At 51.6% G+C, this 141,439-nt stretch overlaps 3 protein-coding genes across 4 annotated transcripts; 1 reads left to right on the forward strand and 2 right to left on the reverse strand.

The window, feature by feature from the left end:
• Window positions 1–224: 224 nt before the first annotated feature.
• Window positions 225–47,734, reverse strand: ercc5 (excision repair cross-complementation group 5). Of its 2 annotated transcripts, XM_045711302.2 has the most exons (14): window positions 47,537–47,734; window positions 47,326–47,431; window positions 46,936–47,111; window positions 46,500–46,615; window positions 45,849–45,987; window positions 45,482–45,619; window positions 45,112–45,319; window positions 43,401–44,893; window positions 42,466–42,585; window positions 5,853–6,066; window positions 4,286–4,430; window positions 3,499–3,702; window positions 3,095–3,179; window positions 225–1,166 (listed from the first exon to the last, which is right to left on the reverse strand). In XM_045711302.2, exons 2-14 carry the CDS (start codon window positions 47,411–47,413, stop codon window positions 735–737), a joined length of 3,558 nt encoding a protein of 1,185 aa, XP_045567258.2. In that variant the 5' UTR covers window positions 47,414–47,431; window positions 47,537–47,734; the 3' UTR covers window positions 225–734. The 2 variants fall into 2 exon arrangements, with proteins under 2 accessions (XP_045567258.2, XP_082827405.1); XM_082971279.1 differs by lacking the exons at window positions 45,482–45,619; window positions 45,849–45,987; window positions 46,500–46,615; ... (1 more) ...; window positions 47,326–47,431; window positions 47,537–47,734 and adding an exon at window positions 45,402–45,475.
• Window positions 47,735–47,836: 102 nt separating this feature from the next.
• Window positions 47,837–61,445, forward strand: LOC106575890 (golgin-45). Its single transcript, XM_082971280.1, has 7 exons — window positions 47,837–47,936; window positions 48,424–48,541; window positions 48,702–49,228; window positions 55,768–55,970; window positions 56,400–56,528; window positions 57,209–57,455; window positions 57,590–61,445. The coding sequence occupies exons 2-7, from the start codon at window positions 48,514–48,516 to the stop codon at window positions 57,782–57,784; spliced, it is 1,329 nt and encodes a 442-aa protein (XP_082827406.1). The 5' UTR covers window positions 47,837–47,936; window positions 48,424–48,513; the 3' UTR covers window positions 57,785–61,445.
• A 954-nt stretch (window positions 61,446–62,399) lies between these two features.
• Window positions 62,400–64,429, reverse strand: LOC106575889 (tRNA methyltransferase 10 homolog C-like). The gene is given in 2 exon segments (XM_082971278.1): window positions 62,400–63,869; window positions 63,872–64,429. Coding segments are annotated over 2 exon segments (1,569 nt in total). The 3' UTR covers window positions 62,400–62,858.
• Window positions 64,430–141,439: the final 77,010 nt, after the last annotated feature.

The raw sequence follows: 141,439 nt of genomic DNA on the forward strand, positions 1-141,439 counted from the left end.
TCGATGATGTCTCTCTTAGGCATCACTTCCTGCCTGCATTCTAGCTGTTAAAGAATGATGCTGTTTCACTGAGGCATCCCTTCCTGCGGCATCCTAGCTGTTAAAGAACGATGCTGTCTCTCTTAGGCATCCCTTCCTGCTGCATCCTAGCTGTTAAAGAACGATGTAAAACAAGCAGAGACACATCGTGTAAACAAGCAGAGACACATCGTGTAAACAAAATATAACAAGACTGCCTTTGTAATACAAAAAAAAACATTTTCATTATTCCAAAATCTTCATCCCAAAACATAGAAAATACACCAACAGACAGACAGGCAGAGACGCCTCATTATCAACAACGTCATGGGTTTTACACAGCACCGTCTTCTACACCAATACGTCTCATACATTATCCCTCATCATTCAGAAACATCATTCAGAAAACGGTTCCCAGTGGGTTTCAGCGCCTGTTTATCGGTCAAATATACCCCCCTGATGACATCATCACCACCAGACGGTCCAGAGTTTTAAAAGTTTAAAAGTTCTCTCACAGTGTCTTCCTCCCTCTGCCTCTGCCTCTCCCCCTCACACCTCTCTTCCCCCTCCTCCCCCCTCTCCCTTCCCTAGGTTGGCCCCCGAACACGGACTGGGCCGTTACCATGGCGACCCCGCTGTCCCCGTCACTGTCGTCCCCGGAATTGCCGCCGCCACTCTGCTCCGTCCTACTGGGGAGGAGTTTAGGTACGCCGTTATTAGGAGGAGGTACTTCCTTCCTCTGCTGGCTGGCCCCTCCCACAACCAGGTTTGGCGCCTCCCGTATTCTGACTAACCACTCCTACTTCTTTCTTCCTTTCTTGGCTGGCCACTCCCACATCATGGCTGGTTCTTCCCATATCCTCTTGAACAGGTTTACTGACCTCTGCCCCCAGAAACCCCCCTGATCCCTCCTCTACCTCTCCTTTCCTCTGCTTTGGCTCTGACCCTTTCCCTCTCTTAGCCTTGGACGGGGAGCCAGTCCCTTCTTCTTCTTCCTCTTCTCTCCCTCCGTCCTCCCTCTCTTCCCTCCCTCCGTCCTCCCTCTCTTTCCTCTTTATACAGGTGACAGCTCCGCGGAGACGCTGGCTCTTGATGGCCTGTCTCTCCTGCTGCTCCAGACGGAAGAACGAGTCGATACGCAGCTGGGTCTACAAGGGAAGGGAGGAGGGGAGAGGAGGACGGAGGGAAGGGAGGAGAGGGAAGAGGAAGTAGGAGAGAGGGGAGGGAGGAGAGAGAAGAGGAAGTAGGAGCGAGGGGAGGGAGGAGGGGAGGGAAGAGGAAGTAGGAGAGAGGGGAGGGAGGAGGGGAGGGAAGAGGAAGTAGGAGAGAGGGGAGGGAGGGAAGTAGGAGAGACGGAGGGAGGGAAAAGTAGGAGAGAGGGGAGGGAAGGGAGGAGAAGGAAGAGGAAGTAGGAGAGAGGGGAGGGAGGGAGGAGAGGGAAGAGGAAGTAGGAGAGAGGGGAGGGAGGGAGGAGAGGGAAGAGGAAGTAGGAGAGAGGGGAGGGAGGGAGGAGAGGGAAGTAGGAGAGAGGGAGGGAGGAGAGGGAAGTAGGAGGGAGGGAGGGAGGGAGGGAGGGAGGGAGGGGAAAGTAGGAGAGAGGGGAGGGAAGGGAGGAGAAGGAAGAGGAAGTAGGAGAGAGGGGAGGGAGGGAGGAGAGGGAAGAGGAAGTAGGAGAGAGGGGAGGGAGGGAGGGAGGGAGGAGAGGGAAGAGGAGGGAGAGGAATGGAGGTATACAGGACAGATCAGAGGCAAATTGAGACACATTCACAAAAAATTCACTGTTATACCCAAGTCATTCTCAATAAATTCACTATCCAAGTCATTCACAATAAATTCACTGTTATACCCCAAGTCATTCTCAATAAATTCACTGTTATACCCCAAGTCATCACAATAAATTCACTGTTATACCCCAAGTCATTCACAATAAATTCACTGTTATACCCCAAGTCATTCACAATAAATTCACTGTTATACCCTAAGTCATTCACAATAAATTCACTGTTATACCCCAAGTCATTCACAATAAATTCACTGTTATACCCCAAGTCATTCAAAATAAATTCACTGTTAAACCCCAAGTCATTCTCAATAAATTCACTATCCAAGTCATTCACAATAAATTCACTGTTATACCCCAAGTCATTCTCAATAAATTCACTGTTATACCCCAAGTCATTCACAATAAATTCACTGTTATACCCCAAGTCATTCTCAATAAATTCACTATCCAAGTCATTCACAAAAAATTCACTGTTATACCCCAAGTCATTCACAGTTATACCCCAAGTCATTCACAATAAATTCACTGTTATACCCCAAGTCATTCACAATAAATTCACTGTTATACCCCAAGTCATTCACAATAAATTCACTGTTATACCCCAAGTCATTCACAATAAATTCACTGTTATACCCCAAGTCATTCACAATAAATTCACTGTTATACCCAAGTCATTCTCAATAAATTCACTGTTATACCCCAAGTCATTCACAATAAATGCACTGTTATACCCCAAGTCATTCACAATAAATTCACTGTTATACCCCAAGTCATTCACAATAAATTCACTGTTATACCCCAAGTCATTCACAATAAATTCACTACCCAAGTCATTGTCAATAAATTCACTGTTATACCCCAAGTCATTCACAATAAATTCACTGTTATACCCAAGTCATTCTCAATAAATTCACTGTTATACCCCAAGTCATTCACAATAAATTCACTATCCAAGTCATTCACAATAAATTCACTATCCAAGTCATTCACAATAAATTCACTGTTATACCCCAAGTCAATCACAATAAATTCACTGTTATACCCCAAGTCAATCACAATAAATTCACTGTTATACCCCAAGTCAATCACAATAAATTCACTGTTATACCCCAAGTCATTCACAATAAATTCACTATCCAAGTCATTCTCAATAAATTCACTATCCAAGTCATTCTCAATAAATTCACTGTTAAATCCAAGTCATTCACAATAAATTCACTGTTATACCCCAAGTCATTCTCAATCTGTACTTATCTGTAATAATTACGACCAACCATTGACCCAGACTGGTACCTGCTGTGTGCTGAGCTGTTTGAGAACAGGATGTAGAGTCTCTTCTGTCTTCCTGCTGTTCCAACCAAAACGACTCTCACAGAACGTAGGCTTAGGGTTAAGAAAAGCTGGTAGTGCCTCAAAGATCACACACACACACACACGCAGGGACACACACACACACAGAAGCAGGGACACACACACACGCAGAAGCAGGGACACACACACACACACACGCACGCAGAAGCAGGGACACACACACACATAGAAGCAGGGACACACACACACACACACACACACACACACACACACACACACACACACACACACACACACATACAGAAGCAGGGACACACACACACACACACAGAACCAGGGACACACACAGAAGCAGGGACACACACACACACTCTCCTAGAGGATATTCCTTGAGGAGGTCGAGATGTGGGCGTCCCCAGCTAAAGGAGCTTTCTGATAGGTCGACACTGGGCTGCAGGTAGGCAGTTGCCACTGCAGGGTCGGGGAAACCCGTCCGCAGCTGAAGGCCTCTCAGCTTCCTCTTGACCTTGGAGTCACGGGGGTCAGAGTTCAGACGCTGCTGCTGCTGCTGGGCCGAGGACCACCACTCACTGGAAGGGTCAAAACGGAGACAAAAACACAGACAGCATTGTGCCGTCACTGTGATCTCTGAGGGAATTGAACCCACAACCTCGGCATAGATAAAAAGAGCCACACTGGCCGACTGAGTCACACAGGACTACTAGTTCATTATTTATCACCACACAATATACACACACACACACACACACACACACACACACACACACACACACACAGACACACACACACACACGTACGTTCCTGACTGGTTCTGTGCCAGGTCCAGGGGAACAGACCAATCTACCTGAACATGCTGACTGGTTCTGTGCCAGGTCCAGGGAACAGACCAATCTACCTGAACATCCTGACTGGTTCTGTGCCAGGTCCAGGGAACAGACCAATCTACCTGAACATGCTGACTGGTTCTGTGCCAGGTCCAGGGAACAGACCAATCTACCTGAACATCCTGACTGGTTCTGTGCCAGGTCCAGGGGAACAGACCAATCTACCTGAACATCCTGACTGGATCTGTGCCAGGTCCAGGGGAACAGACCAATCTACCTGAACACGCTGACTGGTTCTGTGCCAGGTCCAGGGAACAGACCAATCTACCTGAACATCCTGACTGGTTCTGTTCCAGGTCCAGGGAACTCGTTGAGTATCTCCATGCCGGTCACGTAGCCCACCCCCGGGACTCCCTCCGTATAGTCACTACCGAGCAGGTAGGCCAGGTTAATCAGCTTGGTACGGTCCACACCTGGGGGAGGGACGAGGGTTAGAGAGAGGAGTCTAGTGGGGGGGAGGGACGAGGGTTAGAGAGAGGAGTCTAGTGGGGGGGACGAGGGTTAGAGAGAGGAGTCTAGTGGGGGGGGACGAGGGTTAGAGAGAGGAGTCTAGTGGGGAGGGACGAGGGTTAGAGAGAGGAGTCTAGTGGGGGGGACGAGGGTTAGAGAGAGGAGTCTAGTGGGGGGAGGGATGAGGGTTAGAGAGAGGAGTCTAGTGGGGGGAGGGATGAGGGTTAGAGAGAGGAGTCTAGTGGGGGGAGGGATGAGGGTTAGAGAGAGGAGTCTAGTGGGGGGGAGGGACGAGGGTTAGAGAGAGGAGTCTAGTGGGGGGGAGGGATGAGGGTTAGAGAGAGGAGTCTAGTGGGGGGACGAGGGTTAGAGAGAGGAGTCTAGTGGGGGGAGGGACGTGGGTTAGAGAGAGGAGTAGAGTGGGGGGGACGAGGGTTAGAGAGAGGAGTCTAGTGGTTTGGGTGGGGAGGGATGAGGGTTAGAGAGAGGAGTCTAGTGGGGGGGACGATGGTTAGAGAGAGGAGTCTAGTGGGGGGGACGGATGAGGGTTAGAGAGAGGAGTCTAGTGGGGGGGACGAGGGTTAGAGAGAGGAGTCTAGTGGGGGGGGACGAGGGTTAGAGAGAGGAGTCTAGTGGGGGGGGACGAGGGTTAGAGAGAGGAGTATAGTGGGGGGAGGGATGAGGGTTAGAGAGAGGAGTCTAGTGGGGGGAGGGACGAGGGTTAGAGAGAGGAGTCTAGTGGGGGGGAGGGACGAGGGTTAGAGAGAGGAGTCTAGTGGGGGGGAGGGACGAGAGTTAGAGAGAGGAGTCTAGTGGGGTGGGGGGAGCGAGGGTTAAAGAGAGGAGTCTAGTGGGGGGGAGGGACGAGGGTTAGAGAGAGGAGTCTAGTGGGGGGGAGGTACGAGGGTTAGAGAGAGGAGTCTAGTGGGGGGGACGAGGGTTAGAGAGAGGAGTATAGTGGGGGGGACGAGGGTTTGGTGTCTAGTGGTTTGGGTGGGTGGGGGGGTTGGTGTCTAGTGGTTTGGGTGGGTGGGGGGGTTGGTGAATAGTGGTTTGGGTAGGTGGGGGGGTTGGTGTCTAGTGGTTTGGGTGGGGCGGGTTGGTGTCTAGTGGTTTGGGTGGGTGGGGGGGGTTGGTGTCTAGTGGTTTGGGTGGGTGGGGGGGGTTGGTGTCTAGTGGTTTGGGTGGGGGGGTTGGTGTCTAGTGGTTTGGGTGGGGGGGTTGGTGTCTAGTGGTTTGGGTGGGGGGGTTGGTGTCTAGTGTTTTGGGTGGGGGGGGGGGTTGTAGTTCTACGTACCCAGTTGGTTCTGTAGGTCTATGTACTGGTAGGGTTCTACGTACCCAGTTGGTTCTGTAGGTCTAGGTACTGGTAGGGTTCTACGTACCCAGTTGGTTCTGTAGATCTACGTACTGGTAGTATTCTACGTATTTGTTCTGGCTGAAGAAGTTCTTGTAGACATGTCGTCCTCCGAACAGCCATACGTCGCTGTCGTCGGTGATTGTTCCGTGGGTCTGGTCGGTCCGGTCCAGCGCTGCACACTGGGCCTCGGCCTCACCGGGAGCCACCAGGAAGGGTACGCCAAACAACCTCAGCAGCTCCTGACGGACAAGACACACCGGGACATTAGACCCGGTAAGGGATCATCAAAGACGAGGGGCTATGCTTTCAATGGAAAATAATAACCGACGGGAAAAGGTGTGTTCCACCGAGCGCTAGCAGTGAGGAACTGACCTTCCACGGAGTTGTATTATTTTCCAGAAAACGCATAGAGCCCAGAGTTGATTATCTTTTTATAACATGGACATAATTTAACACATTTGCAGGTAAAAATGTGTTCAACATTCACTGAATTAGATAGCTATGGTAGTTTCCGTGGTAACCAAACAAACAAGCTTGTTTATCTAACCAAACTATCAGTCCTAGCTTGTTCAGCTAACCAAACAATCAGTCCTAGCTTGTTCAGCTAACCAAACTATCAGTCCTAGCTTGTTCAGCTAACCAAACTATCAGTCCTATAGCTTGTTTAGCTAACCAAACTAGCAGTCCTATAGCTTGTTTAGCTAACCAAACTAACAGTCCTATAGCTTGTTCAGCTAACGAAACTAGCAGTCCTATAGCTTGTTTAGCTAACCAAACTAGCAGTCCTATAGCTTGTTCAGCTAACGAAACTAGCAGTCCTATAGCTTGTTCAGCTAACGAAACTATCAGTCCCGGCTTGTTTAGCTATTCAAACTAGCAGTCCCGGCTTGTTTAGCTAACCAAACTAGCAGTCCCGGCTTGTTTAGCTAACCAAACTAGCAGTCCCGGCTTGTTTAGCTAACCAAACTAGCAGTCCTATATCTTGTTTAGCTAACCAAACTAGCAGTCCCGGCTTGTTTAGCTAACCAAACTAGCAGTCCTATAGCTTGTTTAGCTAACCAAACTAGCAGTCCTATAGCTTGTTTAGCTAACCAAACTAGCAGTCCTATAGCTTGTTTAGCTAACCAAACTAGCAGTCCTATAGCTTGTTTAGCTAACCAAACTAGCAGTCCCAGCTTGTTTAGCTAACCAAACTATCAGTCCTATAGCTTGTTTAGCTAACCAAACTATCAGTCCTATAGCTTGTTTAGCTAACCAAACAAGCAGTCCTATAGCTTGTTTAGCTAAAGAAACTAGCAGTCCTATAGCTTGTTTAGCTAACCAAACTAGCAGTCCTATAGCTTGTTCAGCTAACCAAACTAGCAGTCCTATAGCTTGTTCAGCTAACGAAACTAGCAGTCCTATAGCTTGTTCAGCTAACGAAACTAGCAGTCCTATAGCTTGTTTAGCTAACCAAACTAGCAGTCCCGGCTTGTTTAGCTAACCAAACTAGCAGTCCCGGCTTGTTTAGCTAACCAAACTAGCAGTCCCGGCTTGTTTAGCTAACCAAACTATCAGTCCCAGCTTGTTTAGCTAACCAAACTAGCAGTCCTATAGCTTGTACAGCTAACCAAACTAGCAGTCCCAGCTTGTTTAGCTAACCAAACTAGCAGTCCTATAGCTTGTTTAGCTAACCAAACTATCAGTCCTATAGCTTGTTTAGCTAACCAAACTATCAGTCCTAGCTTGTTTAGCGAACCAAACTATCAGTCCTAGCTTGTTTAGCTAACCAAACTAGCAGTCCTAGCTTGTTTAGCTAATCAAACTATCAGTCCTAGCTTGTTTAGCTAACCAAACTATCAGTCCCAGCTTGTTTAGCTAACCAAACTATCAGTCCTATAGCTTGTTTAGCTAACCAAACTATCAGTCCTATAGCTTGTTTAGCAAACCAAACAAGCAGTCCCGGATTGTTTAGCTAACCAAACTAGCAGCCCTATAGCTTGTTTAGCTAACCAAACTATCAGTCCTATAGCTTGTTTAGCTAACCAAACTATCAGTCCTATAGCTTGTTTAGCTAACCAAACTATCAGTCCTATAGCTTGTTTAGCTAACCAAACGATCAGTCCTATAGCTTGTTTAGCTAACCAAACAAGCAGTCCCGGATTGTTTAGCGAACCAAACTATCAGTCCTAGCTTGTTTAGCTAACCAAACTAGCAGTCCTAGCTTGTTTAGCTAACCAAACTAGCAGTCCCAGCTTGTTTAGCTAACCAAACTAGCAGTCCCAGCTTGTTTAGGTAATCAAACTATCAGTCCTATAGCTTGTTTAGCTAACCAAACTATCAGTCCTATAGCTTGTTTAGCTAACCAAACTATCAGTCCTATAGCTTGTTTAGCTAACCAAACTATCAGTCCTATAGCTTGTTTAGCTAACCAAACTATCAGTCCTATAGCTTGTTTAGCTAACCAAACTATCAGTCCTATAGCTTGTTTATCTAACCAAACTATCAGTCCTAGCTTGTTCAGCTAACCAAACAATCAGTCCTAGCTTGTTCAGCTAACCAAACTATCAGTCCTAGCTTGTTCAGCTAACCAAACTATCAGTCCTATAGCTTGTTTAGCTAACCAAACTAGCAGTCCTATAGCTTGTTTAGCTAACCAAACTAACAGTCCTATAGCTTGTTCAGCTAACGAAACTAGCAGTCCTATAGCTTGTTTAGCTAACCAAACTAGCAGTCCTATAGCTTGTTCAGCTAACGAAACTAGCAGTCCTATAGCTTGTTCAGCTAACGAAACTATCAGTCCCGGCTTGTTTAGCTAACCAAACTAGCAGTCCCGGCTTGTTTAGCTAACCAAACTAGCAGTCCCGGCTTGTTTAGCTAACCAAACTAGCAGTCCTATATCTTGTTTAGCTAACCAAACTAGCAGTCCCGGCTTGTTTAGCTAACCAAACTAGCAGTCCTATAGCTTGTTTAGCTAACCAAACTATCAGTCCTATAGCTTGTTTAGCTAACCAAACTAGCAGTCCTAGCTTGTTTAGCTAACCAAACTAGCAGTCCCAGCTTGTTTAGCTAACCAAACTAGCAGTCCCAGCTTGTTTAGCTAATCAAACTATCAGTCCTATAGCTTGTTTAGCTAACCAAACTATCAGTCCTATAGCTTGTTTAGCTAACCAAACTATCAGTCCTATAGCTTGTTTAGCTAACCAAACTATCAGTCCTATAGCTTGTTTAGCTAACCAAACTATCAGTCCTATAGCTTGTTTAGCTAACCAAACTATCAGTCCTATAGCTTGTTTAGCTAACCAAACGATCAGTCCTATAGCTTGTTTAGCTAACCAAACAAGCAGTCCCGGATTGTTTAGCTAACCAAACTAGCAGTCCTATAGCTTGTTTAGCTAACCAAACTAGCAGTCCTATAGCTTGTTTAGCTAACCAAACTATCAGTCCTAGCTTGTTTAGCTAATCAAACTAGCAGTCCTAGCTTGTTTAGCTAATCAAACTGTCAGTCCTAGCTTGTTTAGCTAACCAAACTATCAGTCCCAGCTTGTTTAGCTAACCAAACTAGCAGTCCTATATCTTGTTTAGCTAACCAAACTATCAGTCCTAGCTTGTTTAGCTAACCAAACTATCAGTCCTATAGCTTGTTAAGCTAACCAAACTAGCAGTCCAATAGCTTGTACAGCTAACCAAACAAGCAGTCCCGGATTGTTTAGCTAACCAAACTAGCAGTCCTATAGCTTGTTTAGCTAACCAAACTAGCAGTCCTATAGCTTGTTTAGCTAACCAAACTAGCAGTCCCGGCTTGTTTAGCTAACCAAACTAGCAGTCCCGGCTTGTTTAGCTAACCAAACTATCAGTCCTATAGCTTGTTTAGCTAACCAAACTATCAGTCCTATAGCTTGTTTAGCTAACCAAACAAGCAGTCCCGGATTGTTTAGCTACCCAAACTAGCAGTCCTATAGCTTGTTTAGCTAACCAAACTAGCAGTCCTATAGCTTGTTTAGCTAACCAAACTATCAGTCCTAGCTTGTTTAGCTAATCAAACTATCAGTCCTATAGCTTGTTTAGCTAACCAAACTATCAGTCCTATAGCTTGTTTAGCTAACCAAACTAGCAGTCCTATAGCTTGTTTAGCTAACCAAACTAGCAGTCCTATAGCTTGTTTAGCTAACCAAACTAGCAGTCCCAGCTTGTTTAGCTAACCAAACTATCAGTCCTATAGCTTGTTTAGCTAACCAAACTATCAGTCCTATAGCTTGTTTAGCTAACCAAACTATCAGTCCTATAGCTTGTTTAGCTAACCAAACGATCAGTCCTATAGCTTGTTTAGCTAACCAAACGATCAGTCCTATAGCTTGTTTAGCTAACCAAACAAGCAGTCCCGGATTGTTTAGCGAACCAAACTATCAGTCCTAGCTTGTTTAGCTAACCAAACTAGCAGTCCTAGCTTGTTTAGCTAACCAAACTAGCAGTCCCAGCTTGTTTAGCTAACCAAACTAGCAGTCCCAGCTTGTTTAGCTAACCAAACTAGCAGTCCTATAGCTTGTTTAGCTAACCAAACTATCAGTCCTAGCTTGTACAGCTAACCAAACTAGCAGTCCTATAGCTTGTTAAGCTAACCAAACTAGCAGTCCAATAGTTTGTACAGCTAACCAAACAAGCAGTCCCGGATTGTTTAGCTAACCAAACTAGCAGTCCTATAGCTTGTTTAGCTAACCAAACTAGCAGTCCTATAGCTTGTTTAGCTAACCAAACTAGCAGTCCCGGCTTGTTTAGCTAACCAAACTAGCAGTCCCGGCTTGTTTAGCTAACCAAACTATCAGTCCTATAGCTTGTTTAGCTAACCAAACTATCAGTCCTATAGCTTGTTTAGCTAACCAAACTATCAGTCCTATAGCTTGTTTAGCTAACCAAACGATCAGTCCTATAGCTTGTTTAGCTAACCAAACAAGCAGTCCCGGATTGTTTAGCTAACCAAACTAGCAGTCCTATAGCTTGTTTAGCTAACCAAACTATCAGTCCTAGCTTGTTTAGCTAATCAAACTATCAGTCCTATAGCTTGTTTAGCTAACCAAACTATCAGTCCTATAGCTTGTTTAGCTAACCAAACGATCAGTCCTATAGCTTGTTTAGCTAACCAAACAAGCAGTCCCGGATTGTTTAGCTAACCAAACTAGCAGTCCTATAGCTTGTTTAGCTAACCAAACTAGCAGTCCTATAGCTTGTTTAGCTAACCAAACTATCAGTCCTAGCTTGTTTAGCTAATCAAACTAGCAGTCCTAGCTTGTTTAGCTAATCAAACTATCAGTACTAGCTTGTTTAGCTAACCAAACTATCAGTCCCAGCTTGTTTAGCTAACCAAACTAGCAGTCCTATATCTTGTTTAGCTAACCAAACTATCAGTCCTAGCTTGTACAGCTAACCAAACTAGCAGTCCTATAGCTTGTTTAGCTAACCAAACTAGCAGTCCAATAGCTTGTACAGCTAACCAAACAAGCAGTCCCGGATTGTTTAGCTAACCAAACTAGCAGTCCTATAGCTTGTTTAGCTAACCAAACTAGCAGTCCTATAGCTTGTTTAGCTAACCAAACTAGCAGTCCCGGCTTGTTTAGCTAACCAAACTAGCAGTCCCGGCTTGTTTAGCTATCCAAACTATCAGTCCTATCCCTTGTACAGCGAACCAAACTATCAGTCCTATAGCTTGTTTAGCTAACCAAACTAGCAGTCCTAGCTTGTACAGCTAACCAAACTAGCAGTCCTATAGCTTGTTTAGCTAACCAAACTAGCAGTCCAATAGCTTGTACAGCTAACCAAACAAGCAGTCCCAGCTTGTTTAGCTAACCAAACTATCAGTCCTATAGCTTGTTTAGCTAACCAAACTATCAGTCCTATAGCTTGTTTAGCTAACCAAACTATCAGTCCTATAGCTTGTTTAGCTAACCAAACTATCAGTCCTATAGCTTGTTTAGCTAACCAAACTAGCAGTCCTATAGCTTGTTTAGCTAACCAAACTAGCAGTCCTATAGCTTGTTTAGCTAACCAAACTAGCAGTCCCAGCTTGTTTAGCTAACCAAAATATCAGTCCTATAGCTTGTTTAGCTAACCAAACTATCAGTCCTATAGGTTGTTTAGCTAACCAAACTATCAGTCCTATAGCTTGTTTAGCTAACCAACCGATCAGTCCTATAGCTTGTTTAGCTAACCAAACGATCAGTCCTATAGCTTGTTTAGCTAACCAAACAAGCAGTCCCGGATTGTTTAGCGAACCAAACTATCAGTCCTAGCTTGTTTAGCTAACCAAACTAGCAGTACTAGCTTGTTTAGCTAACCAAACTAGCAGTCCCAGCTTGTTTAGCTAACCAAACTAGCAGTCCCAGCTTGTTTAGCTAACCAAACTAGCAGTCCCAGCTTGTTTAGCTAACCAAACTATCAGTCCTATAGCTTGTTTAGCTAACCAAACTATCAGTCCTATAGCTTGTTTAGCTAACCAAACTATCAGTCCTATAGCTTGTTTAGCTAACCAAACGATCAGTCCTATAGCTTGTTTAGCTAACCAAACAAGCAGTCCCGGATTGTTTAGCTAACCAAACTAGCAGTCCTATAGCTTGTTTAGCTAACCAAACTAGCAGTCCTATAGCTTGTTTAGCTAACCAAACTATCAGTCCTAGCTTGTTTAGCTAACCAAACTAGCAGTCCTAGCTTGTTTAGCTAATCAAACTATCAGTCCTAGCTTGTTTAGCTAACCAAACTATCAGTCCCAGCTTGTTTAGCTAACCAAACTAGCAGTCCTATATCTTGTTTAGCTAACCAAACTATCAGTCCTAGCTTGTACAGCTAACCAAACTAGCAGTCCTATAGCTTGTTTAGCTAACCAAACTAGCAGTCCAATAGCTTGTACAGCTAACCAAACAAGCAGTCCCGGATTGTTTAGCGAACCAAACTATCAGTCCTAGCTTGTTTAGCTAACCAAACTAGCAGTACTAGCTTGTTTAGCTAACCAAACTAGCAGTCCCAGCTTGTTTAGCTAACCAAACTAGCAGTCCCAGCTTGTTTAGCTAACCAAACTAGCAGTCCCAGCTTGTTTAGCTAACCAAACTATCAGTCCTATAGCTTGTTTAGCTAACCAAACTATCAGTCCTATAGCTTGTTTAGCTAACCAAACTATCAGTCCTATAGCTTGTTTAGCTAACCAAACGATCAGTCCTATAGCTTGTTTAGCTAACCAAACAAGCAGTCCCGGATTGTTTAGCTAATCAAACTATCAGTCCTAGCTTGTTTAGCTAACCAAACTATCAGTCCCAGCTTGTTTAGCTAACCAAACTAGCAGTCCTATATCTTGTTTAGCTAACCAAACTATCAGTCCTAGCTTGTACAGCTAACCAAACTAGCAGTCCTATAGCTTGTTTAGCTAACCAAACTAGCAGTCCAATAGCTTGTACAGCTAACCAAACAAGCAGTCCCGGATTGTTTAGCTAACCAAACTAGCAGTCCTATAGCTTGTTTAGCTAACCAAACTAGCAGTCCTATAGCTTGTTTAGCTAACCAAACTAGCAGTCCCGGCTTGTTTAGCTAACCAAACTAGCAGTCCCGGCTTGTTTAGCTAACCAAACTATCAGTCCTATAGCTTGTTTAGCTAACCAAACTATCAGTCCTATAGCTTGTTTAGCTAACCAAACTATCAGTCCTATAGCTTGTTTAGCTAACCAAACTATCAGTCCTATAGCTTGTATAGCTAACCAAACGATCAGTCCTATAGCTTGTTTAGCTAACCAAACAAGCAGTCCCGGATTGTTTAGCTAACCAAACTAGCAGTCCTATAGCTTGTTTAGCTAACCAAACTAGCAGTCCTATAGCTTGTTTAGCTAACCAAACTATCAGTCCTATAGCTTGTTTAGCTAACCAAACGATCAGTCCTATAGCTTGTTTAGCTAACCAAACAAGCAGTCCCGGATTGTTTAGCTAACCAAACTAGCAGTCCTATAGCTTGTTTAGCTAACCAAACTAGCAGTCCTATAGCTTGTTTAGCTAACCAAACTATCAGTCCTAGCTTGTTTAGCTAATCAAACTAGCAGTCCTAGCTTGTTTAGCTAATCAAACTATCAGTCCTAGCTTGTTTAGCTAACCAAACTATCAGTCCCAGCTTGTTTAGCTAACCAAACTAGCAGTCCTATATCTTGTTTAGCTAACCAAACTATCAGTCCTAGCTTGTACAGCTAACCAAACTAGCAGTCCTATAGCTTGTTTAGCTAACCAAACTAGCAGTCCAATAGCTTGTACAGCTAACCAAACAAGCAGTCCCGGATTGTTTAGCTAACCAAACTAGCAGTCCTATAGCTTGTTTAGCTAACCAAACTAGCAGTCCTATAGCTTGTTTAGCTAACCAAACTAGCAGTCCCGGCTTGTTTAGCTAACCAAACTAGCAGTCCCGGCTTGTTTAGCTATCCAAACTATCAGTCCTATCCCTTGTACAGCGAACCAAACTATCAGTCCTATAGCTTGTTTAGCTAACCAAACTAGCAGTCCTAGCTTGTACAGCTAACCAAACTAGCAGTCCTATAGCTTGTTTAGCTAACCAAACTAGCAGTCCAATAGCTTGTACAGCTAACCAAACAAGCAGTCCCAGCTTGTTTAGCTAACCAAACTATCAGTCCTATAGCTTGTTTAGCTAACCAAACTATCAGTCCTATAGCTTGTTTAGCTAACCAAACTATCAGTCCTATAGCTTGTTTAGCTAACCAAACTATCAGTCCTATAGCTTGTTTAGCTAACCAAACTAGCAGTCCTATAGCTTGTTTAGCTAACCAAACTAGCAGTCCTATAGCTTGTTTAGCTAACCAAACTAGCAGTCCCAGCTTGTTTAGCTAACCAAAATATCAGTCCTATAGCTTGTTTAGCTAACCAAACTATCAGTCCTATAGGTTGTTTAGCTAACCAAACTATCAGTCCTATAGCTTGTTTAGCTAACCAACCGATCAGTCCTATAGCTTGTTTAGCTAACCAAACGATCAGTCCTATAGCTTGTTTAGCTAACCAAACAAGCAGTCCCGGATTGTTTAGCGAACCAAACTATCAGTCCTAGCTTGTTTAGCTAACCAAACTAGCAGTACTAGCTTGTTTAGCTAACCAAACTAGCAGTCCCAGCTTGTTTAGCTAACCAAACTAGCAGTCCCAGCTTGTTTAGCTAACCAAACTAGCAGTCCCAGCTTGTTTAGCTAACCAAACTATCAGTCCTATAGCTTGTTTAGCTAACCAAACTATCAGTCCTATAGCTTGTTTAGCTAACCAAACTATCAGTCCTATAGCTTGTTTAGCTAACCAAACGATCAGTCCTATAGCTTGTTTAGCTAACCAAACAAGCAGTCCCGGATTGTTTAGCTAACCAAACTAGCAGTCCTATAGCTTGTTTAGCTAACCAAACTAGCAGTCCTATAGCTTGTTTAGCTAACCAAACTATCAGTCCTAGCTTGTTTAGCTAACCAAACTAGCAGTCCTAGCTTGTTTAGCTAACCAAACTAGCAGTCCTAGCTTGTTTAGCTAATCAAACTATCAGTCCTAGCTTGTTTAGCTAACCAAACTATCAGTCCCAGCTTGTTTAGCTAACCAAACTAGCAGTCCTATATCTTGTTTAGCTAACCAAACTATCAGTCCTAGCTTGTACAGCTAACCAAACTAGCAGTCCAATAGCTTGTACAGCTAACCAAACAAGCAGTCCCGGATTGTTTAGCGAACCAAACTATCAGTCCTAGCTTGTTTAGCTAACCAAACTAGCAGTACTAGCTTGTTTAGCTAACCAAACTACCATCCCAGCTTGTTTAGCTAACCAAACTAGCAGTCCCAGCTTGTTTAGCTAACCAAACTAGCAGTCCCAGCTTGTTTAGCTAACCAAACTAGCAGTCCCAGCTTGTTTAGCTAACCAAACTATCAGTCCTATAGCTTGTTTAGCTAACCAAACTATCAGTCCTATAGCTTGTTTAGCTAACCAAACTATCAGTCCTATAGCTTGTTTAGCTAACCAAACGATCAGTCCTATAGCTTGTTTAGCTAACCAAACAAGCAGTCCCGGATTGTTTAGCTAATCAAACTATCAGTCCTAGCTTGTTTAGCTAACCAAACTATCAGTCCCAGCTTGTTTAGCTAACCAAACTAGCAGTCCTATATCTTGTTTAGCTAACCAAACTATCAGTCCTAGCTTGTACAGCTAACCAAACTAGCAGTCCTATAGCTTGTTTAGCTAACCAAACTAGCAGTCCTATAGCTTGTTTAGCTAACCAAACTAGCAGTCCCGGCTTGTTTAGCTAACCAAACTAGCAGTCCCGGCTTGTTTAGCTAACCAAACTAGCAGTCCAATAGCTTGTACAGCTAACCAAACAAGCAGTCCCAGCTTGTTTAGCTAACCAAACTATCAGTCCTATAGCTTGTTTAGCTAACCAAACTATCAGTCCTATAGCTTGTTTAGCTAACCAAACTATCAGTCCTATAGCTTGTTTAGCTAACCAAACGATCAGTCCTATAGCTTGTTTAGCTAACCAAACTATCAGTCCTATAGCTTGTTTAGCTAACCAAACTATCAGTCCTATAGCTTGTTTAGCTAACCAAACTAGCAGTCCTATAGCTTGTTTAGCTAACCAAACTAGCAGTCCTATAGCTTGTTTAGCTAACCAAACTAGCAGTCCCAGCTTGTTTAGCTAACCAAAATATCAGTCCTATAGCTTGTTTAGCTAACCAACCGATCAGTCCTATAGCTTGTTTAGCTAACCAAACGATCAGTCCTATAGCTTGTTTAGCTAACCAAACAAGCAGTCCCGGATTGTTTAGCGAACCAAACTATCAGTCCTAGCTTGTTTAGCTAACCAAACTAGCAGTACTAGCTTGTTTAGCTAACCAAACTAGCAGTCCCAGCTTGTTTAGCTAACCAAACTAGCAGTCCCAGCTTGTTTAGCTAACCAAACTAGCAGTCCCAGCTTGTTTAGCTAACCAAACTATCAGTCCTATAGCTTGTTTAGCTAACCAAACTATCAGTCCTATAGCTTGTTTAGCTAACCAAACGATCAGTCCTATAGCTTGTTTAGCTAACCAAACAAGCAGTCCCGGATTGTTTAGCTAATCAAACTATCAGTCCTAGCTTGTTTAGCTAACCAAACTATCAGTCCCAGCTTGTTTAGCTAACCAAACTAGCAGTCCTATATCTTGTTTAGCTAACCAAACTATCAGTCCTAGCTTGTACAGCTAACCAAACTAGCAGTCCTATAGCTTGTTTAGCTAACCAAACTAGCAGTCCAATAGCTTGTACAGCTAACCAAACAAGCAGTCCCGGATTGTTTAGCTAACCAAACTAGCAGTCCTATAGCTTGTTTAGCTAACCAAACTAGCAGTCCTATAGCTTGTTTAGCTAACCAAACTAGCAGTCCCGGCTTGTTTAGCTAACCAAACTAGCAGTCCCGGCTTGTTTAGCTAACCAAACTATCAGTCCTATAGCTTGTTTAGCTAACCAAACTATCAGTCCTAGCTTGTTTAGCTAATCAAACTATCAGTCCTATAGCTTGTTTAGCTAACCAAACTATCAGTCCTATAGCTTGTTTAGCTAACCAAACTATCAGTCCTATAGCTTGTTTAGCTAACCAAACGATCAGTCCTATAGCTTGTTTAGCTAACCAAACAAGCAGTCCCGGATTGTTTAGCTAACCAAACTAGCAGTCCTATAGCTTGTTTAGCTAACCAAACTAGCAGTCCTATAGCTTGTTTAGCTAACCAAACTATCAGTCCTAGCTTGTTTAGCTAATCAAACTAGCAGTCCTAGCTTGTTTAGCTAATCAAACTATCAGTCCTAGCTTGTTTAGCTAACCAAACTATCAGTCCCAGCTTGTTTAGCTAACCAAACTAGCAGTCCTATATCTTGTTTAGCTAACCAAACTATCAGTCCTAGCTTGTACAGCTAACCAAACTAGCAGTCCTATAGCTTGTTTAGCTAACCAAACTAGCAGTCCAATAGCTTGTACAGCTAACCAAACAAGCAGTCCCGGATTGTTTAGCTAACCAAACTAGCAGTCCTATAGCTTGTTTAGCTAACCAAACTAGCAGTCCCGGCTTGTTTAGCTAACCAAACTAGCAGTCCCGGCTTGTTTAGCTATCCAAACTATCAGTCCTATCCCTTGTACAGCGAACCAAACTATCAGTCCTATAGCTTGTTTAGCTAACCAAACTAGCAGTCCTAGCTTGTACAGCTAACCAAACTAGCAGTCCTATAGCTTGTTTAGCTAACCAAACTAGCAGTCCAATAGCTTGTACAGCTAACCAAACAAGCAGTCCCAGCTTGTTTAGCTAACCAAACTATCAGTCCTATAGCTTGTTTAGCTAACCAAACTATCAGTCCTATAGCTTGTTTAGCTAACCAAACTATCAGTCCTATAGCTTGTTTAGCTAACCAAACTATCAGTCCTATAGCTTGTTTAGCTAACCAAACTAGCAGTCCTATAGCTTGTTTAGCTAACCAAACTAGCAGTCCTATAGCTTGTTTAGCTAACCAAACTAGCAGTCCCAGCTTGTTTAGCTAACCAAAATATCAGTCCTATAGCTTGTTTAGCTAACCAAACTATCAGTCCTATAGGTTGTTTAGCTAACCAAACTATCAGTCCTATAGCTTGTTTAGCTAACCAACCGATCAGTCCTATAGCTTGTTTAGCTAACCAAACGATCAGTCCTATAGCTTGTTTAGCTAACCAAACGATCAGTCCTATAGCTTGTTTAGCTAACCAAACTATCAGTCCTATAGCTTGTTTAGCTAACCAAACGATCAGTCCTATAGCTTGTTTAGCTAACCAAACTATCAGTCCTATAGCTTGTTTAGCTAACCAAACTATCAGTCCTATAGCTTGTTTAGCTAACCAAACTATCAGTCCTATAGCTTGTTTAGCTAACCAAACTATCAGTCCTATAGCTTGTTTAGCTAACCAAACTATCAGTCCTATAGCTTGTTTAGCTAACCAAACTAGCAGTCCTATAGCTTGTTTAGCTAACCAAACTAGCAGTCCTATAGCTTGTTTAGCTAACCAAACTAGCAGTCCCAGCTTGTTTAGCTAACCAAAATATCAGTCCTATAGCTTGTTTAGCTAACCAAACTATCAGTCCTATAGGTTGTTTAGCTAACCAAACTATCAGTCCTATAGCTTGTTTAGCTAACCAAACGATCAGTCCTATAGCTTGTTTAGCTAACCAAACGATCAGTCCTATAGCTTGTTTAGCTAACCAAACAAGCAGTCCCGGATTGTTTAGCGAACCAAACTATCAGTCCTAGCTTGTTTAGCTAACCAAACTAGCAGTACTAGCTTGTTTAGCTAACCAAACTAGCAGTCCCAGCTTGTTTAGCTAACCAAACTAGCAGTCCCAGCTTGTTTAGCTAACCAAACTAGCAGTCCCAGCTTGTTTAGCTAACCAAACTATCAGTCCTATAGCTTGTTTAGCTAACCAAACTATCAGTCCTATAGCTTGTTTAGCTAACCAAACTATCAGTCCTATAGCTTGTTTAGCTAACCAAACGATCAGTCCTATAGCTTGTTTAGCTAACCAAACAAGCAGTCCCGGATTGTTTAGCTAACCAAACTAGCAGTCCTATAGCTTGTTTAGCTAACCAAACTAGCAGTCCTATAGCTTGTTTAGCTAACCAAACTATCAGTCCTAGCTTGTTTAGCTAACCAAACTAGCAGTCCTAGCTTGTTTAGCTAACCAAACTATCAGTCCCAGCTTGTTTAGCTAACCAAACTAGCAGTCCTATATCTTGTTTAGCTAACCAAACTATCAGTCCTAGCTTGTACAGCTAACCAAACTAGCAGTCCTATAGCTTGTTTAGCTAACCAAACTAGCAGTCCAATAGCTTGTACAGCTAACCAAACAAGCAGTCCCGGATTGTTTAGCGAACCAAACTATCAGTCCTAGCTTGTTTAGCTAACCAAACTAGCAGTACTAGCTTGTTTAGCTAACCAAACTAGCAGTCCCAGCTTGTTTAGCTAACCAAACTAGCAGTCCCAGCTTGTTTAGCTAACCAAACTAGCAGTCCCAGCTTGTTTAGCTAACCAAACTATCAGTCCTATAGCTTGTTTAGCTAACCAAACTATCAGTCCTATAGCTTGTTTAGCTAACCAAACTATCAGTCCTATAGCTTGTTTAGCTAACCAAACGATCAGTCCTATAGCTTGTTTAGCTAACCAAACAAGCAGTCCCGGATTGTTTAGCTAACCAAACTAGCAGTCCTATAGCTTGTTTAGCTAACCAAACTAGCAGTCCTATAGCTTGTTTAGCTAACCAAACTATCAGTCCTAGCTTGTTTAGCTAACCAAACTAGCAGTCCTAGCTTGTTTAGCTAATCAAACTATCAGTCCTAGCTTGTTTAGCTAACCAAACTATCAGTCCCAGCTTGTTTAGCTAACCAAACTAGCAGTCCTATATCTTGTTTAGCTAACCAAACTATCAGTCCTAGCTTGTACAGCTAACCAAACTAGCAGTCCTATAGCTTGTTTAGCTAACCAAACTAGCAGTCCAATAGCTTGTACAGCTAACCAAACAAGCAGTCCCGGATTGTTTAGCTAACCAAACTAGCAGTCCTATAGCTTGTTTAGCTAACCAAACTAGCAGTCCTATAGCTTGTTTAGCTAACCAAACTAGCAGTCCCGGCTTGTTTAGCTAACCAAACTAGCAGTCCCGGCTTGTTTAGCTAACCAAACTAGCAGTCCAATAGCTTGTACAGCTAACCAAACAAGCAGTCCCGGATTGTTTAGCGAACCAAACTATCAGTCCTAGCTTGTTTAGCTAACCAAACTAGCAGTACTAGCTTGTTTAGCTAACCAAACTAGCAGTCCCAGCTTGTTTAGCTAACCAAACTAGCAGTCCCAGCTTGTTTAGCTAACCAAACTAGCAGTCCCAGCTTGTTTAGCTAACCAAACTATCAGTCCTATAGCTTGTTTAGCTAACCAAACTATCAGTCCTATAGCTTGTTTAGCTAACCAAACTATCAGTCCTATAGCTTGTTTAGCTAACCAAACGATCAGTCCTATAGCTTGTTTAGCTAACCAAACAAGCAGTCCCGGATTGTTTAGCTAACCAAACTAGCAGTCCTATAGCTTGTTTAGCTAACCAAACTAGCAGTCCTATAGCTTGTTTAGCTAACCAAACTATCAGTCCTAGCTTGTTTAGCTAACCAAACTAGCAGTCCTAGCTTGTTTAGCTAATCAAACTATCAGTCCTAGCTTGTTTAGCTAACCAAACTATCAGTCCCAGCTTGTTTAGCTAACCAAACTAGCAGTCCTATATCTTGTTTAGCTAACCAAACTATCAGTCCTAGCTTGTACAGCTAACCAAACTAGCAGTCCTATAGCTTGTTTAGCTAACCAAACTAGCAGTCCAATAGCTTGTACAGCTAACCAAACAAGCAGTCCCGGATTGTTTAGCTAACCAAACTAGCAGTCCTATAGCTTGTTTAGCTAACCAAACTAGCAGTCCTATAGCTTGTTTAGCTAACCAAACTAGCAGTCCCGACTTGTTTAGCTAACCAAACTAGCAGTCCCGGCTTGTTTAGCTAACCAAACTAGCAGTCCAATAGCTTGTACAGCTAACCAAACAAGCAGTCCCAGCTTGTTTAGCTAACCAAACTATCAGTCCTATAGCTTGTTTAGCTAACCAAACTATCAGTCCTATAGCTTGTTTAGCTAACCAAACTATCAGTCCTATAGCTTGTTTAGCTAACCAAACGATCAGTCCTATAGCTTGTTTAGCTAACCAAACTATCAGTCCCAGCTTGTTTAGCTAACCAAACTATCAGTCCTATAGCTTGTTTAGCTAACCAAACTATCAGTCCTATAGCTTGTTTAGCTAACCAAACGATCAGTCCTATAGCTTGTTTAGCTAACCAAACGATCAGTCCTATAGCTTGTTTAGCTAACCAAACAAGCAGTCCCGGATTGTTTAGCGAACCAAACTATCAGTCCTAGCTTGTTTAGCTAACCAAACTAGCAGTCCCAGCTTGTTTAGCTAACCAAACTAGCAGTCCCAGCTTGTTTAGCTAACCAAACTAGCAGTCCCAGCTTGTTTAGCTAACCAAACTATCAGTCCTATAGCTTGTTTAGCTAACCAAACTAGCAGTCCCAGCTTGTTTAGCTAACCAAACTATCAGTCCTATAGCTTGTTTAGCTAACCAAACTATCAGTCCTATAGCTTGTTTAGCTAACCAAACTATCAGTCCTATAGCTTGTTTAGCTAACCAAACTAGCAGTCCTATAGCTTGTTTAGCTAACCAAACTATCAGTCCTAGCTTGTTTAGCTAACGAAACTATCAGTCCCAGCTTGTTTAGCTAAACAAACTAGCAGTCCTATATCTTGTTTAGCTAACCAAACTATCAGTCCTAGCTTGTACAGCTAACCAAACTAGCAGTCCTATAGCTTGTTTAGCTAACCAAACTAGCAGTCCAATAGCTTGTACAGCTAACCAAACAAGCAGTCCCGGATTGTTTAGCTAACCAAACTAGCAGTCCTATAGCTTGTTTAGCTAACCAAACTAGCAGTCCTATAGCTTGTTTAGCTAACCAAACTAGCAGTCCCGGCTTGTTTAGCTATCCAAACTATCAGTCCTATACCTTGTACAGCGAACCAAACTAGCAGTCCTATAGCTTGTTTAGCTAACCAAACTAGCAGTCCTAGCTTGTACAGCTAACCAAACTAGCAGTCCTATAGCTTGTACAGCTAACCAAACTAGCAGTCCAATAGCTTGTACAGCTAACCAAACAAGCAGTCCCAGCTTGTTTAGCTAACCAAACTATCAGTCCTATAGCTTGTTTAGCTAACCAAACTATCAGTCCTTTAGCTTGTTTAGCTAACCAAACTATCAGTCCTATAGCTTGTTTAGCTAACCAAACTATCAGTCCTATAGCTTGTTTAGCTAACCAAACTAGCAGTCCTATAGCTTGTTTAGCTAACCAAACTAGCAGTCCTATAGCTTGTTTAGCTAACCAAACTAGCAGTCCCAGCTTGTTTAGCTAACCAAACTATCAGTCCTATAGCTTGTTTAGCTAACCAAACTATCAGTCCTATAGCTTGTTTAGCTAACCAAACTATCAGTCCTATAGCTTGTTTAGCTAACCAAACGATCAGTCCTATAGCTTGTTTAGCTAACCAAACAAGCAGTCCCGGATTGTTTAGCTAACCAAACTAGCAGTCCTATAGCTTGTTTAGCTAACCAAACTAGCAGTCCTATAGCTTGTTTAGCTAACCAAACTATCAGTCCTAGCTTGTTTAGCTAACCAAACTAGCAGTCCTAGCTTGTTTAGCTAATCAAACTATCAGTCCTAGCTTGTTTAGCTAACGAAACTATCAGTCCCAGCTTGTTTAGCTAAACAAACTAGCAGTCCTATATCTTGTTTAGCTAACCAAACTATCAGTCCTAGCTTGTACAGCTAACCAAACTAGCAGTCCCAGCTTGTTTAGCTAACCAAACTATCAGTCCTATAGCTTGTTTAGCTAACCAAACTATCAGTCCTATAGCTTGTTTAGCTAACCAAACTATCAGTCCTATAGCTTGTTTAGCTAACCAAACAATCAGTCCTATAGCTTGTTTAGCTAACCAAACAATCAGTCCTATAGCTTGTTTAGCTAACCAAACGATCAGTCCTATAGCTTGTTTAGCTAACCAAACAAGCAGTCCCGGATTGTTTAGCGAACCAAACTATCAGTCCTAGCTTGTTTAGCTAACCAAACTAGCAGTCCTATAGCTTGTTTAGCTAACCAAACTAGCAGTCCCGGCTTGTTTAGCTAACCAAACTAGCAGTCCCGGCTTGTTTAGCTAACCAAACTAGCAGTCCAATAGCTTGTACAGCTAACCAAACAAGCAGTCCCAGCTTGTTTAGCTAACCAAACTATCAGTCCTATAGCTTGTTTAGCTAACCAAACTATCAGTCCTATAGCTTGTTTAGCTAACCAAACTAGCAGTCCTATATCTTGTTTAGCTAACCAAACTATCAGTCCTAGCTTGTACAGCTAACCAAACTAGCAGTCCTATAGCTTGTTTAGCTAACCAAACTAGCAGTCCATTAGCTTGTACAGCTAACCAAACAAGCAGTCCCGGATTGATTAGCGAACCAAACTATCAGTCCTAGCTTGTTTAGCTAACCAAACTAGCAGTACTAGCTTGTTTAGCTAACCAAACTAGCAGTCCCAGCTTGTTTAGCTAACCAAACTAGCAGTCCCAGCTTGTTTAGCTAACCAAACTAGCAGTCCCGGCTTGTTTAGCTAACCAAACTATCAGTCCTATAGCTTGTTTAGCTAACCAAACTATCAGTCCTATAGCTTGTTTAGCTAACCAAACTATCAGTCCTATAGCTTGTTTAGCTAACCAAACGATCAGTCCTATAGCTTGTTTAGCTAACCAAACGATCAGTCCTATAGCTTGTTTAGCTAACCAAACAAGCAGTCCCGGATTGTTTAGCTAACCAAACTAGCAGTCCTATAGCTTGTTTAGCTAACCAAACGATCAGTCCTATAGCTTGTTTAGCTAACCAAACAAGCAGTCCCGGATTGTTTAGCTAACCAAACTAGCAGTCCTATAGCTTGTTTAGCTAACCAAACTAGCAGTCCTATAGCTTGTTTAGCTAACCAAACTATCAGTCCTAGCTTGTTTAGCTAACCAAACTAGCAGTCCTAGCTTGTTTAGCTAATCAAACTATCAGTCCTAGCTTGTTTAGCTAACCAAACTATCAGTCCCAGCTTGTTTAGCTAACCAAACTAGCAGTCCTATATCTTGTTTAGCTAACCAAACTATCAGTCCTAGCTTGTACAGCTAACCAAACTAGCAGTCCAATAGCTTGTACAGCTAACCAAACAAGCAGTCCCGGATTGTTTAGCTAACCAAACTAGCAGTCCTATAGCTTGTTTAGCTAACCAAACTAGCAGTCCTATAGCTTGTTTAGCTAACCAAACTAGCAGTCCCGGCTTGTTTAGCTAACCAAACTAGCAGTCCCGGCTTGTTTAGCTAACCAAACTAGCAGTCCAATAGCTTGTACAGCTAACCAAACAAGCAGTCCCAGCTTGTTTAGCTAACCAAACTATCAGTCCTATAGCTTGTTTAGCTAACCAAACTATCAGTCCTATAGCTTGTTTAGCTAACCAAACGATCAGTCCTATAGCTTGTTTAGCTAACCAAACTATCAGTCCCAGCTTGTTTAGCTAACCAAACTATCAGTCCTATAGCTTGTTTAGCTAACCAAACTATCAGTCCTATAGCTTGTTTAGCTAACCAAACGATCAGTCCTATAGCTTGTTTAGCTAACCAAACGATCAGTCCTATAGCTTGTTTAGCTAACCAAACAAGCAGTCCCGGATTGTTTAGCTAACCAAACTATCAGTCCTAGCTTGTTTAGCTAACCAAACTAGCAGTCCCAGCTTGTTTAGCTAACCAAACTAGCAGTCCCAGCTTGTTTAGCTAACCAAACTATCAGTCCTATAGCTTGTTTAGCTAACCAAACTAGCAGTCCCAGCTTGTTTAGCTAACCAAACTATCAGTCCTATAGCTTGTTTAGCTAACCAAACTATCAGTCCTATAGCTTGTTTAGCTAACCAAACTATCAGTCCTATAGCTTGTTTAGCTAACCAAACTATCAGTCCTATAGCTTGTTTAGCTAACCAAACTAGCAGTCCTATAGCTTGTTTAGCTAACCAAACTATCAGTCCTAGCTTGTTTAGCTAACCAAACTAGCAGTCCTAGCTTGTTTAGCTAATCAAACTATCAGTCCTAGCTTGTTTAGCTAACGAAACTATCAGTCCCAGCTTGTTTAGCTAAACAAACTAGCAGTCCTATATCTTGTTTAGCTAACCAAACTATCAGTCCTAGCTTGTACAGCTAACCAAACTAGCAGTCCTATAGCTTGTTTAGCTAACCAAACTAGCAGTCCAATAGCTTGTACAGCTAACCAAACAAGCAGTCCCGGATTGTTTAGCTAACCAAACTAGCAGTCCTATAGCTTGTTTAGCTAACCAAACTAGCAGTCCTATAGCTTGTTTAGCTAACCAAACTAGCAGTCCCGGCTTGTTTAGCTATCCAAACTATCAGTGCTATACCTTGTACAGCGAACCAAACTAGCAGTCCTATAGCTTGTTTAGCTAACCAAACTAGCAGTCCTAGCTTGTACAGCTAACCAAACTAGCAGTCCTATAGCTTGTACAGCTAACCACAAGCGTCCCAGCGAGCTCCAACTAGCGTCCTGTAGCGAGCTAACCAAACTAGCAGTCCCAGCTTGTTTAGCTAACCAAACTAGCAGTCCCATAGCTTGTTTAGCTAACCAAACTAGCAGTCCAATAGCTTGTACAGCTAACCAAACAAGCAGTCCCAGCTTGTTTAGCTAACCAAACTATCAGTCCTATAGCTTGTTTAGCTAACCAAACTAGCAGTCCTATAGCTTGTTTAGCTAACCAAACTAGCAGTCCTATAGCTTGTTTAGCTAACCAAACTAGCAGTCCCAGCTTGTACAGCTAACCAAACAATCAGTCCTATAGCTTGTTTAGCTAACCAAACAATCAGTCCTATAGCTTGTTTAGCTAACCAAACTATCAGTCCTATAGCTTGTTTAGCTAACCAAACGAATCAGTCCTATAGCTTGTTTAGCTAACCAAACAAGCAGTCCTATAGCTTGTTTAGCTAACCAAACTAGCAGTCCTATAGCTTGTTTAGCTAACCAAACTAGCAGTCCATGCTTGTTTAGCTAACCAAACTATCAGTCCTATAGCTTGTTTAGCTAACCAAACTAGCAGTCCTAGCTTGTTTAGCTAACCAAACTAGCAGTCCCAGCTTGTTTAGCTAACCAAACTATCAGTCCTAGCTTGTTTAGCTAACCAAACTAGCAGTCCTAGCTTGTTTAGCTAATCAAACTATCAGTCCTAGCTTGTTTAGCTAACCAAACTATCAGTCCCAGCTTGTTTAGCTAACCAAACTAGCAGTCCTATATCTTGTTTAGCTAACCAAACTATCAGTCCTAGCTTGTACAGCTAACCAAACTAGCAGTCCTATAGCTTGTTTAGCTAACCAAACTAGCAGTCCAATAGCTTGTACAGCTAACCAAACAAGCAGTCCCGGATTGTTTAGCTAACCAAACTAGCAGTCCTATAGCTTGTTTAGCTAACCAAACTAGCAGTCCTATAGCTTGTTTAGCTAACCAAACTAGCAGTCCCGGCTTGTTTAGCTAACCAAACTAGCAGTCCCGGCTTGTTTAGCTAACCAAACTAGCAGTCCTATAGCTTGTTTAGCTATCCAAACTATCAGTCCTATACCTTGTACAGCGAACCAAACTATCAGTCCTATAGCTTGTTTAGCTAACCAAACTAGCAGTCCTAGCTTGTACAGCTAACCAAACTAGCAGTCCTATAGCTTGTTTAGCTAACCAAACTAGCAGTCCAATAGCTTGTACAGCTAACCAAACAAGCAGTCCCAGCTTGTTTAGCTAACCAAACTATCAGTCCTATAGCTTGTTTAGCTAACCAAACTATCAGTCCTATAGCTTGTTTAGCTAACCAAACTATCAGTCCTATAGCTTGTTTAGCTAACCAAACGATCAGTCCTATAGCTTGTTTAGCTAACCAAACGATCAGTCCTATAGCTTGTTTAGCTAACCAAACAAGCAGTCCCGGATTGTTTAGCTAACCAAACTAGCAGTCCTATAGCTTGTTTAGCTAACCAAACTATCAGTCCTAGCTTGTTTAGCTAACCAAACTAGCAGTCCTAGCTTGTTTAGCTAATCAAACTAGCAGTCCTAGCTTGTTTAGCTAATCAAACTATCAGTCCTAGCTTGTTTAGCTAACCAAACTATCAGTCCCAGCTTGTTTAGCTAACCAAACTAGCAGTCCTATATCTTGTTTAGCTAACCAAACTATCAGTCCTAGCTTGTACAGCTAACCAAACTAGCAGTCCTATAGCTTGTTTAGCTAACCAAACTAGCAGTCCAATAGCTTGTACAGCTAACCAAACAAGCAGTCCCGGATTGTTTAGCTAACCAAACTAGCAGTCCTATAGCTTGTTTAGCTAACCAAACTAGCAGTCCTATAGCTTGTTTAGCTAACCAAACTAGCAGTCCCGGCTTGTTTAGCTAACCAAACTAGCAGTCCCGGCTTGTTTAGCTAACCAAACTAGCAGTCCTATAGCTTGTTTAGCTATCCAAACTATCAGTCCTATACCTTGTACAGCGAACAAAACTATCAGTCCTATAGCTTGTTTAGCTAACCAAACTAGCAGTCCTAGCTTGTTTAGCTAACCAAACCAGCAGTCCTAGCTTGTACAGCTAACCAAACTAGCAGTCCTATAGCTTGTTTAGCTAACCAAACTAGCAGTCCAATAGCTTGTACAGCTAACCAAACAAGCAGTCCCAGCTTGTTTAGCTAACCAAACTATCAGTCCTATAGCTTGTTTAGCTAACCAAACTATCAGTCCTATAGCTTGTTTAGCTAACCAAACTATCAGTCCTATAGCTTGTTTAGCTAACCAAACTATCAGTCCTATAGCTTGTTTAGCTAACCAAACTATCAGTCCTATAGCTTGTTTAGCTAACCAAACTAGCAGTCCTATAGCTTGTTTAGCTAACCAAACTAGCAGTCCTATAGCTTGTTTAGCTAACCAAACTAGCAGTCCCAGCTTGTTTAGCTAACCAAACTATCAGTCCTATAGCTTGTTTAGCTAACCAAACTATCAGTCCTATAGCTTGTTTAGCTAACCAAACTATCAGTCCTATAGCTTGTTTAGCTAACCAAACGATCAGTCCTATAGCTTGTTTAGCTAACCAAACAAGCAGTCCCGGATTGTTTAGCGAACCAAACTATCAGTCCTAGCTTGTTTAGCTAACCAAACTAGCAGTCCTAGCTTGTTTAGCTAACCAAACTAGCAGTCCCAGCTTGTTTAGCTAACCAAACTAGCAGTCCCAGCTTGTTTAGCTAACCAAACGATCAGTCCTATAGCTTGTTTAGCTAACCAAACAAGCAGTCCCGGATTGTTTAGCTAACCAAACTAGCAGTCCTATTGCTTGTTTAGCTAACCAAACTAGCAGTCCTATAGCTTGTTTAGCTAACCAAACTATCAGTCCTAGCTTGTTTAGCTAACCAAACTAGCAGTCCTAGCTTGTTTAGCTAATCAAACTATCAGTCCTAGCTTGTTTAGCTAACCAAACTATCAGTCCCAGCTTGTTTAGCTAACCAAACTAGCAGTCCTATATCTTGTTTAGCTAACCAAACTATCAGTCCTAGCTTGTACAGCTAACCAAACTAGCAGTCCTATAGCTTGTTTAGCTAACCAAACTAGCAGTCCAATAGCTTGTACAGCTAACCAAACAAGCAGTCCCGGATTGTTTAGCTAACCAAACTAGCAGTCCTATAGCTTGTTTAGCTAACCAAACTAGCAGTCCTATAGCTTGTTTAGCTAACCAAACTAGCAGTCCCGGCTTGTTTAGCTAACCAAACTAGCAGTCCCGGCTTGTTTAGCTAACCAAACTAGCAGTCCTATAGCTTGTTTAGCTATCCAAACTATCAGTCCTATACCTTGTACAGCGAACCAAACTATCAGTCCTATAGCTTGTTTAGCTAACCAAACTAGCAGTCCTAGCTTGTACAGCTAACCAAACTAGCAGTCCAATAGCTTGTACAGCTAACCAAACAAGCAGTCCCAGCTTGTTTAGCTAACCAAACTATCAGTCCTATAGCTTGTTTAGCTAACCAAACTATCAGTCCTATAGCTTGTTTAGCTAACCAAACTATCAGTCCTATAGCTTGTTTAGCTAACCAAACGATCAGTCCTATAGCTTGTTTAGCTAACCAAACGATCAGTCCTATAGCTTGTTTAGCTAACCAAACAAGCAGTCCTAACCAAACAAGCAGTCCCGGATTGTTTAGCTAACCAAACTAGCAGTCCTATAGCTTGTTTAGCTAACCAAACTAGCAGTCCTATAGCTTGTTTAGCTAACCAAACTAGCAGTCCCGGCTTGTTTAGCTAACCAAACTAGCAGTCCCGGCTTGTTTAGCTAACCAAACTAGCAGTCCTATAGCTTGTTTAGCTATCCAAACTATCAGTCCTATACCTTGTACAGCGAACAAAACTATCAGTCCTATAGCTTGTTTAGCTAACCAAACTAGCAGTCCTAGCTTGTTTAGCTAACCAAACCAGCAGTCCTATAGCTTGTTTAGCTAACAAAACGATCAGTCCTATAGCTTGTTTAGCTAACCAAACGATCAGTCCTATAGCTTGTTCAGCTAACCAAACAAGCAGTCCCGGATTGTTTAGCTAACCAAACTATCAGTCCTATAGCTTGTTTAGCTAACCAAACTATCAGTCCTAGCTTGTTAAGCTAACCAAACTAGCAGTCCTAGCTTGTTTAGCTAACCAAACTATCAGTCCTATAGCTTATACAGCTAACCAAACTATCAGTCCTAGAGCTTGTTCAGCTAACCAAACTATCAGTCCTATAGCTTGTTTAGCTAACCAAACTATCAGTCCTAGCTTGTTTAGCTAACCAAACTAGCAGTCCTAGCTTGTTTAGCTAACCAAACTATCAGTCCTATAGCTTGTTTAGCTAACCAAAGAAGCAGTCCCGGATTGTTTAGCTAACCAAACTAGCAGTCCTATAGCTTGTTTAGCTAACCAAACTAGCAGTCCTATAGCTTGTTTAGCTAACCAAACTAGCAGTCCCAGCTTTTTTAGCTAACCAAACTATCAGTCCTATAGCTTGTTTAGCTAACCAAACTAGCAGTCCTATAGCTTGTTTAGCTAACCAAACTATCAGTTCTATAGCTTGTTTAGCTAACCAAACTAGCAGTCCTATAGCTTGTTTAGCTAACCAAACTAGCAGTCCTATAGCTTGTTTAGCTAACCAAACTATCAGTCCTATAGCTTGTTTAGCTAACCAAACTATCAGTCCTATAGCTTGTTTAGCTAACCAAACTAGCAGTCCTATAGCTTGTTTAGCTAACCAAACTAGCAGTCCTATAGCTTGTTTAGCTAACCAAACTAGCAGTCCCAGCTTGTTTAGCTAACCAAAATATCAGTCCTATAGCTTGTTTAGCTAACCAAACTATCAGTCCTATAGGTTGTTTAGCTAACCAAACTATCAGTCCTATAGCTTGTTTAGCTAACCAAACGATCAGTCCTATAGCTTGTTTAGCTAACCAAACGATCAGTCCTATAGCTTGTTTAGCTAACCAAACAAGCAGTCCCGGATTGTTTAGCGAACCAAACTATCAGTCCTAGCTTGTTTAGCTAACCAAACTAGCAGTACTAGCTTGTTTAGCTAACCAAACTAGCAGTCCCAGCTTGTTTAGCTAACCAAACTAGCAGTCCCAGCTTGTTTAGCTAACCAAACTAGCAGTCCCAGCTTGTTTAGCTAACCAAACTATCAGTCCTATAGCTTGTTTAGCTAACCAAACTATCAGTCCTATAGCTTGTTTAGCTAACCAAACTATCAGTCCTATAGCTTGTTTAGCTAACCAAACGATCAGTCCTATAGCTTGTTTAGCTAACCAAACAAGCAGTCCCGGATTGTTTAGCTAACCAAACTAGCAGTCCTATAGCTTGTTTAGCTAACCAAACTAGCAGTCCTATAGCTTGTTTAGCTAACCAAACTATCAGTCCTAGCTTGTTTAGCTAACCAAACTAGCAGTCCTAGCTTGTTTAGCTAATCAAACTATCAGTCCTAGCTTGTTTAGCTAACCAAACTATCAGTCCCAGCTTGTTTAGCTAACCAAACTAGCAGTCCTATATCTTGTTTAGCTAACCAAACTATCAGTCCTAGCTTGTACAGCTAACCAAACTAGCAGTCCTATAGCTTGTTTAGCTAACCAAACTAGCAGTCCAATAGCTTGTACAGCTAACCAAACAAGCAGTCCCGGATTGTTTAGCGAACCAAACTATCAGTCCTAGCTTGTTTAGCTAACCAAACTAGCAGTACTAGCTTGTTTAGCTAACCAAACTAGCAGTCCCAGCTTGTTTAGCTAACCAAACTAGCAGTCCCAGCTTGTTTAGCTAACCAAACTAGCAGTCCCAGCTTGTTTAGCTAACCAAACTATCAGTCCTATAGCTTGTTTAGCTAACCAAACTATCAGTCCTATAGCTTGTTTAGCTAACCAAACTATCAGTCCTATAGCTTGTTTAGCTAACCAAACGATCAGTCCCGGATTGTTTAGCTAACCAAACTAGCAGTCCTATAGCTTGTTTAGCTAACCAAACTATCAGTTCTATAGCTTGTTTAGCTAACCAAACTAGCAGTCCTATAGCTTGTTTAGCTAACCAAACTAGCAGTCCTATAGCTTGTTTAGCTAACCAAACTATCAGTCCTATAGCTTGTTTAGCTAACCAAACTATCAGTCCTATAGCTTGTTTAGCTAACCAAACTAGCAGTCCTATAGCTTGTTTAGCTAACCAAACTAGCAGTCCTATAGCTTGTTTAGCTAACCAAACTAGCAGTCCCAGCTTGTTTAGCTAACCAAAATATCAGTCCTATAGCTTGTTTAGCTAACCAAACTATCAGTCCTATAGGTTGTTTAGCTAACCAAACTATCAGTCCTATAGCTTGTTTAGCTAACCAAACGATCAGTCCTATAGCTTGTTTAGCTAACCAAACGATCAGTCCTATAGCTTGTTTAGCTAACCAAACAAGCAGTCCCGGATTGTTTAGCGAACCAAACTATCAGTCCTAGCTTGTTTAGCTAACCAAACTAGCAGTACTAGCTTGTTTAGCTAACCAAACTAGCAGTCCCAGCTTGTTTAGCTAACCAAACTAGCAGTCCCAGCTTGTTTAGCTAACCAAACTAGCAGTCCCAGCTTGTTTAGCTAACCAAACTATCAGTCCTATAGCTTGTTTAGCTAACCAAACTATCAGTCCTATAGCTTGTTTAGCTAACCAAACTATCAGTCCTATAGCTTGTTTAGCTAACCAAACGATCAGTCCTATAGCTTGTTTAGCTAACCAAACAAGCAGTCCCGGATTGTTTAGCTAACCAAACTAGCAGTCCTATAGCTTGTTTAGCTAACCAAACTATCAGTCCTAGCTTGTTTAGCTAACCAAACTAGCAGTCCTAGCTTGTTTAGCTAATCAAACTATCAGTCCTAGCTTGTTTAGCTAACCAAACTATCAGTCCCAGCTTGTTTAGCTAACCAAACTAGCAGTCCTATATCTTGTTTAGCTAACCAAACTATCAGTCCTAGCTTGTACAGCTAACCAAACTAGCAGTCCTATAGCTTGTTTAGCTAACCAAACTATCAGTCCTAGCTTGTTTAGCTAACCAAACTAGCAGTCCTAGCTTGTTTAGCTAACCAAACTATCAGTCCCAGCTTGTTTAGCTAACCAAACTAGCAGTCCTATCTTGTTTAGCTAACCAAACTATCAGTCCTAGCTTGTACAGCTAACCAAACTAGCAGTCCTATAGCTTGTTTAGCTAACCAAACTAGCAGTCCAATAGCTTGTACAGCTAACCAAACAAGCAGTCCCGGATTGTTTAGCTAACCAAACTAGCAGTCCTATAGCTTGTTTAGCTAACCAAACTAGCAGTCCCGGCTTGTTTAGCTAACCAAACTAGCAGTCCCGGCTTGTTTAGCTAACCAAACTAGCAGTCCAATAGCTTGTACAGCTAACCAAACAAGCAGTCCCAGCTTGTTTAGCTAACCAAACTATCAGTCCTATAGCTTGTTTAGCTAACCAAACTATCAGTCCTATAGCTTGTTTAGCTAACCAAACTATCAGTCCTATAGCTTGTTTAGCTAACCAAACGATCAGTCCTATAGCTTGTTTAGCTAACCAAACGATCAGTCCTATAGCTTGTTTAGCTAACCAAACTATCAGTCCCAGCTTGTTTAGCTAACCAAACTATCAGTCCTATAGCTTGTTTAGCTAACCAAACTATCAGTCCTATAGCTTGTTTAGCTAACCAAACGATCAGTCCTATAGCTTGTTTAGCTAACCAAACGATCAGTCCTATAGCTTGTTTAGCTAACCAAACAAGCAGTCCCGGATTGTTTAGCTAACCAAACTAGCAGTCCTATAGCTTGTTTAGCTAACCAAACTAGCAGTCCTATAGCTTGTTTAGCTAACCAAACTATCAGTCCTAGCTTGTTTAGCTAACCAAACTAGCAGTCCTAGCTTGTTTAGCTAATCAAACTATCAGTCCTAGCTTGTTTAGCTAACGAAACTATCAGTCCCAGCTTGTTTAGCTAAACAAACTAGCAGTCCTATATCTTGTTTAGCTAACCAAACTATCAGTCCTAGCTTGTACAGCTAACCAAACTAGCAGTCCTATAGCTTGTTTAGCTAACCAAACTAGCAGTCCAATAGCTTGTACAGCTAACCAAACAAGCAGTCCCGGATTGTTTAGCTAACCAAACTAGCAGTCCTATAGCTTGTTTAGCTAACCAAACTAGCAGTCCTATAGCTTGTTTAGCTAACCAAACTAGCAGTCCCGGCTTGTTTAGCTAACCAAACTATCAGTCCTATAGCTTGTTTAGCTAACCAAACTATCAGTCCTATAGCTTGTTTAGCTAACCAAACTATCAGTCCTATATCTTGTTTAGCTAACCAAACTATCAGTCCTAGCTTGTACAGCTAACCAAACTAGCAGTCCTATAGCTTGTTTAGCTAACCAAACTAGCAGTCCAATAGCTTGTACAGCTAACCAAACAAGCAGTCCCGGATTGTTTAGCGAACCAAACTATCAGTCCTAGCTTGTTTAGCTAACCAAACTAGCAGTACTAGCTTGTTTAGCTAACCAAACTAGCAGTCCCAGCTTGTTTAGCTAACCAAACTAGCAGTCCCAGCTTGTTTAGCTAACCAAACTAGCAGTCCCAGCTTGTTTAGCTAACCAAACTATCAGTCCTATAGCTTGTTTAGCTAACCAAACTATCAGTCCTATAGCTTGTTTAGCTAACCAAACTATCAGTCCTATAGCTTGTTTAGCTAACCAAACGATCAGTCCTATAGCTTGTTTAGCTAACCAAACTAGCAGTCCTATAGCTTGTTTAGCTAACCAAACTAGCAGTCCTATAGCTTGTTTAGCTAACCAAACTATCAGTCCTAGCTTGTTTAGCTAACCAAACTAGCAGTCCTAGCTTGTTTAGCTAACCAAACTATCAGTCCCAGCTTGTTTAGCTAACCAAACTAGCAGTCCTATATCTTGTTTAGCTAACCAAACTATCAGTCCTAGCTTGTACAGCTAACCAAACTAGCAGTCCTATAGCTTGTTTAGCTAACCAAACTAGCAGTCCAATAGCTTGTACAGCTAACCAAACAAGCAGTCCCGGATTGTTTAGCTAACCAAACTAGCAGTCCTATAGCTTGTTTAGCTAACCAAACTAGCAGTCCTATAGCTTGTTTAGCTAACCAAACTAGCAGTCCCGGCTTGTTTAGCTAACCAAACTAGCAGTCCCGGCTTGTTTAGCTAACCAAACTAGCAGTCCAATAGCTTGTACAGCTAACCAAACAAGCAGTCCCAGCTTGTTTAGCTAACCAAACTATCAGTCCTATAGCTTGTTTAGCTAACCAAACTATCAGTCCTATAGCTTGTTTAGCTAACCAAACTATCAGTCCTATAGCTTGTTTAGCTAACCAAACGATCAGTCCTATAGCTTGTTTAGCTAACCAAACGATCAGTCCTATAGCTTGTTTAGCTAACCAAACTATCAGTCCCAGCTTGTTTAGCTAACCAAACTATCAGTCCTATAGCTTGTTTAGCTAACCAAACTATCAGTCCTATAGCTTGTTTAGCTAACCAAACGATCAGTCCTATAGCTTGTTTAGCTAACCAAACGATCAGTCCTATAGCTTGTTTAGCTAACCAAACAAGCAGTCCCGGATTGTTTAGCTAACCAAACTAGCAGTCCTATAGCTTGTTTAGCTAACCAAACTAGCAGTCCTATAGCTTGTTTAGCTAACCAAACTATCAGTCCTAGCTTGTTTAGCTAACCAAACTAGCAGTCCTAGCTTGTTTAGCTAATCAAACTATCAGTCCTAGCTTGTTTAGCTAACGAAACTATCAGTCCCAGCTTGTTTAGCTAAACAAACTAGCAGTCCTATATCTTGTTTAGCTAACCAAACTATCAGTCCTAGCTTGTACAGCTAACCAAACTAGCAGTCCTATAGCTTGTTTAGCTAACCAAACTAGCAGTCCAATAGCTTGTACAGCTAACCAAACAAGCAGTCCCGGATTGTTTAGCTAACCAAACTAGCAGTCCTATAGCTTGTTTAGCTAACCAAACTAGCAGTCCTATAGCTTGTTTAGCTAACCAAACTAGCAGTCCCGTAGCTTGTTTAGCTAACCAAACTATCAGTCCTATAGCTTGTTTAGCTAACCAAACTATCAGTCCTATAGCTTGTTTAGCTAACCAAACTATCAGTCCTATAGCTTGTTTAGCTAACCAAACTATCAGTCCTATAGCTTGTTTAGCTAACCAAACAAGCAGTCCCGGATTGTTTAGCTAACCAAACTAGCAGTCCTATAGCTTGTTTAGCTAACCAAACTAGCAGTCCTATAGCTTGTTTAGCTAACCAAACTATCAGTCCTAGCTTGTTTAGCTAACCAAACTAGCAGTCCTAGCTTGTTTAGCTAATCAAACTATCAGTCCTAGCTTGTTTAGCTAACGAAACTATCAGTCCCAGCTTGTTTAGCTAAACAAACTAGCAGTCCTATATCTTGTTTAGCTAACCAAACTATCAGTCCTAGCTTGTACAGCTAACCAAACTAGCAGTCCTATAGCTTGTTTAGCTAACCAAACTAGCAGTCCAATAGCTTGTACAGCTAACCAAACAAGCAGTCCCGGATTGTTTAGCTAACCAAACTAGCAGTCCTATAGCTTGTTTAGCTAACCAAACTAGCAGTCCTATAGCTTGTTTAGCTAACCAAACTAGCAGTCCCGGCTTGTTTAGCTATCCAAACTATCAGTCCTATACCTTGTACAGCGAACCAAACTAGCAGTCCTATAGCTTGTTTAGCTAACCAAACTAGCAGTCCTAGCTTGTACAGCTAACCAAACTAGCAGTCCTATAGCTTGTTTAGCTAACCAAACTAGCAGTCCAATAGCTTGTACAGCTAACCAAACAAGCAGTCCCAGCTTGTTTAGCTAACCAAACTATCAGTCCTATAGCTTGTTTAGCTAACCAAACTATCAGTCCTTTAGCTTGTTTAGCTAACCAAACTATCAGTCCTATAGCTTGTTTAGCTAACCAAACTATCAGTCCTATAGCTTGTTTAGCTAACCAAACTAGCAGTCCTATAGCTTGTTTAGCTAACCAAACTAGCAGTCCTATAGCTTGTTTAGCTAACCAAACTAGCAGTCCCAGCTTGTTTAGCTAACCAAACTATCAGTCCTATAGCTTGTTTAGCTAACCAAACTATCAGTCCTATAGCTTGTTTAGCTAACCAAACTATCAGTCCTATAGCTTGTTTAGCTAACCAAACAATCAGTCCTATAGCTTGTTTAGCTAACCAAACAATCAGTCCTATAGCTTGTTTAGCTAACCAAACGATCAGTCCTATAGCTTGTTTAGCTAACCAAACAAGCAGTCCCGGATTGTTTAGCGAACCAAACTATCAGTCCTAGCTTGTTTAGCTAACCAAACTAGCAGTCCTAGCTTGTTTAGCTAACCAAACTAGCAGTCCTAGCTTGTTTAGCTAACCAAACTAGCAGTCCCAGCTTGTTTAGCTAACCAAACTAGCAGTCCCAGCTTGTTTAGCTAACCAAACGATCAGTCCTATAGCTTGTTTAGCTAACCAAACAAGCAGTCCCGGATTGTTTAGCTAACCAAACTAGCAGTCCTATTGCTTGTTTAGCTAACCAAACTAGCAGTCCTATAGCTTGTTTAGCTAACCAAACTATCAGTCCTAGCTTGTTTAGCTAACCAAACTAGCAGTCCTAGCTTGTTTAGCTAACCAAACGATCAGTCCTATAGCTTGTTTAGCTAACCAAACAAGCAGTCCCGGATTGTTTAGCTAACCAAACTAGCAGTCGTATAGCTTGTTTAGCTAACCAAACTAGCAGTCCTATAGCTTGTTTAGCTAACCAAACTATCAGTCCTAGCTTGTTTAGCTAATCAAACTATCAGTCCTAGCTTGTTTAGCTAACGAAACTATCAGTCCCAGCTTGTTTAGCTAAACAAACTAGCAGTCCTATATCTTGTTTAGCTAACCAAACTATCAGTCCTAGCTTGTACAGCTAACCAAACTAGCAGTCCTATAGCTTGTTTAGCTAACCAAACTAGCAGTCCAATAGCTTGTACAGCTAACCAAACAAGCAGTCCCGGATTGTTTAGCTAACCAAACTAGCAGTCCTATAGCTTGTTTAGCTAACCAAACTAGCAGTCCTATAGCTTGTTTAGCTAACCAAACTAGCAGTCCCGGCTTGTTTAGCTATCCAAACTATCAGTCCTATACCTTGTACAGCGAACCAAACTAGCAGTCCTATAGCTTGTTTAGCTAACCAAACTAGCAGTCCTAGCTTGTACAGCTAACCAAACTAGCAGTCCTATAGCTTGTTTAGCTAACCAAACTAGCAGTCCAATAGCTTGTACAGCTAACCAAACAAGCAGTCCCAGCTTGTTTAGCTAACCAAACTATCAGTCCTATAGCTTGTTTAGCTAACCAAACTATCAGTCCTTTAGCTTGTTTAGCTAACCAAACTATCAGTCCTATAGCTTGTTTAGCTAACCAAACTATCAGTCCTATAGCTTGTTTAGCTAACCAAACTAGCAGTCCTATAGCTTGTTTAGCTAACCAAACTAGCAGTCCTATAGCTTGTTTAGCTAACCAAACTAGCAGTCCCAGCTTGTTTAGCTAACCAAACTATCAGTCCTATAGCTTGTTTAGCTAACCAAACTATCAGTCCTATAGCTTGTTTAGCTAACCAAACAATCAGTCCTATAGCTTGTTTAGCTAACCAAACAATCAGTCCTATAGCTTGTTTAGCTAACCAAACGATCAGTCCTATAGCTTGTTTAGCTAACCAAACAAGCAGTCCCGGATTGTTTAGCGAACCAAACTATCAGTCCTAGCTTGTTTAGCTAACCAAACTATCAGTCCTAGCTTGTTTAGCTAACCAAACTAGCAGTCCCAGCTTGTTTAGCTAACCAAACTAGCAGTCCCAGCTTGTTTAGCTAACCAAACGATCAGTCCTATAGCTTGTTTAGCTAACCAAACAAGCAGTCCCGGATTGTTTAGCTAACCAAACTAGCAGTCCTATTGCTTGTTTAGCTAACCAAACTAGCAGTCCTATAGCTTGTTTAGCTAACCAAACTATCAGTCCTAGCTTGTTTAGCTAACCAAACTAGCAGTCCTAGCTTGTTTAGCTAATCAAACTATCAGTCCTAGCTTGTTTAGCTAACCAAACTATCAGTCCCAGCTTGTTTAGCTAACCAAACTAGCAGTCCTATATCTTGTTTAGCTAACCAAACTATCAGTCCTAGCTTGTACAGCTAACCAAACTAGCAGTCCTATAGCTTGTTTAGCTAACCAAACTAGCAGTCCAATAGCTTGTACAGCTAACCAAACAAGCAGTCCCGGATTGTTTAGCTAACCAAACTAGCAGTCCTATAGCTTGTTTAGCTAACCAAACTAGCAGTCCTATAGCTTGTTTAGCTAACCAAACTAGCAGTCCCGGCTTGTTTAGCTAACCAAACTAGCAGTCCCGGCTTGTTTAGCTAACCAAACTAGCAGTCCTATAGCTTGTTTAGCTATCCAAACTATCAGTCCTATACCTTGTACAGCGAACCAAACTATCAGTCCTATAGCTTGTTTAGCTAACCAAACTAGCAGTCCTAGCTTGTACAGCTAACCAAACTAGCAGTCCTATAGCTTGTTTAGCTAACCAAACTAGCAGTCCAATAGCTTGTACAGCTAACCAAACAAGCAGTCCCAGCTTGTTTAGCTAACCAAACTATCAGTCCTATAGCTTGTTTAGCTAACCAAACGATCAGTCCTATAGCTTGTTTAGCTAACCAAACGATCAGTCCTATAGCTTGTTTAGCTAACCAAACAAGCAGTCCCGGATTGTTTAGCTAACCAAACTAGCAGTCCTATAGCTTGTTTAGCTAACCAAACTAGCAGTCCTATAGCTTGTTTAGCTAACCAAACTATCAGTCCTAGCTTGTTTAGCTAACCAAACTAGCAGTCCTAGCTTGTTTAGCTAATCAAACTAGCAGTCCTAGCTTGTTTAGCTAATCAAACTATCAGTCCTAGCTTGTTTAGCTAACCAAACTATCAGTCCCAGCTTGTTTAGCTAACCAAACTAGCAGTCCTATATCTTGTTTAGCTAACCAAACTATCAGTCCTAGCTTGTACAGCTAACCAAACTAGCAGTCCTATAGCTTGTTTAGCTAACCAAACTAGCAGTCCAATAGCTTGTACAGCTAACCAAACAAGCAGTCCCGGATTGTTTAGCTAACCAAACTAGCAGTCCTATAGCTTGTTTAGCTAACCAAACTAGCAGTCCTATAGCTTGTTTAGCTAACCAAACTAGCAGTCCCGGCTTGTTTAGCTAACCAAACTAGCAGTCCCGGCTTGTTTAGCTAACCAAACTAGCAGTCCTATAGCTTGTTTAGCTATCCAAACTATCAGTCCTATACCTTGTACAGCGAACAAAACTATCAGTCCTATAGCTTGTTTAGCTAACCAAACTAGCAGTCCTAGCTTGTTTAGCTAACCAAACCAGCAGTCCTATAGCTTGTTTAGCTAACAAAACGATCAGTCCTATAGCTTGTTTAGCTAACCAAACGATCAGTCCTATAGCTTGTTTAGCTAACCAAACAAGCAGTCCCGGATTGTTTAGCTAACCAAACTATCAGTCCTAGCTTGTTTAGCTAACCAAACTAGCAGTCCTAGCTTGTTTAGCTAACCAAACTATCAGTCCTATAGGCTTGTTTAGCTAACCAAACTATCAGTCCTATAGCTTGTTTAGCTAACCAAAGAAGCAGTCCCGGATTGTTTAGCTAACCAAACTAGCAGTCCTATAGCTTGTTTAGCTAACCAAACTAGCAGTCCTATAGCTTGTTTAGCTAACCAAACTAGCAGTCCCAGCTTTTTTAGCTAACCAAACTAGCAGTCCTATAGCTTGTTTAGCTAACCAAACTATCAGTCCTATAGCTTGTTTAGCTAACCAAAGAAGCAGTCCCGGATTGTTTAGCTAACCAAACTAGCAGTCCTATAGCTTGTTTAGCTAACCAAACTAGCAGTCCTATAGCTTGTTTAGCTAACCAAACTAGCAGTCCCAGCTTTTTTAGCTAACCAAACTATCAGTCCTATAGCTTGTTTAGCTAACCAAACTATCAGTCCTATAGCTTGTTTAGCTAACCAAACTAGCAGTCCTATAGCTTATACAGCTAACCAAACTATCAGTCCTAGAGCTTGTTCAGCTAACCAAACTATCAGTCCTATAGCTTGTTCAGCTAACCAAACTATCAGTCCTATAGCTTGTTCAGCTAACCAAACTATCAGTCCTATAGCTTGTTTAGCTAACCAAACTATCAGTTCTATAGCTTGTTTAGCTAACCAAACTAGCAGTCCTATAGCTTGTTTAGCTAACCAAACTAGCAGTCCTATAGCTTGTTTAGCTAACCAAACTAGCAGTCCTATAGCTTGTTTAGCTAACCAAACTAGCAGTCCTATAGCTTGTTCAGCTAACCAAACTATCAGTCCTATAGCTTGTTTAGCTAACCAAACTAGCAGTCCCAGCTTGTTTAGCTAACCAAACTATCAGTCCCGGCTTGTTTAGCTAACCAAACTATCAGTCCTATAGCTTGTTTAGCTAACCAAACTATCAGTCCCATAGCTTGTTTAGCTAACCAAACTAGCAGTCCTGTAGCTTGTTTAGCTAACCAAACTAGCAGTCCTAGCTTGCTATTATGAAAATCGAATTCAACAACACCAATAAATGTTTTCAATTTGACCTTCAAAAGCAGCTGAAAACATAGAACTTGTAAGAATGAACTGTAACCATTGAATTCTACCGTGCTGAGTCCGTTACATGGAAATAATGCCCTTTCAAGCCAATCAGAAACATGTATTCAACAATGTCCTGGTATAAACACATATAAACTCAGCAGAAGAATATGGAGCATTATAAGCACTGAAATAGACCCAGGGTTTTTTTCTGGATAAAAAAGGGGCTTAGACGGTGACCATGGCTGGCATGTTTTCAGTTTTAAAGCACATTTCCTGCAATTCTACAAATTTTTACATGGATCTGAGAGAACAGGCTGCAGTTTCACACCTCGTTTCCTGTAAATCTATACCTTTTGCCATGGAGCTGAGAGAACAGGCTGCAAATCACATCTAATTTCCTGTAAATCTATACCTTTTGCCATGGACAATGCTGTGATCTTTTAATCAAAACATAACCACGTCAATACTGATAACTTTCAATCACTTATTTTGGTGATTGTTTAGTTTCTCAAAGATTGTAGGATATTATTATAATATACACTACCGTTCAATAGTTTGGGGTCACTTAGAAATGTCCTTGTTTTTGAAAGAAAAGCAATTTCTTTTGGTCCATTAAAATAACATCAAATTGATCAGAAATACAGTAGATGACTATTGTAGCTGGAAACGGCTGATTTGTAATGGGATTGTTGACTGCGTCCTTCATCAGACTGACTAAATGTGTGTGTGTTGACTGCGTCCCCTACCTGGCTCTCCAGACACATCTGTCCAGTAACGGTGGCAGCGATGCGTTCCTGCTGCTGCTTCTGTTCTCTCAGACTGGACTGCTGCTCTCCAAGACTGCTCTCTAGCGCCACCAGCTCATCCTGGTGGACAATACAGGTACTGCATCAACCCAGTTCCACTACTGTACACAGTAACAGCTCCCCCTACAGGACAATACAGGTACTGCATCAACCCAGTTCCACTACTGTACACAGTAACAGCTCCCCCTACAGGACAATACAGGTACTGCATCAACCCAGTTCCACTACTGTACACAGTAACAGCACCCCCTACAGGACAACACAGGTACTGCATCAACCCAGTTCCACTACTGTACACAGTAGCAGCTCCCCCTGTAGGACGATACAGGTACTGCATCAACCCAATTCCACTACTGTACACAGTAACAGCTCCCCCTACAGGACGATACAGGTACTGCATCAACCCAGTTCCACTACTGTACACAGTAACAGCTCCCCCTACAGGACAATACAGGTACTGCATCAACCCAGTTCCACTACTGTACACAGTAACAGCTCCCCCTGTAGGACAATACAGGTACTGCATCAACCCAGTTCCACTACTGTACACAGTAACAGCTCCCCCTACAGGACAAGACAGGTACTGCATCAACCCAGTTCCACTACTGTACACAGTAACAGCTCCCCCTACAGGACGATACAGGTACTGCATCCTCAAATCTCTACTGTACAAACAGCTCCTCCTACAGGACAACACAGGTACTGCATCCTCAAATCTCTACTGTACAAACAGCTCCTCCTACAGGACATCACAAATGCTGCAACAACATCTCAACCACACACAGAGAAATATACATTTTCCTGTCTATTTCCTGGACATCACCATCTACATGCTCTGTCTTTTCACCACTAAATGTAAGCAGTACTTATCTTACCACATTGATGTCTTCCCACTCGTTGGGTAGAGGAACAGACGCTGGGGCAGGAAGAGCTGGGCTGGTCTCTGTGGGAGGCTGGGGTTCCTCTTCCTCCTCCCTCTCTTCCAAAGGGATCGCTCTGCTACTTAAAGCCTCCTCCTCTTCCTCCTTCTTATTGGCCACGTCTTCCTGTGCCTTAGATGGAGCACCGCCCCCAACCTCTATCGGTGAATCATCTGTCTCCTCCTCCTCGTTTAGCTCCTCCCCCTCAGACACGTCAATGAAGCTCTCTGAATCACTGTCCTCCTCACCGTCCTCCATCTTCACAATCTGTCCATTCCTCTCCTCCCTGGTGTTCTGTCCATTCCTCTCCTCCCTGGTGTTCTGTCCATTCCTCTCCTCCCTGGTGTTCTGTCCATTCCTCTCCTCCCTGGTGTTCTCTCCATTCCTCTCCTCCCTGGTGTTCTGTCCATTCCTCTCCTCCCTGGTGTTCTGTCCATTCCTCTCCTCCCTGGTGTTTTGTCCATTCCTCTCCTCCCTGGTGTTGTTGTCTCCATTCCTCTCCTGCTGCGATGGAGGTAAAGGCCCAGTCAGTAGGCTTCTCCTCCCCGTGTCCTTCTCTCTGTTTAGACCTAGGCCTGATGGGGGAATGACACAGAGATCCTGACCCAAACTGTCCCCCTGACCTACTGCAGAGTGGAAAGCTCTGTTCCTGTTGTCGATGGCTTGCTCCACCTCCTCTCTGTTCCTCCTCAGAATCTCCTCCACCTCCTCTCTGTTCCTCTTGGTGGCGGTTTCATCCTGTTCCTCCCTGCCGAGGAGCACCCTGTCCGTGGGAGGAATGGGAAGGCTAAGGGGGAGGGGCGACTGTTGCTCATCGCCCTTCACCTCAAGCCTGTCCTCATTGGTCAGAGTTGTCCTCAGGGGCGTGTCCTTCCCTTCAGTCTCCTCCTGTGAGCTGCTGATGACGACCAATCGGTTCGCAGGACGCTGGGGACTGGGAGAGTGGGGCTTAACAGGAGAATTGCCAATCATGGTGGCGTATTGGGACGGGCCTACCTCCAACTCTTCTCCAATAGCTCGCTGAATGGCCAGGAGGGTACGAGGAGACACACTGCCACCAGCACCCTCCTCATCAGCCCTCCTTCCTCCCCTACCCCAGGAGCTATCCTCCTCCTCCTCCTCAGCCCTCCTTCCTCCCCTACCCCAGGAGCTATCCTCCTCATCCTCGTCTGAGAAGCTGCTATCCATGGCAGCCTGGATGGCCTTCAGTGTCCTAGGGGAAGTCGGTGCTGTGTCCCCCAGGCTCGGGTTAGTGTCCTGGGGATGTTTAGACGATGATGAGGGTCCCTCCTCCAGGCTCTCCTCCTCTGAGATAGGTTTCCAAAGGGGCTCAGGTCTCTTCTCCCCTCCCCCCGTCCTAACCCTTCCTGACAGGGGACCACCCAACCAGGGAGAGGCCGCAGGCTGGATGTCTGGGACCCTCTCACTGTTGTCGGTCTTCTTCGGACCTGAGGAGCGAGCGCACGCACACACACACACACACACACACACACACACACACACACACACACACACACACACACACACACACACACACACACACACACACACACACACACACACACACACACACACACACACAGCATATGAGGGGATGAGTTTGAACAGGTCAATGCGGAGAATCGCTAAATTTGATCGCTGACCCCCCCCCCTTTCAACCTCTAACCTTTGATGAGGATGTAGTGGGTGGAGTCTTCTGAGAGGAGGCGTCGTGTCTCCACGCTGTGCCCCTCCCCCTGGTTGTATAGCTCCACCCCCGGGGCGTTCCCTGCACTACGGTTGGACATCTCTCTCTCCACTCCCTCCAGACGCACGTTCAGCTTGTTCCTCTGCAGCAGCCCTGCTAGCTGGTACTGGGAGAAGTCACCTGACCGCTGGGAGAGGGGGGGGGCTGGGTTAGGGTGCGGTCCTCAGGGGGTGTGTGGTACATGGTGTGTGGTACATGGTGTGTGGTACCTCAGGAGGTGTGTGGTACATGGTGTGTGGTACCTCAGGAGGTGTGCGGTACATGGTGTGTGGTACATGGTGTGTGGTACCTCAGGAGGTGTGTGGTACATGGTGCGTCGTCTCTTGCTGAATTCCTTCATGTCTTTAAGAATCTCGTGTTTCACCTCAGGAGGCATGGCAGAAAACTCCTCAGAGTTGATGTCCACAGAGTCTTCATAGAAATCCCCCTGACAGACAGACAGACAGACAGACAGACAGACAGACAGACAGACAGACAGACAGACAGACAGACAGACAGACAGACAGACAGACAGACAGACAGACAGACAGACAGGTGTCACAACGTAGCAAAACGTTATGAAACAAAAAGGAATACAGTGTTCTTATTGGACAAGTTGATAAAGCACCGCCCTCTCTGTTTTCTCCTCCATCACATGACGTGGGTGTTGACCTCACCTGGTAGATGTGACGGCTGTCCTCCTCCTCCTGCTCCGAGCTGCTCCTCTCTCTCTCCTCCTCCTGGGCTGGCAGGGCAGGCAGAATGTACATGTCCTCCTCTCTCCTCCCAGCAGACAGGCTGGGCAGATGATCCTGACTGGAGGAGAAACACAACACAGAGAGATTGGTTACAGGTCTATACACAGACCAGATCTTCTATGAAACATGGAATGGTCCGTGTTCACACGTCACCATCTTAGTGCTTGTAGATCTGTTATGAAGCTCTGAGCGGGCTTTGCCTTTCATTTAGGTCATGGTCTTCCTCCTCTCCTCTCCCTTCCTCACCTCCTCTCCTCTCTCAGCTCCTCTCCTCTCCCTTCCTTCCTTCCTCACCTCTCCTCTCCCTCTCATCTCCTCTCCCTTCCTCCTCTCCTCTCCTCTCCCTTCTTCACCTCCTCTCCTCTCCCTTCTTCACCTCCTCTCCTCCCTTCCTCCTCTCCTCTCCCTTCCTCACCTCCTCTCCTCCTCCTCTCCTCTCCCTTACCTCTTCTCCTCTCCCTTACCTCTTCTCCCCGCTCCTCTCCCTTCCTCACCTTCTCTCCCTTCCTTACCTCCTCTCCTCTCCTCTCCTCACCTCTCCCTTACCTCCTCTCCTCCTCCCCTCCTCACCTCCTCTCTCCCAGAGCAGCTTTGATGGCCTGTCTCTTCAGGAAGGTCTTGAGGAGTTTGTCATTGGTCTGTTTGGACTCCATAGTCTTCTCCTCCTTCCTCTGTCTTCTGATGGCCTGGAGGGAAGCACAGGGTTAACACACACACACACACACACACACACACACACACACACACACACACACACACACACACACAGACAGACAGACAGACAGACAGACAGACAGACAGACAGACAGACAGACAGACAGACAGACAGACAGACAGACAGACAGACAGACAGACAGACAGACAGACAGACAGACAGACAGACAGACAGACCACATAAACACAAAGACACAAAGACAGACAGACAGACAGACAGACAGACAGACAGACAGACAGACAGACAGACAGACAGACAGACAGACAGACAGACAGACAGACACAGACAGACCAGGGTCTGTTTCTTGATCAGAGGTGCATCTCCATCGAACACGAAGACAGGTCTGATGCGGAAAAAGAGCAATTTACAGAGGCGATGGAACAAGGTGAGGAGGTGGGCGTTCTGGATACTGTTACCCTCCCTGTCTCTCACACCCTTCACCGCTTGGTTCAACCAGATACTGATGTCTGGGAGGGGGACAGGGTCAAGGATCTCTACTTGCACAATACACTGGACACTAATTCTATGTAAGATGCAGACACATGCAAACACACAACATGTTATGACTGGGATATGCAGGAGGTATGGGTGGGAGATTGAATGGAAGAAGTAGGGAACCCTACTTAAAAAAAATAAAAAAAAGTTTAAGAGGGGGGCTCCTTGTGGTGTCCGGAAGGATACCGACAGCCAGGATCTTGCCCTCGAGTGTCTCGGGGTTGATGGGCTTCCCGGTGGTCTCAAGCAGCTTCCACAGCCCGTGTACCCCCATTGCTCTCCGAGTGACAACCTAGACAACACAAAGACAGAAATAAGACTATTAGCAAATCACCCACATCCTAGTAGCTATTTGAAAAGCTCGATTCAAATACATACATGTGGCTATCAAACTCACCTGTACTAGAGAACAATAGTTTATTAACCAAAATTGATTATCTTCGGTACTATGTACTAAGTTGTCTTCTGTGGTGTAACAATATTTTATTTCCTACGGTGGTACAATGTAGCGCGGATAATAGTTCCGCATTATTCCACGGTTTGGTCATTTTGTAAAACGCTGTAGTCTCAACTTCCGTTTACTGATCGTGAATCAGATTTTGGGATATCTGTTTACTGTCACCGCTATTGATGAGAAATCGTAGGAGCTGATTCAGAGTCAGTTTTGTGCAGTACAGCCCGTCCGCCAAGTCAACAGTATCCGGGCGGTGACAACACAAACAAGATGGCGACCAACATTTAATAACAGAGGAAATCTTCATCGGGTAACATCAATATTTTCTTCATCGGGTAACACAGTATGTGCAATGTTTTATTCTGACACCGTTACACTTCATTTTACACCGCTAATGTTAGCTAACAATGTCTATAAGTTTATGTCCAGGACACGGTTTGTTGTCAGTTACTGTTAGCTGAGGAAAGCTGAAGTCTGTTCTCTGAAATCCTTATCTAACCCGGCTGGGTGTTGATCATGTGCTGACAGTGCTGTTAAAGCTCATCCACAGATAACTAGTGAGTTATTTTAACCTCGGAGCTCAGCCAGAGACTGAAGTCAACTAGTTAACTAGCCAAGTAAACAAATAGTTGGAAAGGTCAGCTGTTTTAACTCTAATTTGACCAATTCAAAACATATTTTGTTTAAAGAAATTGAAGGCAGAAAAAGTCCATTAGTTATTTACAGGAGCCTTGCGATATTCTCTCGCTACTTTCTTATTTTATTTGATTCGTTTAACATGGCTAACAGGTTGGTTAACTCAGAATCAATATTTGTCTGTCTGTCTTCAGGAGAGAGATCTAACTGCCATCCTGGAAGTCATCCATCGTCATGTCTCTCTGTCATTCGACTGGACTGTTGTGAAAACTTCCTCTACCATCATGTCTACTGCTGCAGTAGCAGACAGAGGTAAGCAGTTATCACCCGTATCATTTCACAGACTGTTGTTTACATCCCCCCCCCCTGCATCCTCTCAGCCAATCACACAAAGCGATGTTGAGACCTGATAACTCTTCCAGTCAATGCAATGAGAGAGAGAGAACATTCCAGAATGTCTGCTATGTTCCAGGTTCCGTCCATCCAGTCAGGGGACCCGGCGACGGCATGGAGACAGACGAGCCCCCAGTCGCTAAGGAGATCGGTGTCGTGGATACGCCTCTGTTTTCGGTGCCACTACTTAAAGTAGCTAGTCCCAAACAAAGTCCCAAGACGACGCACCCTTCCCCCGCCAGCCTCCAGCACAGCCCCCACTCCACCCCCCAGCAGAGCCCCAGAGCCAGTCCCAGAGACATCGCGTCTGCCCCCCAGCTCCCCGGGGTGCTCCACCTGGGGAAGGTTCCCCGGGAGGCCTGCGTGGTGGTGGAGGCGGTGAGGATCGTTGTTCCCCGTGCCGCCATCAGCCGGAGTGGGGGTCATATGGGTCCGGCTGAGGAGAAAGGAGAGGCCTGGGCTGGGCAGCAGATGGAGGAACGACCCCCCTCTCCCTCCCTTCCTCTGGAGGACCTGAGAGGAGCCATGGAGAAGCTGCAGAACTCAGAGAGAAGACTGCTGCAGGACAAGGAGGGACTCCTCAACCAGCTCCACGTGCAGACTGAGGTGGGTAAATGAGTTAACGTAAAGGCCCAGTGCCATCAAAAACGTCAAATTACTGAGTTTGGAGTACTACTGTGAAAATTATGATAAGGCCCTTTTAGTGTAAGAGCTATTTGAAAAGACTTCCTGAAATTTCAGCCTGTTTTGGTGGGGTTGAGGTTTGGCCTGCCTGGTGACAGACCAATAATTTAATAGACCAATAAGAAAGAGAGTTCCAAACCTCTCTGCCAATAACAGCTACTTTTCAGTTTTCCCTTCCTCATTCAGACCAATCCCAGTCAGTCCTAACTAAATTCTTGCTTGAGAATTACTCTTAACTAAGAAGCTATTTCTGTTTCTTTTGAACCATTTTTAATTGAAGACAATCATGGTAAGGACCTTAATCGTTCCCCAGAAATGATTTGATATTGAGATAAAAACGGCTGCATTTGGGCCTTTAACACTTTTAACCACAATATTTGGAATTGTTCAGTGACTGTAGGAGTTAATCTGGATCCTGAGTTTTGTTCAGTGACTGTAGGATTATATCTGGATCCTGAGTTTTGTTCAGTGACTGTAGGAGTTAATCTGGATCCTGAGTTTTGTTCAGTGACTGTAGGAGTTAATCTGGATCCTGAGTTTTGTTCAGTGACTGTAGGAGTTAATCTGGATCCTGAGTTTTGTTCAGTGACTGTAGGAGATAATCTGGATCCTGAGTTTTGTTCAGTGACTGTAGGATTAGATCTGGATCCTGACTTTTGTTCTGTGACTGTAGGATTAGATCTGGATCCTGAGTTTTGTTCAGTGACTGTAGGAGTTAATCTGGATCCTGAGTTTTGTTCAGTGACTGTAGGAGTTAATCTGGATCCTGAGTTTTGTTCAGTGATTGTAGGATTATATCTGGATCCTGAGTTTTGTTCAGTGACTGTAGGATTATATCTGGATCCTGAGTTTTGTTCAGTGACTGTAGGAGTTCATCTGGATCCTGAGTTTTGTTCAGTGACTGTAGGAGTTAATCTGGATCCTGAGTTTTGTTCAGTGACTGTAGGAGATAATCTGGATCCTGAGTTTTGTTCAGTGACTGTAGGATTAGATCTGGATCCTGAGTTTTGTTCATTGACTGTAGGAGTTAATCTGGATCCTGAGTTTTGTTCAGTGACTGTAGGAGTTAATCTGGATCCTGAGTTTTGTTCAGTGATTGTAGGATTATATCTGGATCCTGAGTTTTGTTCAGTGACTGTAGGAGTTAATCTGGATCCTGAGTTTTGTTCAGTGACTGTAGGAGTTAATCTGGATCCTGAGTTTTGTTCAGTGACTGTAGGATTAGATCTGGATCCTGACTTTTGTTCTGTGACTGTAGGATTAGATCTGGATCCTGAGTTTTGTTCAGTGACTGTAGGAGTTAATCTGGATCCTGAGTTTTGTTCAGTGACTGTAGGAGTTAATCTGGATCCTGAGTTTTGTTCAGTGATTGTAGGATTATATCTGGATCCTGAGTTTTGTTCAGTGACTGTAGGATTATATCTGGATCCTGAGTTTTGTTCAGTGACTGTAGGAGTTCATCTGGATCCTGAGTTTTGTTCAGTGACTGTAGGATTATATCTGGATCCTGAGTTTTGTTCAGTGACTGTAGGATTATATCTGGATCCTGAGTTTTGTTCAGTGACTGTAGGAGTTCATCTGGATCCTGAGTTTTGTTCAGTGACTGTAGGATTATATCTGGATCCTGAGTTTTGTTCAGTGACTGTAGGATTATATCTGGATCCTGAGTTTTGTTCAGTGACTGTAGGAGTTAATCTGGATCCTGAGTTTTGTTCAGTGACTGTAGGAGTTAATCTGGATCCTGAGTTTTGTTCAGTGACTGTAGGAGTTAATCTGGATCCTGAGTTTTGTTCAGTGACTGTAGGAGTTAATCTGGATCCTGAGTTTTGTTCAGTGACTGTAGGTGTTAATCTGGATCCTGAGTTTTGTTCAGTGACTGTAGGAGTTAATCTGGATCCTGAGTTTTGTTCAGTGATTGTAGGATTATATCTGGATCCTGAGTTTTGTTCAGTGACTGTAGGATTATATCTGGATCTTGAGTTTTGTTCAGTGACTGTAGGAGTTAATCTGGATCCTGAGTTTTGTTCAGTGACTGTAGGAGTTCATCTGGATCCTGAGTTTTGTTCAGTGACTGTAGGATTAGATCTGGATCCTGACTTTTGTTCAGTGACTGTAGGATTAAATCTGGATCCTGACTTTTGTTCAGTGACTGTAGGAATTATTCTGGATCCTGAGTTTTGTTCAGTGACTGTAGGATTATATCTGGATCCTGAGTTTTGTTCAGTGACTGTAGGATTATATCTGGATCCTGAGTTTTGTTCAGTGACTGTAGGATTAAATCTGGATCCTGACTTTTGTTCAGTGACTGTAGGAGTTAATTTGTATCCTGAGTTTTGTTTAGTGACTGTAGGAGTTAATCTGGATCCTGAGTTTTGTTCAGTGATTGTAGGATTATATCTGGATCCTGAGTTTTGTTCAGTGACTGTAGGAGTTAATCTGGATCCTGAGTTTTGTTCAGTGACTGTAGGATTAGATCTGGATCCTGACTTTTGTTCTGTGACTGTAGGATTAGATCTGGATCCTGAGTTTTGTTCAGTGACTGTAGGAGTTAATCTGGATCCTGAGTTTTGTTCAGTGACTGTAGGAGTTAATCTGGATGCTGAGTTTTGTTCAGTGATTGTAGGATTATATCTGGATCCTGAGTTTTGTTCAGTGACTGTAGGATTATATCTGGATCCTGAGTTTTGTTCAGTGACTGTAGGAGTTCATCTGGATCCTGAGTTTTGTTCAGTGACTGTAGGATTAGATCTGGATCCTGAGTTTTGTTCAGTGACTGTAGGAGTTAATCTGGATCCTGAGTTTTGTTCAGTGACTGTAGGAGTTAATCTGGATCCTGAGTTTTGTTCAGTGACTGTAGGAGATAATCTGGATCCTGAGTTTTGTTCAGTGACTGTAGGATTAGATCTGGATCCTGAGTTTTGTTCATTGACTGTAGGAGTTAATCTGGATCCTGAGTTTTGTTCAGTGACTGTAGGAGTTAATCTGGATCCTGAGTTTTGTTCAGTGACTGTAGGAGTTAATCTGGATCCTGAGTTTTGTTCAGTGATTGTAGGATTATATCTGGATCCTGAGTTTTGTTCAGTGACTGTAGGAGTTAATCTGGATCCTGAGTTTTGTTCAGTGACTGTAGGATTAGATCTGGATCCTGAGTTTTGTTCAGTGACTGTAGGATTATATCTGGATCCTGAGTTTTGTTCAGTGACTGTAGGAGTTCATCTGGATCCTGAGTTTTGTTCAGTGACTGTAGGAGTTAATCTGGATCCTGAGTTTTGTTCAGTGACTGTAGGAGTTAATCTGGATCCTGAGTTTTGTTCAGTGACTGTAGGATTAGATCTGGATCCTGACTTTTGTTCTGTGACTGTAGGATTAGATCTGGATCCTGAGTTTTGTTCAGTGACTGTAGGAGTTAATCTGGATCCTGAGTTTTGTTCAGTGACTGTAGGAGTTAATCTGTATCCTGAGTTTTGTTCAGTGATTGTAGGATTATATCTGGATCCTGAGTTTTGTTCAGTGACTGTAGGATTATATCTGGATCCTGAGTTTTGTTCAGTGACTGTAGGAGTTCATCTGGATCCTGAGTTTTGTTCAGTGACTGTAGGAGTTCATCTGGATCCTGAGTTTTGTTCAGTGACTGTAGGATTAGATCTGGATCCTGACTTTTGTTCAGTGACTGTAGGATTAAATCTGGATCCTGACTTTTGTTCAGTGACTGTAGGAGTTAATCTGGATCCTGACTTTTGTTCAGTGACTGTAGGAGTTAATCTGGATCCTGAGTTTTGTTCAGTGATTGTAGGATTATAACTGGATCCTGAGTTTTGTTCAGTGACTGTAGGAGTTAATCTGGATCCTGAGTTTTGTTCAGTGATTGTAGGATTATATCTGGATCCTGAGTTTTGTTCAGTGACTGTAGGTGTTAATCTGGATCCTGAGTTTTGTTCAGTGACTGTAAGAATTAATCTGGATCCTGAGTTTTGTTCAGTGACTGTAGGAGTTAATCTGGATCCTGAGTTTTGTTCAGTGACTGTAGGAGTTAATCTGGATCCTGAGTTTTGTTCAGTGACTGTAGGAGTTAATCTGGATCCTGAGTTTTGTTCAGTGACTGTAGGATTAGATCTGGATCCTGAGTTTTGTTCAGTGACTGTAGGATTAGATCTGGATCCTGAGTTTTGTTCAGTGACTGTAGGAATTATTCTGGATCCTGAGTTTTGTTCAGTGATTGTAGGATTATATCTGGATCCTGAGTTTTGTTCAGTGACTTTAGGAGTGAATCTGGATCCTGAGTTTTGTTCAGTGACTGTAAGAATTAATCTGGATCCTGAGTTTTGTTCAGTGACTGTAGGAGTTCATCTGGATCCTGAGTTTTGTTCAGTGACTGTAGGATTAGATCTGGATCCTGAGTTTTGTTCAGTGACTGTAGGATTAGATCTGGATCCTGAGTTTTGTTCAGTGACTGTAGGAATTATTCTGGATCCTGAGTTTTGTTCAGTGACTGTAGGATTATATCTGGATCCTGAGTTTTGTTCAGTGACTGTAGGAGTTCATCTGGATCCTGAGTTTTGTTCAGTGACTGTAGGATTATATCTGGATCCTGAGTTTTGTTCAGTGACTGTAGGATTATATCTGGATCCTGAGTTTTGTTCAGTGACTGTAGGAGTTAATCTGGATCCTGAGTTTTGTTCAGTGACTGTAGGAGTTAATCTGGATCCTGAGTTTTGTTCAGTGACTGTAGGAGTTCATCTGGATCCTGAGTTTTGTTCAGTGACTGTAGGATTATATCTGAATCCTGTGTTTTGTTCAGTGACTGTAGGATTATATCTGGATCCTGAGTTTTGTTCAGTGACTGTAGGATTATATCTGGATCCTGAGTTTTGTTCAGTGACTGTAAGAGTTAATCTGAATCCTGAGTTTTCAGCACTTGCCTTTGTCCCGATAAAATAAGGATAGTACTTATGTTTTAAGAATCTGTCGGAACACGAAATACAGTACTTCGGTCCATATTTAACCTGTTAGGGCTAGGGGGCAGTATTTGAACGGCTGGATAATTTTTTTTTACCCGATTTAATCTGGTTAGTAATCCTACCCAGTAACTAGAATATGCATATACTTATTATATATGGATAGAAAACACTCTAAAGTTTCTAAAACTGTTTGAATGGTGTCTGTGAGTATAACAGAACTAATTTGGCAGGCAAAACCCGGAGACATTTTCTGACAGGAAGTGGATACCTGATGTGTTGTATTACCTTTAAACCTATGCCATTGAAAAACACAGGGGCTGAGGAATATTTTGGCACTTCCTATTGCTTCCACTAGATGTCACCAGCCTTTACAAAGTGTTTTGAGTCTTCTGGAGGGAGATCTGACCGAACAAGAGCCATGGAACGATGATGGCCCATTAGACACCTGGCGCGCGAGTTCATGTTGGGTACCCTCGTTCCAATACGGTATAAAAGAGAATGCATTCGTCCACCTTGAATATTATTCATGTTCTGGTTAAAAAAGGCCCTAATGATTTATGCTATACAACGTTTGACATGTTTGAACGAACGTAAATATATTTTTTCCCCTCGTTCATGACGAGAAGTCCGGCTGGCTTAGATCATGTGCTAACAAGACGGAGATTTTTGGACATAAATGATGAGCTTTTTTGAACAAAACTACATTCGTTATGGACCTGTGATACCTGGAAGTGACATCTAATGAAGAGAATCAAAGGTAATGGATTATTTACATAGTATTTTCGATTTTAGATCTCCCCAACATGACGTCTAGTCTGTATCGCAACGCGTATTTTTCTGGGCGCAGTGCTCAGATTATTGCAAAGTGTGATTTCCCAGTAAGGTTATTTTTAAATCTGGCAAGTTGATTGCGTTCAAGAGATGTAAATCTATAATTCTTTAAATGACAATATAATATTTTACCAATGTTTTCTAATTTTAATTATTTAATTTGTGGTACTGACTTGACTGCCGGTTATTGGAGGGAAACGATTTCCTCAACATCAATGCCATAGTAAAACGCTGTTTTTGGATATAAATATGAACTTGATAGAACTAAAAATGCATGCATTGTCTAACATAATGTCCTAGGAGTGTCATCTGATGGAGATTGTAAAAGGTTAGTGCATCATTTTAGCTGGTTTTATGGTTTTGGTGACCCTGTCTTTGAATTGACAAAACATTACACACAACTCTTGTAAATGTACTGTCCTAACATACTCTAAATTTATGCTTTCGCCGTAAAACCTTTTTGAAATCGTAAAACGTGGTTAGATTAAGGAGATGTTTATCTTTCAAAGGGTGTAAAATAGTTGTATGTTTGAAAAATTTGAATTTTGACATTTATTTGGATTCAAATTTGCCGCTCTTGAAATGCACCTGCTGTTGATGGAGTGCACCACGGCAAGCGTCCCACCTAGCCCATAGAGGTTAAACCAACTCAACATCTGTATTCTCCTATAGGTGAATAGAGAGTTGAAGAAGCTGCTGGTAGCCTCTGTAGGAGACGACCTGCAGTACCACTTTGAGCGTCTGGCCAGAGAGAAGAACCAGATGATCTTAGATAATGAGGCTCTGGGTCGCAGCCTGGCCTCCACAGCAGAACAGCTGGAACGCATGTCCATACAATGTGACGTCTGGAGGACCAAGTTCCTGGCGTCCAGGGTGTGTGTGTGTGTGTGTGTGTGTGTGTGTGTGTGTGTGTGTGTGTGTGTGTGTGTGTGTGTGTGTGTGTGTGTGTGTGTGTGTGTGTGTGTGTGTGTGTGTGTGTGTGTGTGTGTGTGTGTGTGTGTGTGTGTGTGTGTGTGTGTGTGTGTGTGTGTGTTATAATCTCCACCCGGCACAGCCAGAAGAGGACTGGCCACCCCTCATAGCCTGGTTCCTCTCTAGGTTTCTTCCTAGGTTTTGGCCTTTCTAGGGAGTTGTTCCTAGCCACCGTGCTTCTACACTTGCATTACTTGCTGTTTGGGGTTTCTGTACAGCACTTTGAGATATCAGCTGATGTAAGAAGGGCTTTATAAATACATTTGATTTGATTTGATTTGTGTGTGTGTGTGTGTGTGTGTGTGTGTGTGTGTGTGTGGTATCTCTTCAAGAGTGATGGCGGAGGAGCTGACCAATGCCAGGGTTTCTCTCCAGCACCAGACCAGAGAGGCTCAGAGCGCCATCACAGACCTGCTGAGTGAGAGAGACGAGTTCTCCAGAGACATGATGCTAACCCACAGGTACGACACTGATATATGAACCTGGTGCTCAGTTAAAACACACAGACGTGATGCTAACCCACAGGTACAACACTGATATATGAACCTGGTGCTCAGTTAAAACACACAGACGTGACGCTAACCCACAGGTACAACACTGATATATGAACCTGGTGCTCAGTTAAAACACACAGACGTGACGCTAACCCACAGGTACAACACTGATATATGAACCTGGTGCTCAGTTAAAACACACAGACGTGACGCTAACCCACAGGTACGACACTGATATATGAACCTGGTGCTCAGTTAAAACGCACAGACGTGATGTTAACCCACAGGTACAACACTGATATATGAACCTGGTGCTCAGTTAAAACACACAGACGTGACGCTAACCCACAGGTACAACACTGATATATGAACCTGGTGCTCAGTTAAAACACACAGACGTGACGCTAACCCACAGGTACAACACTGATATATGAACCTGGTGCTCAGTTAAAACACACAGACGTGACGCTAACCCACAGGTACAACACTGATATATGAACCTGGAGCTCAGTTAAAACACACAGATGTGACGCTAACCCACAGGTACAGTAGGACTTCTGTGCTTCACATAGGAACATAAAGTTGCTGAGATACACACTTTCATTACCAGCGATACAGATTATGTGTTTGTGTTTTCTCTCTCCCAGGTCTCTGGAGCAGCTGCTGGTCTCTCTCCAGTGGGGTCGACAGCAGACCTACTACCCAAGTGCCCAGCCACTCAGCACGGGAGAACTTTCCCTAGCCAATCACAAGCTGGCAGAAGCCATCAACTCCCGCCTGCTGGGTAAGGTAGGGCCTGTAGGGAGCAGCAGCGGAGCCGGGCTGAGGAAAGGAAGACAGGCCTCAGAGCTCCCTAACACCTCACACACGCCTGCTGAGAAGATGGCTGAGAAGGTAGGAAGTGGAGTCGGACCCCCAGCAGGACACTCGCACTGACCTCTACCCAGAAACCACCACCTCACTCTTTCTGTCTTTCTCTCCTTCTTCCCATCTCTCTCTCTCTCTCTCCCCCCCTACTCCCTTCTCAGGTGTTGAAGATCCTGGACCCTATTTCCTGTTCAGACAACGAGGAAAAAATCTCCCCCCTCTCAATCTCTGACTCCTCCCCCTCGGCCTTCCTGACCAATAAGAAGAGCATCGGCCGGTTCCACCCTTACACTCGCTATGAGAACATCACCTTCAACTGCTGCGAGCGCTGCAGCGGAGACATCCTGGTACTCTAGGGGATCAGAGGGCAGGGGTCATGACCTTTTAATCTGGACAGGTCAACGCAGACCGCTGTGAGGAACACCAGTCGGCTCTCAGTCGAACTGTCTGGTTTCACAGCGGCCTCAGAACGGGACTTGACTGGAAGTACGGCAGAACAACCGCTGGTTTTAATTGGCTGATCTCTCAGTCCATCACCGTCTCATAACCCTTAGAACCTCCCACTGCATTGTGGGCTTCAGAACGTGAGCAGAGCAAGTGATTTAAACGAGGAAGTGAGTTCGGAAAATCTTAAAGTACTCATCTTAGAATCATTTGGGCTTCCCAAAAATAATATGGTCGAAATTATATAACACGCGTCAAAGTCATTCCACTGATGGCCGAGTGTCTGTGGGTCTCTGATCCTTCCCTGGACTTGACTGATGAATTGAGGTCACTAATTAGTAAGGAACTGCCCTCACCTGGTTGTCTAGGTTACTAATTAGTAAGGAACTGCCCTCACCTGGTTGTCTAGGTTACTAATTAGTAAGGAACTGCCCTCACCTGTTTGTCTAGGTTACTAATTAGTAAGGAACTGCCCTCACCTGGTTGTCTAGGTTACTAATTAGTAAGGAACTACCCTCACCTGGTTGTCTAGGTTACTAATTAGTAAGGAACTGCCCTCACCTGGTTGTCTAGGTCACTAATTAGTAAGGAACTGCCCTCACCTGGTTGTCTAGGTTACTAATTAGTAAGGAGCTTCCCTCACCTGGTTGTCTAGGGTACTAATTAGTAAGGAACTGCCCTCACCTGGTTGTCTAGGTCACTAATTTGTAAGGAACTTCCCTCACCTGGTTGTCTAGGTTACTAATTAGTAAGGAACTGCCCTCACCTGGTTGTCTAGGTTACTAATTAGTAAGGAACTCCCCTCACCTGGTTGTCTAGGTCACTAATTAGTAAGGAACTCCCCTCGCCTGGTTGTCTAGGTTACTAATTAGTAAGGAACTGCCCTCGCCTGGTTGTCTAGGTTACTAATTAGTAAGGAACTCCCCTCGCCTGGTTGTCTAGGTTACTAATTAGTAAGGAACTGCCCTCACCTGGTTGTCTAGTTTACTAATTATTAAGGAACTGCCCTCACCTGGTTGTCTAGGTTACTAATTAGTAAGGAACTGCCCTCACCTGGTTGTCTAGGTTACTAATTAGTAAGGAACTCCCCTCACCTGGTTGTCTAACTCTTTGAGAGAGGTTACACCAGACCTGACATTAGACGGTCATTCATAAGGGAGGGAGGAGATGAGGAAAGGAAACATTTTAAGACTGTTGGGACTAGCTTTTAGCTAGTGAGTCATGACGTCATGATGCCCTCAGTGTTGGAGACAGCATCTATTGAGAGAACACTGCTGAAGACTTGAACTCAGGCTAAGATGCTATTTATCAACATAAATATAATGTTTATAGAAAAACACTCTTCTATGATGTTATTATTATTATTAAACATTTTATTTAACTCGGCAAGTCAGTTAAGATTAAATTCTTATTTTCAATGACGGCCTAGGAACAGTGGGTTAATTGTCTTGTTCAGGGGCAGAACGACAGATTTTTACCTTGTTCAGCTCGGGGATTCGATCCATCAACCTTTCGGTTACTAGTCCAACGCTCTAACCACTAGGCTACCTGCTGGTTACTGGTCCAACGCTCTAACCATTAGGTTACCTGCTGGTTACTGGCCCAACGCTCTAACCACTAGGCTACCTGCTGGTTACTGGCCCAACGCTCTAACCACTAGGCTACCTGCTGGTTACTGGCCCAACGCTCTAACCACTAGGCTACCTGCTGGTTACTGGCCCAACGCCCTAACCACTAGGCTACCTGCTGGTTACTGGCCCAACGCTCTAACCACTAGGCTACCTGCTGGTTACTGGCCCAACGCTCTAACCACTAGGCTACCTGCCGCCTCTACACTCTAACCACTAGGCTACCTGCCGCCTCTACGCTCTAACCACTAGGCTACCTGCCTCCCCAGCAGTATGATTGATTCAGCATCAGGTTTTTATTCTGAGTGTTATATTTATTGAATTGATCTGATGATAATCTCTGTATCATCTCTAAGGTTCCTCAGACGAGCAGCGAATTTCAAACACTGATTCAATCGCAAAGACCAGGGAGGTTTTCCAGTGACTTGCAAAGAAGGGCACCTATTGGTAGATGGGTAAAAATTGAATATCCCTTTGAGCATGGTGAAGATATTAATTACACTTTGGATGGTGTATCAATACACCCAGTCACTACAAAGACACAGGCGTCCTTCCTAGCTCAGTTGCCGGAGAGGAAGGAAACTGCTCAGGGATTTCACCATGAGGCCAATGGTGACTTTAAAACAGTTACAGAGTTTAATGGCTGTGATAGGAGAAAACTGAGGATGGATCAACAACATTGTAGTTACTCCACAATAATAACCTAAATGACAGAAGGAAAAGAAGGAAGTCTGTACAGAATAACAAATATTCCAAAACATGCATCCTGTTTGCAACAAGGCACTAAAGTAATACTGCAAAAAATGTGGCAAAGAAATTAACTTTTTGTCCTGAATACAAAGTGTTATGTTTCGCGCAAATCCAATGCAACACATTACTGAGTACCACTCTCCATATTTTCAAGCAGAGTGGTGGCTGCATCATGTTATGGGTATGCTTGTAATCGTTAAGGACTGGGGAGTTTTTCAGGATAAAAAATAAACGGACTGGAGCCAAGCACAGAAAGAATCCTAAAGGAAAACCTGGTTCAGTCTGCTTTCCACCAGACACTGGGAGATTCAATAACCTAAAACACAAGGACAAATCTACACTGGAGTTACTTACCAAGAAGACAGTGAATGTTCCTGAGTGGTCGAGTTACAGTTTTGACTTAAATCGACTTCAGAATCTATAGAAAGACCTAAAAATGGTTGTCTAGCAATGATCAACAACCAATTTGACAGAGCTTGAATGATTTTGAAAAGAATTATGGGCAAATGTTGCACAATCCAGGCGTAGAAAGATCTTAGAGACTTAATCGGAAAGACTCACAGCTTTAATCGCTGCCAAAGGTGCTTATACAAAGTATTGACCATTAAGGTATTGATCAAACATGTTTTCACTTTGTCATTATGGGGTATTGTGTGTAGATGGGTGAGAATTATTCACGCTCTGGCAAATTGGTTGTTGATCCCATTGCTAAACAGCCATTTTTAGGTCTTTCCATAGATGTTCAAGTAGATTTTAAGTTTAAACTATCTAGGCCACTCAGTAACATCCACTGTCTTGGCCACAACTCCAGTGTAGATTTGACCTTGTGTTTTAGGTGTGAATACATGAGATATTTTAGCTATTTCATTTTCAACAAATTTGCTAAAATTTCTAAACACATTTTCACTGTCATTATGGAGTATTGTGTGTAGATGGGTGAGAAACAAATATATCAATTGAAACCATTTTGAATTCAGGTCAAAGGGTATGAATACTGTCCTTTCTGAAGGCACTGTATCTTCCCAATTTAGAGACTGAAAACATTTCACTTTTAAAGAAAACGTGTAATTAGATGAAAGTAAATAAGATTAATGGTTTTTTTTGTGCAAAAGGTTGTTGTTGACCATTTTTCTTTGTAAAGATTTTTGTAAAGTCTTTCATGTCAGAGACCAGAATTAAAGATTTGTTAAATCTATTTACTGTTTAGTGAGAATCTGTCCATCATAACGCTTGAATACAGGATGAATGGAAGTTAAAGTGGAGTAAATGGTTTTTAACTTAAAACTGAGGTTCAGCAAGACAATATAATGACATTAACATTTTTGTGGTTAAATATAATTAACAAAAAATATAAATGCGAACAATTTCAAAGATTTTACTGAGTTACAGGAAATCAGTCAATTGAAACAAATTCATTAGGGCCCTAATCTATGGATTTCACATGACTGGGCAGGTCTGCAAGCCATGGGTGGGCCTGGGAGGGCCCGCTCCACTGGGGAGCCAGGCCCAACCAATCAGAAAGAGTTTTTTCCCCACAAAATTGCTATATTACAGATAGAAATACCCCAATACCCCATCCCCCCCAACCGCGAAGAAGCCGGATGTGGAGGTCCTGGGCTGGTGTGGTTACACGTGGTCTATGGTTCTGGGGCCGGTTGGACGCATGGAGGGAGCGATGTTGGAGGCAGTTTACGGTAGAGAAATTAACATTAAAATATCTGGCAACAGCTGCGGGTGAACATTCCTGCAGTCAGCATGCCAACTGCACACTCCCTCAGGCCACTTTAATAAAATGTGCAGTTTTGTCACACAACTCAATGCCACAGATGTCTCAAGTTTTGAGGGAGCATGCAGTTGGCATGCTGACTGTAGGAATGTCCACCCGGAGCTGTTGCCAAAGTGGCCTTTTATTGTACCCCAGCACGAGGTGCACCTGTGTAACGACCATGCTGTTTAATCATCTTCTTGATATGTCACACCTGTCAGGTGGATGGATCACCTTGACAAATAAGAAATGCTCACTAACAGGGATGTAAACAAATTTGTGCAAAGATTTGAGAGAAATAAGCCTTTTGTACATGTGGAAAATGTTCTGTATCTTTTATTTCAGCTCATAAAACATGGGACAAACGCTTCACATGTTGCGTTTTATATATTTTTTTTTTCCCAGTTGTACACATTGACACGAAGTATCAATACGCCAAAGATTCCTTAACAATCAACAGTCTCACTGAGTTGCTTATCAAAATGTTTAATGTTCAAGGCATTTAGAAGTGCTTTTCATCAGTTCATCTCTGAATCCATTAATACAACATGGTGAAACGGAAGCACATTCAGAGGAGAAATGTCTCACTATATTTGGACCAATTAGGTTACTCTACCTCTCGTAATTTCTTCCCGCTCTTGGCTGTACTGTTCTGATCCTCCATCTTGCTTTTTAGTGAGGTCCGTAGCCTGGTGGTGGTCTGCGTGTTCTGCCTGTTCTCTGAATCCCCTGTCGGTCCTGCTTCCTTACTGACTGTTACCCTGTCTCTGCTACTGAATACACTGTCCTTATGTCTCCTCTGTACTATCTCCGTCCCTGTCTCTGCTACTGAATACACTGTCCTTATGTCTCCTCTGTACTATCTCCGTCCCTGTCTCTGCTACTGAATACACTGTCCTTATGTCTCCTCTCCTCCGTACTATCTCTGTCTCCTTCTCTGTCCCTGTCTCCTTCTCTGTCCCCAGTCCTGATTGATCCATCACTGTCCCCACTCTTCAATACACTGTCTCTCCTACTAAATGCCCTCTCTCTGTCCCCACTTCTGAATGTTCTATCACAGTCTCTGTCCCCAGCCCTGAACCCTGTGTCTCCTCTGGTTCTGCCACTAAAAAACCTCCTGTCCTTATCTGATCCTCTGTCTCTGTCCTGCTTGGGTTTCTCCTGGTAGAATCCATCATGTTTCCTCTTGTGTACGTGCTCCAGAGCCTCCTCCCACCTCCCTCTCTCCTTCAGCGTCAGCAGAATGCGTACCATCTGATCCAGGGTCAGGTTCTTGGCCCCCGTCTCCCATTGGAGGAAGTCATCCAGCGGCAGACGTGCCGTGTTCAGCTTCAGACGCTTGGCGTTGGCCAAGGAGAGCCCTGATTGGATGGAGCGGTCCACCATGGAGCCTACGATGTAGACCTTAGAGTTGTCGAAGGTAAGGAGGACGTTAGGGGAGTCAGCCGTCAGGTAGACCAGGTTGTCCCGGGGGAACAGGTCCACGTGACGTCGCTCCGTGGAGGTGACGAGGAGAGGCTCCCAGGCCTCGGCGCCGTACCGTTTAACCAGCTCCCTGCGGTAGCCGCCGTCCGGCTGCAAGTTACAGAAGTGCAGGTGGAAGGGGTCCGCGGCTCGTCGGTTCCACCCCTCCACCTCCATCAGCTGGGACACAGTGTTCTCCACCTCCCGACGAGTCATCTGCTGTTCGTAGGACATATCAAACACCAGTGACTGTCCGAACACCATGGCCTGGGCCGACCTCCACCCCAGCAGCTTATCCAGGGAACGACCCCAGAATTGGAGCAGAAAGGTGTTCCTCAGTTCCCCCTCCTCTTCTCCTCTCAGACCACCAGGCCTGATCCTGTCGTCCTCTCACTCCTCTCTGCCTTCCTCTTCTCCTGCTTCTGCTTGTGGCTTTTCTTGTGGCCCTCCTTGACGGCTAGGTATTTCAGGTACTTCTTCTTGGAGGATTTGGTTTGTAGCTCCGCTAGGATCCCCAGCTCTTCGTCAGTCATGGTCTCTGGCACCAGCTTCCCAGCCTGACGCCACATCACTACCAGCTCTCTGGTGGCCTCCAGTGGTGAGATCTCCTCCTGCCCTGTTACACCTCCAGTAGCACAATCACTACTTCCCTCCTCACCTCCCAGTTTCTCCTCCTCCTCCACCCCTGGGACCTGCAACCTCGTCACAGACTTCCATATGTCCAGGTCCAATTTCTCTTCAGTCTGAACTGCTTTAGACTGAGGGAGGGGTACATCGTTTCTTAGTGTGGCCCCAGTATAGAGAGGCCGGCTTGTGGGTGCAGAATGGTGGGGTGGGAGAAGGCAGGTGATCGGTAGCTGTTTACTCCCTCCGTGTTTATTTGCGACAGTAGATACCAGCGGGAGACGCCGCTGCAACTCGTTCAAAAGCGGTGTGGTGAGAAACCTCATCATTTCAATGGTTTGATGATACATACATATGGAGTCAAGATGTTGACACTCACGGCGTTTATATTAAAGTCCCAGAACTTGCCATCAGGAGAGGAGGAAATACCGTTCGACGTGCAGACAAGATAGGAAGCGTTTGTTGTTCCGTAATCACGAAAAATAAATTATACAAACTGTAATTAAGGTCGACTCTCAACAAGGACAGAATGGATCATATAATCCAGGTAGTATTCCATTGAATGTCTTATATTGGTGTCAGTCTGAATTCAATTTTATATCCGTGCTTATCGAAAAATGTCGAAAGGGTCACGTTGAAAACGTGTGCAACGCCATTATGGAGTCGTGCTGATGCAAGTGCAAAACATATTGTAATAACCGGCTGGGTCATGAAGGAAAAAGAGACGGACTCTAGGTGTGCAGGTCAGAACACAGGTTTATTCCTAAACTGGGCTATTGTTCAGGCCACAGCCCACGCCGCTAAATGCCGAATGTACACAACTATACCAAGTCTAATTAATGTTTACTCCCATAGGAACAGATCAAGGCCCCGAACAGAAAAAGAGAGAAGATGAGACAGTAATCCCTATTTATCATTTCCAAATCCCGCGGGATTACCCATCATACCCCCCCAACCTTTCCCTCTGTCCTGACATATTTAACCCCTGCTAGTAGCCATGAGAACCATAACACACCAACAAACACAGAACACAATACCGGGTCGTTACAATATTTGTTCCGGGATTAATGTCTCTGGGCATAACAATTTGTCCAGAAGACTGTCTCACATTTCACCAATCATACAAAAATATGTTATTTTCCTACGTCAATACATAGTAAACAACGTTAAATGCAAGAGAGAATTTGGAACCGGAAATGACCCTAAACTACCAACTGAGTTTAAAGTTCACCTGAGTCCTACTCAGTGGTTCGTATATACACTAGATGACTAATTGGGGGCGCTTTGTTGAAGCCACCGTGCCTCCATCTTGGCACTCCCCCGCCGTTGTAAAACATTTTATTATTATTCTTTTACATTTTTAAATTTTAAATTTTATTAACAGTAACATTTAAAACATAAACATAACAGTCAGAGGTATTCCACTAAGAAATTATTTTTTACAAATAAAAAAATTAAACTAATCCACATTATATCAATTCAAATACAGACATGTAGCAAATACATTTTTTTTTAAACATTTTGTTTTGTAAACGTTTCCGTTGTAAAATATATTTAGGAAGCTATAGAAAGGGAGCTCCAAAAAAAACGCAAAAAAACCCCCATTGGGCGTCTATTATCAGAATGCTAACAAAATTAGCACAATTAATAGCGAATTTCCATGGAGGCTGCTAGCTAAATATTCTACATTCGGTTTTTTTGCCACGTTTATTCTATTACAGACACCTTAATGCATACTTTTAAATTATATTGTGTGAGCGAAACATAAAATAAATAAAAAAATATGAAAACATTTTCCTTGAAGTATAATTGTTTTAGATTACAAATGTTATTGTCCCCACTAGAACAAGAAAATACTTAAATACATGTACTTTTGTCCTTGGAACATTTAAAGCTGCAATATATACCTTTTTGGAATACCCCACCAAATTCACATAGAAATGCGTGTTATAGATCTGTCATTCTCATTGAAAGCAAGTCTAAGAATCAGTAGATGTGTCCTATGTGTGCTATTTCTATGCTTCCTGTAAGTTTCGTTTTTGTGTCCTTTACTTTAGGTTTTGTACACCAGCTTCAAACAGCTGAAAATAAAAAATGTTGGTTATGGCTAATGTATTTCACAGCGGTTTAGATGGTACAATGATTCTCTACACTAGACTTGCTTGTTTTGTCACATAAACTGAAATGAGGCAAACTATTCTAATGTTAACAACCAGGAAATGGTGGAGCGATTTCTGCATAGTGCATCTTTAATTTAAATACTGTAGAATTACATTCATTCCAATGGAAGACTGCGCCTACTGGGGAGTGGCAATATGGCCGACCAGTGGCTTCAAAGCCTCTCAATGGCCAATACGCAGAATCATCAATCCCATGGTTTAAATACATCTAGGGTTTATATACATCGCGTGGTGTTTTTATTTTATTTTATTGTATTCTCAGGAATGTCCCTGTATTGATGTGTAATATTGGTAGTATTACTGCAATAAAAATAATACAAAAAGAATACAAATATGTGTACGTGACCAATATGTCATTTGATTTGAAAGAGCGGCATATGCCTGATTTGTGGAACCCGTTTTCCGAAACATCCAAAATGATGGCAAAAGCATTGGGTAAAGTCAAATCAGTGATGAGAAGTGGGTTAGTTTGGATTTCTTGTGTTTCTGAGGAACAGAATAAATGTCTGTTGGACATCAAACAAGCTGATGAATATAATGTAGGACAGCTGTCTAGGGAGGACACCTGTCTAGGGAGGACACCCGTCTAGGGAGGACACCTTATCTAGGGAGGACACCTTATCTAGGGAGGACACCTGTCTAGGGAGGACATCTTATCTAGGGAGGACACCTGTCTAAGGAGGACAACTGTCTAGGGAGGACACCTGTCTAGGGAGGACACCTGTCTAGGGAGGACACCTTATCTAGGGAGGACACCTTATCTAGGGAGGGCACCTGTCTAGGGAGGACACCTTATCCAGGGAGGACACCTTATCTAGGGAGGACACCTTATCTAGGGAGGGCACCTTATCTAGGGAGGACACCTGTATAGGGAGGACACCTTATCTAGGGAGGACACCTTTATCTAGGGAGGGCTCCTCATCTAGGGAGGACACCTCATCTAGGGAGGGCACCTTATCTAGGGAGGGCACCTGTCTAGGGAGGACACCTGTCTAGGGAGGACACCTTATCTAGGGTCGTCACCTTATCTAGGGAGGGCACCTGTCTAGGGAGGGCACCTTATCTAGGGAGGGCACCTTATCTAGGGAGGGCACCTGTATAGGGAGGGCACCTTATCTAGGGAGGGCACCTTATCTAGGGAGGGCACCTGTCTAGGGAGGACACCTCTCTAGGGAGGACACCTTATCTAGGGAGGGCACCTTATCTAGGGAGGGCACCTTATCTAGGGAGGGCACCTTATCTAGGGAGGGCACCTGTATAGGGAGGGCACCTTATCTAGGGAGGGCACCTTATCTAGGGAGAACGCCTTATCTAGGGAGGACACCTGTCTAGGGAGGGCACCTTATCTAGGGAGGACACCTGTCTAGGGAGGACACCTTATCTAGGGAGGACACCTTATCTAGGGAGGGCTCCTCATCTAGGGAGGACACCTCATCTAGGGAGGGCACCTTATCTAGGGAGGGAACCTGTCTAGGGAGGACACCTGTCTAGGGAGGACACCTTATCTAGGGTCGTCACCTTATCTAGGGAGGGCACCTTATCTAGGGAGGGCACCTGTATAGGGAGGGCACCTGTATAGGGAGGGCACCTTATCTAGGGAGGGCACCTTATCTAGGGAGGGCACCTTATCTAGGGAGGACACCTGTCTAGGGAGGACACCTTATCTAGGGTCGTCACCTTATCTAGGGAGGGCACCTGTCTAGGGAGGGCACCTTATCTAGGGAGGGCACCTTATCTAGGGAGGGCACCTTATCTAGGGAGGGCACCTTATCTAGGGAGGGCACCTGTATAGGTAGGGCACCTTATCTAGGGAGGGCACCTTATCTAGGGAGGGCACCTGTCTAGGGAGGACACCTTATCTAGGGTCGTCACCTTATCTAGGGAGGGCACCTTATCTAGGGAGGGCACCTTATCTAGGGAGGACACCTTATCTAGGGAGGACACCTGTCTAGGGAGGACACCTTATCTAGGGAGGACACCTGTCTAGGGAGGGCACCTTATCTAGGGAGGACACCTGTATAGGGAGGACACCTTATCTAGGGAGGGCACCTGTCTAGGGAGGACACCTGTCTAGGGAGGGCACCTTATCTAGGGTCGTCACCTTATCTAGGGAGGGCACCTTATCTAGGTAGGACACCTGTCTAGGGAGGGCACCTTATCTAGGGAGGGCACCTGTCTAGGGAGGGCACCTTATCTAGGGAGGGCACCTTATCTAGGGAGGGCACCTTATCTAGGGAGGGCACCCTTCTAGGGGGGGCACCCGTCTAGGGAGGGCACCCGTCTAGGGAGGGCACCTTATCTAGGGAGGGCACCTTATCTAGGGACGACACCTTATCTAGGGAGGGCACCTTATCTAGGGAGGACACCTTAGCTAGGGAGGGCACCCGTCTAGGGAGGGCACCCGTCTAGGGAGGGCACCTGTCTAGGGAGGGCACCTTATCTGGGGAGGGCACCTTATCTGGGGAGGGCACCTTATCTAGGGAGGGCACCTTATCTGGGGAGGGCACCTTATCTAGGGAGGGCACCCGTCTAGGGAGGATACCTTATCAAGGGAGGGCACCTGTCTAGGGAGGACACCTTATCTAGGGAGGACACCTTATCTAGGGAGGGCACCCGTCTAGGGAGGGAAACTTATCTAGGGAGGGCACCTTATCTAGGGAGGGCACCCGTCTAGGGAGGACACCCGTCTAGGGAGGACACCTTATCTAGGGAGGGCACCTTATCTAGGGAGGACACCTTATCTAGGGAGGGCACCTGTCTAGGGAGGGCACCTTATCTAGAGAGGTCACCTGTCTAGGGGGTCATTTCTGGAGTCTCATAGGATTTTTTAGTGCTTTATTTAAGGGAATTCCAGGAGTGATCGATGTAGAATGAATCATAAGGTTAATGGCAAGAAGGAGAAGAGTTAGTCTGTTCTAGTGTTGTTTTTTTGGATGTGGAGTCTCTCAGCTGGGACGTCTGTACTGATAGAGCTTCTGTAGAAAGGCCTTTTACAATGTTCCTTCTGTCAAATGTCTGGACATGGAAGAAGTGTCTGCAGACGGGAGAAGCTGAGATGTGGAATGTGTGGGGAAACACCACTATGTATGAGATGCTAAATGTCTAGTAGAAGAGAATAGACAAGGAGCAACATGTTGCAACTGTGGTGGGGAGCATGAAGGCGCAATCATTGGAGTTCCCGATGTAGGGCGAAAGAGACTGAGGTTGCTAAAATCAGGGCAGTTGAGTGTCTCCTATGCAGAGGCTGTCAAAAGGGGTTGAAAGAGTGAGTATATTTGAAGGTCCGGTGGTATTGCAGAATGGTATGCCTACATTGGAGCCTTCACCACAGACTGAGAATCAACAGCAGGACCCAGAAATGGGTGATTGTGGAGGCCAGGTCATCTGATGCAGCACTTCATCACTCTGCTTCTTGGTCAAATAGCCCTTACACAGCCTGGAGGTGTGTTGGGTCATTGTCCTGTTGAAAAACAAATGATAGTCCCACTAAGCCCAAACCAGATGGGATGGTGTATCGCTGCAGAATGCTGTGGTAGCCATGCCAGTTAAGTGTACCTTGAATTCTAAATAAATCACTGTCAGTGTTGCCAGCAAAGCACCCATACACCATTTCACCTCCTCCTCCATGCTTCATGGTGGGAACCACACATGCTGAGATGATCTGTTCACCTACTCTGCTTCTCACAAAGACATTGCGGTTGGAACCAAAAATTCGACCATGAAGGCCTGATTCACACAGTCTCCTCTGAACAGTTGATGTTGAGATGTGTCTGTTACTTGAACTCTGTGAAGCATTTATTTGGGCTGCAATTTCTGAGGCTAGTAACTCTAATGTACTTGTCCTCTGCAGCAGAGGTAACTCTGGGTCTTCCTTTCCTGTGGCGGTCCTCATGAGAGCCAGTTTCATCAGTGGGACTATCATTTGTTTTTCAACATAGAATCCAATGAAAACGTATCAGTTGACATACAGGAGGTTGATTGGCGTTCTCTGAACACCATCCAGTTTGGATTTCTATTTGCCGTATATTTTTTAACTGTGTTGTTTCACAAAAGTTGTGAACCTATATACATTTTACAGACCCAGGATAATTTCCAATTAGTTATCTTGTTGTTTTTTAGTCCTACTCTTTTAGCTCCAACCACAACCTGTCCTTTCAACATGAATTTCTCATGGTATTGTAGTTAATCAGGTAGAAACTGCTAAAGGAGACCAAAAACATGCTGCCATTTTAGATTTATTCAGATTATATACTAGATATCACCAGAACGGGGTTTGTCCTGTCCGGCTGAAGTAGTGCACTATAATAGGGAAGATAATAAAGGGTAATTCGGGACAAGCTTATGTATCACACTACTTGTTCTGTGCTCTCTTCCCTAGACGGAGGAGCTGGAGGAGAGGCTGAATGTTGCCCTGCACCAGAAACAGGTCCTGGCTCTGAGACTGGACAGCCAGCTGCAACTCACCCAGGATGAGAGCAGGTAGGAATAGATCTGAGGCCTTGACTAACAGGTCCTGGCTCTGAGACTGGACAGCCAGCTCCAACTCACCCAGGATGAGAGGAGGTAGGAACAGAGCTGAGGCCTTGACTAACAGGTCCTGGCTCTGAGACTGGACAGCCAGCTGCAACTCACCCAGGATGAGAGCAGGTAGGAACAGAGCTGAGGCCTTGACTAACAGGTCCTGGCTCTGAGACTGGACAGCCAGCTCCAACTCACCCAGGATGAGAGGATATAGGAACAGAGCTGAGACCTTGACTAACAGGTCCTGGCTCTGAGACTGGACAGCCAGCTCCAACTCACCCAGGATGAGAGCAGGTAGGAACAGAGCTGAGACCTTGACTAACAGGTCCTGGCTCTGAGACTGGACAGCCAGCTCCAACTCACCCAGGATGAGAGGAGGTAGGAACAGAGCTGAGACCTTGACTTACCTTTAGCCATAATAATATGTCTGATACAGAGTCTCTCTGATCAGTCGTAATGGTCGTAGAGGTCGACACACGATCACCTTGCTGAACCCAGACTCTAAAGGATTGGAAGATGTTCCTCCGAGCAGGCATGGAAAGGAAGCTCTCCTTGATATTTACCTCGAGTCAGTGTGGGTTCTCTGTCTGTCCTGTAGGAAGCAGCAGGCTCTGAGGAAGCAGGAGATGGATGTGATCCTACTGAGACAGAAGCAGCTGGAGGAGACCAACAGAGAGCTGTGTGACAAGGCAGGAGACCTGCGACGCAGCCTCAGGGACCTGAAGCTCACTGAGGACAAATACAAGGAGCTCCGAGATATCCCCGAGGAGAGACTGTCTATCACTGAATACGTAGCAGTGAGAACTGGGGACAGATTGGGTTAATGCAGTGTGTTAATGCAGTGTGTTGTGTTAATGCAGTGTGTTGTGATAATGCAGTGTTAATGCAGTGTGTGGTGTTAATGCAGCGTGTTGTGTTAATGCAGCGTGTGTTGTGTTAATGCAGTGTGTTGTGTTAATGCAGTTTGTGGTGTTAATGCAGTGTGTGGTGTTAATGCAGTGTGTGGTGTTAATGCAGTGTGTTGTGATAATGCAGTGTTAATGGAGTGTGTGGTGTTAATGCAGTGTGTTGTGTTAATGCATGTGTTGTGTTAATGCAGTATGTTGTGTTAATGCAGTGTGTTGTGTTAATGCGGTGTTAATGCAGTGTGTGGTGTTATTGCAGTGTGTTGTGATAATGCAGTGTTAATGCAGTGTATTGTGTTAATGAAGTGTGTTGTGTTAATGCGGTGTGTTGTGTTAATGCGGTGTGTGGTGTTAATGCAGTGTGTGGTGTTATTGCAGTGTGTTGTGATAATGCTGTGTTAATGCAGTGTGTTGTGTTACTTCAGTGTCAATGCAGTGTGTTGTGTTAATGCAGTGTGTTGTGTTACTGCAGTGTCAATGCAGTGTGGTGTGTTACTGCAGTGTCAATGCAGTGTGTTGTATTAATGCAGTGTGTTGTGTTAATGCAGTGTCAATGCAGTGTGTTGTGTTAATGCAGTGTGTGGTGTTAATGCAGTGTGTGGTGTTACTGCAGTGTCAATGCAGTCTGGTGTTAATGCAGTGTGTTGTGTTAATGTAGCGTGTGGTGTTAATGAAGCATGTGGTGTTAATGCAGCGTGTGGTGTTAATGCAGCGTGTTGTGTTAATGCAGTGTGTTGTGTTAATGCAGTGTGTTGTGTTAATGTTGTGTGTTGTGTTAATGCAGTGTTAATGCAGTGTGTTGTGTTAATGCAGTGTGTGGTGTTAATGCAGTGTGTTGTGTTAATGTTGTGTGTTGTGTTAATGCAGTGTGTTGTGTTAATGCTGTGTGTTGTGTTAATGCAGCGTGTTGTGTTAATGCAGCGTGTGGTGTTAACGCAGCGTGTTGTGTTAATGCAGCGTGTTGTGTTAATGCAGCGTGTGGTGTTAATGCAGCGTGTGGTGTTAATGCAGCGTGTGGTGTTAATGCAGCGTGTGGTGTTAATGCAGCGTGTGGTGTTAATGCAGCGTGTTGTGTTAATGCAGCGTGTTGTGTTAATGCAGCGTGTTGTGTTAATGCAGCGTGTTGTGTTAATGCAGTGTTAATGCAGTGTGTTGTGTTAATGCAGTGTGTTGTGTTAATGCAGTGTGTTGTGTTAATGCAGTGTGTTGTTCTTCCAGGTGTGTTTCTATGAGGTGGTGAGTCCTCTCAAAGCGCAGCTCTCTGAGCTTCATGTCAAGAGGAACAGTCTGACAGACGACTTGGAGACACACAGGACTCAGATCAATGCCCTTATGAAGACAGACAGACAGACAGACAGACAGACAGACAGACAGACAGACAGCACACACACACACACACACACACACACACACACACACACACACACACACACACACACACACACACACACACACACACACACACACACACACACACACACACACACACACACACACACACACAGAGATTAAAGCCTTCATGGAGGTACAGACAGAGAGAGGACAGATCAGAGCCTTCATGGAGGTACAGACAGAGAGAAGACAGATCAGAGCCTTCATGGAGGTACAGACAGAGAGAGGACAGATCAGAGCCTTCATGGAGGTACTGTACTGGACCTGTGAATCACAGGAGACTGTGTTAGCCCGCTGAGCACAAGGCTAAATCACAGGGAGCTAACGCAAGTGTTCACGTCTCAGGCGCGGTTACTGCTGCCTGGTTTGGTTCTGCAGCTACGCCAGTTTTTAAGAGGGAGGGGGGGTATTGTTTTGTCATAGAACAGTATCGGTCCAGGTGTTTGTATTATAACCCTCCTCCCGTGGTGTAGAGTTACGAGGAGGAGCGCAGGGCGAGGTCAGAGCTGGAGATCAGGAACCAGAGACTAACTCTGGAGCTGGCTGACACTAAACGGCTCATCCAGGAGGGAGACTTCAAGCAGGACAACTACTCTAACATCAAACGGTGAGAGTGTGAGAGAGAGAGAGAGAGAGAGAGAGAGAGAGTGTGAGAGAGCGAGAGAGAGAGAGTGTGAGAGGGAGAGTGTGAGAGAGAGAGAGAGAGAGAGTGTGAGAGAGAGAGAGTGTGTGAGAGAGTGTGAGAGAGAGAGAGTGTGAGAGTCAGTGACCCTCCTCCAGATGGATAGACTACCTCTAACCCCTCTGTCCTCCAGGTGTCTACTCTGCAGAAGTCAGTGACCCTCCTCCAGATGGATAGACTACCTCTAACCCCTCTGTCCTCCAGGTGTCTACTCTGCAGCATTCAGTGACCCTCCTCCAGATGGATAGACTACCTCTAACCCCTCTGTCCTCCAGGTGTCTACTCCGCAGAAGTCAGTGACCCTCCTCCAGATGGATAGACTACCTCTAACCCCTCTGTCCTCCAGGTGTCTACTCTGCAGCATTCAGTGACCCTCCTCCAGATGGATGAACTACCTCTAACCCCTCTGTCCTCCAGGTGTCTACTCTGCAGCAGTTAGTGACCCTCCTCCAGATGGAAAGACTACCTCTAACCCCTCTGTCCTCCCGGTGTCTGCTTCAGTCAGTGACCCTCCTCCAGATGGAAAGACTACCTCTAACCCCTCTGTCCTCCAGATGGACCCTCCTCCAGATGGATAGACTACCTCTAACCCCTCTGTCCTCCAGGTGTCTACTCTGCAGCAGTCAGTGACCCTCCTCCAGATGGATAAACTACCTCTAACCCCTCTGTCCTCCAGGCGTCTACTCTGCAGCAGTCAGTGACCCTCCTCCAGATGGATAGACTACCTCTAACCCCTCTGTCCTCCAGGTGTCTACTCTGCAGCAGTCAGTGACCCTCCTCCAGATGGATAGACTACCTCTAACCCTAACCCCTCTGTCCTCCAGTTGGACCCTCCTCCAGATGGATAAACTACCTCTAACCCCTCTGTCCTCCCGGTGTCTGCTGCAGTCAGTGACCCTCCTCCAGATGGATAGACTACCTCTAACCCCTCTGTCCTCCAGGTGTCTACTCTGCAGCAGTCAGTGACCCTCCTCCAGAAGGATAAAGAATATGTTCACAGACAGAACATGGAGCTGAATGTCCGCTGTGGCCACCAGGAAGACCATCTGGAGAGGCTGCATACCCAGCTGGACGACGCCCAGAGGGGCAGGGAGGAGCTCTACCACAAATACATCGCTTCTAGGTCGGTACCCCACCCTAACCCTTCTGGGTCGGTACCCCTCCCCAACCCTTCTAGGTCGGTACCCCTCCCTGACCCTTCTAGGTCGGTACCCCTCCCTAACCCCAACCCTTCCGGGTCGGTACCCCTCACTAAGCCCAATCCTTCCAGGTCAGTACCCCTCCCTGACCCTTCTAGGTCGGTACCCCTCCCTGACCCTTCTAGGTCGGTACCCCTCCCCAACCCCATCCCTTCTAGGTCAGTACCCCTCCCTAACCCCAACCCTTCTAGGTCGGTACCCCTCCATAACCCCAACCCTTCTAGGTCGGTACCCCTCCCTAACCCCAACCCTTCTAGGTCGGTACCCCTCCCAAACCCTTCTAGGTCTGTACCCCTCCCTAACCCCAACCCTTCTAGGTCGGTACCCCTCCCTAACCCTTCTAGGTCGCTACCCCTCCCTAACCCTTCTAGGTCGCTACCCCTCCCTAACCCTTCTAGGTCGGTACCCCTCCCTGACCCTTCTAGGACGGTACCCCTCCCTAAACCCAACCCTTCTAGGTCGGTACCCCTCCCAAACCCTTCTAGGTCTGTACCCCTCCCTAACCCCAACCCTTCTAGGTCGGTACCCCTCCCTAACCCTTCTAGGTCGCTACCCCTCCCTAACCCTTCTAGGTCGCTACCCCTCCCTAACCCTTCTAGGTCGGTACCCCTCCCTGACCCTTCTAGGTCGGTACCCCTCCCTGACCCTTCTAGGTCGGTACCCCTCCCTGACCCTTCTAGGTCGGTACCCCTCCCTGACCCTTCTAGGTCGGTACCCCTCCCTGACCCTTCTAGGTCGGTACCCCTCTCTGACCCTTCTAGGTTGGTACCCCTCCCTGACCCTTCTAGGTCGGTACCCCTCCCTAACCCTGACCCTTCTAGGTCGGTACCCCTCCCTAACCCCGACCCTTCTAGGTCAGTACCCCTCCCTAACCCCAACCCTTCTAGGTCGGCACCCCTCCCTAACCCTTCTAGGTCGGTACCCCTCCCTAACCCTTCTAGGTCGCTACCCCTCCCTAACCCTTCTAGGTCGGTACCCCTCCCTAACCCTTCTAGGTCGGTACCCCTCCCTAACCCTTCTAGGTCGGTACCCCTCCCTAACCCTTCTAGGTCGGTACCCCTCCCTGACCCTTCTAGGTTGGTACCCCTCCCTGACCCTTCTCCCTGACCCTTCTAGGTCAGTACCCCTCCTGACCCTTCTAGGTCGGTACCCCTCCATAACCCTTCTAGGTCGGTACCGCTTCCCAACCCCATCCCTTCTAGGTTGGTACCCTCCCTGACCCTTCTAGGTCAGTACCCCTCCCTGACCCTTCTAGGTCGGTACCCCTTCCCAACCCCATCCCTTCTAGGTCGGTACCCCTCCCTGACCCTTCTAGGTCGGTATCCCTCCCTAACCCATCTAGGTCGGTACCCCTCCCTAACCCTTCTAGGTCGGTACCCCTCCCTAACCCTTCTAGGTCGGTACCCCACCCTAACCCTTCTAGGTCGGTACCCCACCCTAACCCTTCTAGGTCGGTACCCCTCCCTAACCCTTCTAGGTCGGTACCCCTCCCTAACCCTTCTAGGTCGGTACCCCTCCCTAACCCTTCTAGGTCGGTACCCCACCCTAACCCTTCTAGGTCGGTACCCACCCTAACCCTTCTAGGTCGGTACCCCATCCTAACCCTTCTAGGTCAGTACCCCTCCCTAACCCTTCTAGGTCGGTACCCCACCCTAACCCTTCTAGGTCAGAACCCCTCCCCAACCCTTCCAGGTCACTACCCCTCCCTAACCCTTCTAGGTAGGTACCAATCCCCGACCCTTCTAGGTCGGTACCCCTCCCCGACCCCGACCCTTCCAGGTCGGTACCCCTCCCTAACCTTTCTAGGTCGATACCCCTCCCTAACCCTTCTAGGTCGGTACCCCTCCCTGACCTTTCTAGGTCGGTACCCCTCCCTGACCCTTCTAGGTCGGGACCCCTCCCCGACCCTTCTAGGTCGGGACCCCTCCCCGACCCTTCTAGGTCGGGACCCCTCCCCGACCCTTCTAGGTCGGTACCCCTCCCCGACCCTTCTAGGTCGGTACCCCTCCCCGACCCTTCTAGGTCGGTAACCCTCCCCGACCCTTCAAGGTCGGTACCCCTCCCCGACCCTTCTAGGTCGGTACCCCTCCCCAACCCTTCTAGGTCGGTACCCCTCCCTAACCCCAACACTTCTAGGTCGGTACCCCTCCCTAACCCTTCTAGGTCAGTACCCCTCCCTAACCCCAACCCTTCTAGGTCGGTACCCCTCCCTAACCCTTCTAGGTCGCTACCCTCCCTGACCCTTCTAGGTCGGTACCCCTACCTGACCCTTCTAGGTCGGTACCCCTCCCTGACCCTTCTAGGTCAGTACCCCTCCCTAACCCCAACCCTTCTAAGTCAGTACCCCTCCCTAACCCCAACCCTTCTAGGTCGGTACCCCTCCCTAACCCTTCTAGGTCGGTACCCCTCCCTAAACCTTCTAGGTTGGTACCCCTCCCTAACCCTTCTAGGTCGGTACCCCTCCCTGACTCTTCTAGGTTGGTACCCCTCCCTGACCCTTCTCCCTGACCCTTCTAGGTCGGTACCCCTCCCTGACCCTTCTAGGTCAGTACCCCTCCCTAACCCTTCTAGGTCGGTACCCCTTCCCAACCCCATCCCTTCTAGGTTGGTACCCCTCCTTGACCCTTCTAGGTCGGTACCCCTTCCCAACCCATTCCCTTCTAGGTCGGTACCCCTCCCTGACTCTTCTAGATCGGTACCCCTCTCTGACCCTTCTAGGTCAGTATCCCTCCCTAACCCTTCTAGGTCGGTACCCCTCCCTAACCCTTCTAGGTCGGTAACCCTCCATAACCCTTCTGGGTCGGTACCCCTCCCCAACCCTTCTAGGTCGATACCCCTCCCCAACCCTTCTAGGTCGGTACCCCTCCCCGACCCTTCTAGGTCGGTACCCCTCCCTAACCCTGACCCTTCTAGGTCGGTATCCCTCCCTAACCCATCTAGGTCGGTACCCCTCCCTAACCCTTCTAGGTCGGTACCCCTCCCTAACCCTTCTAGGTCGGTACCCCACCCTAACCCTTCTAGGTCGGTACCCACCCTAACCCTTCTAGGTCGGTACCCACCCTAACCCTTCTAGGTCGGTACCCACCCTAACCCTTCTAGGTCGGTACCCCACCCTAACCCTTCTAGGTCAGTACCCCTTCCTAACCCTTCTAGGTCGGTACCCCACCCTAACCCTTCTAGGTCAGAACCCCTCCCCAACCCTTCCAGGTCACTACCCCTCCTTAACCCTTCTAGGTAGGTACCCCTCCCCGACCCTTCTAGGTAGGTACCCCTCCCCGACCCCGACCCTTTCAGGTCGGTACCCCTCCCTAACCTTTCTAGGTCGATACCCCTCCCTAACCCTTCTAGGTCGGTACCCCTCCCTGACCCTTCTAGGTCGGTACCCCTCCCTGACCTTTCTAGGTCGGTACCCCTCCCTGACCCTTCTAGGTCGGTACCCCTCCCCGACCCTTCTAGGTCGGTACCCCTCCCCGACCCTTCTAGGTCGGTAACCCTCCCCGACCCTTCTAGGTCGGTAACCCTCCCCGACCCTTCAAGGTCGGTACCACTCCCCGACCCTTCTAGGTCGGTACCCCTCCCCAACCCTTCTAGGTCGGTACCCCTCCCTAACCCCAACACTTCTAGGTCGGTACCCCTCCCTAACCCTTCTAGGTCAGTACCCCTCCCTAACCCCAACCCTTCTAGGTCGGTACCCCTCCCTAACCCTTCTAGGTCGCTACCCTCCCTAAACCTTCTAGGTCGGTACCCCTCCCTGACCCTTCTAGGTCGGTACCCCTCCCTGACCCTTCTAGGTCGGTACCCCTACCTGACCTTTCTAGGTCGGTACCCCTCCCTGGCCCTTCTAGGTCGGTACCCCTCCCTGACCGTTCTAGGTCGGTACCCCTCCCTGACCCTTCTAGGTCGGTACCCCTCCCTGACCCTTCTAGGTCCCCTCCCTGACCCTTCTAGGTCGGTACCCCTCCCTAACCCCAACCCTTCTAAGTCAGTACCCCTCCCTAACCCCAACCCTTCTAGGTCGGTACCCCTCCCTAACCCTTCTAGGTCGGTACCCCTCCCTAAACCTTCTAGGTCGGTACCCCTCCCTAACCCTTCTAGGTCGGTACTCCTCCCTGACTCTTCTAGGTTGGTACCCCTCCCTGACCCTTCTCCCTGACCCTTCTAGGTCGGTACCCCTCCCTGACCCTTCTAGGTCAGTACCCCTCCCTAACCCTTCTAGGTTGGTACCCCTTCCCAACCCCATCCCTTCTAGGTTGGTACCCCTCCTTGACCCTTCTAGGTCGGTACCCCTTCCCAACCCCATCCCTTCTAGGTCGGTACCCCTCCCTGACTCTTCTAGGTCGGTACCCCTCTCTGACCCTTCTAGGTCGGCATCCCTCCCTAACCCTTCTACGTCGGTACCCCTCCCTAACCCTTCTAGGTCGGTACCCCTCCCTAACCCTTCTGGGTCGGTACCCCTCCCCAACCCTTCTAGGTCGGTACCCCTCCCTAACCCTGACCCTTCTAGGTCGGTACCCCTCCCTAACCCCGACCCTTCTAGGTCAGTACCCCTCCCTAACCCCAACCCTTCTAGGTCGGTACCCCTCCCTAACCCTTCTAGGTCGGTACCCCTCCCTAACCCTTCTAGGTCGGTACCCCTCCCTAACCCTTCTAGGTCGGTACCCCTCCCTAACCCTTCTAGGTCGCTACCCCTCCCTAACCCTTCTAGGTCGGTACCCCTCCCTAACCCTTCTAGGTCGGTACCCCTCCCTAACCCTTCTAGGTCGGTACCCCTCCCTAACCCTTCTAGGTCGGTACCCCTCCCTGACCCTTCTAGGTCGATATCCCTCCCTTACCCTTCTCCCTGACCCTTCTAGGTCGGTACCCCTCCTGACCCTTCTAGGTCGGTACCCCTCCCTAACCCTTCTAGGTCAGTACCCCTTCCCAACCCCATCCCTTCTAGGTTGGTACCCCTCCCTGACCCTTCTAGGTCAGTACCCCTCCCTGACCCTTCTAGGTCGGTACCCCTTCCCAACCCCATCTCTTCTAGGTCGGTACCCCTCCCTGACCCTTCTAGGTCGGTATCCCTCCCTATCCCATCTAGGTCGGTAACCCTCCCTAACCCTTCTAGGTTGGTACCCCTCCCTAACCCTTCTAGGTCGGTACCCCACCCTAACCCTTCTAGGTCGGTACCCCACCCTAACCCTTCTAGGTCAGTACCCCTCCCTAACCCTTCTAGGTCGGTACCCCACCCTAACCCTTCTAGGTCTGTACCCACCCTAACCCTTCTCGGTCGGTACCCCACCCTAACCCTTCTAGGTCAGTACCCCTCCCTAACCCTTCTAGGTCTGTACCCCACCCTAACCCTTCTAGGTCACTACCCCTCCCTAACCCTTCTAGGTAGGTACCCCTCCCCGACCCTTCTAGGTCGGTACCCCTCCCCGACCCCGACCCTTCGAGGTCCGTACCCCTCCCTAACCTTTCTAGGTCGATACCCCTCCCTAACCCTTCTAGGTCGGTACCCCTCCCCGACCCTTCTAGGTCGGTACCCCTCCCTGACTCTTCTAGGTTGGTACCCCTCCCTGACCCTTCTCCCTGACCCTTCTAGGTCGGTACCCCTCCCTGACCCTTCTAGGTCAGTACCCCTCCCTAACCCTTCTAGGTCGGTACCCCTTCCCAACCCCATCCCTTCTAGGTTGGTACCCCTCCTTGACCCTTCTAGGTCGGTACCCCTTCCCAACCCATTCCCTTCTAGGTCGGTACCCCTCCCTGACTCTTCTAGATCGGTACCCCTCTCTGACCCTTCTAGGTCAGTATCCCTCCCTAACCCTTCTAGGTCGGTACCCCTCCCTAACCCTTCTAGGTCGGTAACCCTCCATAACCCTTCTGGGTCGGTACCCCTCCCCAACCCTTCTAGGTCGATACCCCTCCCCAACCCTTCTAGGTCGGTACCCCTCCCCGACCCTTCTAGGTCGGTACCCCTCCCTAACCCTGACCCTTCTAGGTCGGTATCCCTCCCTAACCCATCTAGGTCGGTACCCCTCCCTAACCCTTCTAGGTCGGTACCCCTCCCTAACCCTTCTAGGTCGGTACCCCACCCTAACCCTTCTAGGTCGGTACCCACCCTAACCCTTCTAGGTCGGTACCCACCCTAACCCTTCTAGGTCGGTACCCCACCCTAACCCTTCTAGGTCAGTACCCCTTCCTAACCCTTCTAGGTCGGTACCCCACCCTAACCCTTCTAGGTCAGAACCCCTCCCCAACCCTTCCAGGTCACTACCCCTCCTTAACCCTTCTAGGTAGGTACCCCTCCCCGACCCTTCTAGGTAGGTACCCCTCCCCGACCCCGACCCTTTCAGGTCGGTACCCCTCCCTAACCTTTCTAGGTCGATACCCCTCCCTAACCCTTCTAGGTCGGTACCCCTCCCTGACCCTTCTAGGTCGGTACCCCTCCCTGACCTTTCTAGGTCGGTACCCCTCCCCGACCCTTCTAGGTCGGTACCCCTCCCCGACCCTTCTAGGTCGGTACCCCTCCCCGACCCTTCTAGGTCGGTAACCCTCCCCGACCCTTCTAGGTCGGTAACCCTCCCCGACCCTTCAAGGTCGGTACCACTCCCCGACCCTTCTAGGTCGGTACCCCTCCCCAACCCTTCTAGGTCGGTACCCCTCCCTAACCCCAACACTTCTAGGTCGGTACCCCTCCCTAACCCTTCTAGGTCAGTACCCCTCCCTAACCCCAACCCTTCTAGGTCGGTACCCCTCCCTAACCCTTCTAGGTCGCTACCCTCCCTAAACCTTCTAGGTCGGTACCCCTCCCTGACCCTTCTAGGTCGGTACCCCTCCCTGACCCTTCTAGGTCGGTACCCCTACCTGACCTTTCTAGGTCGGTACCCCTCCCTGGCCCTTCTAGGTCGGTACCCCTCCCTGACCCTTCTAGGTCGGTACCCCTCCCTGACCCTTCTAGGTCGGTACCCCTCCCTGACCCTTCTAGGTCCCCTCCCTGACCCTTCTAGGTCGGTACCCCTCCCTAACCCCAACCCTTCTAAGTCAGTACCCCTCCCTAACCCCAACCCTTCTAGGTCGGTACCCCTCCCTAACCCTTCTAGGTCGGTACCCCTCCCTAAACCTTCTAGGTCGGTACCCCTCCCTAACCCTTCTAGGTCGGTACTCCTCCCTGACTCTTCTAGGTTGGTACCCCTCCCTGACCCTTCTCCCTGACCCTTCTAGGTCGGTACCCCTCCCTGACCCTTCTAGGTCAGTACCCCTCCCTAACCCTTCTAGGTTGGTACCCCTTCCCAACCCCATCCCTTCTAGGTTGGTACCCCTCCTTGACCCTTCTAGGTCGGTACCCCTTCCCAACCCCATCCCTTCTAGGTCGGTACCCCTCCCTGACTCTTCTAGGTCGGTACCCCTCTCTGACCCTTCTAGGTCGGCATCCCTCCCTAACCCTTCTACGTCGGTACCCCTCCCTAACCCTTCTAGGTCGGTACCCCTCCCTAACCCTTCTGGGTCGGTACCCCTCCCCAACCCTTCTAGGTCGGTACCCCTCCCTAACCCTGACCCTTCTAGGTCGGTACCCCTCCCTAACCCCGACCCTTCTAGGTCAGTACCCCTCCCTAACCCCAACCCTTCTAGGTCGGTACCCCTCCCTAACCCTTCTAGGTCGGTACCCCTCCCTAACCCTTCTAGGTCGGTACCCCTCCCTAACCCTTCTAGGTCGGTACCCCTCCCTAACCCTTCTAGGTCGCTACCCCTCCCTAACCCTTCTAGGTCGGTACCCCTCCCTAACCCTTCTAGGTCGGTACCCCTCCCTAACCCTTCTAGGTCGGTACCCCTCCCTAACCCTTCTAGGTCGGTACCCCTCCCTGACCCTTCTAGGTCGATATCCCTCCCTTACCCTTCTCCCTGACCCTTCTAGGTCGGTACCCCTCCTGACCCTTCTAGGTCAGTACCCCTTCCCAACCCCATCCCTTCTAGGTTGGTACCCCTCCCTGACCCTTCTAGGTCAGTACCCCTCCCTGACCCTTCTAGGTCGGTACCCCTTCCCAACCCCATCTCTTCTAGGTCGGTACCCCTCCCTGACCCTTCTAGGTCGGTATCCCTCCCTATCCCATCTAGGTCGGTAACCCTCCCTAACCCTTCTAGGTTGGTACCCCTCCCTAACCCTTCTAGGTCGGTACCCCACCCTAACCCTTCTAGGTCGGTACCCCACCCTAACCCTTCTAGGTCAGTACCCCTCCCTAACCCTTCTAGGTCGGTACCCCACCCTAACCCTTCTAGGTCTGTACCCACCCTAACCCTTCTCGGTCGGTACCCCACCCTAACCCTTCTAGGTCAGTACCCCTCCCTAACCCTTCTAGGTCGGTACCCCACCCTAACCCTTCTAGGTCTGTACCCCACCCTAACCCTTCTAGGTCACTACCCCTCCCTAACCCTTCTAGGTAGGTACCCCTCCCCGACCCTTCTAGGTCGGTACCCCTCCCCGACCCCGACCCTTCGAGGTCCGTACCCCTCCCTAACCTTTCTAGGTCGATACCCCTCCCTAACCCTTCTAGGTCGGTACCCCTCCCCGACCCTTCTAGGTCGGTACCCCTCCCTAACCCCAACACTTCTAGGTCGGTACCCCTCCATAACCCTTCTAGGTCAGTACCCCTCCCTAACCCCAACCCTTCTAGGTCGGTACCCCTCCCTAACCGTTCTAGGTCGCTACCCCTCCCTAACCCTTCTAGGTCGGTACCCCTCCCTGACCCTTCTAGGTCGGTACCCCTCCCCGACCCTTCTAGGTCGGTACCCCTCCCCGACCCCGACCCTTCCAGGTCGGTACACCTCCCCGATCCCAACCCTTCCAGGTCGGTACCCCTCCCTAACCTTTCTAGGTCGATACCCCTCCCTAACCCTTCTAGGTCGGTACCCCTCCCTGACCCTTCTAGGTCGGTACCCCTCCCTGACCCTTCTAGGTCGGTACCCCTCCCTGACCCTTCTAGGTCGGTACCCCTCCCTGACCCTTCTAGGTCGGTACCCCTCCCTAACCCCAACCCTTCTAAGTCAGTACCCCTCCCTAACCCCAACCCTTCTAGGTCGGTACCCCTCCCTAACCCTTCTAGGTCGGTACCCCTCCCTAAACCTTCTAGGTCGGTACCCCTCCCTAACCCTTCTAGGTTGGTACCCCTCCCTAACCCTTCTTGGTCGGTACCCCTCCATGACCCTTCTAGGTTGGTACCCCTCCCTGACCCTTCTCCCTGACCCTTCTAGGTCGGTACCCCTCCTGACCCTTCTAGGTCGGTACCCCTCCCTAACCCTTCTAGGTCGGTACCCCTTCCCAACCCCATCCCTTCTAGGTTGGTACCCCTCCCTGACCCTTCTAGGTCACTACCCCTCCCTGACCCTTCTAGGTCGGTACCCCTTCCCAACCCCATCCCTTCTAGGTCGGAACCCCTCCCTGACCCTTCTAGGTCGGTATCCCTCCCTAACCCATCTAGTTCGGTACCCCTCCCTAACCCTTCTAGGTCGGTACCCCTCCCTAACCCTTCTAGGTCGGTACCCCACCCTAACCCTTCTAGGTCGGTACCCCACCCTAACCCTTCTAGGTCGGTACCCCTCCCTAACCCTTCTAGGTCGGTACCCCACCCTAACCCATCTAGGTCGGTACCCACCCTAACCCTTCTCGGTCGGTACCCCACCCTAACCCTTCTAGGTCAGTACCCCTCCCTAACCCTTCTAGGTCGGTACCCCACCCTAACCCTTCTAGGTCAGAACCCCTCCCCAACCCTTCCAGGTCACTACCCCTCCCTAACCCTTCTAGGTAGGTACCCCTCCCCGACCCTTCTAGGTCGGTACCCCTCCCCGACCCTTCCAGGTCGGTACACCTCCCCGATCCCAACCCTTCCAGGTCGGTACCCCTCCCTAACCTTTCTAGGTCGATACCCCTCCATAACCCTTCTAGTTCGGTACCCCTCCCCGACCCTTCTAGGTCGGTACCCCTCCCTAACCCTAACACTTCTAGGTCGGTACCCCTCCCTAACCCTTCTAGGTCAGTACCCCTCCCTAACCCCAACCCTTCTAGGTCGGTACCCCTCCCTAACCGTTCTAGGTCGCTACCCCTCCCTAACCCTTCTAGGTTGGTACCCCTCCCTGACCCTTCTAGGTCAGTACCCCTCCCTAACCCCAACTCTTCTAAGTCAGTACCCCTCCCTAACCCCAACCCTTCTAGGTCGGTACCCCTCCCTAACCCTTCTAGGTCAGTACCCCTCCCTAAACCTTCTAGGTTGGTACCCCTCCCTAACCCTTCTAGGTCGGTACCCCTCCCTGACCCTTCTAGGTTGGTACCCCTCCCTGACCCTTCTCCCTGACCCTTCTAGGTCGGTACCCCTCCCTGACCCTTCTAGGTCAGTACCCCTCCCTAACCCTTCTAGGTCGGTACCCCTTCCCAACCCCATCCCTTCTAGGTTGGTACCCCTCCCTGACCCTTCTAGGTCGGTACCCCTTCCCAACCCCATCCCTTCTAGGTCGGTACCCCTCCCTGACCCTTCTAGGTCGGTACCCCTCTCTGACCCTTCTAGGTCGGTACCCCTCCCTAACCCTTCTAGGTCGGTACCCCTCCCTAACCCTTCTAGGTCGGTACCCCTCCCTAACCCTTCTAGGTCGGTACCCCTCCCTAACCCTTCTGGGTCGGTACCCCTCCCCAACCCTTCTAGGTCGATACCCCTCCGCAACCCTTCTAGGTCGGTACCCCTCCCAGACCCTTCTAGGTCGGTACCCCTCCCTGACCTTTCTATGTCGGTACCCCTCCCTGACCCTTCTAGGTCGGTAACCCTCCCTGACCCTTCTAGGTCGGTACCGCTCCCTAACCCCAACCCTTCTAAGTCAGTACCCCTCCCTAACCCCAACCCTTCTAGGTCGGTACCCCTCCCTAACCCTTCTAGGTCGGTACCCCTCCCTAACCCTTCTAGGTCGGTACCCCTCCCTGACCCTTCTAGGTTGGTACCCCTACCTGACCCTTCTCCCTGACCCATCTAGGTCGGTACCCCTCCCTGACCCTTCTAGGTCGGTACCCCTCCCTAACCCTTCTAGGTCGGTACCCCTTCCCAACCCCATCCCTTCTAGGTTGGTACCCCTCCCCGACGCTTCTAGGTCGGTACCCCTCCCCGACCCTTCTAGGTCGGTACCCTCCCTGACCCTTCTAGGTCGGTACCCCTCCCTGACCCTTCTAGGTCGGTACCCCTCCCTGACCCTTCTAGGTCGGTACCCCTCCCTAACCCCAACCCTTCTAAGTCAGTACCCCTCAAAAACCCCAACCCTTCTAGGTCGGTACCCCTCCCTAACCCATCTAGGTCGGTAACCCTCCCTAACCCTTCTAGGTTGGTACCCCTCCCTAACCCTTCTAGGTCGGTACCCCTCCCTGACCCTTCTAGGTTGGTACCCCTCCCTGACCCTTCTAGGTCGGTACCCCTCCCTGACCCTTCTAGGTCAGTACCCGTCCGTAACCTTCTAGGTCGGTACCCCTCCCCCCCATCCCTTCTAGGTTGGTACCCCTCCCTGACCCTTCTAGGTCGGTACCCCTCCCGACCCTTCTAGGTCGGTACCCCTCCCTGTCCCTTCTAGGTCGGTACCCCTCCCTACGCCACCCTTCTAGGTCGGTACCCCTCCCTCCGCACCCTTCTAGGTCGGTACCCCCCTGCCCCTAGCGGACCCTCCCTGACCCTTCTAGGTCGGTACCCCTCCCTGACCCTTCTAGGTCGGTACCCCTCCCTGACCCTTCTAGGTCGGTACCCCTCCCTAACCCCAACCCTTCTAGGCGGTACCCCCCCCGTCAGTACCCCTCCCTAACCCCAACCCTTCTAGGTCGGTACCCCTCCCTAACCCTTCTAGGTCGGTACCCCTCCCTAAACCTTCTAGGTCGGTACCCCTCCCTAACCCTTCTAGGTTGGTACCCCTCCCTAACCCTTCTTGGTCGGTACCCCTCCATGACCCTTCTAGGTTGGTACCCCTCCCTGACCCTTCTCCCTGACCCTTCTAGGTCGGTACCCCTCCTGACCCTTCTAGGTCGGTACCCCTCCCTAACCCTTCTAGGTCGGTACCCCTTCCCAACCCCATCCCTTCTAGGTTGGTACCCCTCCCTGACCCTTCTAGGTCACTACCCCTCCCTGACCCTTCTAGGTCGGTACCCCTTCCCAACCCCATCCCTTCTAGGTCGGAACCCCTCCCTGACCCTTCTAGGTCGGTATCCCTCCCTAACCCATCTAGTTCGGTACCCCTCCCTAACCCTTCTAGGTCGGTACCCCTCCCTAACCCTTCTAGGTCGGTACCCCACCCTAACCCTTCTAGGTCGGTACCCCACCCTAACCCTTCTAGGTCGGTACCCCTCCCTAACCCTTCTAGGTCGGTACCCCACCCTAACCCATCTAGGTCGGTACCCACCCTAACCCTTCTCGGTCGGTACCCCACCCTAACCCTTCTAGGTCAGTACCCCTCCCTAACCCTTCTAGGTCGGTACCCCACCCTAACCCTTCTAGGTCAGAACCCCTCCCCAACCCTTCCAGGTCACTACCCCTCCCTAACCCTTCTAGGTAGGTACCCCTCCCCGACCCTTCTAGGTCGGTACCCCTCCCCGACCCTTCCAGGTCGGTACACCTCCCCGATCCCAACCCTTCCAGGTCGGTACCCCTCCCTAACCTTTCTAGGTCGATACCCCTCCATAACCCTTCTAGTTCGGTACCCCTCCCCGACCCTTCTAGGTCGGTACCCCTCCCTAACCCTAACACTTCTAGGTCGGTACCCCTCCCTAACCCTTCTAGGTCAGTACCCCTCCCTAACCCCAACCCTTCTAGGTCGGTACCCCTCCCTAACCGTTCTAGGTCGCTACCCCTCCCTAACCCTTCTAGGTTGGTACCCCTCCCTGACCCTTCTAGGTCAGTACCCCTCCCTAACCCCAACTCTTCTAAGTCAGTACCCCTCCCTAACCCCAACCCTTCTAGGTCGGTACCCCTCCCTAACCCTTCTAGGTCAGTACCCCTCCCTAAACCTTCTAGGTTGGTACCCCTCCCTAACCCTTCTAGGTCGGTACCCCTCCCTGACCCTTCTAGGTTGGTACCCCTCCCTGACCCTTCTCCCTGACCCTTCTAGGTCGGTACCCCTCCCTGACCCTTCTAGGTCAGTACCCCTCCCTAACCCTTCTAGGTCGGTACCCCTTCCCAACCCCATCCCTTCTAGGTTGGTACCCCTCCCTGACCCTTCTAGGTCGGTACCCCTTCCCAACCCCATCCCTTCTAGGTCGGTACCCCTCCCTGACCCTTCTAGGTCGGTACCCCTCTCTGACCCTTCTAGGTCGGTACCCCTCCCTAACCCTTCTAGGTCGGTACCCCTCCCTAACCCTTCTAGGTCGGTACCCCTCCCTAACCCTTCTAGGTCGGTACCCCTCCCTAACCCTTCTGGGTCGGTACCCCTCCCCAACCCTTCTAGGTCGATACCCCTCCGCAACCCTTCTAGGTCGGTACCCCTCCCAGACCCTTCTAGGTCGGTACCCCTCCCTGACCTTTCTATGTCGGTACCCCTCCCTGACCCTTCTAGGTCGGTAACCCTCCCTGACCCTTCTAGGTCGGTACCGCTCCCTAACCCCAACCCTTCTAAGTCAGTACCCCTCCCTAACCCCAACCCTTCTAGGTCGGTACCCCTCCCTAACCCTTCTAGGTCGGTACCCCTCCCTAACCCTTCTAGGTCGGTACCCCTCCCTGACCCTTCTAGGTTGGTACCCCTACCTGACCCTTCTCCCTGACCCATCTAGGTCGGTACCCCTCCCTGACCCTTCTAGGTCGGTACCCCTCCCTAACCCTTCTAGGTCGGTACCCCTTCCCAACCCCATCCCTTCTAGGTTGGTACCCCTCCCCGACGCTTCTAGGTCGGTACCCCTCCCCGACCCTTCTAGGTCGGTACCCTCCCTGACCCTTCTAGGTCGGTACCCCTCCCTGACCCTTCTAGGTCGGTACCCCTCCCTGACCCTTCTAGGTCGGTACCCCTCCCTAACCCCAACCCTTCTAAGTCAGTACCCCTCAAAAACCCCAACCCTTCTAGGTCGGTACCCCTCCCTAACCCATCTAGGTCGGTAACCCTCCCTAACCCTTCTAGGTTGGTACCCCTCCCTAACCCTTCTAGGTCGGTACCCCTCCCTGACCCTTCTAGGTTGGTACCCCTCCCTGACCCTTCTCACTGACCCTTCTATGTCGGTACCCCTCCCTGACCCTTCTAGGTCAGTACCCGTCCGTAACACTTCTAGGTCGGTACCCCTTCCCAACCCCATCCCTTCTAGGTTGGTACCCCTCCCTGACCCTTCTAGGTCGGTACCCCTCCCTGACCCTTCTAGGTCGGTACCCCTCCCTGTCCCTTCTAGGTCGGTACCCCTTCCCAACCCCATCCCTTCTAGGTCGGTATCCCTCCCTGACCCTTCTAGGTCGGTACCCCTCTCTGACCCTTCTATGTCGGTATCCCTCCCTAACCCTTCTAGGTCGGTACCCCTCCCTGACCCTTCTAGGTCGGTACCCCTCGCGGACCCTTCTAGGTCGGTACCCCTCCCCGACCCTTCTAGGTCGGTACCCCTCCCCGACCCTTCTAGGTCGGTACCCCTCCCCGACCCTTCTAGGTCGGTACCCCTCCCTAACCCCAACCCTTCTAGGTCGGTAACCCTCCCTAACCCTTCTAGGTCAGTACCCCTCCCTAACCCCAACCCTTCTAGGTCGGTACCCCTCCCTAACCCTTCTAGGTCGGTACCCTCCCTAACCCTTCTAGGTCGGTACCCCTCCCTGACCCTTCTAGGTCGGTACCCCTCCCCGACCCTTCTAGGTCGGTACCCCTCCCCGACCCTTCTAGGTCGGTACCCCTCCCCGACCCTTCTAGGTCGGTACCCCTCCCCGACCCTTCTAGGTCGGTACCCCTCCCCGACCCTTCTAGGTCGGTAACCCTCCCCGACCCTTCTAGGTCGGTACCCCTCCCCGACCCTTCTAGGTCGGTACCCCTCCCTGACCCTTCTAGGTCGGTACCCCTCCCTAACCCCAACCCTTCTAGGTGGGTACCCCTCCCTAACCCTTCTAGGTCGCTACCCCTCCCTAACCCTTCTAGGTCGGTACCCCTCCCTGACCCTTCTAGGTCGGTACCCCTCCCTGACCCTTCTAGGTCGGTACCCCTCCCTGACCCTTCTAGGTCGGTACCCCTCCCTGACCCTTCTAGGTCGGTACCCCTCCCTGACCCTTCTAGGTCGGTACCCCTCCCTGACCCTTCTAGGTCGGTACCCCTCCCTAACCCCAACCCTTCTAGGTCGGTACCCCTCCCTAACCCCACCCTTCTAGGTCGGTACCCCTCCCTAACCCTTCTAGGTCGGTAACCCACCCTAACCCTTCTAGGTCGGTACCCCTCCCTAACCCTTCTAGGTCGGTACCCCTCCCTGACCCTTCTAGGTCGGTACCCCTCCCTGACCCTTCTCACTGACCCTTCTAGGTCGGTACCCCTCCCTAACCCTTCTAGGTCGGTACCCCTCCCTGACCCTTCTAGGTCGGTACCCCTCCCCGACCCTTCTAGGTCGGTACCCCTCCCTAACCCGAACCCTTCTAGGTCGGTACCCCTCCCTAACCCTTCTAGGTCAGTACCCCTCCCTAACCCCAACCCTTCTAGGTCGGTACCCCTCCCTAACCCTTCTAGGTCGCTACCCCTCCCTAACCCTTCTAGGTCGGTACCCCTCCCTGACCCTTCTAGGTCGGTACCCCTCCCTCAACCCTTCTAGGTCGGTACCCCTCCCTGACCCTTCTAGGTCGGTACCCCTCCCTGACCCTTCTAGGTCGGTACCCCTCCCCGACCCTTCTAGGTCGGTACCCCTCCCTGACCCTTCTAGGTCGGTACACCCTCCCCGACCCTTCTAGGTCGGTACCCCTCCCCGACCCTTCTAGGTCGGTACCCCTCCCTAACCCTTCTAGGTCGGTACCCCTCCCTAACCCCAACCCTTCTAGGTGGGTACCCCTCCCTAACCCTTCTAGGTCGCTACCCCTCCCTAACCCTTCTAGGTCGGTACCCCTCCCTGACCCTTCTAGGTCGGTACCCCTCCCTGACCCTTCTAGGTCGGTACCCCTCCCTGACCCTTCTAGGTCGGTACCCCTCCCTGACCCTTCTAGGTCGGTACCCCTCCCTGACCCTTCTAGGTCGGTACCCCTCCCTAACCCTTCTAGGTCGGTACCCCTCCCTCAACCCTTCTAGGTCGGTACCCCTCCCTCAACCCTTCTAGGTCGGTACCCCTCCCTGACCCTTCTAGGTCGGTACCCCTCCCTAACCCTTCTAGGTCGGTACCCCTCCCTGACCCTTCTAGGTCGGTACCCCTCCCTGACCCTTCTAGGTCGGTACCCCTCCCTAACCCTTCTCACTGACCCTTCTAGGTCGGTACCCCTCCCTAACCCTTCTAGGTCGGTACCCCTCCCTGACCCTTCTAGGTCGGTACCCCTCCCTGACCCTTCTAGGTCGGTACCCCTCCCGGACCCTTCTAGGTCGGTACCCCTCCCCGACCCTTCTAGGTCGGTACCCCTCCCCGACCCTTCTAGGTCGGTACCCCTCCCCGACCCTTCTAGGTCGGTACCCCTCCCTAACCCCAACCCTTCTAGGTCGGTACCCCTCCCTGACCCTTCTAGGTCGGTACCCCTCCCTAACCCCAACCCTTCTAGGTCGGTACCCCTCCCTAACCCTTCTAGGTCGCTACCCCTCCCTAACCCTTCTAGGTCGGTACCCCTCCCTGACCCTTCTAGGTCGGTACCCCTCCCTGACCCCAACCCTTCTAGGTCGGTACCCCTCCCTAACCCCAACCCTTCTAGGTCGGTACCCCTCCCTAACCCATCTAGGTCGGTACCCCTCCCTAACCCTTCTAGGTCGGTACCCCTCCCTAACCCTTCTAGGTCGGTACCCCTCCCTGACCCTTCTAGGTTGGTACCCCTCCCTGACCCTTCTCACTGACCCTTCTAGGTCGGTACCCCTCCCTGACCCTTCTAGGTCAGTACCCGTCCCTAACCCTTCTAGGTCGGTACCCCTTCCCAACCCCATCCCTTCTAGGTTGGTACCCCTCCCTGACCCTTCTAGGTCGGTACCCCTCCCTGACCCTTCTAGGTCGGTACCCCTCCCTGTCCCTTCTAGGTCGGTACCCCTTCCCAACCCCATCCCTTCTAGGTCGGTATCCCTCCCTGACCCTTCTAGGTCGGTACCCCTCTCTGACCCTTCTATGTCGGTATCCCTCCCTAACCCTTCTAGGTCGGTACCCCTCCCTGACCCTTCTAGGTCGGTACCCCTCGCGGACCCTTCTAGGTCGGTACCCCTCCCCGACCCTTCTAGGTCGGTACCCCTCCCCGACCCTTCTAGGTCGGTACCCCTCCCCGACCCTTCTAGGTCGGTAACCCTCCCCGACCCTTCTAGGTCGGTAACCCTCCCTAAACCTTCTAGGTCGGTACCCCTCCCTAACCCTTCTAGGTCGGTACCCCTCCCTGACCCTTCTCCCTGACCCTTCTAGGTCGGTACCCCTCCCTGACCCTTCTCCCTGACCCTTCTAGGTCGGTACCCCTCCCTGACCCTTCTAGGTCAGTACCCCTCCCTGACCCTTCTAGGTCGGTACCCCTCCCTGACCCTTCTAGGTCGGTACCCCTCCCCGACCCTTCTAGGTCGGTACCCCTCCCCGACCCTTCTAGGTCGGTACCCCTCCCCGACCCTTCTAGGTCGGTACCCCTCCCTGACCCTTCTAGGTCGGTACCCCTCCCTAACCCCAACCCTTCTAGGTCGGTACCCCTCCCTAACCCCAACCCTTCTAGGTCGGTACCCCTCCCTAACCCTTCTAGGTCGGTACCCCTCCCTAACCCTTCTAGGTCGGTACCCCTCCCTGACCCTTCTAGGTCGGTACCCCTCCCTGACCCTTCTAGGTCGGTACCCCTCCCTCGACCCTTCTAGGTCGGTACCCCTCCCTGACCCTTCTAGGTCGGTACCCCTCCCTAACCCTTCTAGGTCGGTACCCCTCCCTAACCCCACCCTTCTAGGTCGGTACCCCTCCCTGACCCTTCTAGGTCGGTACCCCTTCCCAACCCCATCCCTTCTAGGTCGGTACCCCTCCCTGACCCTTCTAGGTCGGTACCCCTCCCTGACCCTTCTAGGTCGGTACCCCTCCCTAACCCTTCTAGGTCGGTACCCCTCCCTAACCCTTCTAGGTCGGTACCCCTCCCTAACCCTTCTAGGTCGGTACCCCTCCCTGACCCTTCTAGGTCGGTACCCCTCCCTGACCCTTCTAGGTCGGTACCCCTCCCTGACCCTTCTAGGTCAGTACCCCTCCCTGACCCTTCTAGGTCGGTACCCCTCCCTGACCCTTCTAGGTCGGTACCCCTCCCTGACCCTTCTAGGTCGGTACCCCTCCCTGACCCTTCTAGGTCGGTACCCCTCCCTAACCCCAACCCTTCTAAGTCAGTACCCCTCCCTAACCCCAACCCTTCTAGGTCGGTACCCCTCCCTAACCCATCTAGGTCGGTAACCCTCCCTAACCCTTCTAGGTTGGTACCCCTCCCTAACCCTTCTAGGTCGGTACCCCTCCCTGACCATTCTAGGTCGGTACCCCTCTCTGACCCTTCTAGGTCGGTACCCCTCCCTGACCCTTCTAGGTCGGTACCCCTCCCTGACCCTTCTAGGTCGGTACCCCTACCCGACCCTTCTAGGTCGGTACCCCTCCCCGACCCTTCTAGGTCGGTACCCCTCCCCGACCCTTCTAGGTCGGTACCCCTCCCCGACCCTTCTAGGTCGGTACCCTCCCCGACCCTTCTAGGTCGGTACCCCTCCCCGACCCTTCTAGGTCGGTACCCCTCCCCGACCCTTCTAGGTCGGTAACCCTCCCCGACCCTTCTAGGTCGGTACCCCTCCCCGACCCTTCTAGGTCGGTTCTCCTCCCTGACCCTTCTAGGTCGGTACCCCTCCCTAACCCCAACCCTTCTAGGTCGGTACCCCTCCCTAACCCTTCTAGGTCGCTACCCCTCCCTAACCCTTCTAGGTCGGTACCCCTCCCTGACCCTTCTAGGTCGGTACCCCTCCCTGACCCTTCTAGGTCGGTACCCCTCCCTAACCCCAACCCTTCTAAGTCAGTACCCCTCCCTAACCCCAACCCTTCTAGGTCGGTACCCCTCCCTAACCCATCTAGGTCGGTAACCCACCCTAACCCTTCTAGGTTGGTACCCCTCCCTAACCCTTCTAGGTCGGTACCCCTCCCTGACCCTTCTAGGTTGGTACCCCTCCCTGACCCTTCTCACTGACCCTTCTATGTCGGTACCCCTCCCTAACCCTTCTAGGTCGGTACCCCTCCCTGACCCTTCTAGGTCGGTACCCCTCCCTGACCCTTCTAGGTCGGTACCCCTCGCGGACCCTTCTAGGTCGGTACCCCTCCCCGACCCTTCTAGGTCGGTACCCCTCCCCGACCCTTCTAGGTCGGTACCCCTCCCCGACCCTTCTAGGTCGGTACCCCTCCCTAACCCCAACCCTTCTAGGTCGGTAACCCTCCCTAACCCCAACCCTTCTAGGTCGGTACCCCTCCCTAACCCCAACCCTTCTAGGTCGGTACCCCTCCCTAACCCTTCTAGGTCGCTACCCTCCCTGACCCTTCTAGGTCGGTACCCCTCCCTGACCCTTCTAGGTCGGTACCCCTCCCTGACCCTTCTAGGTCGGTACCCCTCCCTGACCCTTCTAGGTCGGTACCCCTCCCTGACCCTTCTAGGTCGGTACACCTCCCTGACCCTTCTAGGTCGGTACCCCTCCCTGACCCTTCTAGGTCGGTACCGCTCCCTGACCCTTCTAGGTTGGTACCCCTACCTGACCCTTCTAGGTCGGTACCCCTCCCTGACCCTTCTAGGTCAGTACCTCTCCCTAACCCTTCTAGGTCGGTACCCTTCCCAACCCCATCCCTTCTAGGTTGGTACCCCTCCCTGACCCTTCTAGGTCGGTACCCCTCCCTGACCCTTCTAGGTCGTTACCCCTCCCTGACCCTTCTAGGTCGGTACCCCTTCCCAACCCCATCCCTTCTAGGTCGGTACCCCTCCCTGACCCTTCTAGGTCGGTACCCCTCTCTGACCTTTCTAGGTCGGTACCCCTCCCTGACCCTTCTAGGTCGGTACCCCTCCCTGACCCTTCTAGGTCGGTACCCCTCCCCGACCCTTCTAGGTCGGTACCCCTCCCCGACCCTTCTAGGTCGGTACCCCTCCCCGACCCTTCTAGGTCGGTACCCTCCCCGACCCTTCTAGGTCGGTACCCCTCCCCGACCCTTCTAGGTCGGTACCCCTCCCCGACCCTTCTAGGTCGGTAACCCTCCCCGACCCTTCTAGGTCGGTAACCCTCCCTAAACCTTCTAGGTCGGTACCCCTCCCTAACCCTTCTAGGTCGGTACCCCTCCCTGACCCTTCTCCCTGACCCTTCTAGGTCGGTACCCCTCCCTGACCCTTCTCCCTGACCCTTCTAGGTCGGTACCCCTCCCTGACCCTTCTAGGTCAGTACCCCTCCCTAACCCTTCTAGGTCGGTACCCCTTCCCAACCCCATCCCTTCTAGGTTGGTACCCCTCCCTGACCCTTCTAGGTCGGTACCCCTTCCCAACCCCATCCCTTCTAGGTCGGTACCCCTCCCTGACCCTTCTAGGTCGGTACCCCTCTCTGACCCTTCTAGGTCGGTATCCCTCCCCAACCCTTCTAGGTCGATACCCCTCCCCAACCCTTCTAGGTCGGTACCCCTCCCTGACCCTTCTAGGTCGGTACCCCTCCCTGACCCTTCTAGGTCGGTACCCCTCCCTGACCCTTCTAGGTCGGTACCCCTCCCTAACCCCAACCCTTCTAAGTCAGTACCCCTCCCTAACCCCAACCCTTCTAGGTCGGTACCCCTCCCTAACCCTTCTAGGTCGGTACCCCTCCCTAACCCTTCTAGGTCGGTACCCCTCCCTAACCCTTCAAGGTCGGTACCCCTCCCTGACCCTTCTAGGTTGGTACCCCTACCTGACCCTTCTCCCTGACCCTTCTAGGTCGGTACCCCTCCCTGACCCTTCTAGGTCAGTACCCCTCCCTAACCCTTCTAGGTCGGTACCCCTTCCCAACCCCATCCCTTCTAGGTTGGTACCACTCCCTGACCCTTCTAGGTCGGTACCCCTTCCCAACCCCATCCCTTCTAGGTCGGTACCCCTCCCTGACCCTTCTAGGTCGGTACCCCTCTCTGACCCTTCTAGGTCGGTATCCCTCCCTAACCCTTCTAGGTCGGTACCCCTCCCTAACCCTTCTAGGTCGGTACCCCTCCCTAACCCTTCTAGGTCGGTACCCCTCCCTGACCCTTCTAGGTCGGTACCCCTCCCTGACCCTTCTAGGTCGGTACCCCTCCCTGACCCTTCTAGGTCGGTACCCCTCCCTGACCCTTCTAGGTCAGTACCCCTCCCTGACCCTTCTAGGTCGGTACCCCTCCCTGACCCTTCTAGGTCGGTACCCCTCCCTGACCCTTCTAGGTCGGTACCCCTCCCTGACCCTTCTAGGTCGGTACCCCTCCCTAACCCCAACCCTTCTAAGTCAGTACCCCTCCCTAACCCCAACCCTTCTAGGTCGGTACCCCTCCCTAACCCATCTAGGTCGGTAACCCTCCCTAACCCTTCTAGGTTGGTACCCTTCCCTAACCCTTCTAGGTCGGTACCCCTCCCTGACCATTCTAGGTCGGTACCCCTCTCTGACCCTTCTAGGTCGGTACCCCTCCCTGACCCTTCTAGGTCGGTACCCCTCCCTGACCCTTCTAGGTCGGTACCCCTACCCGACCCTTCTAGGTCGGTACCCCTCCCCGACCCTTCTAGGTCGGTACCCCTCCCCGACCCTTCTAGGTCGGTACCCCTCCCCGACCCTTCTAGGTCGGTACCCCTCCCCGACCCTTCTAGGTCGGTAACCCTCCCCGACCCTTCTAGGTCGGTACCCCTCCCCGACCCTTCTAGGTCGGTTCTCCTCCCTGACCCTTCTAGGTCGGTACCCCTCCCTAACCCCAACCCTTCTAGGTCGGTACCCCTCCCTAACCCTTCTAGGTCGCTACCCCTCCCTAACCCTTCTAGGTCGCTACCCCTCCCTAACCCTTCTAGGTCGGTACCCCTCCCTGACCCTTCTAGGTCGGTACCCCTCCCTAACCCCAACCCATCTAGGTCGGTACCCCTCCCTAACCCATCTAGGTCGGCACCCCTCCCTAACCCTTCTAGGTCGGTACCCCTCCCTAACCCTTCTAGGTCGGTACCCCTCCCTGACCCTTCTAGGTCGGTACCCCTCCCTGACCCTTCTAGGTCGGTACCCCTCCCCGACCCTTCTAGGTCGGTACCCCTCCCCGACCCTTCTAGGTCGGTACCCCTCCCCGACCCTTCTAGGTCGGTACCCCTCCCCGACCCTTCTAGGTCGGTACCCTCCCCGACCCTTCTAGGTTGGTAACCCTCCCCGACCCTTCTAGGTCGGTAACCCTCCCTAAACCTTCTAGGTCGGTACCCCTCCCTAACCCTTCTAGGTCGGTACCCCTCCCTGACCCTTCTCCCTGACCCTTCTAGGTCGGTACCCCTCCCTGACCCTTCTCCCTGACCCTTCTATGTCGGTACCCCTCCCTGACCCTTCTAGGTCAGTACCCCTCCCTAACCCTTCTAGGTCGGTACCCCTTCCCAACCCCATCCCTTCTAGGTCGGTACCCCTCCCTGACCCTTCTAGGTCGGTACCCCTCTCTGACCCTTCTAGGTCGGTATCCCTCCCCAACCCTTCTAGGTCGATACCCCTCCCCAACCCTTCTAGGTCGGTACCCCTCCCCGACCCTTCTAGGTCGGTACCCCTCCCTGACCCTTCTAGGTCGGTACCCCTCCCTGACCCTTCTAGGTCGGTACCCCTCCCTGACCCTTCTAGGTCGGTACCCCTCCCTGACCCTTCTAGGTCGGTACCCCTCCCTGACCCTTCTAGGTCGGTACCCCTCCCTAACCCCAACCCTTCTAAGTCGGTACCCCTCCCTAACCCCAACCCTTCTAAGTCGGTACCCCTCCCTAACCCCAACCCTTCTAGGTCGGTACCCCTCCCTAACCCTTCTAGGTCGGTACCCCTCCCTAACCCTTCTAGGTCGGTACCCCTCCCTGACCCTTCTAGGTTGGTACCCCTACCTGACCCTTCTCCCTGACCCTTCTAGGTCGGTACCCCTCCCTGACCCTTCTAGGTCAGTACCCCTCCCTAACCCTTCTAGGTCGGTACCCCTTCCCAACCCCATCCCTTCTAGGTTGGTACCCCTCCCTGACCCTTCTAGGTCGGTACCCCTTCCCAACCCCATCCCTTCTAGGTCGGTACCCCTCCCTGACCCTTCTAGGTCGGTATCCCTCCCTAACCCTTCTAGGTCGGTACCCCTCCCTAACCCTTCTAGGTCGGTACCCCTCCCTAACCCTTCTAGGTCGGTACCCCTCCCTGACCCTTCTAGGTCGGTACCCCTCCCTGACCCTTCTAGGTCGGTACCCCTCCCTGACCCTTCTAGGTCGGTACCCCTCCCTGACCCTTCTAGGTCGGTACCCCTCCCTGACCCTTCTAGGTCGGTACCCCTCCCTAACCCCAACCCTTCTAAGTCAGTACCCCTCCCTAACCCCAACCCTTCTAGGTCGGTACCCCTCCCTAACCCATCTAGGTCGGTAACCCTCCCTAACCCTTCTAGGTTGGTACCCCTCCCTAACCCTTCTAGGTCGGTACCCCTCCTTGACCATTCTAGGTCGGTACCCCTCTCTGACCCTTCTAGGTCGGTACCCCTCCCTGACCCTTCTAGGTCGGTACCCCTACCCGACCCTTCTAGGTCGGTACCCCTCCCCGACCCTTCTAGGTCGGTACCCCTCCCCGACCCTTCTAGGTCGGTACCCCTCCCCGACCCTTCTAGGTCGGTACCCCTCCCCGACCCTTCTAGGTCGGTACCCTCCCTGACCCTTCTAGGTCGGTACCCCTCCCCGACCCTTCTAGGTCGTTACCCCTCCTCGACCCTTCTAGGTCGGTACCCCTCCTCGACCCTTCTAGGTCGGTAACCCTCCCCGACCCTTCTAGGTCGGTACCCCTCCCCGACCCTTCTAGGTCGGTTCTCCTCCCTGACCCTTCTAGGTCGGTACCCCTCCCTAACCCCAACCCTTCTAGGTCGGTACCCCTCCCTAACCCTTCTAGGTCGCTACCCCTCCCTGACCCATCTAGGTCGGTACCCCTCCCTAACCCTTCTAGGTTGGTACCCCTCCCTAACCCTTCTAGGTCGGTACCCCTCCCTGACCCTTCTAGGTTGGTACCCCTCCCTGACCCTTCTCACGGACCCTTCTAGGTCGGTACCCCTCCCTGACCCTTCTAGGTCAGTACCCCTCCCTAACCCTTCTAGGTCGGTACCCCTTCGCAACCCCATCCCATCTAGGTCGGTACCCCTCCCTGACCCTTCTAGGTCGGCACCCCTCCCTGACCCTTCTAGGTCGGTACCCCTTCCCAACCCCATCCCTTCTAGGTCGGTACCCCTCCCTGACCCTTCTAGGTCGGTACCCCTCTCTGACCCTTCTAGGTCGGTATCCCTCCCTAACCCTTCTAGGTCCGTACCCCTCCCTAACCCTTCTAGGTCGGTACCCCTCCCTAACCCTTCTAGGTCGGTACCCCTCCCTAACCCTTCTGGGTCGATACCCCTCCCCAACCCTTCTAGGTCGGTACCCCTCCCCGACCCTTCTAGGTCGGTACCCCTCCCTGACCCTTCTAGGTCGGTACCCCTCCCTGACCCTTCTAGGTCGGTACTCCTCCCTGACCCTTCTAGGTCGGTACCCCTCCCTAACCCCAACCCTTCTAAGTCAGTACCCCTCCCTAACCCCAACCCTTCTAGGTCGGTACCCCTCCCTAACCCTTCTAGGTCAGTACCCCTCCCTAACCCTTCTAGGTCGGTACCCCTTCCCAACCCCATCCCTTCTAGGTTGGTACCCCTCCCCGACCCTTCTAGGTTATTACCCCTACCTGACCCTTCTCCCTGACCCTTCTAGGTCGGTACCCCTCCCTGACCCTTCTAGGTCGGTACCCCTCCCTAACCCTTCTAGGTCGGTACCCCTTCCCAACCCCATCCCTTCTAGGTTGGTACCCCTCCCCGACCCTTCTAGGTCGGTACCCCTCCCCGACCCTTCTAGGTCGGTACCCTCCCTGACCCTTCTAGGTCGGTACCCCTCCCCGACCCTTCTAGGTCGGTACCCCTCCCCGACCCTTCTAGGTCGGTACCCCTCACTGACCCTTCTAGGTCGGTAACCCTCCCTGACCCTTCTAGGTCGGTACCCCTCCCTGACCCTTCTAGGTCGGTACCCCTCCATGACCCTTCTAGGTCGGTACCCCTCCCTAACCCTTCTAGGTCGGTACACCTTCCCAACCCCATCCCTTCTAGGTTGGTACCCCTCCCTGACCCTTCTAGGTTGGTACCCCTCCCTGACCCTTCTAGGTCGGTACCCCTCCCTTACCCTTCTAGGTCGGTACCCCTTCCCAACCCCATCCCTTCTAGGTCGGTACCCCTCCCTGACCCTTCTAGGTTGGTACCCCTCTCTGACCCTTCTAGGTCGGTATCCCTCCCCAACCCTTCTAGGTCGGTAACCCTCCCTAACCCTTCTAGGTCAGTACCCCTCCCTAACCCCAACCCTTCTAGGTCGGTACCCCTCTCTGACCCTTCTAGGTCGGTATCCCTCCCCAACCCTTCTAGGTCGATACCCCTCCCCAACCCTTCTAGGTCGGTTCCCCTCCCCGACCCTTCTAGGTCGGTACCCCTCCCTGACCCTTCTAGGTCGGTACCCCTCCCTGACCCTTCTAGGTCGTTACCCCTCCCTGACCCTTCTAGGTCGGTACCCCTCCCTGACCCTTCTAGGTCGGTACCCCTCCCTGACCCTTCTAGGTCGGTACCCCTCCCTAACCCCAACCCTTCTAAGTCAGTACCCCTCCCTAACCCCAACCCTTCTAGGTCGGTACCCCTCCCTAACCCTTCTAGGTCTGTACCCCTCCCTAACCCTTCTAGGTCGGTACCCCTCCCTAACCCTTCTAGGTCGGTACCCCTCCCTGAACCTTCTAGGTTGGTACCCCTACCTGAACCTTCTCCCTGACCCTTCTAGGTCGGTACCCCTCCCTGACCCTTCTAGGTCAGTACCCTCCCTAACCCTTCTAGGTCGGTACCCCTTCCCAACCCCATCCCTTCTAGGTTGGTACCCCTCCCTGACCCTTCTAGGTCGGTACCCCTTCCCAACCCATCCCTTCTAGGTCGGTACCCCTCCCTGACCCTTCTAGGTCGGTACCCCTCTCTGACCCTTCTAGGTCGGTATCCCTCCCTAACCCTTCTAGGTCGGTACCCCTCCCTAACCCTTCTAGGTCGGTACCCCTCCCTAACCCTTCTAGGTCGGTACCCCTCCATAACCCTTCTGGGTCGGTACCCCTCCCCAACCCTTCTAGGTCGATACCCCTCCCCGACCCTTCTAGGTCGGTACCCCTCCCCGACCCTTCTAGGTCGGTACCCCTCCCTGACCCTTCTAGGTCGGTACCCCTCCCTGACCCTTCTAGGTTGGTACCCCTACCTGACCCTTCTCCCTGACCCTTCTAGGTCGGTACCCCTCCCTGACCCTTCTAGGTCGGTACCCCTCCCTAACCCTTCTAGGTCGGTCCCCCCACCCAACCCCATCCCTTCTAGGTAGGTACCCCTCCCCGACCCTTCTAGGTCGGTACCCCTCCCCGACCCCGACCCTTCCAGGTCGGTACACCTCCCCGATCCCAACCCTTCCAGGTCGGTACCCCTCCCTAACCTTTCTAGGTCGATACCCCTCCCTAACCCTTCTAGGTCGGTACCCCTCCCTGACCCTTCTAGGTCGGTACCCCTCCCTGACCCTTCTAGGTCGGTACCCCTCCCCGACCCTTCTAGGTCGGTACCCCTCCCCGAACCTTCTAGGTCGGTACCCCTCCCCGACCCTTCTAGGTCGGTACCCCTCCCCGACCCTTCTAGGTCGGTACCCCTCCCCGACCCTTCTAGGTCGGTACCCCTCCCCGACCCTTCTAGGTCGGTACCCCTCCCCGACACTTCTAGGTCGGAACCCTCCCTGACCCTTCTAGGTCGGAACCCTCCCTGACCCTTCTAGGTCGGTACCCCTCCCCGACCCTTCTAGGTCGGTACCCCTCCCCGACCCTTCTAGGTCGGTACCCCTGCCCGACCCTTCTAGGTCGGTAACCCTCCCCGACCCTTCTAGGTCGGTACCCCTCCCCGACCCTTCTAGGTCGGTACCCCTCCCCGACCCTTCTAGGTCGGTACCCCTCCCTAACCCCAACCCTTCTATGTCGGTAACCCTCCCTAACCCTTCTAGGTCGGTACCCCTCCCTAACCCCAACACTTCTAGGTCGGTACCCCTCCCTAACCCTTCTAGGTCGCTACCCCTCCCTAACCCTTCTAGGTCGGTACCCCTCCCTGACCCTTCTAGGTCGGTACCCCTCCCTGACCCTTCTAGGTCGGTACCCCTCCCTGACCCTTCTAGGTCGGTACCCCTCCCTCACCCTTCTAGGTCGGTACACCTCCCTGACCCTTCTAGGTCGGTACCCCTCCCTGACCCTTCTAGGTCGGTACCCCTCCCTAACCCCAACCCTTCTAAGTCGGTACCCCTCCCTAACCCCAACCCTTCTAGGTCGGTACCCCTCCCTAACCCTTCTAGGTCGGTACCCCTCCCTAACCCTTCTAGGTTGGTACCCCTCCCTAACCCTTCTAGGTCGGTACCCTCCCTGACCCTTCTAGGTTGGTAGCCCTCCCTGACCCTTCTCACTGACCCTTCTAGGTCGGTACCCCTCCCTGACCCTTCTAGGTCAGTACCCCTCCCTAACCCTTCTAGGTCGGTACCCCTTCCCAACCCCATCCCTTCTAGGTTGGTACCCCTCCCTGACCCTTCTAGGTCGGTACCCCTCCCTAACCCTTCTAGGTCGGTACCCCTCCCTGACCCTTCTAGGTCGGTACCCCTCCCTGACCCTTCTAGGTCGGTACCCCTCCCTGACCCTTCTAGGTCGGTACCCCTCCCTGATCCTTCTAGGTCGGTACCCCTCCCCGACCCTTCTAGGTCGGTACCCCTCCCCGACCCTTCTAGGTCGGTACCCTCCCCGACCCTTCTAGGTCGGTACCCCTCCCTGACCCTTCTAGGTCGGTACCCCTCCCTGACCCTTGTAGGTCGGTACCCCTCCCCGACCCTTCTAGGTCGGTAACCCTCCCCGACCCTTCTAGGTCGGTACCCCTCCCCGACCCTTCTAGGTTGGTACCCCTCCCTGACCCTTCTAGGTCGGTACCCCTCCCTAACCCCAACCCTTCTAGGTCGGTACCCCTCCCTAACCCTTCTAGGTCGCTACCCCTCCCTAACCCTTCTAGGTTGGTACCCCTACCTGACCCTTCTCCCTGACCCTTCTAGGTCGGTACCCCTCCCTAACCCTTCTAGTTCGGTACCCCTCCCCGACCCTTCTAGGTCGGTAACCCTCCCCGACCCTTCTAGGTCAGTACCCCTCCCTAACCCCAACACTTCTAGGTCAGTACCCCTCCCTAACCCTTCTAGGTCGCTACCCCTCCCTAACCCTTCTAGGTCGGTACCCCTCCCTGACCCTTCTAGGTCGGTACCCCTCCCTGACCCTTCTAGGTCGGTACCCCTCCCTGACCCTTCTAGGTCGGTACCCCTCCCTGACCCTTCTAGGTCGGTACACCTACCTGACCCTTCTAGGTCGGTACCCCTCCCTGACCCTTCTAGGTCGTTACCCCTCCCTGACCCTTCTAGGTCGGTACCCCTCCCTAACCCCTACCCTTCTAAGTCAGTACCCCTCCCTAACCCCAACCCTTCTAGGTCGGTACCCCTCCCTAACCCTTCTAGGTTGGTACCCCTTCCCAACCCCATCCCTTCTAGGTTGGTACCCCTCCCTGACCCTTCTAGGTCGGTACCCCTCCCTGACCCTTCTAGGTCGGTACCCCTCCCTGACCCTTCTAGGTCGGTACCCCTTCCCAACCCCATCCCTTCTAGGTCGGTACCCCTCCCTGACCCTTCTAGGTCGGTACCCCTCCCTGACCCTTCTAGGTCGGTACCCCTCCCCGACCCTTCTAGGTCGGTACCCCTCCCCGACCCTTCTAGGTTGGTACCCCTCCCTGACCCTTCTAGGTCGGTACCCCTCCCTAACCCCAACCCTTCTTGGTCGGTACCCCTCCCTAACCCTTCTAGGTCGCTACCCCTCCCTAACCCTTCTAGGTTGGTACCCCTACCTGACCCTTCTCCCTGACCCTTCTAGGTCGGTACCCCTCCCTAACCCTTCTAGGTCGGTACCCCACCCTAACCCTTCCAGGTCAGTACCCCTCCCTAACCCTTCTAGGTTGGTACCCTTCCCTGACCCTTCTAGGTCGGTACCCCTCCCTGACCCTTCTAGGTCGGTACCCCTCCCTGACCCTTCTAGGTCGGTACCCCTTCCCAACCCCATCCCTTCTAGGTCGGTACCCCTCCCTGACCCTTCTAGGTCGGTACCCCTCCCTAAGTCCAACCCTTCCAGGTCAGTACCCCACCCTAACCCTTCTAGGTCGGTACCCCACCCTAACCCTTCTAGGTCGGTACCCCATCCTAACCATTCTAGGTCAGTACCCCTCCCTAACCCTTCTAGGTCGGTACCCCACCCTAACCCTTCTAGGTCAGTACCCCTCCCCAACCCTTCCAGGTCACTACCCCTCCCTAACCCTTCTAGGTAGGTACCCCTCCCCGACCCTTCTAGGTCGGTACCCCTCCCCGACCCCGACCCTTCCAGGTCGGTACACCTCCCCGATCCCAACCCTTCCAGGTCGGTACCCCTCCCTAACCTTTCTAGGTCGATACCCCTCCCTAACCCTTCTTGGTCGGTACCCCTCCCTGACCCTTCTAGGTCGGTACCCCTCCCTGACCCTTCTAGGTCGGTACCCCTCCCTGACCCTTCTAGGTCGGTACCCCTCCCCGACCCCTCTAGGTCGGTACCCCTCCCCGACCCTTCTAGGTCGGTACCCCTCCCCGACCCTTCTAGGTCGGTACCCCTCCCCGACCCTTCTAGTTCGGTACCCCTCCCCGACCCTTCTAGGTCGGTAACCCTCCCCGACCCTTCTAGGTCGGTACCCCTCCCTAACCCCAACCCTTCTAGGTCGGTAACCCTCCCTAACCCTTCTAGGTCAGTACCCCTCCCTAACCCCAACCCTTCTAGGTCAGTACCCCTCCCTAACCCTTCTAGGTCGCTACCCCTCCCTAACCCTTCTAGGTCGGTACCCCTCCCTGACCCTTCTAGGTCGGTACCCCTCCCTGACCCTTCTAGGTCGGTACCCCTCCCTGACCCTTCTAGGTCGGTACACCTCCCTGACCCTTCTAGGTCGGTACCCCTCCCTGACCCTTCTAGGTGGGTACCCCTCCCTGAACCTTCTAGGTCGGTACCCCTCCCTAACCCCAACCCTTCTAAGTCAGTACCCCTCCCTAACCCCAACCCTTTTAGGTCGGTACCCCTCCCTAACCCTTCTAGGTTGGTACCCCCTTCCCAACCCCATCCCTTCTAGGTTGGTACCCCTCCCTGACCCTTCTATGTCGGTACCCCTCCCTGACCCTTCTAGGTCGGTACCCTCCCTGACCCTTCTAGGTCGGTACCCCTTCCCAACCCCATCCCTTCTAGGTCGGTACCCCTCCCTGACCCTTCTAGGTCGGTACCCCTCCCTGACCCTTCCAGGTCGGTACCCCTCCCCGACCCTTCTAGGTCGGTACCCCTCCCCGACCCTTCTAGGTCGGTACCCCTCCCCGACCCTTCTAGGTCGGTAACCCTCCCCGACCCTTCTAGGTCGGTACCCCTCCCTGACCCTTCTAGGTCGGTACCCCTCCCTAACCCCAACCATTCTAGGTCGGTACCCCTCCCTAACCCTTCTAGGTCGCTACCCCTGCCTAACTCTTCTAGGTCGGTACCCCTCCCTGACCCTTCTAGGTCGGTACCCCTCCCTGACCCTTCTAGGTCGGTACCCCTCCCTGACCCTTCTAGGTCGGTACCCCTCCCTGACCCTTCTAGGTCGGTACCCCTCCCTGACCCTTCTAGGTCGGTACTCCTCCCTGACCCTTCTAGGTCGGTACCCCTCCCTAACCCCAACCCTTCTAAGTCAGTACCCCTCCCTAACCCCAACCCTTCTAGGTCGGTACCCCTCCCTAACCCTTCTAGGTCAGTACCCCTCCCTAACCCTTCTAGGTCGGTACCCCTTCCCAACCCCATCCCTTCTAGGTTGGTACCCCTCCCCGACCCTTCTAGGTTATTACCCCTACCTGACCCTTCTCCCTGACCCTTCTAGGTCGGTACCCCTCCCTGACCCTTCTAGGTCGGTACCCCTCCCTAACCCTTCTAGGTCGGTACCCCTTCCCAACCCCATCCCTTCTAGGTTGGTACCCCTCCCCGACCCTTCTAGGTCGGTACCCCTCCCCGACCCTTCTAGGTCGGTACCCTCCCTGACCCTTCTAGGTCGGTACCCCTCCCCGACCCTTCTAGGTGGGTACCCCTCCCCGACCCTTCTAGGTCGGTACCCCTCACTGACCCTTCTAGGTCGGTAACCCTCCCTGACCCTTCTAGGTCGGTACCCCTCCCTGACCCTTCTAGGTCGGTACCCCTCCATGACCCTTCTAGGTCGGTACCCCTCCCTAACCCTTCTAGGTCGGTACACCTTCCCAACCCCATCCCTTCTAGGTTGGTACCCCTCCCTGACCCTTCTAGGTCGGTACCCCTCCCTGACCCTTCTAGGTCGGTACCCCTCCCTTACCCTTCTAGGTCGGTACCCCTCCCAACCCCATCCCTTCTAGGTCGGTACCCCCTCCCTGACCCTTCTAGGTTGGTACCCCTCTCTGACCCTTCTAGGTCGGTATCCCTCCCCAACCCTTCTAGGTCGATACCCCTCCCCAACCCTTCTAGGTCGGTTCCCCTCCCCGACCCTTCTAGGTCGGTACCCCTCCCTGACCCTTCTAGGTCGGTACCCCCTCCCTGACCCTTCTAGGTCTTTACCCCTCCCTGACCCTTCTAGGTCGGTACCCCTCCCTGACCCTTCTAGGTCGGTACCCCTCCCTGACCCTTCTAGGTCGGTACCCCTCCCTAACCCCAACCCTTCTAAGTCAGTACCCCTCCCTAACCCCAACCCTTCTAGGTCGGTACCCCTCCCTAACCCTTCTAGGTCTGTACCCCTCCCTAACCCTTCTAGGTCGGTACCCCTCCCTAACCCTTCTAGGTCGGTACCCCTCCCTGAACCTTCTAGGTTGGTACCCCTACCTGACCCTTCTCCCTGACCCTTCTAGGTCGGTACCCCTCCCTGACCCTTCTAGGTCAGTACCCTCCCTAACCCTTCTAGGTCGGTACCCCTTCCCAACCCCATCCCTTCTAGGTTGGTACCCCTCCCTGACCCTTCTAGGTCGGTACCCCTTCCCAACCCCATCCCTTCTTTGTCGGTACCCCTCCCTGACCCTTCTAGGTTGGTACCCCTCTCTGACCCTTCTAGGTAGGTATCCCTCCCTAACCCTTCTAGGTCGGTACCCCTCCCTAACCCTTCTAGGTCGGTACCCCTCCCTAACCCTTCTGGGTCGGTACCCCTCCCCAACCCTTCTAGGTCGATACCCCTCCCCGACCCTTCTAGGTCGGTACCCCTCCCCGACCCTTCTAGGTCGGTACCCCTCCCCGACCCTTCTAGGTCGGTACCCCTCCCTGACCCTTCTAGGTTGGTACCCCTACCTGACCCTTCTCCCTGACCCTTCTAGGTCGGTACCCCTCCCTGACCCTACTAGGTCGGTACCCCTCCCTGACCCTTCTAGGTCGGTACCCCTCCCTGAACCTTCTAGGTCGGTACCCCTCCCTAACCCCAACCCTTCTAAGTCAGTACCCCTCCCTAACCCCAACCCTTCTAGGTCGGTACCCCTCCCTAACCCTTCTAGGTTGGTACCCCTTCCCAACCCCATCCCTTCTAGGTTGGTACCCCTCCCTGACCCTTCTAGGTCGGTACCCCTCCCTGACCCTTCTAGGTTGGTACCCCTACCTGACCCTTCTCCCTGACCCTTCTAGGTCGGTACCCCTCCCTGTCCCTTCTAGGTCGGTACCCCTCCCTGACCCTTCTAGGTCGGTACACCTCCCTGACCCTTCTAGGTCGGTACCCCTCCCTGACCCTTCTAGGTCGGTACCCCTCCCTGACCCTTCTAGGTCGGTACCCCTCCCTAACCCCAACCCTTCTAAGTCAGTACCCCTCCCTAACCCCAACCCTTCTAGGTCGGTACCCCTCCCTAACCCTTCTAGGTTGGTACCCCTTCCCAACCCCATCCCTTCTAGGTCGGTACCCCTCCCTGACCCTTCTAGGTCGGTACCCCTCCCTGACCCTTCTAGGTCGGTACCCCTCCCTGACCCTTCTAGGTCGGTACCCCTTCCCAACCCCATCCCTTCTAGGTCGGTACCCCTCCCTGACCCTTCTAGGTCGGTACCCCTCCCTGACCCTTCTAGGTCGGTACCCCTCCCCGACCCTTCTAGGTCGGTACCCCTCCCCGACCCTTCTCGGTTGGTACCCCTCCCTGACACTTCTAGGTCGGTACCCCTCCCTAACCCCAACCCTTCTTGGTCGTTACCCCTCCCTAACCCTTCTAGGTCGCTACCCCTCCCTAACCCTTCTAGGTTGGTACCCCTACCTGACCCTTCTCCCTGACCCTTCTAGGTCGGTACCCCTCCCTAACCCTTCTAGGTCGGTACCCCACCCTAACCCTTCCAGGTCAGTACCCCTCCCTAACCCTTCTAGGTTGGTACCCTTCCCTGACCCTTCTAGGTCGGTACCCCTCCCTGACCCTTCTAGGTCGGTACCCCTCCCTGACCCTTCTAGGTCGGTACCCCTTCCCAACCCCATCCCTTCTAGGTCGGTACCCCTCCCTGACCCTTCTAGGTCGGTACCCCTCCCTAAGCCCAACCCTTCCAGGTCAGTACCCCACCCTAACCCTTCTAGGTCGGTACCCCACCCTAACCCTTCTAGGTCGGTACCCCATCCTAACCATTCTAGGTCAGTACCCCTCCCTAACCCTTCTAGGTCGGTACCCCACCCTAACCCTTCTAGGTCAGTACCCCTCCCCAACCCTTCCAGGTCACTACCCCTCCCTAACCCTTCTAGGTAGGTACCCCTCCCCGACCCTTCTAGGTCGGTACCCCTCCCCGACCCCGACCCTTCCAGGTCGGTACACCTCCCCGATCCCAACCCTTCCAGGTCGGTACCCCTCCCTAACCTTTCTAGGTCGATACCCCTCCCTAACCCTTCTTGGTCGGTACCCCTCCCTGACCCTTCTAGGTCGGTACCCCTCCCTGACCCTTCTAGGTCGGTACCCCTCCCTGACCCTTCTAGGTCGGTACCCCTCCCCGACCCCTCTAGGTCGGTACCCCTCCCCGACCCTTCTAGGTCGGTACCCCTCCCCTACCCTTCTAGGTCGGTACCCCTCCCCGACCCTTCTAGTTCGGTACCCCTCCCCGACCCTTCTAGGTCGGTAACCCTCCCCGACCCTTCTAGGTCGGTACCCCTCCCTAACCCCAACCCTTCTAGGTCGGTAACCCTCCCTAACCCTTCTAGGTCAGTACCCCTCCCTAACCCCAACCCTTCTAGGTCAGTACCCCTCCCTAACCCTTCTAGGTCGCTACCCCTCCCTAACCCTTCTAGGTCGGTACCCCTCCCTGACCCTTCTAGGTCGGTACCCCTCCCTGACCCTTCTAGGTCGGTACCCCTCCCTGACCCTTCTAGGTCGGTACACCTCCCTGACCCTTCTAGGTCGGTACCTCTCCCTGACCCTTCTAGGTCGGTACCCCTCCCTGAACCTTCTAGGTCGGTACCCCTCCCTAACCCCAACCCTTCTAAGTCAGTACCCCTCCCTAACCCCAACCCTTCTAGGTCGGTACCCCTCCCTAACCCTTCTAGGTTGGTACCCCTTCCCAACCCCATCCCTTCTAGGTTGGTACCCCTCCCTGACCCTTCTAAGTCGGTACCCCTCCCTGACCCTTCTAGGTCGGTACCCCTTCCCAACCCCATCCCTTCTAGGTCGGTACCCCTCCCTGACCCTTCTAGGTCGGTACCCCTCCCTGACCCTTCTAGGTCGGTACCCCTCCCTGACCCTTCTAGGTCGGTACCCCTCCCCGACCCTTCTAGGTCGGTACCCCTCCCCGACCCTTCTAGGTCGGTACTCCTCCCCGACCCTTCTAGGTCGGTAACCCTCCCCGACCCTTCTAGGTCGGTACCCCTCCCTAACCCTTCTAGGTCGGTACCCCTCCCTAACCCCAACCATTCTAGGTCGGTACCCCTCCCTAACCCTTCTAGGTCGCTACCCCTCCCTAACTCTTCTAGGTCGGTACCCCTCCCTGACCCTTCTAGGTCGGTACCCCTCCCTGACCCTTCTAGGTCGGTACCCCTCCCTGACCCTTCTAGGTCGGTACCCCTCCCTGACCCTTCTAGGTCGGTACCCCTCCCTGACCCTTCTAGGTCGGTACCCCTCCCTGACCCTTCTAGGTCGGTACCCCTCCCTAACCCCAACCCTTCTAAGTCAGTAACCCTCCCTAACCCCAACCCTTCTAGGTCTGTACCCCCTCCCTAACCCTTCTAGGTCAGTAACCCTCCCTAACCCTTCTAGGTTGGTACCCCTCCCTAACACTTCTAGGTCGGTACCCCTCCCTGACCCTTCTAGGTTGGTACCCCTCCCTGACCCTTCTCACTGACCCTTCTAGGTCGTTACCCCTCCCTGACCCTTCTAGGTCGGTACCCCTTCCCAACCCCATCCCTTCTAGGTCGGTACCCCTCCCTGACCCTTCTAGGTCGGTACCCCTCCCTAACCCCAACCCTTCTAAGTCAGTACCCCTCCCTAACCCCAACCCTTCTAGGTCGGTACCCCTCCCTGACCCTTCTAGGTTGGTACCCCTACCTGACCCTTCTCCCTGACCCTTCTCGGTCGGTACCCCTCCCTGATCCTTCTAGGTCGGTACCCCTCCCTAACCCTTCTAGGTCGGTACCCCTTCCCAACCCCATCCCTTCTAGGTTGGTACCCCTCCCTGACCCTTCTAGGTCGGTACCCCCTCCCTGACCCTTCTAGGTCGGTACCCATCCCTGACCCTTCTAGGTCGGTACCCCCTTCCCAACCCCATCCCTTCTAGGTCGGTACCCCTCCCTGACCCTTTTAGGTCGGTACCCCTCCCTAACCCCAACCATTCCGGGTCGGTACCCCTCCCTAAGCCCAACCCTTCCAGGTCAGTACCCCTCCCTGACCCTTCTAGGTCGGTACCCCTCCCTGACCCTTCTAGGTCGCTACCCCTCCCTGACCCTTCTACGTCGGTACCCCTCCCTGACCATTCTAGGTCGGTACCCCTCCCTGACCCTTCTAGGTCGGTACCCCTACCTGACCCTTCTAGGTCGGTACCCCTCCCTGACCCTTCTAGGTCGGTACCCCTTCCCAACCCCATCCCTTCTAGGTCGGTAAACCCTCCCTGACCCTTCTAGGTCGGTAAACCCTCCCTGACCCTTCTAGGTCGGTACCCCTCCCTGACCCTTCTAGGTCGGTACCCCTTCCCAACCCCATCCCTTCTAGGTCGGTACCCCTCCCTGACCCTTCTAGGTCGGTACCCCTCCCTGACCCTTCTAGGTCGGTACCCCTCCCTGACCATCTAGGTCGGTACCCCTCCCCGACCCTTCTAGGTCGGTACCCCTCCCCGACCCTTCTAGGTCGGTACCCTCCCCGACCCTTCTAGGTCGGTACCCCTCTCCGACCCTTCTAGGTCGGTACCCCTCCCCGACCCTTCTAGGTCGGTACCCCTCCCCGACCCTTCTAGGTCGGTACCCCTCCCTGACCCTTCTAGGTCGGTACCCCTCCCTAACCCCAACCCTTCTAAGTCAGTAACCCTCCCTAACCCTTCTAGGTCGCTACCCCTCCCTAACTCTTTCAGGTCGGTACCCCTCCCTGACCCTTCTAGGTCAGTACCCCTCCCCGACCCTTCTAGGTCGGTACCCCTCCCTGACCCTTCTAGGTCGGTACCCCTCCCTGACCCTTCTAGGTCGGTACCCCTCCCTGACCCTTCTAGGTCGGTACCCCTCCCTGACCCTTCTAGGTCGGTACCCCTCCCTGACCCTTCTAGGTCGGTACCCCCTCCCTAACCCCAACCCTTCTAAGTCAGTAACCCTCCCTAACCCCAACCCTTCTAGGTCGGTACCCCTCCCTAACCCTTCTAGGTCAGTACCCCTCCCTAACCCTTCTAGGTTGGTACCCCTCCCTAACACTTCTAGGTCGGTACCCCTCCCTGACCCTTCTAGGTTGGTACCCCTCCCTGACCCTTCTCACTGACCCTTCTAGGTCGTTACCCCTCCCTGACCCTTCTAGGTCGGTACCCCTTCCCAACCCCATCCCTTCTAGGTCGGTACCCCTCCCTGACCCTTCTAGGTCGGTACCCCTCCCTAACCCCAACCCTTCTAAGTCAGTACCCCTCCCTAACCCCAACCCTTCTAGGTCGGTACCCCTCCCTAACCCTTCTAGGTCGGTACCCCTCCCTGACCCTTCTAGGTTGGTACCCCTACCTGACCCTTCTCCCTGACCCTTCTCGGTCGGTACCCCTCCCTGACCCTTCTAGGTCGGTACCCCTCCCTAACCCTTCTAGGTCGGTACCCCTTCCCAACCCCATCCCTTCTAGGTTGGTACCCCTCCCTGACTCTTCTAGGTCGGTAGCCCTCCCTGACCCTTCTAGGTCGGTACCCATCCCTGACCCTTCTAGGTCGGTACCCCTTCCCAACCCCATCCCTTCTAGGTCGGTACCCCTCCCTGACCCTTCTAGGTCGGTACCCCTTCCCAACCCCATCCCTTCTAGGTCGGTACCCCTCCCTGACCCTTCTAGGTCGGTACCCCTCCCTAAGCCCAACCCTTCCAGGTCAGTACCCCACCCTAACCCTTCTAGGTCGGTACCCCACCCTAACCCTTCTAGGTCGGTACCCCACCCTAACCCTTCTAGGTCAGTACCCCTCCCTAACCCTTCTAGGTCGGTACCCCACCCTAACCCTTCTAGGTCGGTACCCCTCCCCAACCCTTCCAGGTCACTACCCCTCCCTGACCCTTCTAGGTCGGTACCCCTCCCTGACCCTTCTAGGTCGCTACCCCTCCCTGACCCTTCTACGTCGGTACCCCTCCCTGACCATTCTAGGTCGGTACCCCTCCCTGACCCTTCTAGGTCGGTACCCCTACCTGACCCTTCTAGGTCGGTACCCCTCCCTGACCCTTCTAGGTCGGTACCCCTCCCTGACCCTTCTAGGTCGGTACCCCTTCCCAACTCCATCCCTTCTAGGTTGGTACCCCTCCCTGCCCCTTCTAGGTCGGTACCCCCTCCCTGACCCTTCTAGGTCGGTACCCCTCCCTGACACTTCTAGGTCGGTACCCCTTCCCAACCCCATCCCTTCTAGGTCGGTACCCCTCCCTGACCCTTCTAGGTCGGTACCACTCCCTGACCCTTCTAGGTCGGTACCCCTCCCTGACCATCTAGGTCGGTACCCCTCCCCGACCCTTCTAGGTCGGTACCCCTCCCCGACCCTTCTAGGTCGGTACCCTCCCCGACCCTTCTAGGTCGGTACCCCTCCCCGACCCTTCTAGGTCGGTAACCCTCCCCAACCCTTCTAGGTCGGTACCCCTCCCCGACCCTTCTAGGTCGGTACCCCTCCCTGACCCTTCTAGGTCGGTACCCCTCCCTAACCCCAACCCTTCTAAGTCAGTAACCCTCCCTAACCCCAACCCTTCTAGGTCGGTACCCCTCCCTAACCCTTCTAGGTCAGTACCCCTCCCTAACCCTTCTAGGTCGCTACCCCTCCCTAACTCTTCTAGGTCGGTACCCCTCCCTGACCCTTCTAGGTCGGTACCCCTCCCTGACCCTTCTAGGTCGGTACCCCTCCCTGACCCTTCTAGGTCGGTACCCCTCCCTGACCCTTCTAGGTCGGTACCCCTCCCTGACCCTTCTAGGTCGGTACCCCTCCCTGAACTTTCTAGGTCGGTACCCCTACCTGACACTTCTAGGTCGGTACCCCTCCCTAACCCCAACCCTTCTAAGTCAGTAACCCTCCCTAACCCCAACCCTTCTAGGTCGGTACCCCTCCCTAACCCTTCTAGGTCGGTACCCCACCCTAACCCTTCTAGGTCGGTACCCCTCCCCAACCCTTCCAGGTCACTACCCCTCCCTGACCCTTCTAGGTCGGTACCCCTCCCTGACCCTTCTAGGTCGCTACCCCTCCCTGACCCTTCTACGTCGGTACCCCTCCCTGACCATTCTAGGTCGGTACCCCTCCCTGACCCTTCTAGGTCGGTACCCCTACCTGACCCTTCTAGGTCGGTACCCCTCCCTGACCCTTCTAGGTCGGTACCCCTCCCTGACCCTTCTAGGTCGGTACCCCTTCCCAACTCCATCCCTTCTAGGTTGGTACCCCTCCCTGCCCCTTCTAGGTCGGTACCCCTCCCTGACCCTTCTAGGTCGGTACCCCTCCCTGACACTTCTAGGTCGGTACCCCTTCCCAACCCCATCCCTTCTAGGTCGGTACCCCTCCCTGACCCTTCTAGGTCGGTACCACTCCCTGACCCTTCTAGGTCGGTACCCCTCCCTGACCATCTAGGTCGGTACCCCTCCCCGACCCTTCTAGGTCGGTACCCCTCCCCGACCCTTCTAGGTCGGTACCCTCCCCGACCCTTCTAGGTCGGTACCCCTCCCCGACCCTTCTAGGTCGGTAACCCTCCCCAACCCTTCTAGGTCGGTACCCCTCCCCGACCCTTCTAGGTCGGTACCCCTCCCTGACCCTTCTAGGTCGGTACCCCTCCCTAACCCCAACCCTTCTAAGTCAGTAACCCTCCCTAACCCCAACCCTTCTAGGTCGGTACCCCTCCCTAACCCTTCTAGGTCAGTACCCCTCCCTAACCCTTCTAGGTCGCTACCCCTCCCTAACTCTTCTAGGTCGGTACCCCTCCCTGACCCTTCTAGGTCGGTACCCCTCCCTGACCCTTCTAGGTCGGTACCCCTCCCTGACCCTTCTAGGTCGGTACCCCTCCCTGACCCTTCTAGGTCGGTACCCCTCCCTGACCCTTCTAGGTCGGTACCCCTCCCTGAACTTTCTAGGTCGGTACCCCTACCTGACACTTCTAGGTCGGTACCCCTCCCTAACCCCAACCCTTCTAAGTCAGTAACCCTCCCTAACCCCAACCCTTCTAGGTCGGTACCCCTCCCTAACCCTTCTAGGTCGGTACCCCCTCCCTAACCCTTCTAGGTTGGTACCCCTCCCTAACCCTTCTAGGTCGGTACCCCTCCCTGACCCTTCTAGGTCGGTACCCCTCCCTAACCCCAACCCTTCGAAGTCAGTACCCCTCCCTAACCCCAACCCTTCTAGGTCGGTACCCCTCCCTAACCCTTCTAGGTCGGTACCCCTCCCTGACCCTTCTAGGTTGGTACCCCTACCTGACCCTTCTCCCTGACCCTTCTCGGTCGGTACCCCTCCCTGACCCTTCTAGGTCGGTACCCCTCCCTAACCCTTCTAGGTCTGTACCCCTTCCCAACCCCATCCCTTCTAGGTTGGTACCCCTCCCTGACCCTTCTAGGTCGGTACCCCTCCCTGACCCTTCTAGGTCGGTACCCCTTCCCAACCCCGTCCCTTCTAGGTTGGTACCCCTCCCTGACCCTTCTAGGTCGGTGCCCCTCCCTGACCCTTCTAGGTCGGTAACCCTCCCTAACCCCAACCCTTCCGGGTCGGTACCCCTCCCTAAGCCCAACCCTTCCAGGTCAGTACCCCTCCCTGAGCCTTCTAGGTCGGTACCCCTCCCTGACCCTTCTAGGTCGCTACCCCTCCCTGACCCTTCTACGTCGGTACCCCTCCCTGACCCTTCTAGGTCGGTACCCCTCCCTGACCCTTCTAGGTCGGTACCCCTCCCTGACCCTTCTAGGTCGGTACCCCTCCCTGACCCTTCTAGGTCGGTACCCCACCCTAACCCTTCCAGGTCGGTACCCCTCCCTAACCCTTCTAGGTCGGTACCTCTCCCTAACCCTTCTAGGTCGGTACCCCTCCCTAACCCTTCTAGGTCGGTACCCCTCCCTGACCCTTCTAGGTTGGTACCCCTACCTGACCCTTCTCCCTGACCCTTCTAGGTCGGTACCCCACCCTGACCCTTCTAGGTCGGTACCCCTCCCTAACCCTTCTAGGTCGGTACCCCTTCCCAACCCCATCCCTTCTAGGTTGGTACCCTTCCCTGACACTTCTAGGTCGGTACCCCTCCCTGACCCTTCTAGGTCGGTACCCCTCCCTGACCCTTCTAGGTCGGTACCCCTTCCCAACCCCATCCCTTCTAGGTCGGTACCCCTCCCTGACCCTTCTAGGTCGGTACCCCTCCCTAAACCCAACCCTTCCAGGTCAGTACCCCACCCTAACCCTTCTAGGTCGGTACCCCACCCTAACCCTTCTAGGTCGGTACCCCACCCTAACCCTTCTAGGTCAGTACCCCTCCCTAACCCTTCTAGGTCGGTACCCCACCCTAACCCTTCTAGGTCAGTACCCCTCCCCAACCCTTCCAGGTCACTACCCCTCCCTAACCCTTCTAGGTAGGTACCCCTCCCCGACCCTTCTAGGTCGGTACCCCTCCCCGATCCCAACCCTTCCAGGTCGGTACCCCTCCCTAACCTTTTTAGGTCGATACCTCTCCCTAACCCTTCTTGGTCGGTACCCCTCCCTGACCCTTCTAGGTCGGTACCCCTCCCCGACCCTTCTAGGTCGGTACCCCTCCCCGACCCTTCTAGGTCGGTACCCCTCCCCGACCCTTCTAGGTCGGTACCCCTCCCCGACCCTTCTAGGTCGGTAACCCTCCCCGACCATTCTAGGTCGGTACCCCTCCCCGACCCTTCTAGGTCGGTACCCCTCCCTAACCCCAACCCTTCCAGGTCGGTAACCCTCCCTAACCCTTCTAGGTCAGTACCCCTCCCTAACCCCAACCCTTCTAGGTCAGTACCCCTCCCTAACCCTTCTAGGTCGCTAGCCCTCCCTAACCCTTCTAGGTCGATACCCCTCCCTGACCCTTCTAGGTCGGTACCCCTCCCCGACCCTTCTAGGTCGGTACCCCTCCCCGACCCTTCTAGGTCGGTACCCCTCCCCAACCCTTCTAGGTCGGTACCCCTCCCTAACCCCAACCCTTCTAGGTCGGTAACCCTCCCTAACCCTTCTAGGTCGGTACCCCTCCCCGACCCTTCTAGGTCGGTACCCCTCCCTAACCCCAACCCTTCTAGGTCGGTAACCCTCCCTAACCCTTCTAGGTCAGTACCCCTCCCTAACCCCAACCCTTCTAGGTCAGTACCCCTCCCTAACCCTTCTAGGTCGCTACCCCTCGCTAACCCTTCTAGGTCGGTACCCCTCCCTGACCCTTCTAGGTCGGTACCCCTCCCTGACCCTTCTCACTGACCCTTCTAGGTCGGTACCCCTCCCTGACCCTTCTAGGTCAGTACCCCTCCCTAACCCTTCTTGGTCGGTACCCTTTCCCAACCCCATCCCTTCTAGGTTGGTACCCCTCCCTGACCCTTCTTGGTCGGTACCCCTCCCTGACCCTTCTAGGTCGGTACCCCTCCCTGACCCTTCTAGGTCGGTACCCCTTCCCAACCCCATCCCTTCTAGGTCGGTACCCCTCCCTGACCCTTCTAGGTCGGTACCCCTCCCTGACCCTTCTAGGTCGGTACGCCTCCCTGACCCTTCTAGGTCGGTACCCCTCCGTGACCCTTCTAGGTCGGTACCCCCTCCCTGACACTTCTAGGTCGGTACCCCTCCCCGACCCTTCTAGGTCGGTACCCTCCCTGACCCTTCTAGGTCGGTACCCCTCCCCGACCCTTCTAGGTCGGTACCCCTCCCCGACCCTTCTAGGTCGGTACCCCTACCCGACCCTTCTAGGTCGGTAACCCTCCCCGACCCTTCTAGGTCGGTACCCCCTCCCCGACCCTTCTAGGTCGGTACCCCTCCCTAACCCCAACCCTTCTAGGTCAGTACCCCTCCCTAACCCCAACCCTTCTAGGTCAGTACCCCTCCCTAACCCTTCTAGGTCGCTAGCCCTCCCTAACCCTTCTAGGTCGGTACCCCTCCCTGACCCTTCTAGGTCGGTACCCCTCCCCGACCCTTCTAGGTCGGTACCCCTCCCCGACCCTTCTAGGTCGGTACCCCTCCCCGACCCTTCTAGGTCGGTAACCCTCCCCGACCCTTCTAGGTCGGTACCCCTCCCTAACCCCAACCCTTCTAGGTCGGTAACCCTCCCTAACCCTTCTAGGTCAGTACCCCTCCCTAACCCCAACCCTTCTAGGTCAGTACCCCTCCCTAACCCTTCTAGGTCGCTACCCCTCCCTAACCCTTCTAGGTCGGTACCCCTCCCTGACCCTTCTAGGTCGGTACCCCTCCCTGACCCTTCTCACTGACCCTTCTAGGTCGGTACCCCTCCCTGACCCTTCTAGGTCAGTACCCCTCCCTAACCCTTCTAGGTCGGTACCCCTTCCCAACCCCATCCCTTCTAGGTTGGTACCCCTCCCTGACCCTTCTTGGTCGGTACCCCTCCCTGACCCTTCTAGGTCGGTACCCCTCCCTGACCCTTCTAGGTCGGTACCCCTTCCCAACCCCATCCCTTCTAGGTCGGTACCCCTCCCTGACCCTTCTAGGTCAGTACCCCTCCCTAACCCTTCTAGGTCGGTACCCCTCCCTGACCCTTCTAGGTCAGTACCCCTCCCTAACCCTTCTAGGTCGGTACCCCTTCCCAACCCCATCCCTTCTAGGTCGGTACCCCTCCCTGACCCTTCTAGGTCGGTACCCCTCCCTGACACTTCTAGGTCGGTACCCCTCCCCGACCCTTCTAGGTCGGTACCCTCCCTGACCCTTCTAGGTCGGTACCCCTCCCCGACCCTTCTAGGTCGGTACCCCTCCCAGACCCTTCTAGGTCGGTAACCCTCCCCGACCCTTCTAGGTCGGTAACCCTCCCCGACCCTTCTAGGTCGGTACCCCCTCCGAGACCCTTCTAGGTCGGTACCCCTCCCCGACCCTTCTAGGTCGGTACCCCTCCCTAACCCCAACCCTTCTAGGTCGGTACCCCTCCCAAACCCTTCTAGGTCGCTACCCCTCCCTAACCCTTCTAGGTCGGTACCCCTCCCTGACCCTTCTAGGTCGGTACCCCTCCCTGACCCTTCTAGGTCGGTACCCCTCCCTGACCCTTCTAGGTCGGTACCCCTCCCTGACCCTTCTAGGTCGGTACCCCTCCCTGACCCTTCTAGGTTGGTACCCCTCCCCGACCCTTCTAGGTCGGTACCCCTCCCTGACCCTTCTAGGTCGGTACCCCTCCCTAACCCCAACCCTTCTAGGTCGGTACCCCTCCCTAACCCTTCTAGGTCGCTACCCCTCCCTAACCCTTCTAGGTCGGTACCCCTACCCGACCCTTCTAGGTCGGTAACCCTCCCCGACCCTTCTAGGTCGGTACCCCTCCCCGACCCTTCTAGGTCGGTACCCCTCCCTAACCCCAACCATTCTAGGTCGGTAACCCTCCCTAACCCTTCTAGGTCAGTACCCCTCCCTAACCCCAACCCTTCTAGGTCAGTACCCCTCCCTAACCCTTCTAGGTCGCTACCCCTCCCTAACCCTTCTAGGTCGGTACCCCTCCCTGACCCTTCTAGGTCGGTACCCCTCCCTGACCCTTCTCACTGACCCTTCTAGGTCGGTACCCCTCCCTGACCCTTCTAGGTCAGTACCCCTCCCTAACCCTTCTAGGTCGGTACCCCTTCCCAACCCCATCCCTTCTAGGTTGGTACCCCTCCCTGACCCTTCTTGGTCGGTACCCCTCCCTGACCCTTCTAGGTCGGAACCCCTCCCTGACCCTTCTAGGTCGGTACCCCTTCCCAAACCCATCCCTTCTAGGTCGGTACCCCTCCCTGACCCTTCTAGGTCGGTACCCCTCCCTGACTCATCTAGGTCGGTACCTCTCCCTGACCCTTCTAGGTCGGTACCCCTCCCTGACCCTTCTAGGTCGGTACCCCTCCCTGACACTTCTAGGTCGGTACCCCTCCCCGACCCTTCTAGGTCGGTACCCTCCCTGACCCTTCTAGGTCGGTACCCCTCCCTGACCCTTCTAGGTCGGTACCCCTCCCTGACCCTTCTAGGTCGGTACCCCTCCCTAACCCCAACCCTTCTAAGTCAGTAACCCTCCCTAACCCCAACCCTTCTAGGTCGGTACCCCTCCCTAACCCTTCTAGGTCGGTACCCCTCCCTAACCCTTCTAGGTTGGTACCCTTCCCTAACCCTTCTAGGTCGGTACCCCTCCCTGACCCTTCTAGGTTGGTACCCCTCCCTGACCCTTCTCACTGACCCTTCTAGGTCGGTACCCCTCCCTGACCCTTCTAGGTCGGTACCCCTTCCCAACCCCATCCCTTCTAGGTCGGTACCCCTCCCTGACCCTTCTAGGTCGGTACCCCTCCCTAACCCTTCTAGGTTGGTACCCCTCCCTAACCCTTCTAGGTCGGTACCCCTCCCTGACCCTTCTAGGTCGGTACCCCTCCCTGACCCTTCTAGGTCGGTACCCCTCCCTGACCCTTCTAGGTCGGTACCCCTCCCTGACCCTTCTAGGTCGGTACCACTCCCTGACCCTTCTAGGTCGGTACCCCTCCCCGACCCTTCTAGGTCGGTACCCTCCCTGACCCTTCTAGGTCGGTACCCCTCCCCGACCCTTCTAGGTCGGTACCCCTCCCCGACCCTTCTAGGTCGGTAACCCTCACCGACCCTTCTAGGTCGGTACCCCTCCCGGACCCTTCTAGGTCGGTACCCCTCCCTGACCCCAACCCTTCTAGGTCGGTACCCCTCCCTAACCCTTCTAGCTCGCTACCCCTCCCTAACCCTTCTAGGTCGGTACCCCTCCCTGACCCTTCTAGGTCGGTACCCCTCCCTGACCCTTCTAGGTCGGTACCCCTCCCTGACCCTTCTAGGTCGGTACCCCTCCCTGACCCTTCTAAGTCGGTACCCCTCCCTGACCCTTCTAGGTCAGTACCCCTCCCTGACGCTTCTAGGTCTGTACCCCTCCCTAACCCCAACCCTTCTAAGTCAGTAACCCTCCCTAACCCCAAACCTTCTAGGTCGGTACCCCTCCCTAACCCTTCTAGGTCGGTACCCCTCCCTAACCCTTCTAGGTGGGTACCCCTCCCTAACCCTTCTAGGTCGGTACCCCTCCCTGACCCATCTAGGTCGGTACCCCTCCCTAACCCCAACTCCTTCCTGGTCGGTACCCCTCCCTAAGCCCAACCCTTCCAGGTCAGTACCCCTCCCTGACCCTTCTAGGTCGGTACCCCTCCCTGACCCTTCTAGGTCGCTACCCCTCCCTGACCCTTCTACGTCGGTACCCCTCCCTGACCCTTCTAGGTCGGTACCCCTCCCTGACCCTTCTAGGTCGGTACCCCTCCCTGACCCTTCTAGGTCGGTACCCCTCCCTAACCCTTCTAGGTCGGTACCCCACCCTAACCCTTCTAGGTCGGTACCCCTCCCTAACCCTTCTAGGTCGGTACCCCTCCCTGACCCTTCTAGGTTGGTACCCCTACCTGACCCTTCTCCCTGACCCTTCTAGGTCGGTACCCCTCCCTAACCCTTCTAGGTCGGTACCCCACCCTAACCCTTCCAGGTCGGTACCCCTCCCTAACCATTCTAGGTTGGTACCCTTCCCTGACCCTTCTAGGTCGGTACCCCTCCCTAAGCCCAACCCTTCCAGGTCAGTACCCCAGCCTAACCCTTCTAGGTCGGTACCCCACCCTAACCCTTCTAGGTCAGTACCCCTCCCTAACCCTTCTAGGTCGGTACCCCTCCCTGACCCTTCTAGGTCGGTACCCCTTCCCAACCCCATTCCTTCTAGGTCGGTACCCCTCCCTGACCCTTCTAGGTCGGTACCCCTCCCTAAGCCCAACCCTTCCAGGTCAGTACCCCACCCTAACCCTTCTAGGTCGGTACCCCACCCTAACCCTTCTAGGTCGGTACCCCACCCTAACCCTTCTAGGTCAGTACCCCTCCCTAACCCTTCTAGGTCGGTACCCCACCCTAACCCTTCTAGGTCAGTACCCCTCCCCAACCCTTCCAGGTCACTACCCCTCCCTAACCCTTCTAGGTAGGTACCCCTCCCCGACCCTTCTAGGTCGGTACCCCTCCTCGACCCCGACCCTTCCAGGTCGGTACACCTCCCCGATCCCAACCCTTCCAGGTCGGTACCCCTCCCTAACCTTTCTAGGTCGATACCCCTCCCTAACCCTTCTTGGTCGGTACCCCTCCCTGACCCTTCAAGGTCGGTACCCCTCACTGACCCTTCTAGGTCGGTACCCCTCCCTGACCCTTCTAGGTCGGTACCCCTCCCTGACCCTTCTAGGTCGGTACACCTCCCTGACCCTTCTAGGTCGGTACCCCTCCCTGACCCTTCTAGGTCGGTACCCCTCCCTGACCCTTCAAGGTCGTTACCCCTCCCTAACCCCGACCCTTCTAGGTCGGTACACCTCCCTGATCCTTCTAGGTCGGTACCCCTCCCTGACCCTTCTAGGTCGGTACCCCTCCCTGACCCTTCTAGGTCGGTACCCCTCCCTGACCCTTCTAGGTCGGTACCCCTCCCTGACCCTTCTAGGTCGGTACCCCTCCCTGACCCTTCTAGGTCGGTACCCCTCCCTGACCCTTCAAGGTCGTTACCCCTCCCTAACCCCTGACCCTTCTAGGTCGGTACACCTCCCTGACCCTTCTAGGTCGGTACCCCTCCCTGACCCTTCTAGGTCGGTACTCCTCCCTGACCCTTCTAGGTCGGTACACCTCCCTGACCCTTCTAGGTCGGTACCCCTCCCTGACCCTTCTAGGTCGGTACCCCTCCCTGACCCTTCTCACTGACCCTTCTAGGTCGGTACCCCTCCCTGACCCTTCTAGGTCGGTACCCCTTCCCAACCCCATCCCTTCTAGGTCGGTACCCCTCCCTGACCCTTCTAGGTCGGTACCCCTCCCTGACCCTTCTAGGTCGGTACACCTCCCTGACCCTTCTAGGTCGGTACCCCTCCCTGACCCTTCTAGGTCGGTACCCCTCCCTGACCCTTCAAGGTCGTTACCCCTCCCTAACCCCGACCCTTCTAAGTCAGTACCCCTCCCTAACCCCAACCCTTCTAGTTCGGTACCCCTCCCTAACCCTTCTAGGTTGGTACCCCTCCCTAACCCTTCTAGGTCGGTACCCCTCCCTGACCCTTCTAGGTCAGTACCCCTCCCTAACCCTTCTAGGTCGGTACCCCTTCCCAACCCCATCCCTTCTAGGTTGGTACCCCTCCCTGACCCTTCTTGGTCGGTACCGCTCCCTGACCCTTCTAGGTCGGTACCCCTCCCTGACCCTTCTAGGTCGGTACCCCTTCCCAACCCCATCCCTTCTAGGTCGGTACCCCTCCCTGACCCTTCTAGGTCGGTACCCCTCCCTAACCCCAACCCTTCTAAGTCAGTAACCCTCCCTAACCCCAACCCTTCTAGGTCGGTACCCTTCCCTAACCCTTCTAGGTCGGTACCCCTCCCTAACCCTTCTAGGTTGGTACCCCTCCCTAACCCTTCTAGGTCAGTACCCCTCCCTGACCCTTCTAGGTCGGTACCCCTCCCTAACCCCAACCCTTCCGGGTCGGTACCCCTCCCTAAGCCCAACCCTTCCAGGTCAGTACCCCTCCCTGACCCTTCTAGGTCGGTACCCCTCCCTGACCCTTCTAGGTTGCTACCCCTCCCTGACCCTTCTACGTCGGTACCCCTCCCTGACCCTTCTAGGTCGGTACCCCTCCCTGACCCTTCTAGGACGGTACCCTTCCCTGACCCTTCTAGGTCGGTACCCCTCCCTGACCCTTCTAGGTCGGTACCCCTCCCTAACCCTTCTAGGTCGGTACCCCACCCTAACCCTTCCAGGTCGGTACCCCTCCCTAACCCTTCTAGGTCGGTACCCCTCCCTAACCCTTCTAGGTCGGTACCCCTCCCTGACCCTTCTAGGTTGGTACCCCTACCTGACCCTTCTCCCTGACCTTTCTAGGTCGGTACCCCTCCCTAACCCTTCTAGGTCGGTACCCCACCCTAACCCTTCCAGGTCGGTACCCCTCCCTTACCCTTCTAGGTTGGTACCCTTCCCTGACCCTTCTAGGTCGGTACCCCTCCCTGACCCTTCTAGGTCGGTACCCCTCCCTGACCCTTCTAGGTCGGTACCCCTTCCCAACCCCATCCCTTCTAGGTCGGTACCCCTCCCTGACCCTTCTACGTCGGTACCCCTCCCTAAGCCCAACCCTTCCAGGTCAGTACCCCACCCTAACCCTTCTAGGTCGGTACCCCACCCTAACCCTTCTAGGTCGGTACCCCACCCTAACCCTTCTAGGTCAGTACCCCTCCCTAACCCTTCTAGGTAGGTACCCCTCCCCGACCCTTCTAGGTCGGTACCCCTCCCCGACCCCGACCCTTCCAGGTCGGTACACCTCCCCGATCCCAACCCTTCCAGGTCGGTACCCCTCCCTAACCTTTTTAGGTCGATACCCCTCCATAACCCTTATTGGTCGGTACCCCTCCCTGACCCTTCTAGGTCGGTACCCCTCCCTGAGCCTTCTAGGTCGGTACCCCTCCCGGACCCTTCTAGGTCGGTACCCCTCCCTGACCCTTCTAGGTCGGTACCCCTCCCTAACCCCAACCCTTCTAGGTCGGTACCCCTCCCTAACCCTTCTAGCTCGCTACCCCTCCCTAACCCTTCTAGGTCGGTACCCCTCCCTGACCCTTCTAGGTCGGTACCCCTCCCTGACCCTTCTAGGTCGGTACCCCTCCCTGACCCTTCTAGGTCGGTACCCCTCCCTGACCCTTCTAGGTCGGTACCCCTCCCTGACCCTTCTAAGTCGGTACCCCTCCCTGACCCTTCTAGGTCAGTACCCCTCCCTGACGCTTCTAGGTCTGTACCCCTCCCTAACCCCAACCCTTCTAAGTCAGTAACCCTCCCTAACCCCAAACCTTCTAGGTCGGTACCCCTCCCTAACCCTTCTAGGTCGGTACCCCTCCCTAACCCTTCTAGGTGGGTACCCCTCCCTAACCCTTCTAGGTCGGTACCCCCTCCCTGACCCATCTAGGTCGGTACCCCTCCCTAACCCCAACTCCTTCCTGGTCGGTACCCCTCCCTAAGCCCAACCCTTCCAGGTCAGTACCCCTCCCTGACCCTTCTAGGTCGGTACCCCTCCCTGACCCTTCTAGGTCGCTACCCCTCCCTGACCCTTCTACGTCGGTACCCCTCCCTGACCCTTCTAGGTCGGTACCCCTCCCTGACCCTTCTAGGTCGGTACCCCTCCCTGACCCTTCTAGGTCGGTACCCCTCCCTAACCCTTCTAGGTCGGTACCCCACCCTAACCCTTCTAGGTCGGTACCCCTCCCTAACCCTTCTAGGTCGGTACCCCTCCCTGACCCTTCTAGGTTGGTACCCCTACCTGACCCTTCTCCCTGACCCTTCTAGGTCGGTACCCCTCCCTAACCCTTCTAGGTCGGTACCCCACCCTAACCCTTCCAGGTCGGTACCCCTCCCTAACCATTCTAGGTTGGTACCCTTCCCTGACCCTTCTAGGTCGGTACCCCTCCCTAAGCCCAACCCTTCCAGGTCAGTACCCCAGCCTAACCCTTCTAGGTCGGTACCCCACCCTAACCCTTCTAGGTCAGTACCCCTCCCTAACCCTTCTAGGTCGGTACCCCTCCCTGACCCTTCTAGGTCGGTACCCCTTCCCAACCCCATTCCTTCTAGGTCGGTACCCCTCCCTGACCCTTCTAGGTCGGTACCCCTCCCTAAGCCCAACCCTTCCAGGTCAGTACCCCACCCTAACCCTTCTAGGTCGGTACCCCACCCTAACCCTTCTAGGTCGGTACCCCACCCTAACCCTTCTAGGTCAGTACCCCTCCCTAACCCTTCTAGGTCGGTACCCCACCCTAACCCTTCTAGGTCAGTACCCCTCCCCAACCCTTCCAGGTCACTACCCCTCCCTAACCCTTCTAGGTAGGTACCCCTCCCCGACCCTTCTAGGTCGGTACCCCTCCTCGACCCCGACCCTTCCAGGTCGGTACACCTCCCCGATCCCAACCCTTCCAGGTCGGTACCCCTCCCTAACCTTTCTAGGTCGATACCCCTCCCTAACCCTTCTTGGTCGGTACCCCTCCCTGACCCTTCAAGGTCGGTACCCCTCACTGACCCTTCTAGGTCGGTACCCCTCCCTGACCCTTCTAGGTCGGTACCCCTCCCTGACCCTTCTAGGTCGGTACACCTCCCTGACCCTTCTAGGTCGGTACCCCTCCCTGACCCTTCTAGGTCGGTACCCCTCCCTGACCCTTCAAGGTCGTTACCCCTCCCTAACCCCGACCCTTCTAGGTCGGTACACCTCCCTGATCCTTCTAGGTCGGTACCCCTCCCTGACCCTTCTAGGTCGGTACCCCTCCCTGACCCTTCTAGGTCGGTACCCCTCCCTGACCCTTCTAGGTCGGTACCCCTCCCTGACCCTTCTAGGTCGGTACCCCTCCCTGACCCTTCTAGGTCGGTACCCCTCCCTGACCCTTCAAGGTCGTTACCCCTCCCTAACCCCTGACCCTTCTAGGTCGGTACACCTCCCTGACCCTTCTAGGTCGGTACCCCTCCCTGACCCTTCTAGGTCGGTACTCCTCCCTGACCCTTCTAGGTCGGTACACCTCCCTGACCCTTCTAGGTCGGTACCCCTCCCTGACCCTTCTAGGTCGGTACCCCTCCCTGACCCTTCTCACTGACCCTTCTAGGTCGGTACCCCTCCCTGACCCTTCTAGGTCGGTACCCCTTCCCAACCCCATCCCTTCTAGGTCGGTACCCCTCCCTGACCCTTCTAGGTCGGTACCCCTCCCTGACCCTTCTAGGTCGGTACACCTCCCTGACCCTTCTAGGTCGGTACCCCTCCCTGACCCTTCTAGGTCGGTACCCCTCCCTGACCCTTCAAGGTCGTTACCCCTCCCTAACCCCGACCCTTCTAAGTCAGTACCCCTCCCTAACCCCAACCCTTCTAGTTCGGTACCCCTCCCTAACCCTTCTAGGTTGGTACCCCTCCCTAACCCTTCTAGGTCGGTACCCCTCCCTGACCCTTCTAGGTCAGTACCCCTCCCTAACCCTTCTAGGTCGGTACCCCTTCCCAACCCCATCCCTTCTAGGTTGGTACCCCTCCCTGACCCTTCTTGGTCGGTACCGCTCCCTGACCCTTCTAGGTCGGTACCCCTCCCTGACCCTTCTAGGTCGGTACCCCCTTCCCAACCCCATCCCTTCTAGGTCGGTACCCCTCCCTGACCCTTCTAGGTCGGTACCCCTCCCTAACCCCAACCCTTCTAAGTCAGTAACCCTCCCTAACCCCAACCCTTCTAGGTCGGTACCCTTCCCTAACCCTTCTAGGTCGGTACCCCTCCCTAACCCTTCTAGGTTGGTACCCCTCCCTAACCCTTCTAGGTCAGTACCCCTCCCTGACCCTTCTAGGTCGGTACCCCTCCCTAACCCCAACCCTTCCGGGTCGGTACCCCTCCCTAAGCCCAACCCTTCCAGGTCAGTACCCCTCCCTGACCCTTCTAGGTCGGTACCCCTCCCTGACCCTTCTAGGTTGCTACCCCTCCCTGACCCTTCTACGTCGGTACCCCTCCCTGACCCTTCTAGGTCGGTACCCCTCCCTGACCCTTCTAGGACGGTACCCTTCCCTGACCCTTCTAGGTCGGTACCCCTCCCTGACCCTTCTAGGTCGGTACCCCTCCCTAACCCTTCTAGGTCGGTACCCCACCCTAACCCTTCCAGGTCGGTACCCCTCCCTAACCCTTCTAGGTCGGTACCCCTCCCTAACCCTTCTAGGTCGGTACCCCTCCCTGACCCTTCTAGGTTGGTACCCCTACCTGACCCTTCTCCCTGACCTTTCTAGGTCGGTACCCCTCCCTAACCCTTCTAGGTCGGTACCCCACCCTAACCCTTCCAGGTCGGTACCCCTCCCTTACCCTTCTAGGTTGGTACCCTTCCCTGACCCTTCTAGGTCGGTACCCCTCCCTGACCCTTCTAGGTCGGTACCCCTCCCTGACCCTTCTAGGTCGGTACCCCTTCCCAACCCCATCCCTTCTAGGTCGGTACCCCTCCCTGACCCTTCTACGTCGGTACCCCTCCCTAAGCCCAACCCTTCCAGGTCAGTACCCCACCCTAACCCTTCTAGGTCGGTACCCCACCCTAACCCTTCTAGGTCGGTACCCCACCCTAACCCTTCTAGGTCAGTACCCCTCCCTAACCCTTCTAGGTAGGTACCCCTCCCCGACCCTTCTAGGTCGGTACCCCTCCCCGACCCCGACCCTTCCAGGTCGGTACACCTCCCCGATCCCAACCCTTCCAGGTCGGTACCCCTCCCTAACCTTTTTAGGTCGATACCCCTCCATAACCCTTATTGGTCGGTACCCCTCCCTGACCCTTCTAGGTCGGTACCCCTCCCTGAGCCTTCTAGGTCAGTACCCCTCCCCGACCCTTCTAGATCGTTACCCCTCCCCGACCCTTCTAGGTCGGTACCCTCCCCGACCCTTCTAGGTCGGTACCCCTCCCCGACCCTTCTAGTTCGGTACCCCTCCCCGACCATTCTAGGTCGGTAACCCTCCCCAACCCTTCTAGGTCGGTACCCCTCCCCGACCCTTCTAGGTCGGTACCCATCCCTAACCCCAACACTTCTAGGTCGGTAACCCTCCCTAACCCTTCTAGGTCAGTACCCCTCCCTAACCCAAACCCTTATAGGTCAGTACCCCTCCCTAACCCTTCTAGGTCGCTACCCCTCCCTAACCCTTCTAGGTCGGTACCCCTCCCTGACCCTTCTAGGTCGGTACCCCTCCCTGACCCTTCTAGGTCGCTACCCCTCCCTAACCCTTCTAGGTCGGTACCCCTCCCTGACCCTTCTAGGTCGGTACACCTCCCTGACCCTTCTAGGTCGGTACTCCTCCCTGACCCTTCTAGGTCGGTACCCCTCCCTAACCCCAACCCTTCTAAGTCAGTACCCCTCCCTAACCCCAACCCTTCTAGGTCGGTACCCCTCCCTAACCCTTCTAGGTTGGTACCCCTCCCTAACCCTTCTAGGTCGGTACCCCTCCATGACCCTTCTAGGTTGGTACTCCTCCCTGACCCTTCTCACTGACCCTTCTAGGTCGGTACCCCTCCCTGACCCTTCTAGGTCAGTACCCCTCCCTAACCCTTCTAGGTCGGTACCCCTTCCCAACCCCATCCCTTCTAGGTTGGTACCCCTCCCTGACCCTTCTAGGTCGGTACCCCTCCCTGACCCTTCTAGGTCGGTACCCCTCCCTGACCATTCTAGGTCGGTACCCCTTCCCAACCCCATCCCTTCTAGGTCGGTACCCCTCCCTGACCCTTGTAGGTCGGTACCCCTCCCCGACCCTTCTAGGTCGGTAAACCTCCCCGACCCTTCTAGGTCGGTACCCCCTCCCCGACGCTTCTAGGTTGGTACCCCTCCCTGACCCTTCTAGGTCGGTACCCCTCCCTAACCCCAACCCTTCTAGGTCGGTACCCCTCCCTAACCCTTCTAGGTCGCTACCCCTCCCTAACCCTTCTAGGTTGGTACCCCTACCTGACCCTTCTCCCTGACCCTTCTAGGTCGGTACCCCACCCTAACCCTTCTAGGTCGATACCCCTCCCTAACCCTTCTTGGTCGGTACCCCTCCCTGACCCTTCTAGGTTGGTACCCCTCCCTGACCCTTCTAGGTCGGTACCCTTCCCTGACCCTTCTAGGTCGGTACCCCTCCCCGACCCTTCTAGGTCGGTACCCCTCCCCGACCCTTCTAGGTCGGTACCCCTCCCCGACCCTTCTAGGTTGGTACCCCTCCCTGACCCTTCTAGGTCGGTACACCTCCCTAACCCCAACCCTTCTAGGTCGGTACCCCTCCCTAACCCTTCTAGGTCGCTACCCCTCCCTAACCCTTCTAGGTTGGTACCCCTACCTGACCCTTCTCCCTGACCCTTCTAGGTCGGTACCCCTCACTAACCCTTCTAGGTCGGTACCCCACCCTAACCCTTCCAGCTCGGTACCCCTCCCTAACCCTTCTAGGTTGGTACCCTTCCCTGACCCTTCTAGGTCGGTACCCCTCCCTGACCCTTCTAGGTCGGTACCCCTCCCTGACCCTTCTAGGTCGGTACCCCTTCCCAACCCCATCCCTTCTAGGTCGGTACCCCTCCCTGACCCTTCTAGGTCGGTACCCCTCCCTAAGCCCAACCCTTCCAGGTCAGTACCCCACCCTAACCCTTCTAGGTCGATACCCCTCCCTAACCCTTCTTGGTCTGTACCCCTCCCTGACCCTTCTAGGTCGGTACCCCTCCCTGTCCCTTCTAGGTCGGTACCCCTCCCTGACCCTTCTAGGTCGGTACCCCTCCCCGACCCTTCTAGGTCGGTACCCCTCCCCGACCCTTCTAGGTCGGTACCCCTCCCCGACCCTTCTAGGTCGGTACCCTCCCCGACCCTTCTAGTTCGGTACCCCTCCCCGACCCTTCTAGGTCGGTAACCCTCCCCGACCCTTCTAGGTCGGTACCCCTCCCCGACCCTTCTAGGTCGGTACCCCTCCCTAACCCCAACCCTTCTAGGTCGGTAACCCTCCCTAACCCTTCTAGGTCAGTACCCCTCCCTAACCCTTCTAGGTCGCTACCCCTCCCTGACCCTTCTAGGTCGGTACCCCTCCCTGACCCTTCTAGGTCGGTACCCCTCCCTGACCCTTCTAGGTCGGTACCCCTCCCTGACCCTTCTAGGTCGGTACACCTCCCTGACCCTTCTAGGTCGGTACCCCTCCCTGACCCTTCTAGGTCGGTACCCCTCCCTGACCCTACTAGGTCGGTACCCCTCCCTAACCCCAACCCTTCTAGGTCGGTACCCCTCCCTGACCCTTCTAGGTTGGTACCCCTCCCTGACCCTTCTCACTCACCCTTCTAGGTCGGTACCCCTCCCTAACCCTTCTAGGTCGGTACCCCTTCCCAACCCCATCCCTTCTAGGTTGGTACCCCTCCCTGACCCTTCTAGGTCGGTACCCCTCCCTGACCCTTCTAGGTCGGTACCCCTCCCCGACCCTTCTAGGTTGGTACCCCTCCCCGACCCTTCTAGGTCGGTACCCTCCCCGACCCTTCTAGGTCGGTACCCCTCCCCGACCCTTCTAGGTCGGTACCCCTCCCCGACCATTCTAGGTCGGTAACCCTCCCCGACCCTTCTAGGTCGGTACCCCTCCCCGACCCTTCTAGGTCGGTACCCCTCCCTAACCCCAACCCTTCTAGGTCGGTAACCCTCCCTAACCCTTCTAGGTCAGTACCCCTCCCTAACCCAAACCCTTATAGGTCAGTACCCCTCCCTAACCCTTCTAGGTCGCTACCCCTCCCTAACCCTTCTAGGTCGGTACCCCTCCCTGACCCTTCTAGGTCGGTACCCCTCCCTGACCCTTCTAGGTCGCTACCCCTCCCTAACCCTTCTAGGTCGGTACCCCTCCCTGACCCTTCTAGGTCGGTACACCTCCCTGACCCTTCTAGGTCGGTACCCCTCCCTGACCCTTCTAGGTCGGTACCCCTCCCTAACCCCAACCCTTCTAAGTCAGTACCCCTCCCTAACCCCAACCCTTCTAGGTCGGTACCCCTCCCTAACCCTTCTAGGTTGGTACCCCTCCCTAACCCTTCTAGGTCGGTACCCCTCCCTGACCCTTCTAGGTTGGTACTCCTCCCTGACCCTTCTCACTGACCCTTCTAGGTCGGTACCCCTCCCTGACCCTTCTAGGTCGGTACCCCTCCCTAACCCTTCTAGGTTGGTACCCCTCCCTAACCCTTCTAGGTCGGTACCCCTCCCTGACCCTTCTAGGTTGGTACTCCTCCCTGACCCTTCTCACTGACCCTTCTAGGTCGGTACCCCTCCCCGACGCTTCTAGGTTGGTACCCCTCCCTGACCCTTCTAGGTCGGTACCCCTCCCTAACCCCAACCCTTCTAGGTCGGTACCCCTCCCTAACCCTTCTAGGTCGCTACCCCTCCCTAACCCTTCTAGGTTGGTACCCCTACCTGACCCTTCTCCCTGACCCTTCTAGGTCGGTACCCCACCCTAACCCTTCTAGGTCGATACCCCTCCCTAACCCTTCTTGGTCGGTACCCCTCACTGACCCTTCTAGGTTGGTACCCCTCCCTGACCCTTCTAGGTCGGTACCCCTCCCTGACCCTTCTAGGTCGGTACCCCTCCCCGACCCTTCTAGGTCGGTACCCCTCCCCGACCATTCTACGTCGGTAACCCTCCCCGACCCTTCTAGGTCGGTACCCCTCCCCGACCCTTCTAGGTCGGTACCCCTCCCTAACCCCAACCCTTCTAGGTCGGTAACCCTCCCTAACCCTTCTAGGTCAGTACCCCTCCCTAACCCAAACCCTTATAGGTCAGTACCCCTCCCTAACCCTTCTAGGTCGCTACCCCTCCCTAACCCTTCTAGGTCGGTACCCCTCCCTGACCCTTCTAGGTCGGTACCCCTCCCTGACCCTTCTAGGTCGCTACCCCTCCCTAACCCTTCTAGGTCGGTACCCCTCCCTGACCCTTCTAGGTCGGTACACCTCCCTGACCCTTCTAGGTCGGTACCCCTCCCTGACCCTTCTAGGTCGGTACCCCTCCCTAACCCCAACCCTTCTAAGTCAGTACCCCTCCCTAACCCCAACCCTTCTAGGTCGGTACCCCTCCCTAACCCTTCTAGGTTGGTACCCCTCCCTAACCCTTCTAGGTCGGTACCCCTCCCTGACCCTTCTAGGTTGGTACTCCTCCCTGACCCTTCTCACTGACCCTTCTAGGTCGGTACCCCTCCCTGACCCTTCTAGGTCGGTACCCCTCCCTAACCCTTCTAGGTTGGTACCCCTCCCTAACCCTTCTAGGTCGGTACCCCTCCCTGACCCTTCTAGGTTGGTACTCCTCCCTGACCCTTCTCACTGACCCTTCTAGGTCGGTACCCCTCCCCGACGCTTCTAGGTTGGTACCCCTCCCTGACCCTTCTAGGTCGGTACCCCTCCCTAACCCCAACCCTTCTAGGTCGGTACCCCTCCCTAACCCTTCTAGGTCGCTACCCCTCCCTAACCCTTCTAGGTTGGTACCCCTACCTGACCCTTCTCCCTGACCCTTCTAGGTCGGTACCCCACCCTAACCCTTCTAGGTCGATACCCCTCCCTAACCCTTCTTGGTCGGTACCCCTCCCTGACCCTTCTAGGTTGGTACCCCTCCCTGACCCTTCTAGGTCGGTACCCCTCCCTGACCCTTCTAGGTCGGTACCCCTCCCCGACCCTTCTAGGTCGGTACCCCTCCCCGACCATTCTAGGTCGGTAACCCTCCCCGACCCTTCTAGGTCGGTACCCCTCCCCGACCCTTCTAGGTCGGTACCCCTCCCTAACCCCAACCCTTCTAGGTCGGTAACCCTCCCTAACCCTTCTAGGTCAGTACCCCTCCCTAACCCAAACCCTTATAGGTCAGTACCCCTCCCTAACCCTTCTAGGTCGCTACCCCTCCCTAACCCTTCTAGGTCGGTACCCCTCCCTGACCCTTCTAGGTCGGTACCCCTCCCTGACCCTTCTAGGTCGCTACCCCTCCCTAACCCTTCTAGGTCGGTACCCCTCCCTGACCCTTCTAGGTCGGTACACCTCCCTGACCCTTCTAGGTCGGTACCCCTCCCTGACCCTTCTAGGTCGGTACCCCTCCCTAACCCCAACCCTTCTAAGTCAGTACCCCTCCCTAACCCCAACCCTTCTAGGTCGGTACCCCTCCCTAACCCTTCTAGGTTGGTACCCCTCCCTAACCCTTCTAGGTCGGTACCCCTCCCTGACCCTTCTAGGTTGGTACTCCTCCCTGACCCTTCTCACTGACCCTTCTAGGTCGGTACCCCTCCCTGACCCTTCTAGGTCGGTACCCCTCCCTAACCCTTCTAGGTTGGTACCCCTCCCTAACCCTTCTAGGTCGGTACCCCTCCCTGACCCTTCTAGGTTGGTACTCCTCCCTGACCCTTCTCACTGACCCTTCTAGGTCGGTACCCCTCCCCGACGCTTCTAGGTTGGTACCCCTCCCTGACCCTTCTAGGTCGGTACCCCTCCCTAACCCCAACCCTTCTAGGTCGGTACCCCTCCCTAACCCTTCTAGGTCGCTACCCCTCCCTAACCCTTCTAGGTTGGTACCCCTACCTGACCCTTCTCCCTGACCCTTCTAGGTCGGTACCCCACCCTAACCCTTCTAGGTCGATACCCCTCCCTAACCCTTCTTGGTCGGTACCCCTCACTGACCCTTCTAGGTTGGTACCCCTCCCTGACCCTTCTAGGTCGGTACCCCTCCCTGACCCTTCTAGGTCGGTACCCCTCCCCGACCCTTCTAGGTCGGTACCCCTCCCCGACCATTCTACGTCGGTAACCCTCCCCGACCCTTCTAGGTCGGTACCCCTCCCCGACCCTTCTAGGTCGGTACCCCTCCCTAACCCCAACCCTTCTAGGTCGGTAACCCTCCCTAACCCTTCTAGGTCAGTACCCCTCCCTAACCCAAACCCTTATAGGTCAGTACCCCTCCCTAACCCTTCTAGGTCGCTACCCCTCCCTAACCCTTCTAGGTCGGTACCCCTCCCTGACCCTTCTAGGTCGGTACCCCTCCCTGACCCTTCTAGGTCGCTACCCCTCCCTAACCCTTCTAGGTCGGTACCCCTCCCTGACCCTTCTAGGTTGGTACCCCTCCCTGACCCTTCTAGGTCGGTACCCCTCCCTGACCCTTCTAGGTCGGTACCCCTCCCTGACCCTTCTAGGTCGGTACCCCTTCCCAACCCCATCCCTTCTAGGTCGGTACCCCACCCTAACCCTTCCAGGTCGGTACCCCTCCCTAACCCTTCTAGGTTGGTACCCTTCCCTGACCCTTCTAGGTCGGTACCCCTCACTGACCCTTCTAGGTCGGTACCCCTCCCTGACCCTTCTAGGTCGGTACCCCTTCCCAACCCCATCCCTTCTAGGTCGGTACCCCTCCCTGACCCTTCTAGGTCGGTACCCTCCCTAAGCCCAACCCTTCCAGGTCAGTACCCCACCCTAACCCTTCTAGGTCGATACCCCTCCCTAACCCTTCTTGGTCTGTACCCCTCCCTGACCCTTCTAGGTCGGTACCCCTCCCTAACCCTTCTAGGTCGCTACCCCTCCCTAACCCTTCTAGGTTGGTACCCCTACCTGACCCTTCTCCCTGACCCTTCTAGGTCGGTACCCCTCACTAACCCTTCTAGGTCGGTACCCCACCCTAACCCTTCCAGGTCGGTACCCCTCCCTAACCCTTCTAGGTTGGTACCCTTCCCTGACCCTTCTAGGTCGGTACCCCTCCCTGACCCTTCTAGGTCGGTACCCCTCCCTGACCCTTCTAGGTCGGTACCCCTTCCCAACCCCATCCCTTCTAGGTCGGTACCCCTCCCTGACCCTTCTAGGTCGGTACCCTCCCTAAGCCCAACCCTTCCAGGTCAGTACCCCACCCTAACCCTTCTAGGTCGATACCCCTCCCTAACCCTTCTTGGTCTGTACCCCTCCCTGACCCTTCTAGGTCGGTACCCCTCCCTGTCCCTTCTAGGTCGGTACCCCTCCCTGACCCTTCTAGGTCGGTACCCCTCCCCGACCCTTCTAGGTCGGTACCCCTCCCCGACCCTTCTAGGTCGGTACCCCTCCCCGACCCTTCTAGGTCGGTACCCTCCCCGACCCTTCTAGTTCGGTACCCCTCCCCGACCCTTCTAGGTCGGTAACCCTCCCCGACCCTTCTAGGTCGGTACCCCTCCCCGACCCTTCTAGGTCGGTACCCCTCCCTAACCCCAACCCTTCTAGGTCGGTAACCCTCCCTAACCCTTCTAGGTCAGTACCCCTCCCTAACCCTTCTAGGTCGCTACCCCTCCCTAACCCTTCTAGGTCGGTACCCCTCATTGACCCTTCTAGGTCGGTACCCCTCCCTGACCCTTCTAGGTCGGTACCCCTCCCTGACCTTTCTAGGTCGGTACACCTCCCTGACCCTTCTAGATCGGTACCCCTCCCTGACCCTTCTAGGTCGGTACCCCTCCCTGACCCTTCTAGGTCGGTACCCCTCCCTAACCCCAACCCTTCTAGGTCGGTACCCCTCCCTAACCCTTCTAGGTTGGTACCCCTCCCTAACCCTTCTAGGTTGGTACCCCTCCCTGACCCTTCTAGGTTGGTACCCCTCCCTGACCCTTCTCACTCACCCTTCTAGGTCGGTACCCCTCCCTAACCCTTCTAGGTCGGTACCCCTTCCCAACCCCATCCCTTCTAGGTTGGTACCCCTCCCTGAGCCTTCTAGGTCGGTACCCCTCCCTGACCCTTCTAGGTCGGTACACCTCCCCGACCCTTCTAGGTTGGTACCCCTCCCCGACCCTTCTAGGTCGGTACCCTCCCCGACCCTTCTAGGTCGGTACCCCTCCCCGACCCTTCTAGGTCGGTACCCCTCCCCGACCATTCTAGGTCGGTAACCCTCCCCGACCCTTCTAGGTCGGTACCCCTCCCCGACCCTTCTAGGTCGGTACCCCTCCCTAACCCCAACCCTTCTAGGTCGGTAACCCTCCCTAACCCTTCTAGGTCAGTACCCCTCCCTGACCCAAACCCTTATAGGTCAGTACCCCTCCCTAACCCTTCTAGGTCGCTAGCCCTCCCTAACCCTTCTAGGTCGGTACCCCTCCCTGACCCTTCTAGGTCGGTACCCCTCCCTGACCCTTCTAGGTCGCTACCCCTCCCTAACCCTTCTAGGTCGGTACCCCTCCCTGACCCTTCTAGGTCGGTACACCTCCCTGACCCTTCTAGGTCGGTACCCCTCCCTGACCCTTCTAGGTCGGTACCCCTCCCTAACCCCAACCCTTCTAAGTCAGTACCCCTCCCTAACCCCAACCCTTCTAGGTCGGTACCCCTCCCTAACCCTTCTAGGTTGGTACCCCTCCCTAACCCTTCTAGGTCGGTACCCCTCCCTGACCCTTCTAGGTTGGTACTCCTCCCTGACCCTTCTCACTGACCCTTCTAGGTCGGTACCCCTCCCTGACCCTTCTAGGTCGGTACCCCTCCCTAACCCTTCTAGGTTGGTACCCCTCCCTAACCCTTCTAGGTCGGTACCCCTCCCTGACCCTTCTAGGTTGGTACTCCTCCCTGACCCTTATCACTGACCCTTCTAGGTCGGTACCCCTCCCCGACCCTTCTAGGTCGGTAACCCTCCCCGACCCTTCTAGGTCGGTACCCCTCCCCGACGCTTCTAGGTTGGTACCCCTCCCTGACCCTTCTAGGTCGGTACCCCTCCCTAACCCCAACCCTTCTAGGTCGGTACCCCTCCCTGACCCTTCTAGGTCGGTACCCCTCCCTAACCCCAACCCTTCTAAGTCAGTACCCCTCCCTAACCCCAACCCTTCTAGGTCGGTACCCCTCCCTAACCCTTCTAGGTTGGTACCCCTCCCTAACCCTTCTAGGTCGGTACCCCTCCCTGACCCTTCTAGGTTGGTACTCCTCCCTGACCCTTCTCACTGACCCTTCTAGGTCGGTACCCCTCCCTGACCCTTCTAGGTCGGTACCCCTCCCTAACCCTTCTAGGTTGGTACCCCTCCCTAACCCTTCTAGGTCGGTACCCCTCCCTGACCCTTCTAGGTTGGTACTCCTCCCTGACCCTTCTCACTGACCCTTCTAGGTCGGTACCCCTCCCCGACCCTTCTAGGTCGGTAACCCTCCCCGACCCTTCTAGGTCGGTACCCCTCCCCGAGGCTTCTAGGTTGGTACCCCTCCCTGACCCTTCTAGGTCGGTACCCCTCCCTAAGCCCAACCCTTCTAGGTCGGTACCCCTCCCTAACCCTTCTAGGTCGCTACCCCTCCCTAACCCTTCTAGGTTGGTACCCCTACCTGACCCTTCTCCCTGACCCTTCTAGGTCGGTACCACACCCTAACCCTTCTAGGTCGATACCCCTCCCTAACCCTTCTTGGTCGGTACCCCTCCCTGACCCTTCTAGGTTGGTACCCCTCCCTGACCCTTCTAGGTCGGTACCCCTCCCTGACCCTTCTAGGTTGGTACCCCTCCCCGACCCTTCTAGGTCGGTACCCCTCCCCGACCCTTCTAGGTCGGTACCCCTCCCCGACCCTTCTAGGTTGGTACCCCTCCCTGACCCTTCTAGGTCGGTACCCCTCCCTAACCCCAACCCTTCTAGGTCGGTACCCCTCCCTAACCCTTCTAGGTCGCTACCCCTCCCTAACCCTTCTAGGTTGGTACCCCTACCTGACCCTTCTCCCTGACCCTTCTAGGTCGGTACCCCTCACTAACCCTTCTAGGTCGGTACCCCACCCTAACCCTTCCAGGTCGGTACCCCTCCCTAACCCTTCTAGGTTGGTACCCTTCCCTGACCCTTCTAGGTCGGTACCCCTCCCTGACCCTTCTAGGTCGGTACCCCTCCCTGACCCTTCTAGGTCGGTACCCCTTCCCAACCCCATCCCTTCTAGGTCGGTACCCCTCCCTGACCCTTCTAGGTCGGTACCCCTCCCTAAGCCCAACCCTTCCAGGTCAGTATCCCACCCTAACCCTTCTAGGTCGATACCCCTCCCTAACCCTTCTTGGTCTGTACCCCTCCCTGACCCTTCTAGGTCGGTACCCCTCCCTGTCCCTTCTAGGTCGGTACCCCTCCCTGACCCTTCTAGGTCGGTACCCCTCCCCGACCCTTCTAGGTCGGTACCCCTCCCCGACCCTTCTAGGTCGGTACCCCTCCCCGACCCTTCTAGGTCGGTACCCTCCCCGACCCTTCTAGTTCGGTACCCCTCCCCGACCCTTCTAGGTCGGTAACCCTCCCCGACCCTTCTAGGTCGGTACCCCTCCCCGACCCTTCTAGGTCGGTACCCCTCCCTAAGCCCAACCCTTCCAGGTCAGTACCCCACCCTAACCCTTCTAGGTCGATACCCCTCCCTAACCCTTCTTGGTCTGTACCCCTCCCTGACCCTTCTAGGTCGGTACCCCTCCCTGTCCCTTCTAGGTCGGTAACCCTCCCTAACCCTTCTAGGTCAGTACCCCTCCCTAACCCTTCTAGGTCGCTACCCCTCCCTAACCCTTCTAGGTCGGTACCCCTCCCTGACCCTTCTAGGTCGGTACCCCTCCCTGACCCTTCTAGGTCGGTACCCTTCCCTGACCCTTCTAGTTCGGTACACCTCCCTGACCCTTCTAGGTCGGTACCCCTCCCTGACCCTTCTAGGTCGGTACCCCTCCCTAACCCCAACCCTTCTAGGTCGGTACCCCTCCCTAACCCTTCTAGGTTGGTACCCCTCCCCGACCCTTCTAGGTCGGTACCCCTCCCCGACCATTCTAGGTCAGTAACCCTCCCCGACCCTTCTAGGTCGGTACCCCTCCCCGACCCTTCTAGGTCGGTACCCCTCCCTAACCCCGACCCTTCTAGGTCGGTACCCCTCCCCGACCCTTCTAGGTCGGTACCCCTCCCTAAGCCCAACCCTTCCAGGTCAGTACCCCACCCTAACCCTTCTAGGTCGATACCCCTCCCTAACCCTTCTTGGTCTGTACCCCTCCCTGACCCTTCTAGGTCGGTACCCCTCCCTGTCCCTTCTAGGTCGGTAACCCTCCCTAACCCTTCTAGGTCAGTACCCCTCCCTAACCCTTCTAGGTCGCTACCCCTCCCTAACCCTTCTAGGTCGGTACCCCTCCCTGACCCTTCTAGGTCGGTACCCCTCCCTGACCCTTCTAGGTCGGTACCCTTCCCTGACCCTTCTAGTTCGGTACACCTCCCTGACCCTTCTAGGTCGGTACCCCTCCCTGACCCTTCTAGGTCGGTACCCCTCCCTAACCCCAACCCTTCTAGGTCGGTACCCCTCCCTAACCCTTCTAGGTTGGTACCCCTCCCCGACCCTTCTAGGTCGGTACCCCTCCCCGACCATTCTAGGTCAGTAACCCTCCCCGACCCTTCTAGGTCGGTACCCCTCCCCGACCCTTCTAGGTCGGTACCCCTCCCTAACCCCAACCCTTCTAGGTCGGTAACCCTCCCTAACCCTTCTAGGTCAGTACCCCTCCCTAACCCAAACCCTTATAGGTCAGTACCCCTCCCTAACCCTTCTAGGTCGCTACCCCTCCCTAACCCTTCTAGGTCGGTACCCCTCCCTGACCCTTCTAGGTCGGTACCCCTCCCTGACCCTTCTAGGTCGCTACCCCTCCCTAACCCTTCTAGGTCGGTACCCCTCCCTGACCCTTCTAGGTCGGTACACCTCCCTGACCCTTCTAGGTCGGTACCCCTCCCTGACCCTTCTAGGTCGGTACCCCTCCCTAACCCCAACCCATCTAAGTCAGTACCCCTCCCTAACCCCAACCCTTCTAGGTCGGTACCCCTCCCTAACCCTTCTAGGTTGGTACCCCTCCCTAACCCTTCTAGGTCGGTACCCTTCCCTGACCCTTCTAGGTTTGTACTCCTCCCTGACCCTTCTCACTGACCCTTCTAGGTCGGTACCCCTCCCTGACCCTTCTAGGTCAGTACCCCTCCCTAACCCTCCTAGGTCGGTACCCCTTCCCAACCCCATCCCTTCTAGGTTGGTACCCCTCCCTGACCCTTCTAGGTCGGTACCCCTCCCTGACCCTTCTAGGTCGGTACCCCTCCCTGACCCTTCTAGGTCGGTACCCCTTCCCAACCCCATCCCTTCTAGGTCGGTACCCCTCCCTGACCCTTGTAGGTCGGTACCCCTCCCCGACCCTTCTAGGTCGGTAACCCTCCCCGACCCTTCTAGGTCGGTACCCCTCCCCGACCCTTCTAGGTTGGTACCCCTCCCTGACCCTTCTAGGTCGGTACCCCTCCCTAACCCTTCTAGGTCGGTACCCCACCCTAACCCTTCCAGGTCGGTACCCCTCCCTAACCCTTCTAGGTTGGTACCCTTCCCTGACCCTTCTAGGTCGGTACCCCTCCCTGACCCTTCTAGGTCGGTACCCCTCCCTGACCCTTCTAGGTCGGTACCCCTTCCCAACCCCATCCATTCTAGTTCGGTACCCCTCCCTGACCCTTCTAGGTCGGTACCCCTCCCTAAGCCCAACCATTCCAGGTCAGTACCCCACCCTAACCCTTCTAGGTCGATACCCCTCCCTAACCCTTCTTGGTCGGTACCCCTCCCTGACCCTTCTAGGTTGGTACCCCTCCCTGACCCTTCTAGGTCGGTACCCCTCCCTGACCCTTCTAGGTCGGTACCCCTCCCTGACCCTTCTAGGTCGGTACCCCTCCCCGACCCTTCTAGGTCGGTACCCCTCCCCGACCCTTCTAGGTCGGTACCCCTCCCTGACCCTTCTAGGTCGGTACCCCTCCCTAACCCCAACCCTTCTAGGTCGGTACCCCTCCCTAACCCTTCTAGGTCGCTACCCCTCCCTAACCCTTCTAGGTTGGTACCCCTACCT

Source organism: Salmo salar, unplaced genomic scaffold (genome assembly GCF_965601325.2).
Source record: "Salmo salar unplaced genomic scaffold, fSalSal1 ptg000231l, whole genome shotgun sequence".
NCBI lineage: Eukaryota > Metazoa > Chordata > Actinopteri > Salmoniformes > Salmonidae > Salmo > Salmo salar.

Coding starts and splice junctions, on each gene's coding strand:
- ercc5 (XM_045711302.2), bottom strand. CDS start 47,413: ATGGGGGTACACGGGCTGTGGAAGCTGCTTGAGACCACCGGGAAGCCC. Junction 46,616..46,935: donor TGATCAAGAAACAGACCCTG/GTCTGTCTGTGT, acceptor GCTTCCCTCCAG/GCCATCAGAAGACAGAGGAA. Junction 42,586..43,400: donor AGTGGGAAGACATCAATGTG/GTAAGATAAGTA, acceptor ATTGTCCACCAG/GATGAGCTGGTGGCGCTAGA.
- LOC106575890 (XM_082971280.1), top strand. CDS start 48,514: ATGTCTACTGCTGCAGTAGCAGACAGAG. Junction 48,542..48,701: donor TGCTGCAGTAGCAGACAGAG/GTAAGCAGTTAT, acceptor GCTATGTTCCAG/GTTCCGTCCATCCAGTCAGG. Junction 56,529..57,208: donor GACATGATGCTAACCCACAG/GTACGACACTGA, acceptor TCTCTCTCCCAG/GTCTCTGGAGCAGCTGCTGG.